Genomic DNA, 102,617 nt, shown 5'->3' with positions numbered 1-102,617 from the left:
AGATTTCTTCCTTACTTGAGAAATGAAATTATGGTGATAGTAAACAGCACTTTTTTTTTTTTTTGGCTATAAAAGGATATTAGTTTTTTTCAGTGTCAGTCCTTTGTCAGTAATTTAAGAAAATTACTGGCTCATGAATACCTGGAAATACTGGGTTGGGAGGAAGAAGAAAAGATAGGTGTTCAAAATCAAGAGGTTGGTTGATGTAAGGATTTGATGCTACTTGGATAGACAGAGAACAGTGCAGGTATTTTATCAGCAACCCAGCATCCCTTACAAGATAGAGAAACATCAATACCTCCAAACTCAAGTCTGCCCCTTGTGAGTGTTCTTGATGTGCTTTTCCTTCATCCATTTTTCTTGCCAAGGCTCTGTGTAAGGATGAAGGAAAAAGGCCTGTCAGTCCCTTGGACTGCAAGGAGATCCAACCAGTCCATCCTAAAGGAAATCAATCCTGAATATTCATTGGAAGGACTGATGCTGAAACTGAAAGTCCAATACTTTGGCCACCTGATGCAAAGAACTGACTCATTTGAAAAGACCCTGATGCTGGGAAAGATTGAAGGTGAGAGGAGAAGGGGATGACACAGGATGAGATGGTTGGATGACATCACCGACTCAATGGACATGAGTTTGAGTAAACTCCAGGAGTTGGCGATGGACAGGGAGGCCTGGCGTGCTGCAGTCCATGGAGTCGCAAAGAGTTGGACATGACTGAACCACTGAACTGAACTGAACTGTCAGGTAGAGTATGAGCATTTGGAAGCTCTTAAAAACACCTCATCTATCCTTAGATCACCCACCTGGAATTCCACTGCCAGTACTGCACTGCTTTGGGTAGAATATGAGCCTCTGGTTTACTCAAGTGGCTTAATGTGTTAATTCTTTAAATATGCATTAAAACCCTAGGCAAGAAGATTCAGTAGCACTTAGTATACTAGCGCCTGATGCATTGAAGATACTGCTCACATATGGTGATGATGATATTAACATCAGGTGATTATATCATTTAAATCCTAACAAAACCCGGAGAAATAGGTGCTAATATCATCCCCATTTTTGGCTGAGGAAACTGAAGTTCAGAGAGACTGAATAAGTTACTCAAAGCCACACTGCTTGGGAGCAGAGGGCCAGGATCCAAAGCAGATCCAAAGTCTATTGTTTAACCCCCTTGCTATGTCACTAGTCCTGTGAGAACATGAGTGGGGCACCCTGAGGGGCAGTGATGCAAGGTTGGAGGCTGATGCCAACCACACTGAGAAGTGTGGAGGTTGGTGCCAGCGAGCTCCATAATTCTTGCTGCCCCACTGGGTGTGCAGCACTTACCTAGTTCAGTTCAGTTCAGCCGCTCAGACGTGTCCGACTCTTTGCGACCCCATGAATTGCCTAAGAGGGCTTCAAACGAAAGCACAAGGTCTTGTCCTCACCTCTTGTTTCTCTTTGCCCTTCTTTTCTGTACCCTTTTTTCTCCTAGCATTCCTTGTGTGATTCTGGCAGAGCCAATAGAGGAAACAGACCAAAAATTTCCTTTTAGGACAAAATCTTTGCATCTTCAATATCTAGAAGCAGTATCTAGCATTTAGCATCTCACATACAGTAGGTGCCTAATAAATGTTTGCAGATCACTCTGAGAAGGCAGCCTCTTCCAGGTCCCCATGAAATATCCAGTGGTGTTCTTGAGCAGCCTGGCAAAGTCTCTGTCATCCAACATGCCACACAGTGGGCTCCATGCCCACTTTTATTCCCACATCTCTCCCTACATAAGGGCCAAAATGAAAGGTTGTTGCTGAACCACAAAAGACACCGGGATTCTCAGCCTCCAGGGGAGAACAATTCAACACAGGGCCAGTAACGAGGCTTGATTGCTCAGAGCTTTTGTGTAATAAAGTTTTATTAAAGTATTAAAGAGATAAAGAAAGCTTCTGACATAGACATCAGAAGAGGGCAGAAAGAGTGTCCTCCGCCCCCGCTAGTTTTTAGCCAGATGTTATGCAGCTACTAGCAGTCTGCAAATTAGAGAAAGGAAATGTCTCAAAACTCAGAGAATGGCACCAGGCCCTTCACCCACAACATGCATTTTGAGATAACATTGGCACCAGGTGAGTCATCCGGGCCATAAAACGATTGACATGAATCTTGAAGAAAGGCAGATTTCGAAGCAAATATATAGTTTCATTAACATAGATTAGAACAATGTATGAGTTAAACATACTGGTTTGTCAAGCCAGTTCTGAGTTTTAGGCAGAACTGATTTGAAGACCAAGTCTAGGGTAAATACATAGTATATTAACATAGCTTAAGACAAACTTTTCCATAAGAAAAATGCCTTGGTTAGCTCCTCAAGGCTTGAGAAAAGTTAAGTTCAGGTGGAGCCAGGTGTCGTCATGGCAACACAGAATTTTAAGAGAAACCTCTTTTTAAATTTGTATAGAGAAGGGGAAAAAATCTAACACTTGTTTGTTTCCTTCTGCTGCTTAAGAGAGAGATTAAAAAAAAAAAAATGTCTGACACTTGCAGCCTATTTCCTCTGCTTGGAGATGCCTTGCCTTCCTGCTTGTTACCCTCTCAAAAACAAACCTCATTATTAATTACAATGCTTCTGAAAGATGCAGGAGGTGTGTAGTGCATCCCCCATTCCCAAATTCAGGGCATGTCATCTGATATGGTCCATTGCCTCCCGTTACCTACCATCCACCCTCCAAATGTGTCTACTTCAGCTTCAGAAATCGAAACAAACAGTGTCATCTCCACTTAATTAATGCATGACTCTAAGGAAACACTCCCAAGTGTTTGAACAGAATCTCTTGATGCTGTTTGAGCACGATTGGCTTCCCTGGTGACTCAGATGGTAAAGAATCTGCCTACTATGCAGGAGATGTGGGTTCAATCCCTGGGTCAGGAAGATTCCCTGGAAGAAGAAATGGAACCCATTTCAGTATTCTTGCCTGGAAGATTCCATGGACAGAGGAGCCTGGTGGGCTACAGACAATGGGGTTGCAAAAAGTTGGACACGATTGAGTGACTAACACTTTCACTTTTCTGAAAGGTTACAATCTGCCAAAGCCTCCAGATAAGGAAAAATATTAGACCCTCCACTCCCAGTCCACCTCAGAGAAAATATACCTTCTCTTAAGCAAAATTAGCCACTCTTCTGATACTAACCCTTAGTATCCATTTATTAAATCACCAGTCACTTGTTAAAATGAAAGTGAAAGTTGCTCAGCCGCTTCCGACTCTTTGCAATCCCAAGGACTGTAGCCTGCCAGGCTCCTTTGTCCATGGAATTCTCCAGGCCAGAACACTGGAGTGGGTAGCCATTCCTTTCTACAGGGGATCTCCCAACCCAGGGATCAAACCTAGGTCTCCTGCATTGCAGGCGGATTATTTACCATCTGAGCCGCCAGGGCAGCCCAGTCACTTGTTAAGAAGCATTGAATTCATCATGACAGAATTGAGACTATGCAGTTATAGTACTGCATATGGGAGAAACCTTTTCCGACTGATTTAATACTAAACAAGGCTTTGCCAAAATGTTTCATTTCATGTTTTATTTGAGCCAGCACCAAATGATAGGCATTGTTTCCTTTTAATTGAACCCATACGCAAATCGGTAGACTACTCCAGATCCTCTGGAAGAAATCTTTCCAAGCTCTATTTGAATTACTTGATTTATGACTGAGTCTTGACATCTGGATCTCACACAGATGTTCTTATTCTAGCAGGCACACTCACACACAATGTGAATTATCATTTTAAAGCAGTTGTGTGTGTCTTATTCCAAAATGGACACCAAGTTTGTTTGGAGTTGCAGAGTTAACAGGAAAAAGAGGAGGGAAATCAGGCTTTTTTGTTTGGTTTGGCTGGTAGTCCTAGCTCCAGAGACTTTATGGCTGAAGCAAGGAAGAGGCCAACATAGTCACAGAGCCAAGTATGTCCAGCTCTTCCACAAAGAACAGGTATTCTCCTTCCCAGTCAAAGGAGAGCAAAGGCTCACTTACTGTATGCAAAGATGCTCCTTGGCCTTCTCTTTCTATGTACAAACTCAAGCACACACTGCCATTCTGCTTCTGCTGAGTGTCTGACTACTTAGAACAGACCTAAGAACAGTCCTATGTTGTACAGTGATCAAACCAACCTTGGATTACGACTCTCATTCCTCCTTTTTTCTAAAGGGATCAAGTACAAAAAACACTTGGGAGGTCTATATAAAATTCAGGAATCCAGAAACTGCAGGAGAGAATCACTTTTGGGAGAAGAGCAGAGAAATCTACTAGAGGATGAAATGATTAGATAGCATCTCTGACTCAGTGGACATGAACATGAGCAAACTCTGGGAGACAGGGGAGGAAAGAGGAGCCTGGTGTGCTGCAGTACATGGGGTCACAAAGAGGTGGACATGACTTAGTGTCTGAACAACAACAACAAAGAGAAGTCTAGTTCAGCAGCAGCTGTCCATGGCCAGGGATGGTGGCAAAAGCTGTCTGTGGCATACATCTAAGGATCTAAGACAGGGTAGTTGTCTCTAGACCTACATATGCTATGGTGGTGGTGGTTTAGTTGCTAAGTTGTGTCCGACTCTTGAGACCCCATGGACTGTAGCCAGCCAGGCTCCTCTGTCCATGGGATTCTCCAGGCAAGAATACTGGAGTGGGTTGCCATTTCCTTCTCCAGGGAATCTTCCCCACCCAGGAATCGAACCCAGGTCTCCTGCATTGCAGGCAGATTCTTCACCAACTGAGCTACAAGGGAAGCCCATACATATGCTATACTTCCATTTATTCTGTAGTTTGTGAAATCTGCTTCCACAAGAACAGTTAAAATTGGGTTGGGAGAGAAAAGCAACCTAGAAGAGCAGAAAAGGGAGAAGGTAAGGAAAAAGCCTTTTCTATATGGAACACTTTAGGGGCATCAGACTTTTGGGGACACTCTGACCTCATCTTTACCTTTGTAAATATCCTCCCCCCTCCCCCCTTTTCTCTCTTTTTCTCCTGATGTGTTCCACCTGTTAGTACAAGGAAACTTTTTTCCTTAGACAAAAGATTATAAAGAAATGAGTCTGGTCAAGTTTTGTTTGGTTTTTAATATTCTCTTTAAAAATGTTCATGTTTGCCATTAGCCTATCACAATTTCAAACACACTATGGAATTTTTACCCTTCCATTCCATTTTTAGAATACAGTTTTTGCCTAGACTTGGTAATGGATCTATTAATCCTTCATTGGATATAAAGGAAAACTCCACATTTATGACTTTAACCAGGGTTCTCAACTTGGCATTACTGACTTTTGAGGCCAGAAAATTCTTGTACAACATTGGATATTTAGCAGCATCCTTGGCCTATGCTCGCTAGATGCCATCAGCACCAGCTGTAAAATCCAAAAATGTTTCCTGATATTGCCAAATGTCTCTTAGGAAGAAGTTCCCTCCCCCCACCCTAGAAACACTGGCTTTAAGAAAATCATTAAAATATGAAAAGGAGATATTAGATACCAATTTGAAAACTCCAAATCTTCATTTCCCAAGTATTTCAATACTTGAAAACTTTTTTAGTAGATTTTATTCATTGCCTGTCTTATGGCCATTTCCCAGCCCTCTGTAATTACATGGTGGGCTGATTCATTGATTTTTTCTTAAAATTTTTTCGGCCCTGCTGAATGGCTTGTGGAATCTCAGTTACCCCAACCAGGGACTGAACTAGGGTCATTGCAGTGAATGTACTGAATCCTTACCACTAGACTACCAGAGGACTCCTGGATTCACTGATCTCTGAGCTGGCAGAATCCTGTCCCAGCTCCGGAAGAGATGCCAATCATGCAAATCACCTTTCCCTTTGCCAGTGGTTGGTCAAGGGATGGGAAACATGTAGCTCGGTTCTAGACAATAAGAGATAAAAGTGGGGGAAATGCTTGGGAAGGCCTCAAGATTTTTAAAAAATATCAATAAATAACAATAAATAAGATCCTCTCTAGAAAAAGTCTTTCAGCCATCTCTCCTTTTCACCCACTAGGATTTTTGCCTTTGAGTGGGGCTATATTACTTGGAGCTTCAGCAGCTATCTCACAGTCACAAGGAACTAAACAAAAGGCTGAAATGCCAATAGCTAGAGGAAGGTAAAGTAGAAAGAACAAAAGAGCTTCAGTCCTCGATGATGTCTTTGAACTGTTGAACTGGCCTTGGAATATCCACCTTGGGCTGCTTGTTAGTTGAAATAATTCAAAATTTTTATTGCTTAGCTAAACCAACAACTGGCACACTACAGTCTGTGGGTCACATCCAGGAACTAAGAATTGTTCTTACAGTTTTAAAAGGTTGTTAAAAAATAAAAATCAACACCCATACATGATCCACAAAACCAAAATATTTTTACAATATGGCCCTGCACAGAACAAGTTCACCAGTCCCCAACCTAAATCCCACTCATAGCAGATGTCTGATGATTTGCTACCCAAAGCATTTCTAACTAATAGAAGTATTGATGTATCCATTTTATAGCTGTGGAAACTGAAGCTGGGTTGGCCAATTGTAGGCGCGACTAGGCAAGTCAAATACAAATTTGCCATTATTTCAATTCATTGTAAAGTTAAGCCAAATTGAGGCATCACAAAAGCATTAAACCTATCCCTTAGGGCTTCAAATAATGTTTGTACAACAGGTTTGATATTACAAATCAGAATAGACAAGGCCTCTTGATTAAACACAATGTGTTCAATGAATACCTTCAAAAGGGGCCAGACTGTCCCACTATCTAGAGCACCAAGGCATTTCCTGCATTAGGAAATCAAAGCTGGAGACTCCAAGGAGGAAAAGTCATTACAGAAAAACACCAGAAACAAACTCACAGATACGATCAATTCCCTCTTCTATTTGCTGACACAGTTCCTTCACTTCCTCACTGACTCACTCAGAGAGTGAATCTTCAAGGAAAAACATTCAAAGCCTTCCTCCACTAACTATAGCTCCTGTGTTAATCTGCAGTCAGGTCAGCATGTTCTGTCATGTAAACAGTGACAAAATCTTAAGCACACTCAGAGCACTGGGTCTAGAAGAAGGCACACAAAACTTGTGGACGCCCCGTAAGGTGAGTGTTGCACAAAAGTTACAGTAAGCACCTGCCAGCATCTAACCATGGAGCTGAAACTGAGCACCAAGGGGTGGCAGAGCCAGGCTTTTCTCGGTTGATCCAACCAGCATTTCTCTGCCTTGGTATCCCAGGACCTGGCACACAGCAGGTGGTCAGTGAGGAACGAGTGCCCTGAGTCTACACCCAGTACTGCTTGTGCTTCAGTGCTGGGTTGGTTTGTCTGCAGAGCTTGACCATGTCAGGATCCAAATTCATCCATGTCTCCCATGGAGCACATCTTTCTGCTGGCTCGGAAGCTGGAGACTTCTCCACGCGTTCACACAGTGGGGCCCTGAAAAGACTGACTGGAGCCTTGCCGGAGCTTCTTGGGAGAGGCGTCACTGTGACGGTGGGAACCGTTGTGCTCCTCTCTGGCCTAGGACCTGCGGTTGTGGGCTCTAGGTTGATCTGGGGCTTAATAAGAGGTGTTGCCTTCTCTGCCTTCCGGCCCAGCAGCCAGACCCACGAGGCCACCACGGTTACTATTAGCAGGAAGAGCACCACTGTCAGGGGCATGATGACCATCAGAGGGTGACTGCTCTCCCTGGTCTGGGTGGGGGCCCCAGGGCTGGCTCTGGTGGCATCTGGTGACCAAATGACTCTGGTGGGAGAAGCCGTGACATCCAGAGTGGGCTCTTCACCACTGTGTCGTCCCCAGGGAGCTGCTTGCGGCCATCTGGTCTGGGTCAGCTTCCCCAGAGTTCCTGTCTGTGTTGTGGGTTCTGAGGAAACCACAGGCTTTTCCTGAGAGAGACCGATAGTCACGAGGTTATCAGTGACTAAGAAGGACACATTGGGGGTAAAAGTCTGCGAAAGAAAGGGGTCAGGTGGCACTATGGTGAAGGGGAGACACCCTGTTGCTGGTTGGACGTGGTCTGCCCTGAGCAGAAACGTGAAGGAGTCACTGAGGCTGTTGGGGCCCGTTAGATTGGCATGCGGCTCGAGAATCAGCAGTCCTTGGTCAATATCCCTCTGAGTGAACAGAGTAGCATCTTCCAAGGCAGTGTCCCATCCTGCTCTTCGTACAAGTCTGCTGTGGACAGGGGGTTCTGTCACTTCAAATTTGGGATCACTGTTAGTCCTGTTAGCGAGCTCAGTAGCATCAAGGTCCTTTCTTGTCAGCTGATGGGCCACTCTGTTGGCAACTGTCAGGTCTGACGTAACCCGCAGTAACGGCTGCACTCTGATGCACAGTGTTTGTCCTGTCAGGTTGCTTTCTGAGGTAAACAGTGAGAACTGTAGCTGGTCCTCTGAGGCAGTGAGGTTTGTCATGTGGTAAGAGAGCTTTCCTAAATTCAGATCTTCCTGTCCAAAACTGACGACCTCCTGGTCTTCAATGAGCAGATGCCCATGCTGGAGGGGCCACATAACCTCGTAAGTGATGTGGGGGCTCCTCCCATTGGTCACTGCTGACAGGTGAGCGCCAGTGATGGTGACATGTGTCTGGCCTTGTGGAAGAAGAAGGTCAGTGAGGTTCACGAGGGTGACGGAGACGGGGATGACATCCAGGTGGAAGAGCTTATAGAGTGGGCGGTGTTGGCCATCAGTGACACTGAAGTAAAACGCTCCAGAGGATGGGCTTCCATCTTGTATGAACCACACCTGAGAGTTATCAATGTCGGCTTGTGTGAAGTGGTGAACACGTATATGTGGATGGTGAGCCATTGCCAAAAAGCCATTATTAGGATCACGGATGACCACATACCTGATCTCTTCTGGAGGACTGTCTAGATCTTTCACTTTTAGGTTTTCAGGTCCTAAAACCAACCTACTGCCCTGCAGAACTTGCAATCGAAGCCCTTTTGTCTTTAATTCTGGTGCTTGGTCATTTATAGGAGTGATGGTGATGTTAAACATCTCTTCATGAAAGTCAGCCTCTGGCTTCATGGTGGACTTGCTCTTTTCATTGGGCCAAATGGCAAAGGTAAAGTTATCAGCCAGTGATTCAGAGTCATCGTGAAGGTATGTGACTCCAAATGTATTAATTATATATTGAGAGAAATTGGGTTTTCTCTTGGTAATATTTCTCTCTCCAACCATAAGAGTTCCATGGTGAGGAAGAGACGTAACTTGGAACCAAATTTCGTATGAAGAACGCTGAGATTTGGGCAATTTAAGTAAGAGATTGGACGCATCTAACTTAGATTGGTCAATGAGAACTTTGTCTCCCTCCTTGACAACAGCTCCTGTTAAAAACACATGAAAAGAACAAAGTGGCATTTCATTAGAACTTTCAAATGATCTCACATTTGCCTGTCCCAGTGGATGATCCAAAACACCTTAGTATCTGAATTAGCATTGCTACCCAAGGCATACTAAAAAAATTAATTTTAAATACACACTATGCCCACACTATGAAGTCAGTATTTCAAGTAAGAGAGTTTTAAACCTTGAGATTCATTTATAACAAGTCCATCTCCTAACTTTCCCACTACTGGACTTTCTCTTACCATAGAAACAGGTATAGCTCTCAGTATCTCTTTCTTTTCAAGAATTTACCCTTTTTGTTATGTTCATTTTTCATCAACAGTTTTCAGTCATGGGCATGGTGAAGTCCCCATTTGGAAGTACAAATAGGAATTCTTGAAAGCTAATTTTCCATTCTTTCCCCACTGAAACTATTAAGGCTCAGGAGAGGAAAAAGCAGAGGCCCAGAGAAAAAGCATACATAAAGAAATAACACGTTTCATAGCCATGTAAGTTTTATTTCAAAGATTGATATCATGGCATTGATGATTAAAAAGGGAAAGATTTATTCCCCAAATGTCCCTGTTCTAATAAGTGGAGATAAGGTACTGACTTTATCAGTAGGATAAGGTGGAATTACCTGTATTTGCAAGCAGATGACTCTGCCGACCAGGTTCGTTAATTTCATACGAAATAGTTATATGAAACTCCTCAGGGCCTAGAGCTGCTGGTGGGGAGGACACTGTGAACGTGAAAGAGTCTTCCGCGGTCCAGCCTGTGTTTTCCCAGTCCATATGCTGGTACAATATCAGCTGTTCACTCACCTGGCCAGATAGTAAGAAAAATCAGCCCCTGGCTTCAGGGATCATATGAGAATAAACATATATCCCAATTGGAAGAGATATATGTTTTTTCAGGGTTTATTCATCCTCAGAGTATTACACATTTCCATGCAAATTTAGGAACATTAAAAGTGTGGTAACATATTTGTCAAACCTAGGTGATTCTATTACCAAAAGAGAAAGAAAAGCACATTGATTTTGAGATGACTGATGCCTGCGGTATCTATATTATAGCAAGTTTATAATGAACCTTTACTTCCATGTCAGCATCATAACTACCAACTCCCAACCAATCTTGCTTCATATGTATTCCTACTTTTCTGCCCAACAGATTATTTTGAAGCAAAACACAGACATCAGATAATTTCATCTGTAAATGCTCTAGTAAGTATTAGTAAAAGATAACTTTTTTCAAATATTCAGTTACTACCTATATGGCATCATTTAATGTGGTCCTCTGGTACCTATAGTGTTTATGTATTTGCAGTTATATCTAGAGCTTTAGTAAGAATCAGGTTCAGTTTTGCAGTAAGAATGTTTTACATGTATATTTCCTCCTTCATTGCATCACAAGGCAAAATAATGTTGGGCTTCTTCTCTTTTGGATATGTTAAGATTGATAGGTGGCTTCAAGTGTTGCCAGACTGATCCAACTATCTTTAAGCTCCCCATAAGTCTATCAGCTAACAGTTTTACGTGCTCATTGATACAACTGCCTAAACTCATTATTTTCATGGGTTTCCCCAGTGGCTCAGACTGTAAAGTATCCACCTGCAATGCAGGAGACTCAGGTTCGATCCCTAGGTCAGGAAGAACCTCAGGCGAAGGGAATGGCTACCCACTCCAGTATTCTTGTATGGGGAATCCCATGGACAGAGGAGCCTGGCAGGCTACACAATCCATGGGGTCAGAAAGAGTCAGACACGACTGAGAAACTAAGCACATTATTTTCACAGTGACAAAATGATATTATTCATCATTCCTTCTTCATTCTTATTTGGAATTCATCTATAAAAAACTTTCTCTTATCAGCTAGTTGGCTGCACTGATAACCAGTACATGCAGGACAGACAGGATAAGTGTTTTATTCTTTTCTTTGTAATATCATTCTTCAGAAGAATGAGTCCCTTGGCTCCAATCTCCAAACACTGACCACTGGTTTTGTTTTATTTGCTTGAGAATCATCATTAATTCATGAATTTTAATATATGGTGTATATCATTCTCTTGCAAGTATAACTCCTACTGATTTTTAAGTTTTCCCATCTTGCTTAAGATACTTTTCAAGATTTAACCAAAGTCCTTAATGTCTGTGACCTATCACTGTCCTTTTTTTGAAAAGCTTTTTATTTTATATTGGAGTATAGCCAATTATCAATGTTGTGATAGTTTCCAGTGGACAACAAACTCAATCATACATATACCTGTATCCATTCTCTTCCAAACTCCCCTCCCATCTAGGCTGTCACATAACACTATCAAGGTCCTTTTTATATCAATTGATGGAGACGGTCCCACCCAGTATCTTGTTGATACAACTGCCTAAACTCATTATTTTCGTGGGTTTACCATGAAAATACCATGCGAGCAGCCCTTCCTCCAACAACAGCGACTGAACATTCTAAAACTATAACCAAGAAGGGAAGGCTAGAGATAAAATACTCAACCCTTAACTCCTATAGGTCACATCTTTTTCTGACCTGCTATCTATTACAATATCTGAACTTACAGGTAGGTTCTGCCAAAGTACTTGACTGCCCATGTCAAAAGTTCTGAGGATAAACTATCATATAATTTACAGAGAAATTTTCATCAGTCAGTATTTGGAAATATGGTCTTCCATATCCGTGGGTTCCACACCCAAAGATTCAACCAACCATGGATCAAAAACATTTGGGAAAAAAATCCCATAGAGTTCCAAAAGTCAAAATTGTTATGTGTTACATACTGGCCATGATTTATAAGGCATTTATATTGTATTAAGTATTGTAAGTAATCTAGAAATGATTTAAAGTATACAGAAGAATATGTGCAGGTTATATGCAAATACAATTCCATTTTATATATGGGACTTGAGCATCCTTAGATTTTAGTATCTGCAGTGGTGGGGGATCGGAGAAGGCAATGGCACCCCACTCCAGTACTCTTGCCTGGAAAATCCCATGGATGGAGGAGCCTGGTAGGCTGCAGTCCATGGGGTTGCTAAGAGTCGCATACGACTGAGCGACTTCACTTTCACTTTTCACTTTCATGCATTGGAGAAGGAAATGGCAACCCACTCCAGTGTTCTTGCCTGGAGAATCCCAGGGACAGGGGAGCCTGATGGGCTGCCGTCTATGGGGTCGCACAGAGTCGGATATGACTGAAGTGATTTAGCGGCAGTGGTGGGGGATATAGGGAGGGATGGTCCTGGAACTAAAATCCTACAGATATGTAAGGATGACTGTAATGTATTAATTAACAGAGGTGTGGTAATGCATTGCTCTGACTCTCTGCTCATGACAGTGGGTGTATCTAGAACCAGAAAGGCTTTTGGCTAGTGAATTTCATGGAATAAAAGATCTGTGTTCCCAGAGTGGCCAAAACTGCTGATGAGGAGTTTTTTGTTTCTCATCCTATTCAAGGATAAAGCAAGAAAGTGCTGTCACTTGGGGATTTTAAGTGGGGAGAAGAAAATATCATCTCTCAACATTTCCTAATTAAAAAAACAAGGTGACTCATGAGAAATTGGACTTTCTCCAAAGATAGTAATTTCTGCTACTAACTAGTAACTGAATACCCTAGAAGTTCCTGGGGAATAAGTCAGTTTTATTTAGTAGATCTACCATTTCTATTCCTAGTTTAAGATTTATGACAAAAGGTTAGTTATCAATATATTCCTCCTCCTAGAAGCAGGTGACTGTGCCATGGATTTTAGACCAGAGGATGGTTTCTGAAATGTTTCCATTCTGCTTGAGAAGTATAATACTATAAGGCAAACAAGATCCAGTTTCTTAATATGAAAATTAACAGACTATTAACCAGGAGGAAGGTTTTTGTGGATACAGGTCATTCATGGCCACTGCTTCTTTGGTATGAGTGAAAGTCAGCTTCCCTAAAAAACATATAACAAATTGTTAGAATAATCTAAGATCTTTTGATGTCTATTGTAAGGAAAATTATTTTCCCATGGAAAGAATGGTTTTCATAGATGGGAAGAATAGACATGAAGGTCAGAAATCTTCTGAAAGAAGTAACTGGCAAAGAGTCTTAAACATAGTTCTGTATTTCAGGTGCCTAATGTAGGAGAGGTCTGTTCTGAGTTCTGTTTTTGAAAGGCATTTTAAGAGTAAGAAACTGTAGATAACAAAGTGACATTTTACACTGGAGAGAGAGAGAGAGAGAGAATGGAATTAGATTCATCTTGAGTGTGTGAGCTTCCAAGACCAGAGAACAGGTAACTGAAAGGGCTGAGTTAGAAGTCAAAGGAAGTGAGGGCACCTGTGGAATGTCAACTTGCCAGTCATGCCTTGAAAGAGGATAAAAGGGTTGAGGTGATGTTTAGAAAACAACTTTGGCTTCACCAGCTTTAAAAGTCAGGTTCTAAGGGGTGTGTGTGTGTGTGTGAGTTGGTGTATTTGTGAGAGTGCCTGTGTGTGTGTGCATGCTGAGAGAGGGCCAGGAAAGGAAGAATAAGATCAAGACCTTATGAGAAAAAGTGCAGGGTCAACCTGAGGAGAGAAGGTTCTCAGAGAAGATTAGGAATTACTTGTTACCTCAAATAGAAAGCAGCCTTAGGAACAACTTCCAACAGCTCTGCATATTTCCACTGTGTTAAATATAGACAGATAAGCCACTTAGCAAAGTACCTGGGCTCTGGGATTAAGGGGAGGGGAAAGGGGTGTTTTTGTTTCCTATGGATTTAGATTAGCCCAGATATTTTCTCTTTTACAATCTTTCTGGTATGTCATTAGAAACTGAATGGTGTATAATTTCAATATAGAAAGAAAAATAGAAAATCAGAAAAGTCAGGGTTTCCCTGGTGGCTCAGTAGTAAAGAATCCGCCTGCCAATGCCGGAGACGCAGGTTCCATCCCTGATCCTGGAACATTCCACATGCGACGGAACAACTAAGACCGTGCACAACTACTGAGCCTGTGCTCTGGAGCCCTTGAGCCCAACTACTAAGCCCAAGCGTCCCAGCTACTGAAGCCTGCGCACCTTAGAGCCCAGGCACTGCAGCAAGGGAAGCCACCGCAGTGAGAAGCCCGTGCTCCACAACTAGAGAGTAGCCCCGCTTGCCGCGACTAGAGAAAGCCCTCACAGCAATGAAGCCCCAACACAGCCAAAAATAAATAACAGGCACAATTATTTTCAAAAAGAAAAGAAAACTCACCATTTGGCAACCAACTAGTAATAAACGCTTCAGGTAAGAATCCTAAAATGACTGCTAAAACTACTGAGCTAAATTATGATGAGAAACAGGATATTTAGATGGTTCCAAAGCATCTCCTCATAGATACTTACTAATTTTCAAAGGGGAAAATAGTATCTTCACAGTTGATAAACCTGAAAAACAGCACCTGACCAAGTGATAAAAGAAAATATCATCAGGGACAGGGCAAAGCGAGCACCGGGCAGGAAGCTCTGGGAAGAATCCGGCCTCTCTTGTGGCTCTCTTGCCCCAAACAAGAGGAAACATCAGATAAACCAAACTGAGGGACTTCCTACAAATAACTGGCCTGTTGGCCACAGAAAACGGCAAGGTCACAAAAGTCAACATGACTGTGGAATGGATCCAGATTAAAGGTGACTAAAGGCTCCTGACACCTATTTGCTATGTTTTGTGCTGTGGGTTTTCCCCTCTGCCATAGAGGACATTCACTGAAACAACTTGTCAAATCTGAGTAAGGTCTATAGATTATAAAACAGCATTAGTGTTAATTTCATGTTGTTGAAAATTAAACTGTGGTTATATAAGAGAATGGCCTCTTGTTTTTAGGAACTATACAGAGCTAAAAATAAATGTACTAAATATAGAGGTAAATAAATACAAATATGTTACTAAATATACTGGTAAGGGAGGCATCATGTCTGTAACTGGTTCTCAAAACTCAAAATATCATAAGTGTGTGTGTGTGTGTGTGTGTGTATAGGGAGAATGATAAAGGCAGTTAAAAGGCAGTTAAATGCTAACATTTGGTGAATGTGGATGAACAGTATAAGAGAATTCTGTATTCTATTGTAATTTTTTTCTGAGTCTGAAATTATTTCAAAATAAAAAGCTAATATAACAATTTAAAAAAGTAAATCCTGGGGTGTTTTACTATATCAACTTCAAGAAGGGATCAACAGTGCCTTTTCTCTGATGACTCCGTTTATGTACAATGGGGCAAGTGCCTTGGCACTCTGAAATCAACAAGAGGTTGTAGACTATCCCAGATGCACCCCACCTCCAAACTGGTCCATTTCTCTAGGACTTTACTGAGGTTGTATTCTTCTCCGAATGGGTGGATATGTGGCTCCAAATCCTAGACCTTCTCAGAGTAGTGCTTTTACTAGAAGGGACACTAGGATAACATCCTTTGGATCTCTGAAATCTAAACATTCTGGATCTCATAGCCTTGATTCCTACAGAACCACAAAGAAAAACATTTATCAGAGACCAAAGAGACAGATTTGGCTCTAAGAAGGCTAGGGATTCTATTGGGTTTTGTGTGATGAGTTAAAGTTTGCAGCTGAGAGGCTCCTGAGATGCTCAAAGAAGTTGGCATTTCAGTAATCCTCTCCCTCCCCGCAGTGACAGGGCTAGCTGGGAGCAAAGCAGGGGCCAGAACCCAGACGTCCAGGCTTACAGATAAGAGCTCTTTCTTTAGAGTCACATTACTGGCAACTTTTTGCCCCCAACTACTTGAACCATTAACCTTCTTCCTCCAAGAAGGAAAAGGATGTTCATTAATATAAAAATGGAACCACAGGAATGTAGTAAAATATGAGCCCTGGATTGATCAGCCACTGTGAGGTGCTTAGTTACTCAGTTGTGTCTGACTCTGCAACCCCATGGACTATAGCCCACCAGGCTCCTCTGTCCATGGGACTTCCCAGGTAAGAATATTGGAGTGGGTTGCCATTCCCTTCTCCAGGGGATCTTCCTGACCCAGGGATCTCCTGTGTCTCCTGCATTGGCAGGCAGATTCTTTACACTGAGCCACCCGGGAAGCCAGATTGATCAGACCCAAAGTCAAATATAAATATTACCAACTGCCAGCTCTGTGTCTTTTATGCAAATCATTTAATCTCACTGAGCATCCATTTATGCATTAAAATACAGAATCATATCTGACTTGCAGATATGCATTTGACCTAATTGGTCTTTTGCCATATCAATGTTCAAAATGGCGGGCTTTGGGCATTTCTAGGGCTTTCAAGAAAGGATCTAAGCCCTAACTAAACAATTACTTACAGATGGAAAGCTATATTCATTTTTTATAGTGAATCATGGCATGAGAATATTAAGCAATCAGAAAGTTCTAAAATATGCCTAAATAAATAAATATTTTCTCATAAAACAAAGGAAATTGTAGGCTGGAATTTTGGCACATATTTTGGAAGCTTACTTTCAGTTGCTTTGTAAATAAGTATTAGCTCACCATTCTATGGGCTTCCCAGGTGGTGTTAGTGGTAAAGACTGAACCTGCTGATGCAGAAAACATAGGAGACATGGGTTCAGCCCTTGACAGCCCTGGAGAATCCCATGGACAGAGGATCTTGGTGGGCTACAGTCCATAGAGTTGCTAAGAGTCGGACACAACTGAAGAGACTTAGCACGCAAGCATGCACCATTCTACACTTGGTGATTCAGTAAATATTTGTTTAACAAACAGCTACACTACTTACAAAGTGTTTTACTAATTTTAATATAAAGTGTACATTTATATCATGAAGCAGTAGAAATAAGGCAATCCAAGACATCTTACCCATTTATTTAATAAAAACACATTGACAGTACCTAACTTTAATTGTGCCCTAAATATATGCCAGGCATTCTGTTTGGCCCATATGTAACTCATTTTATTTTTGTTTTAGGAGGGATTGTTATATTCATTTGACAGATTAAAAAAAACAACAACAACAGAGGCTCAGAAAATTTAAATAATTCACTAGCCAACAGGTATAAGAACTCAGTTTTAATTCAGTTTTGTGTGACTCCAGAGTTCATTGTACCTATGTGTGGAAAGCTCAGTGTGTGCTAAGTCACTTCAGTCATGTCTGACTCTTTGAGACCCCATGGACTGAAGCCCGGCAGGCTCCTCTGTACCCAGGAGTCTCCAGGCAAGAATACTGGAGTGGGGGTTGCCCTTTCCCCCTCCAGGGGATCTTCCCGATTCAGGGATCAAACCCCATCTCTTACCTCTCCTGCATTGTCAGGTGGGTTCCTTACCACTAGTACCACTTGGGAAGCCCAGAAAGCTCAGTGGCACTATAGTAAGCCAGAAATTCACAAGTTAGGCTCTCTAACCCTAAGGAATTCAGGAATGTGGAAAGTGAATGGGTAGGTATGATTAGGGCAGACAAGTGCCATTTTGGTCTGGCCTGTCTAGGACACAGTCAGTAATCTCACCTTGGGCAGATATTTGTAAGGAAAGGAGACTATAGGAATCCAAACAGTTCAAAAAGATAAAATCTCCAAGTTTCCATGTAGGTTAATAAAAAGTCCTAAAGGCTACGACTGGGAAAGCAACAAGCTCCTGTGCTCCTGAAGGATGATCTCAGAGAAATGACTCCTTTCTGCGTGCCCTTTCTTATTTTCACCAGGACTGGGACCACCATGTCTGCAGTCACTATTGGCCAGAGCTTGTAAGGATTCAAAGAAATAGCTCCACATACTGTACCTATTACAAACAGCAAGTTAAGGGAAGGTTGTATTCCTTTTCTTTACTGCTGCCATTGTAGATAAGGTAGATTTTCTCATAGGACACTGAAGGAAAGAGAATAGAGCTGAAAGGAAAGGAGTTCCCACCTGGCTCCAGACTGAGGGCAATTTCTATCCAAAAGTACATGTGGTCAGGACTGAGAGTTGGAGAATAAAATGGTCAAACTTGGCCAAAGGGCAGGGCTAGAAAATTCTGGATTATGTCTTCATTCTGGGGGTCTTTCTAAATATAGCTCCCCATGACTCTGATAAGAAAATCAGAACACGAGTTCTTTACATTGATCTTTCCCTCTGTCTGTACTTAGTCGTTCAGTCGTTTCTGACTCTTTGCAACCCCATGGACTGTAGCCCACCAGGCCCCTCTGTCCATGGGGATTCTCCAGGCAAAAATACTGGAGCAGGTTGCCACGCCCTCCTCCAGGGGATCTTCTCAGCCCAGGGATAGAAGCCAGCTCTCACGGATTGCTGGAGGATTCCTTACAGTCTGAGACATTAGGGAAGCCTGATCTTTCCCACAGTGGGTACTAAAAGTTGATAGTAGCTTTGATATTCCCACTGGAGGAGAGAGTAACCTAATTATCTCAGGGTCAGCTGGGTGAAGAGGCAGGGAGGAGGAGGAACATGCAGGCCACTCACTTGATTCTCCATAACATGATGGCTTTGCCAAAAGGCATGTTTCTAGATAGGACAATGATTGGCCAGAAGGAGCAAGGGAAAGAGAACTGGCCAAAAATCTCTATCTTGGACAGATATTTGTAAGGAAAGGATACTTTAGGAATCCAAACAGTTCAAAAAGATAAAATCTCCAAGGTTCCACATAGGTTAATAAAAAGTCCTAAAGGCTAAGAGTGGGAAACCAACAAGATCCTGCGCTCCTGAAGGATGATCTCAGAGAAGTGACTCCTTTTTGTGAGCCCTTTCTTGTTTCCACCAGGACTGGGACCACCATGCCTGCAGTGAACAGCTAGCTGGGCATAGAGGGTTCAAAGGTTCCCAGAAGAGGTCAGAAGTCTGGGGCAGCTCAGGATGAACCAGCTTAGAGGGTGCCCAGGTATCAGGCATGTGAAGTCCCAGGCATGACTCTCCTTACTGGAAATGGATAGAAGAGGCATTTTAGGAAACTTAAGTTCCTAAATGGTGATATCTGGAAATCTCCAGCTAGAAATGGGCAACTGAAAACCAGGCCCAAACAATTATCCATGCTCCTCCATACTCTACATAAAAATATTACAACAAAAAGCTCTTCATGGGAGCCTAGCAATATATCCATCTACAGCCCTACCTGACAGAGAGGTCCAAATCCACATTTATATGGAAGCAGACTTGCTGCCAGACCAGAGTTCTTTTTTTCTGGAGAAGGGAATGGCTACCCACTCTAGTATTCTTGCCTGGAGAATTCTTTGGACAGAGGAGCCTGGTGGGCTACAGTCCATGGGGTCGCAAATAGTTGGACACAATTGAGCAACTAACACTCTCAGACACAGATTTGGGCTTCCCAGATGGCACTTGTGGTAAGGAACCCACCTATCAATGCAGGAGATGTAAGAGACTTGGGTTTGATCCCTGGGTTGGGAAGATCCTCTGGAGAAGGGCATGGCAACCCACTCCAGTATTCGTGCCTGGGAAATCCCATGGACAGAGGAGCCTGGTGGGCTACGGTCCATGGGGTTGCAGAGCCAGACACAGCTGAAGTGACTTAGCACACACGCACAGACATAGATTCTCATGGGCCTTATACCATTACAAGCATGGAGTCCTTCAATAAAACTACCAAGTGAGATCGTATGGGACACCTTGCTTTTATTCTGTATGAGCATACTAGGCTAAAAACACCCACCAAAAATATCAGGGCCAAATCTCTTGAACCTGTGAATGTTACCTTCTATGGCAAAGACTTTGCAGATGTGACTAAGTCAATCTTCCTAAGACGGGAAGGGTATCCTGGATTATTCAGGTGGGCTTGAACTGCAATCACATGAATAAGAGGGATGCAGAGGGCTAAAAGATACAGACAGAAGAGGAGAAGGCAATGTGACCACGAAGACAGAAATTAGAGAGGTGCAGCCACATGCCAGGAAAGGCTGGCAGCCACCGGAAGCAGGAAGACAGGCGTGGAAGAAGTTCTCCCCTAGTGCATCCAGAGAGAGCATAGCCCTGCCAATGCCTTGATTTCAGTCCAGTGAAATGGAGTTCCAACTTCTGGCCTCCAGAACTATGAGACAGTAAATTTCTGCTGTTTTAAGCCACCAAGTCTGAGGTCATTTATTACAGCAGCTTTAGGAAGTTAATAAAAGGAGAAAAGCTCAACCATGCTCACTGAAATGGGAATTAGTTCTCTCTGCTTTTTTGGTTACTCAAAGCCAGCTTCAGGTTTGAACAATGAATAGGTGGCTAGATGACAATGCAATACAATAATTTCCATGCATGCAAAAATATGCTAGCACATAATTCAGTGAACTGCAAGGGCCAAATCAAAATTGCTAAAACAAGAAACTGGAAAATGTTCAAAATGTCTACTGAGTCTAGTTGCCATTAAGCTTGTCACTGAAGAGACCCCAAGAAAGCAGGGGTCAGGGTGGGGCAAGAGTGATCACTAACACAAAGAAGCTTATCCCTCCCTGCTCAGAAAAGAAAAGAGCCAAAGTTTAACCATCCCATTGCACTCTCCATTAAGTTGTAATAAATTAGCTTCTCTCCTATGGGAAATGCGTTCACAATTTCTTAAAATGTACACGCTGATTTCAGAGTCTAGAAGGGGTTATTAGACAAAACTCATAACCCAGAATCGATTGTATCATTTTCTAAATGTGGACCTGGAATCCTGTATCTGTGCTGAAGCAGCAGGCAGAGATGAAGATGGATGATCTATCCATAACAGCATAATGGCTGAAACGCAATTACTGGGCTTTATGGAAAAGAAAAAAGGCCAGGCGTCATAAACCTCAAAACCAGAACACTTTGCTTTTTAATGATTCCAAATTATCTAAACAAGCACTGGAATGAAAATCACTCAATTAGCCTTGTGCTCTACTAGTAAGAGAATTCTTTAGAGAATTCAATTCTTACTTTGTTTGTACATTCTTTGAAATGAACAATAATTTCTCTACATTTGTAGAAAGGTCTTATTTCATTTTAAAATTTGATGATTCACCTTCTCTGTGTATTTGTATGTTTAATTCTTCAGGATGTAAGATTTTCAGCACAAATTTTTGTGGTTTAGCTATTCCCTCTTGGGCAGTTGTAAAATTAGGCAGGTGAAAAACAAGAATGTTACTGTTTATCTTGGTAGGTTGATATGGTATGGTTTGAAAATCATTGATTTATTCCAGGATAAGAAAGTATTTTGAGCTATTAACTAACAAATGTTTTCCCCACAATTACTCTTCTAAAGGGTGATATTAAGCAAGAAATGTCTTGATTTCTTTCATAAGCTGTAACCATCCAGAGCCATTAATTTAAATGGTCATTTTTGTTTATCCATCAAAAGCCAGACAGGGTATAGGTTTTACATGCAAATGATACAGTGTTTCTGCCTCCCCTAGCTGAGTGGTAGAGAGCTGGAAAGAATTTAGTCCTTTAAGGTAAAGGTGTGAAAAAAGACTCAGCCACCACCTGTCTGAAGCCCTCTCCCCATTGGACCCTTGGCAGGTTATGGGCTAGAACCAACTCTTGAAATTAGAAAAAACTAATCTAAAAAGTCAAAAGGAAACTGAAGACATTATATTACATGAACATGGCTGAACAGCTCTGAGCTCCTTTTATAATGAAAATTGTTTCCTCTGTAATATCTCTTCTCACCAACCATATTGAAGAGGACTAATCAAAGCACACAGAAAGTGTTCAATTAAGGTCCTTGTTCAATAATTTCAGAGAAAAGGTTTTAACCATTGTCGCTACCTCCAAAACCTATCCCACCCTCTTTTTTACTTTTTCTGGAGCTGCTGGGGAGGAAACTGAACCATCATAAAATGGCTGAGAATTTGACCAAGGTCCTATATGACAGAGCCCATAAAACTATTGATTTTATGAAAGGATTCATAATCTATGTGCATGTGAAGAAGAAGACAGGATCTGAAAAGAAGAAAGTCAGGGAGGAAAACAATAAGTTTCTTTCTCTTCCCAAGTCACAAATCAAAATGTGCATTTTTGAACACACAAGCTAAACAAAATTGGAACACCTTCACCTAAACACCAATTGCACTGAATTTTTTGATGATGCTCTACTCTTTTTCAGTATTAATTTTCTTTGTTTTGATGTCAGGACCTTTTTTATTTTTATATTTTTTAGCTTTTTATTTTATATTGGAATATAACTGATTAACAATGTTGTGATAGCTTCAGGGGGACAGCAAAGGGACTCTGCCATACCTATCTCAATATTAATGTTCTGCTCTAATGTTTCCTAATTTTATTTTTACAATAAGCATGTGTTATATAAAAACTCAAAAAACCCACACACACTGAAAGAGCCAGAATTAGCATTTGGGTTTGTATTCTTGCAGAGTTCCCTCTGCAGATTCTCCTCTCCCCCACAGTACTGATGCTCTTTGTGACTAAAGAAGCAGAAGGGGAGTCAGGGTATTTCAATGAAATTTATTCACAGAAGTTTAGAAACTTAGCCAAACACATCCTGCAAAACACACCAGGTTTGTTCAGCCGCTCCCAGCTGCTCTGGTGAGGCCTTCCACCAGGTCCTCCTTGCCCTGACCCTCTGGGGTGGGATCCTTGGTGCTGCCCCAGCCTCAGGCCTCAGTCTGCCTCCAGTCTGTGCTCTGCCCAAGGATGCAGTGCTGCTGGATCCAGACAGGAAGCCCCTGACATGGTCCCCAGCCTCCTCTTCTCGTCATCGCTCAGGGAAATGTGTTCCAGAACACCAGGGACTCTTCCACAAAGGGAATCAGTGAGTGGGTGACAGGATGAAGCAAATGCCACTTTCCTCTCATGGCCTCATTTCCATTCATGGAATCACCACAGCCCATTAGGGGAGATGTAGCAGCCAACTCCAGTGTCCCAGAAAATGGCCTGCCCCATGAAATTAGTCCTTTGGCTACCAGAGGAAAGAACTTCTCGCATTTTCAAGGACAAAAAGATAATCACAACAGCCTTAGCTACTATTTATTTAGCATCTGCTACACGTGGGGCAGTGTACTAAACATTTTGTATTTACTTTCTTGTGTTAATTCATTACAAACTCTAAGAGGAAAGTATGGCCTAGCAGAGAGGAGCATGACCTATAATCGAGACCGAGTTCCAATCCTGACTCTGACACTTGTGAACTGTAGCTGCGGGCAAGTGGCTTAACTTCCCTGTGCTTTAGGACCCAAGTCTGCAAAGCAATATAATGAGTAATATAAAAGAAATCTGTGAAAGTGCTGCACTCAATATGTCAGCAAATTTGGAAAACTCAGCAGTGGCTACAGGACTGGAAAAGTTCAGTTTTCATTCCAATCCCAAAGAAGGCCAATGCCGAAGAATGCTCAAACTACTGCACAGTTGTGCTCATTTCACATGCTAGGAAGTAATGCTCAAAATCCTTCAAGCTAGGCTTCAGCAGTGTGTGAACCAAGACTATCCAGATATATAAGCTGGGTTTAGAAAAGGCACAAGAACCACAGATCAAATTGCCAACACTTGTGGGATCATGGAGAAAGCAAGGGAATTCCAGAAAAACATATACTTCTTCATTGACTATGCTAAAGCCTTTAACTGTGAGGATCATAACAGACTGTGGAAAACTCTTAAAGAGATGAGAGTACCAGACCACCTTACCTGCCTCCTGAGAAACCTGTATGTGGGTCAAGAAGCAACAATTAGAACTGGACATGAAACAACAGATTGGTTCAAAATTGGAAAAGGAGTATGTCAAGGCTGTATGTTGTCACCCTGCTTATTTAACTTCTATGCAGAGTACATCAAACAAAATGCTGGGCTGGATAAATCACAAGCTGGAATCAAGACTGCCAGGAGAAATATCAACAACCTCAGATATGCAGGTGATACCACTCTTATGGCAGAAAGTGAAGAGGAACTAGAGCTTCTTGATGAGGTTACGGAAAGTGAAAAAGCTGGCTTGAAACTCAACATTCAAAAAACCTAAGTCAAGGCAGACAGTCCCATCACTTTATGGCAAATAGATGGGGGAAAAGGGGAAGCTGTAACAGATTTTATTTTCTTGAGCTCCAAAATCACTGCGGACAGTGACTGCAGTCTCGAAATTAAAAGACGTTTGTTCCTCCAAAGAATAGCTATGACAAACCAAGATAGCATATTAAAAAGCAGAGACTTCACTTTGCAGACAAAGGTCCATCTAGTCAAAGCTATGGTTTTTCCAGTAGTCACATATGGATGTGAGAGTTAGACCATAAAGAAAGCTGAGCGCCAAAGAACTGATGCTTTCAAATTGTGGTGCTGAAGAAGACTCTTGAGAGTCCCTTGTACAGCAAGGAGACCAAACCAGTCAGTCCTAAAGGAAATCAACCCTGAATATTCATTGGAAGGATTGTTACTGAAGTTGAAGCTCCAATACTTTGTTTGGGCACTTGATGTAAAGAGCTGACTCACTGGAAAAGACTCTGATGCTGGGAAAGATTGAAGGCAAAAGGAGAAGAGAGTGACACAGAATGAGATGGTTAGATAGCATCACTGACTCAATGGACATGAATTTAAGCACACTCTGGGAGATAGTAAAGGTTAGGGAGGCCTGGTGTGCTGCAGCCACAAAGAGTGGTTGCAAAGAGTCAGACAAGACCGAGCAACTGAACAACAACACAACTCAGCAGAAAGCTGAGAAAGTTGCCATTCTGATGGCATTCTGGGATGCTGGTGATGATAAAGTACCAGTGAAGTTGGAAACAGATGGCTCTGGGTGCAGATTAAATACACACACAAACTTCATACACATACATATTTACATGCATACATACAACTGTAATATGTGAAATTATGTATATCACTTCACATATTAAGCATAAATGTACGCAGACATATCCTGCAGGATTTACTCTTGCAACTCTGCTTTGGGTTCCCTTTAAATTCATCTTTAGTGATAAAAGGATCCCCTTTTATTTATTAGACATGAGGTTTGAATTTGCTTGGTGTTTTCCGCCAGTTGTGTTTTATCCTGTGTTCACCACAAAGTGTCCAGTTTTAAGAGCAGCACAGCTGGAATGAGTAACTGCCTGGGTAAAGGGGCACCTCTGCTTGACTTTAACAGGATGAGGACGAGCAGCGAGGGGCCCGCTTTGCACAGACACCAAGCCCAGTCCAGCTGCCCAGAAGTACATCAGGACTCACCAGATTCTGCGTAAACACGGAAACATCCTCCGTGCTGTTGTCAGAATTGACACATAGCAGCCTCCCGAGTCTAGGGGAACGTATGACAGTGAAGGTTATAGTTCTGTTGCCTGCACTGTCCACATCATTGGTCACAGCTAGCAGGTCACGAGATGAAAGGGGCTTCACAGAACCTAAGTGAAGATTAAAACATGCATGTAAAGCATATGAAGGCTATGGTTAATGACTTTTAAAGACCCCTGGGAACTGGAAAACGCATAGTTATGTACAGGAGACTGGCTAACTTTAACTTGAAATTGGGCTATGAGGAGCTAGTGATCCATGAGACATCTGTTTGTGGATGTGCTTTGCTACTAGGGCTGGAGATGAAAGGAAAATCCCATGAAAAGACCCCCTCAGCCCCCACAGTCCTGTGTGTCTAACTGATCCCAAGAGAAAGAAGGCATTGCCAGGTGAGTGGCACCCAGCTCAGCTCCGGGCACAGGAAGGGGGAGTCGATGTTGTGCATGGAGAGAACAGGAGACAGCCCCCTCCCCGGGAGGACAGGCCCATCCTGGCCTGATGGCGGCTGTAGGTGCTCCATGGAGTGTCCATCTGTGGACACCTGAAGGAGAGGCTGGCTCTGGAACAAACGTGAGAGGTCCCAGAGGACCCCAGACATGCACGCTGCATGGATAACATGGGGAGGGAAGAGCCTGTGTGGATATCATGGGAAGAAGAACCAGTGTGAGTGGTGAGTGTGCCAATGTGACCTCATTGATAATCAATGGCCAGAGAGACTGGGGGACATGCAGGTTAGAGCAGTGCTTCTCACATGCTCTGTACTGAAGGATCAGTGTTTCCCCCTAAATCCACTGTGGGCCAATAATTTTATAAAACACAATAAAACATTGCAACAATGTCAAATTGCTATAAAATTTTCTAAACACCTCCTTTCACTTTCCATTCTTATCACTTTACAGACCAGAAGGACCACAGCTTGAGGAATACAGGGCTGAAGTACATATCCCTTCACTTTGCACAGGATTAGGGAGTAATCCCAACCTGATAGGATGGCAGATCTGAGAGAGATTTATGCAGTCCACCTGGCCCAGAATTTCACCTTCTCTCTTCTGTTTTAGCCCTTGCTAAAGGGCCTTAGCATCAGGTCTTGCACAGGGGCCTTGCACTAGCTCTTGGAGTAGGCACTCGATACACTGTTTAACTAAGCCTCCTAAGTGACATCCACTGTGCTTTCATTACTCAACCATTATAGCCCTGGAGAGTGAGGGCCACCAACTGCAGTATTTAAACCATGTTAGGTGCTTAAAGGCAGGACCTTGACTATAGCTAATACATGGGGAAAACCAGCTTTCAGTAAGATTTTCAAACATGCAAGGAATGTTCTGAGCCTTTAATTAACTAAAGTTCCCTTTAAAATAGCAGACAACGAAAACCAAAAATAAACAAAATTTCCTCCACTCAGCAAAGGAAACCATCAACAAGATGAAAAGGCAATCTGTGGAATGGGAGAAAATACTTGCAAACCACATATCTGATAAAGGGTTAATGTCCAAAATATACAAGGATCTAAAACAACTTAGTAGAAAAATCCCCAAATAACCCAATTTTAAAATGGGCAAATGACTTAAATAGACATTTTTCCCAAGAAGACTTACAAATAGGTAACAGGTACATGGAAAGGTGTTCATCAATGCTAACTATCAGGCAAATGCAAGTCAAAACCACAATAAGATATCACCTCACACCTGTCAGGATGCCCATTAACAAAAAGACATGAAGTAACAAATGCTAGTGAGGGATGTGGAGAAAAGAGAACAGAACCCTTGTGCACGGCTGATGGGAATGTAAATTGATGCAGTCACCATGGAAAACAGTACAGAGTTTCCTTAAGAAATTAAAAGTAGAACTACCATATGATCCAGAAATCCCACCTCTGGGTATACATTCAAAGGAAACAAATTCATTATCTCAAAGGAAAATATGTACTTCCATGTTTGTTGCAGCATCATTCAAAATAGTCAAGGTATAGCAACAACTTAAATGTCAATCAGTGGATGAATAGATCAAAAAAATGTTGTAAAATGTGATATATATACACATACATACATACACACACACACACACACACACACACACACACACACACACATATATACACACTCACATACACTGTGCTGTGCTTGGTTGCTCAGTCATGTCCGACTCTGCAACCTTATGGACTGTAGCCCACCAGGCTCCTCTGTCCATGGGGATTCTCCAGGCAAGAATACTGGAGTAGGTTGCCACGCTTTCCTCCAGGGGATCTTCCCAATCCAAGGATTCAACCCAGGTCTCCCACACTGCAAGTGGATTCTTTATCATCTGAGTCACCAGGGAAGCCCAGTTATAATTTGTATGCCCTGCCTAATTTGAAAAGTCAATCTTTAACTCAATTATTTTAAAATAGGAGGACCTATCTGAGTCACCAAGGAAGCCCAAGAACACTGGAGTGGGTAGCCTATCCCTTCTCCAGGGCATCTTCCCGACCCAGGAATCAAACCTGGGTCTCTTGCATTACAGGAGGATTCTTTACCAACTGAGCTACACAGTGAACACACACACACACACACACACACACAGGAATAGTATTTAGCCTTAAAAAAAGAAGGAAATCCTGTCATTTGCAACAACATGGATGAAGCTAGAGGGCATTAGGCTAATGTGAAACAAGTGAAACAAGCCAGACAAAGACAAATACTGAATGGTATCACTTATATGTGGAATTTTTTTTTAAGTCAAACTCAGAAACAGAGATTGGAAAGTGGTTGCCAGGGGCTGGGGGTGAAGGAAATGGGGAGAGTTTGGTAAAAGGGTACAAACTTTCACTTATAAGATAAATAAGGTCTGAAGATCTACTGTACAGCATGGTGATTATAGTAAATAACACTTCATTGTACAATTGATATTTGCTAAGGGAGTAAAAATGAAAAAAAAAAAGTAAACATAGGAAGAGATGAATGTATTCATTAGCTTGATTTGGGGAGGATCTTTTCACAGTGTACACATATACCAAATCATCATTATATATTTCAGATATCTTACAATTTATGTCAATTATACCTTTATAAAGCTACCAAACAAAAGACTAAAATAAGATAAAACAAGACAAGATAAACATAATAAAGTAAAATAAAATATCTGAGTTTTCTGGGGATAGGCATTAGGCCCTGGGGCTCCTGAGAGGAGGCAGAAGTACCTGGAAATGTCAGCCTCAGGAACACAGTTCTGCCCCAGAGTCAGGACTGCCTTGGTACACACACACAAGTATGCTTTAATTGCCTCCTGTATTTCTATAGTTCTTGCTGCTGAAAGTCACTGCTACCTTGTAGCTTCTGGAACTGGGGACCCAGGCAATGAGGTCATCCTGGGGAGGCCAAGAAGAATTATTCTGTATATTCAGTCAATGTTACATGAAGTCATAACTGAGGCCCATTCTCTATTACCTGTCAAGCGAGAGTCCCCCCTCTTGTCAGGTGGATTATATCTCTTTTGTGTGCAGTCTCTGGCACCCCAACATCCAACTTCTTCTCATCTTCAATTTTTCTTTGGAACTTTTAACACTGTGCTTTCTTAATTATTTCCTTAATGAAATCAGACTCTTATATTTTCATTTATTCCTTCACCTCAAGGATTATCTTTGGCAGGTGAAGGGGGGGGGGGTTGGTGGGAGGGCTCTTTAAAAAAAAAAAAAATGTTTTATTTATCTTTAGTTGAAGCATGTGGGATCTAGTTTCCTGACCAGGGACTGAACCTGAGCCTTCTGCACTGGAAGGGCAGAGTCTTAGCCTCTGGATCACCAGAGAGGTCAACTTCAAAAAGTCTTTTTGGGTAGAGGGCCCACCAGAGATATCCCAGGTCAAGAGTACTTCTCACTCAGCCAGAGTATATTAATCCCTCATTCCCTCGTCCAGCTTCCTAACCCAGGAGGGTGTCCAGTTCCTAGTCAGCAGTCACCCAGCGCATGCTCAGTCACCCAGAGCATGCTCAGTCAGCAAGACTAGCTGGCTCCCTGCTGCAAATGCCTGATGAGCATCTCTGACCACGCAGCCCAATTCACCAACAGCCAAACATCACTTCCCCCCAACCCCACCTTCTTTCATCCAAGCATTGATATTTTCATCAGTTAGCTTCAAGCACTTAATTTGGGAAAGATTTCACTAAAGTCCAACCTAAAGTTATATTCTATAGAAGAACTGCCCTACCAGGAGTGTGGTAATAAAAGGGCACTGTAACCATATCTCTTTGGCAAGCTCCCACTCTATATGTACCTCACGGCAATTTCAAAAGCAAGTTGGCATGTTGAAGACTCTAAGTCTTGGAGTAAAGATATCTTTTTGCCCTTCTTTTAAGTATAGCAATTCTCAAACGTACTCATATCCTATGATGTTTGCTTCATGAAAAACAACCACCACCATAACAGCAAGAGTTTCATGGCCCCTGGGCTAGGAGGTCTTGTGCATTCCTTCAATGGACATTATCAGATGCTGTGTATGCGACAAGCCCTCTAATAAGGAATGGAGATATACCAGGAAACAGCACAGACCCAGTCCTGCCTTTTCATGTAGATGTCATGATAACTCCTAAGATGTATGTATTTTTTTCCTCATCGCTAAGAAGGGATGATAAGGTTAAGCACCTTGCCTAATGGTTAAATGTAGATCTCACTGACTCTGAAGTCAGTATTATTAGAAAGTTGGCACTCACTATATTGCCTATATCATACTATTGAGTTGGCCAAAATGTTCATTTTGGTTTTTCTGTAAGATGCTACAATCGAAATGAACTTTTTGGCCAATCCAATACTTTGAGCTCAGTTAAAATGACACCTGAGTGAGGAAATGTGATGAATGATTCAGGAAATCTGATAGATGCAGCTCTCCACCTTCCAGACACAGCCTGCCTCCTCCCTGGGCTTTGCCTCTGCATCATGCTGTCCTCACTGGTAACCTCTTCCCTCTCTGTTCCCACCATCACAATGCTGCTCACTCTGCAGAGGCAGCTTAAGACCCATCTGGCCAACGAGACCTCCCTCCCCATTGTTGCCTATGGGAAATTTTCCTCCCCCAAACTCAAGGAGTTCACCAGGCTGCACCCTCACTGAACACTTAGGATAATATATTTTGCATGATTACTATACTCCTGAGTATAAGTCTCTTATTTCCCCAACGAGTTAAGTCTTTAATTTTTGCCTTGAGGACTAACAGTCTTTTCTTAAAGCTCTTGGTTATCTCCCGCTAAGTCTTAGAATATTCAATTCAGTGTTTCAAGACCATCTGACTAAAAGATTTTATAAATCTCAGCTCCAAACCCTTTAGCAACATGCTGTGACTTCCTTCTGCTTTCTTCTCTCCCCAATTCCCATCATGCAGGACAGATGGCCCATTGGTGAGACATGATTCCCTCCATAGCATAACCAAACCCCAAGGGGACTGAGGTCACACAGTTTGCTATGAATATCCTTCACTGCTCAGTTACTTAACTCTAGGTCTGTGCAAGCTTATATTCCAGACCAGTTTGACAAAACTCTCAAGGTCAACGCCCCCCTCTACACTCTTTGTAAAAGAGCCAGGTTTAACTTAGATACACAGAAAGACTAGAACCTAAGGCCACAGTATGTTCCAACATGCTATAACTAAATATAAACACATTCAATGGTGGCATTCAAGGTGAAAAACTGGTTACAAAATTCCTTTCTGGGGAACAAATTTTTCTGAAAGAAATAGAATATATGTATAAGCATACACACACATATATATGTATGTGTATTTGGCGTGCTGAGATTCATGGAGTCACAGAGAGTCAGACATGACTGAGCAACTGAACTGAACTGATACTTATATACAAAATAATAATGAAAATATACATTGTTTACTTTCTTATTTGACAACCAAAAAGTCTGTTTAGAACTACAGCTCTTCCTATTTTAAAATAACTGAGTTAAAGATTGACTTTTCAAATTTGGCAGGGCATACAAATTATAACTGGGCTTCCCAGGTGACTCAGTGGTAAAAAATCTGCCTGCAATGCAGGAGATGCCAGTTTGATCCCTGGATCAGGAAGATCCTTGGAGAAGGAAATGGCAACCCACTCCAGTATTCTTGCCTGGAGAATCTCATGGACAGAGGAGCCTGGCAGGCTACAGTCCATGGGGTCACAAAATAGTTGGATATGACTTAGCAACTAAACAGTAACAACAACACAAATTATAACTAACCTTCAAACATTCATTTAGTAAGTATTTTTATAATTATTTTGGCTTACCCTACAAATTCTCACAACTCTCAAGCCAGGGCTGCTTTTTAAGGCAGTATACAAAGGAGGCAGAACAGCATGGCCCAAGTCTGCTGGGGTGATGATGAAAAGCCAATTGGTATGAGCTCAGTGGGAGTGATTGAAAAAAAAAATTGACTAATGCTGGGCTTAATATTTTAATAATCCAAGAGAGTAAAACACACAACATTTCCACATAAGCACTGCTGCTTATTAAATTGCTCTGCAACTTTTCCTGGTTGTGTGTATCAATCCGTCAATAACATTAAGAAGGAGACAAACTAAGCAGCCATCATGATGGTCTTATTCTCAGAGAGCTGATATTCTAATATAGAGGCAGTCCTGGAACACAGGCACACACAGAAAGAACAGATACTGTGATCCGAGCACAAGGTTTGGGGGTCGTGTCAGCACTTGGTCTCGAGGCTTATGATTCCTATCAGTTACCTGACTTTGAACCTGTCCACATCTCAGTTACTTATGTGCCAAATAAAGATGATCAAAACTTGCTTTTAAACACATTATTTTGTTTAAATCTTTATAACAATCCAGTTCAGTAGATTAAAAAGATACAGAACACTATAAAAACACAGGTATCAATAGTATCTATTGATACTATCCTATAATAGAAATAGATTTTCTCCTATTACAGTTCTATGAAGTCCATAGCTCTATAAAAAGGAATAAACCATCTCCAATATTTCAGAACATATAGGTCAACCCGAGTCTGACAAGAGCTACAGTAGCTGACAGCTGACACCTGGAGACACAGAGAGTCCCCCATCGCCTTCCCCCGCCAAAGGGCTGGTTAATAGATGAAGGAGGCAGAGGTCACTCAAGGCCTGCTCCCAGGATCTTATATGGTGGAGGGGGGTCCCAAGGGAAGATGAGTGAGGCATCTGTCATCATCACCCCTGCAGCTTTACACAGCATCAGGGACCAATATCCTCAGGAGGCTGCAGCAGAGCCAGGCTGAGCAAGACTCAACTATGCCTCTGGAGAGAGGATGAGGCCATGTGGTCTTCAGAACCACAGCCCACATCCAGGAATTCTGATGCAGAACAGAGGGGCCACTGCTACTTGGGGACATTAGGGTAGGAAGAATGCCAAGAACAACTGGACCAAGGGACCCATAATGTCCATCCCATCTCCAAAATCTATGACTCCCTCATTCTCATTCCACACCCACTCAAGCTCAGATCAAATGTTAAGAATCAACTGATGGAAACATACACGAAAATTCATCTTCCTTCCTACTGACCAGGGGCTGGAGTTGGATATAAGTCATGGTCTGGGGATAGAGAACGACAGAGAACCAAGAATAACAGACCTAACAGGCTAGGGGGAGCTGGAAAAGGAAACAACTCACTTTGGCATCTGAGGATAATGTAAAGTTCTGGCGGAGGGTTCTTAGATACAGGATGCAGGGAGGCCAGAGTAGGGCAGACGCAGTGCATGTCGGAGAGGGAAAGGGGATGGTTACTCAGGGCTGTGTCCACAGTTACTCTATGTTTTGCAGAGTTCCACAAGGGTGACAAGAGATATTTTAACATGGTTTTTTTTGCTAAATTAATATTCAGTAAAACAGGTGCCAGAAACTTGAAACTTTCTAAGCTACAGCGTCTATAACTCCCCTTGAATCTAACAAAACTGTCTTCAGTCACAAACCAGGGTTTAGCGAGAATAGATGAAAGGTATTTAATCTTTTGCAGCAACCAGATTTACTCTAAGTTTAGACCCTCTTTTTAATAGATGGCTGTATTTTTTTCCAAAATATTAGGGTGTAGTAGTTTGCTTATTTTTTAAAATATCCAATGGCACTCTAATTGCCTTGAAAAATGATAGAAGCATTGCATTTTTTTTCAGAGAAAAATTATGGAATATAAAAAGGTTTTAGAAGAGAGGAATCCAGGTTAACATATCTTCAGTTAGATTTTGATAAAGATTCTTTTTGTGAGCTCAAATGCTTAAGGCACCTAAAAATTTCAAAATTTTTCCTTAAAATTCTTTTTTTTTTTTTTTTGAAAGTTATGAACAGTGATTTTTCTCTAGGTTTATTTAGAGGTATGTAAGCTTTATCTTGGAGAAGGCAATGGCAACCCACTCCAGTACTCTTGCCTGGAAAATCCCATGGACGGAGGAGCCTGGTAGGCTGAGTCCATGGGGTTGCGAAGAGCTGGACACGACTGAGCGACTTCACTTTCACTTTTCACTTTCATGCATTGGAGAAGGAAATGGCAACCCACTCCAGTGTTCTTGCCTGGAGAATCCCGGGGACGGGGAGCCTGGTGGGCTGCTGTCTATGGGGTCGCACAGAGTTGGACAGGACTGAAGCGACTTACCAGCAGCAGCAAGCTTTATCTGTTTTCTGGTTGCACAATCAAGTTATATCATCTCTTTAAGCCACAAATTCTGCCAACTTGCTGTGAATATATCACCTATCTCACACAGATACAATGATTAAAAGACTAGTACACCACTCGCCCCAAGATCGCAGTCCTGGTTGTACTTCAGGACCACCTGAAACTTAAAACAAAATGGTGGCCAGGACCTAGTCCAAAGATTCCCATTCAATTGGTGAGGCTGAGACACTGGTATTTTTTAAAGCTTCACAATGGTTGAGAACAACTGGCTAGAGTAACCATGGAGTGACCATATTATTAAAATGATCAATGTTTATATTTTACTGATAACATTGCTGCTGTTGTTCAGTCGCCAATTCACGTCTGACTCTTTGCAATCCAATGGACTGCAGCATTACTGATAATGTATATCAGTTAAACAAGTTATAATACACAGGGTTTTTTTAAATTGTAATGTAAAATGTTATTATTTCCTGTGCCATCTACCTCAGTGCTTTTGGAGGGAAATAACAAGTTTTAAATTCTTTTCCTCCTCTTTTATTACCCTCGCCATTGGGTAAAACCTTGTTCTATCCTTGCAGTGAGGGTTTTGAGTCAGAGATGCTCACTTACATCTCTCCATCTCAGCCAAGCTGAAATTTTTGGCAAAAACCAGTTCAAAGGCTGCAGGGCCTCAAAGTAAGAACTGCCGGTCCCCTGATACACTAGGTTTTTATATTAAAAAAAAAAGAAAACCCCAAGATCTAGATACTCATGACAGAAGCTCTCCTGCTTCTTTAAGGATCCTGTACGTGAACCATGAACTTCCAGATGTTCAAGCTGGTTTTAGGAAAGGCAGAGGAACAGAGACCAAATTGCCAACATCCGCTGGATCATGGAAAAAGCAAGAGAATTCCAGAAAAACATCTATTTCAGCTTTATTGACTATGCCAAAGCCTTTGACTGTGTGGATCACAATAAACTGTGGAAAATTCTTCAAGAGATGGGAATACCAGACCACCTGACCTGCCTCTTGAGAAATTTGTATGCAGATCAGGAAGCAATAGTTAGAACTGGACATGGAACAACAGACTGGTTCCAAATAGGAAAAGGAGTACGTTAAGGCTGTATATTGTCACCCTGCTTATTTAACTTCTATGCAGAGCACATCATGAGAAAAGCTGGGCTGGAAGAAACACAAGCTGGAATCAAGATTGCCGGGAGAAATATCAATAACCTCAGATATGCAGATGACACCACCCTTATGGCAGAAAGTGAAAAGGAACTAAAAAGCCTCTTGATGAAAGTGAAAGAGGAGAGTGAAAAAGTTGGCTTAAAACTCAATATTCAGAAAACGAAGATAATGGCATCCCGTCCCATCACTTCATGGGAAATAGATGGGGAAACAGTGGAAACAGTGTCAGACTGTATTTTTTTAGGCTCCAAAATCACTGCAGATGGTGACTGCAGCCATAAAATTAAAAGACGCTTACTCCTTGGAAGGAAAGTTATGACCAACCTAGATAGAATATTGAAAAGCAGAGACATTACTTTGCCAACAAAGGTCCGTCTAGTCAAGGCTATGGTTTTTCCAGTGGTCGTGTATGGATGTGAGAGTTGGACTGTGAAGAAGGCTGAGCACTGAAGAATTGATGCTTTTGAAGTGTGGTGTTGGAGAAGACTCTTGAGAGTCCCTTGGACTGCAAGGAGATCCAACTAGTCCATTCTGAAGGAGATCAGCCCTGGGATTTCTTTGGAAGGAATGATGCTAAAGCTGAAACTCCAGTACTTTGGCCACCTCATGCGAAGAGTTGACTCATTGGAAAAGACCCTGATGCTGGGAGGGATTGGGGGCAGGAGGAGAAGGGAACGACAGAGAATGAGATGGCTGGACGGCATCACTGACTCGATGGACGTGAGTCTGAGTGAACTCCGGGAGTTGGTGATGGACAGGGAGGCCTGGCATGCTGCAATTCATGGGGTCGCAAAGAGTTGGACATGACTGAGCGACTGAACTAAACTGAACTTAAGGCTAGTACAGGGAAAAAGTGCACATGGACCATAAAAATTGCTTCCCCCATTGCCCTTCACCAGTATGTCCTCTTCTGAGGAACAGGAAAGAGGAGGGACAGGGGTGGGGGATACCCAGCCTTACTTCTGTTAAATTCCTGCAAAGAGACAATCCTTTTTGGGACTTTGTAACTCTTGATAAAGTCACTCTATAATAAAAGATAATACTTTATACCATGCAGGTAGAACTTTCTATATTTAGAAAGATATTATATTAATGATATTTCAATTTATTAATTGAAAAACACTTAAACCCAAACACTCAATGAAGTTAAAATCTTACCTGGGAAGATGCTCAGTCCTCTGTTTACTTCCAAGCTAATGATCAGAGCTAGAGCTGTGATGCTAAAAATTTGTCGTGGTGCAAAGTTCAAACCATCAGTAACCTGGAAATTAAAGCCTCCTGACATTGCTCCTTCAAAAGAAGAAATTACACTCTGGTCAGTCTGGTCATTTTGCAAAAGTCACCCACTTTCACCTTCTCTCCCACCTGATCTCCCTCCAAAGCTACTCCTATCAATTTGAGAGTTAGTTTATACGGTCACCAAGATCACCAAATCAAACACTGCCAAAATACAAAATGAAAAGAATACCAATAAAGGTCTAAAATGCATATTCCCACCTCATCCTCTCCTGAAAGTAATAAAAGAAAGCAAAGATGTCACCTCCAAGAAATTAAAAAAAAAATGTACGACATGTTGATTACCTGTATTTCATTATCTTGGAGTCAATTTATACCAGTAAAAGTAATACAAGGATGCCACACACACATGCATCCCTTAGCAGTTTCTGAACTATTGATAATACTTGATGATAATGAAAATCAAAACTAGAGGGAATTAAATAACACAGCCCCTCCCCCCAAATACTTTCCTATTATTCATCTATCTCTGTTTCCTGCTAAGAGGGAAAAGAGAAAAATGGAGAAAGACTCAGCCCCAGTTTTGTTAAATTCGTGCAAGAAGACAATTCTACTCTCATACTTCTGTTAAGGGATCAGTGACATCAACAAAGTTATAAATTAACTTATGTGTGAAACAGAAGTTGGGCCGGGCCCCCTATTGATCCTGTTCCCCCGAGTGCTTTACCAGTCTGACTCCCAAAACACCAGGCAAGATCATCACGCAGAGAGCATGACGATCACAGTCCCCTCGCCTTTTGAAATGGTTCATCCAGCAGTAAATGTGCAGCCCACAGGTCTCTGCATCATGTAATGGGTAGAAATGCCCTCCTCGTTGCCCTCAGGGACATGTGGCAAGGAACAAAGGAGGCATGATCAGGATCTGCAATTACCTACAAGTACTCCCTTAATAACATGATTTAATAAAAGGCCAGTTGATGACTTAACCTTCTCTTAAGTCTCTGTTGTTTAAGCAAACCCAGAGAGTTCTGACTCCTCAAAATAAAAGGTTACAGCCTTTAAACATTTTTTCCAATACACTGGAGTCACCATATTTTAAAAAAACAGAGGGAAAGAATTCTGGGTCTGCTTAATTTAGAACAGAGGCGCACAGCCAAATATTATTTTTGCTTGTTTGCTCCTTTTTACTAGAAATAGCACTTTGAAAGTTGTATTTAATTAAATGTGAAACTATGGAGAAAATGTTTTCTGCTATTAGGCACTTTGAACATTTCATGAATTTGGAAACAAAATGGAAATGGAATCCAAAGGAATTATAGCAAAACAAATACAAGAATAGTGTACTAGGTACACTGACTAGCATACAAATTATGACCAAAGAGACAGAGGGAGGGAAACATGAAAGTGACCTGTGGATTTTATTGTATAACCTTAGATTCTCCCGACCTAACAGTACTTTCAGAAGGGCAACCTCAAATCATTTATCCCCCCACTTCTTGGCTGTATCGACCTACTTAGGTTGTTATGTGGAATAATGAATTAGATTAATGGCGGAGCACTTTGCAGATATAAATGCTAAGAGAGACTAATTAAACCTAAGCCTTTGTTTGGGGCTGCTGAGGGACAGATGTAGCAGGGAGAACCAGCTGGTTTCAGCAAGTGGCTCATCTGCAGCTGGGCTCCTGCCACTTTGAAGGCTATTACTGCCTCCAGGTCCATTTAGAAAATGTGATGGACCGGCTCTCCAAAGAGCTTGACTTTAACTCTCCTTTCTGCTTTTTTAGGAGAAATTATTTTCTCTATTTGCCAAAAGCAAATATTGACCTGGTAGTTGACAAACAAATCAATCCAAAGAGCTAATTTATATTTCAATCCTTCACTGCAAAGAGTAACTTCAGCTCTTCAAACTACTCTGCCCTTCTATGGGTGGCAGCTACTAGAGAAAGCCCAGCTTTAGAGTCAGACCAGTTATATCTTTCTGGGCCTCAGTTTTTCATCTCTATAATGAGATCGTTTACTCCCAATCACTCAGAAAACTTTTGCAGATTAAATGAAATGGGTCCTATCATTGTATCTCCTGCAGTGCCTAGCACATGCCAGACAATCAGTAACTCCTTCCCACTGCACACTGCTTAGTCTTAGAAATTCTAAACTTTCTGTGTGCAAGTCTCTAAAGCAGTTCTTACTATTTTGAACATATGATAATCCTTTCATAGAGATAAAAAACTTCTAGGGCCTTGCCTAATAATACCTGGATTTTTAGTATCTAGTAACCAAAACCACACATAATTGGCAGAAACATCCTATAAATTCAATGCCCCTTTAAATGAATTTTATTTTATTAATGAGAACAACTGCATACAATCAAAAAATAAAACACATGTGGAAAAGATCATTCAGTCTAGAAACAACGCTTTGGTACACATGTGGGTAGATTTACGATTTTATTGCAATAAAAGTAACCCCCAACAGGTCCCCGGGCTACAGATTTGGAACCACTAGATAAGAGCGGTCACATAGTAAATGCTTTTCAGGCTATCTGGGAATTCTTTGTACTTAACTGCAGAGATAATCAGGAAATTACTACGTTTGAGTTTAGCAGATTTTTATCTTTGTTTTCTTTATTTTCAAAGAAGGTAATTAAAAGTGGCTGGAAAGATACAGCTTTTAGCTTTACCATCATGCACCCCAGGCTCACACTCCTCCTCCCCTCACTTCCTCCTGTGGCTGAGAATGGGCAGCTTGCCCTCTCTGACCACTGTCAAGGGCAGCCAGGAAACAGAGGCCAGCTAGATCACCCCTCCTGCAGATGTACAGTGGTGATGTGGCTTATTGATTTACTGATGACCAGAGGGAAGAAAACAAAGCCTTTTAATATCAGGGTCTCTTAGATTTACAGTTATATCCATTCATTCATCCTTATATTCATTAATTTAATAAATGCATTTGTTGTGTTCACTAATGTATTCCAGCATTTGGAACATTACCCGGCACATAATAGGTATCAATAGGATTTCATTCTTACAACAAATTTTTATTAAGCACCTACTACGTTCCAGTCACTGTTCTTAGGTGCTGAGAATGTAAGAGCAAACAAAAGAAAGATCCTATTCTTCTAGCCCTTATACTCTAGTGGGGAAGACAGACAGCACACAAATGAACAAATCAGTCTATACTAGAACGTAAGGCAGCCAGAATAAGGGATAGAGATAAATGGAAGAGATGTGATTTCAGCGGGTGGTCAGAAAAAAGATCTCTGAGAAGCTTACATTTATCTATTTTATATATAATGGATAAGCAATAAGGACTTACTTTGCCTGGAGAATCCCAGGGACGGGCAAGCCTGGTGGGCTGCCGTCTATGGGGTCGCACAGAGTCGGACACGACTGAAGCAACTTAGCATAGCATAGCATACGGCATAGGGAACTATATTCAATATCTTGTAATAACCCATAAGGGAAAAGAATCTGAAATGTACATATTTCACCTCACATGACAATGTGAGTAAGCCAAGTATGAGTTACAGGTAGCCTCTGATGTTTGCTATTATTGGCCTTACTCAAATGTAAGCTTAAATGTACTGGCCTTACTAAAATGTGTCACTTTTTTAAAAAACTATAGTCTGCAAGGTTTTTAGATGGCTTGTGGTTTTCTGTCAGCAGCTATTAGGTTTGACTACATGTTAACCTTTGACTGAAACACACTTTAGTTTCACATTGCTTTTCTCAGTTACCTACCAGCGTGTACAAACACGAGCTGGCCCTCGTTGATCTGAGCCTGGGTGAAGTTCTGAATGCTACGGCCAGGAATGGACTTGAGAGCCAAATGTCCATTGCTGGGTGGAGAGACCAAGTAGGCCAGGTCCTGTGGGGAGGAGTCCCCATCCACTGCACAGAGTTCATCACGGGTAATCTCAGTGACAGAATTCACCCACACCTTAAAAAAGAAAGAATCACAGATCCTGTGAGGACAAATTCCAATCACATAACACCAGTAAACTGAATAGCTATGAGACACCGGCCCCTTGCACAAAAGACTTAAAAGAAAAAAAAACTAGAGCAACTCACTCGTTTTTAAACCATGATGAGTCTTAATTCAAAACAGACATATAATTAAATGCCAGATGAAATGCAGAGCATGTTGTAGTGTTTATTTAATTTATGAGATTTCAATAAAAAAAAACAGGATTCATTGTTATTTATTCAAAACTAATTATTGAAACTGCATATGCATTTATGTAAAGTACAAAAGCAATAAAAGTTGATGGTTACTAAGTACTGTCTGTGTGGCTGGTATATGCTAAGAATTCCATATGGAATCTCAAATAATCACAGAAACTACCCCATAGGATTGACTTAAGGATTTCTATTCATTACGTTAAGAAGCAAATGATTTCATCAGCTTTTAAATATTTGAGGGCAGAACACAAACATTTTTTTTTTAATTCTCCTTTATCCTATCCATCTTGCCGGGAAACAAATACCTAGTCCCCATGGCCTTGCAATGTTTACTCTGCTTGTGTGTGTGTGTGCCGTTGCTTGGTTGTGTCCAACTCAACAGGACCCTGTGGACTGTAGCCTGCCAGGCTCCCCTGTTCATAGGATTTTCCAGGCAAGAATACTGGAGTGGGTTACCATTTCCTTCTCCAGAGGATCTTCCCAACCCAGGGATCAAGCCCAAGTCTCCTGCCTGCATCTCCTGCATTGGCAGGCAGGTTCTTTCCCACTTGAGCCATCTGGGAAGCCCAGGTGAGCGCTATTGCAGTTGTTTCTGAGTAACAGTCTCTATTTTTCCAATTGTATTTAAAATCTGTTTACATTATTCAACACGTCATCATTTTTTGAGCATCTAATATATCCCAGGCAATGTTCTGGTGCTTGCAATACATCAGTGTACAAAACAGAGTCTGGTCCTCATGGAGGATACATTCCAGCAGCAGAGGATAAAGGGATACAGGGAAGAAATGCTAGGAATAATGAAGAAATAAATGACACAGACTGTTAGAGAGTCACAGGCACTGTGAACAAATTTTAAATGAAACAAAATGAGATGCTCAGATGTTAAATAGGAGGCTTATCTGAGAACTGGAAGGAGGTGAGGGAGGGTCCATGGGGACACGTGGGGAAGTACAACCAGGAAGAGAGCTCAGCCCTGCAGTGCGGGTGAGCCTCGGCCGGCTGCGGAGCAGCAGAGGCCAGCGCGGCGGGGCCAGAACTAGCAAGCTGAAGAGTAGGAGGAGGCACATAGACACAGCCACCAAGGTCAATCCTGCAGGCTCCTGAAGGCCACCTGGGCTTCACTGGAGTGCAACCAGGAATTACCATGGGGCTTTTGGTGAGTCGTAACCTGGGCCAGCTTAGTGGTAACAGACCCTGTGGCCTTGTGTCAAGGACAGAGTGTGGGGAGCCAAGGATAGAAGCAGGACAACAGTTAGGAGACGCCTGCTATAATCCTGCAGAGAGAAGAGAGTGGGGGAGGCATTGGAAAGGAGGGAAGAAGTGGGGAAATTCTGGGTGCTGTCGACAGTTTCTAACGAGCTAGGTGTGGTGAGGTGCAGAAGAAGGAAGACGGTGAAAAGGACCTGGTTTGGGTCTCAGCAACTAGAAGGACCAAATCACCATCGACCGAAATGAGGATAGCTGCGGCAGGCGCGGATCTGGGCAGCAAGGGAAGGCGTTCAGTTTTGAAACCCCCAAAGCCCCAAAAGTCACTTCAGTCGTGTCCGACTCTTTGCGACCCCATGGACTGTAGCCTGCCAGGCTCCTCTGTCCATGGGACTCTACAGGCAAGAACACTGGAATGGGTTGCTATTTCCTCCTCCAGGGGATCTTCCCGACCCAGGGATTGAACCCTTGTCTCTTATGTCTCCTGCACTGGCGGGTGGCTCCTTGACCACACTGGGGCCATTGAGTTTAAAGTGCTTGCTGAGACATCACATCACATCTCATGGAATCGTGCTGCTTGGAGTTTCTCTAATCCTATGGTCATGTGATATTTCACCAACACTAAAGGCGGCGGCTTTATCACTAAATAGATTTTCACATTTCTCTCTGTATTTATAAAGTCCTCCCACAAAAATACTGTGCATACTTCCAAGCTTATGTGTCATTCTCTGCTCTCTGACAAGAACCTTATCCTCTTCCACACTTGTTACCAACTCTTTAAAAATTCAATCCTAAACTATTTAAGAGGTAATTGCTCTGGTCTAATGGGCTGTTCTCCTCAGTAGAAAATGCAGTTTGTGAAATTAACTATGACTAAACAGAATTTGAGAAAGGGAGATCAGAAACTACATAGGATTTCTACATTTTTCTACCAGAAATGATATGCCACTTTAGCTATGAAACTTTGGGCACATTTCTCAATTTCTCTGTGCCTCAATTTCCTCATTAGTGAAGTAGGAATAATAGAATTATTATGTATAATGAGCTATATAAAGCACTGTAAAGTACTCAGAACAAGTTTTACCTGGCACAGAGTAACCATCCAATAAATAATAGCTTTATGTTACTCATCTTTCTTCATCAGATTTGGCTCTGAGAATGGATGTGATTTTTAAATATTACTTAAAAGTCACCTGGAGTATAATATCATTCTTGACGCTATTCTTTTTTATTTTTTTAACTTAAAAAAAAAAAATTGGAGTATAGGGACTTAACTGGTGTTCCAGTGGTTAATCACCTTCCAACACAGGGTTTGATCCCTGGTTGGAGAACTGATCCTGCATGTCACGGGTCAACTAAGTCTGCATGCAACAACTACTAAGCCCGTGGGCCACAAGGAAAATCCCCCACCCACACACACACACACAAATTTAAAAAGAATATTGGAGTGTAGGAGATTTACAATAATGTGTTACTTCCTGGTATACAGCAATGTGATTCAGTTATATATATGTAGGTATTTTTTCAGATTATTTTCCACTATAGCTTATTATAAGATATTGAACATAGTTCCGTGTGCGATGCAGTAAATCCTTGTTATCTATTACATGTATAGTAGTTTGTATCTGTTAATCCCATACTCTAATTTACCCCTCCCCCACTCTTTCCCCTTTGATAACCTGAATTGGCTATTCTACAATACGCACCGCACATTCTGTTTCATCCCACAGCATTCCTCCAGAATTTGGGATGCGTAGTTTGTCTGTTTAATGTTTGTGTTGCCAATGGATGCTCCCATGTCTTGGCATTTGGAATATGCCCACAGAGGATTTTTCAGCCCTAAACTCTAAGAACATCAATTTTAATAGCTACCAGAAATGCTAATCAACCTAATGTCAAATTGTAAGTTTTGGCTTTCAGTTAATCCATGAAAAGGCTACAGTTTCTATAAAATATACAAGCTGGACTGCCTAACAAAATTCTAAGCCCAATCAGTCTAGTCTTGCATTTTTTACGTTTTTAAATCCATATATGAATCTTATCTTCATTTCTTCAGGAACTTGATTTGGAAATATACTGCCATTTCTCTTCCTGTGACTCGTAGATACTCATTTTTTCCAGTGGTGCACACAAAAGCTGGATGAAGCATGTTTTCCACTGTAGTTACTATTCTGTGAAACACTGTTTTGCCCCTCTTGCCTCTAGAATATATCATCTTCCAAAACCAATGTAAAATCTGACACTCAAAACAAGAGCTAGTAACCTCAGTTCTCCATTTCCACTCAAACAAAATTTGCTTCAGTGAAAAGTCCCATTGCTTTTGATGAGACCTGATTTAATGCCTAGTCTTCGGTAACACAAACTTCAAATGGGCGGGGACAAGAAAACAAAGTCTCCAAACTTGAATTCAGATTTCAGTGTGATCCAAAGCCCAATAAACAATGGCTTAAGGAATAAATATCTGAAAAAATTAACATTTGAACCTGGAATGATGTATTTTTTTAATTCACTTTTAATTTAAGCAGGATGTTAGATTTAGAAAAATGATCTAATATATCCAAATTATGATCCAAATATTTAACAACCCAGGCGTTTGTTTTGAGTTTCAAGAGGGATGTGAAATATTTGTGAATGGACTATCCCATTCCTTGATCCTTCCAGGCCTTCAGGCCTCCAAGTCACCGTTTTGGACTTTGCTGCCTTCATTTCTCCACTGTCCATAGCTCTCAGAGATCTTTACAGTGATGGCAAGTGCTTATCAGAAACAAGCAAATAGTTCTATCTTTGGTATAAACAACAAAAACAAAACAAAATGTACAGTATCATTGAAAGCAAAAGGTGAAAAATAGAAAAACGAAGCCCCCTTGTGGACACCAATACATTTTATCAAGCATGCATGAAAATCACTGGTCATGCCAAGTACTCAGGAGAACATACTTCAGAGGAAAATGCAAAGGATTCACCCCACACAGTCTAATCAAATTCCAGCTCCAGTTTGTCATGCTGAAATGACCTCCTGTATCACCACTGATTGGTCATGCGCTTCAAAGCAATGTTGTTTAAAGTACTTCAGGAGAAAGGAGTGTGCTTGGAATGCTGGAACTGAGTGGTGAATGCTCAGATTCCTGCCTCTTTACTCCCATCCAGAGTCTGAGATGCCCTCAGCAGTTCTACCCCATCCGCCCGCTATCTTCTCCCACACAGACTGTAGATGACTCTCCGTGCCACCTCCTCTAAGCTCCGATGATAAGTAAGGAGAATGAGCGGTCATGCGGGATGGTCTGAAGGTCTTGAGAAAATGCTGTTTGAAAGTCAAAGACAGCAAGAGAAGCTGAAGACTCCGGTGGTTAATTTTATATGTCAACTGGACTGGGCCACAGGGTACTCAGATATTTGGTCAAATACTACTCCGGGTGTTTTTACGATGATGTTTTTAGAGGAGGTTAACATTTAAATGAGCTGAATAACACAGATTCCCCTCTCTCAGGGGTGTGTGTGTGTGTGTGTGTGTTAATCACTCAGTCGCCTCCGACTCTGTGTTACCCCATGGACTGTAGCCTGCCAGGCTCCTCTGTCCATGGAATTCTTCAGGCAAGAATACTGGAATGGGTAGCCATTCCCTTCTTCAGGAGATCTTCCCAACCTAGGGATTGAACCAAGCAAGGTCTCCTGCATTGAAGTAGATTCTTTACTGTCTGAGCCACCAGGGAAGCCCCATCTCAGGTGAGAGGGCCTCAGCAATCAGCTAAAGGCCTGAGTGGGACAAATTGGCTGATACTTCCCTGAGTAAAGAGTATTCTTTCCTGCCTGACTGCCTTTGAACCAGGAAAGTCTTTACATGGGGCTTCCCTTATAGCTCAGTTGGTAAAAAATCCACCTGCAATGCAGGAGACCCCAGTTCAATTTCTGGGTCACCAAGACCTGCTGGAGGAGGGATAGGCTACCCATTCCAGTATTCTTGGGCTTCTTTTGTGGCTCAGCTGGTAAAGAATATACCTGCAATGCAGGAGACCTGGGTTCGATCCCTGGGTTGGGAAGATCCCTTGGAGAAGGGAAAGGCTACCCACTCCCGTATTCTGGCCTGGCGACTTTCACTTCACTTCACACTATTGGCTCTCCTGCATCTGCAGCCTGCCCCCTTGCCCATAGATCTTGGGACTTGGAAGCCTCCATGATCACGTAAGTCAATTCTTTATAATAAACCAACAAATAAATACACATGCACACTCACTCTATTGGTTCTCTTTCTCTGAAGAATGCTTCATAATACAGAGGCCTTATTAATTCACATTTAGGACTGTTTTTGTCCCAGACTCTGCCACTGTCTAACTTGATTATTTTGGGCAACTCACTTCATTTCTGAAGCTTTCTCTCTTTTTGAAAATGGAAATAACAGTAAAACTCACTTTGTCTACTTCCTCAGGTCCTTGGGTTTCTTAACTATAACCATGAAGGAAGACAGTAGAGCGTCATGGTTACAAGTGAAAACTTACATCCTCACCTCTGTCACTACTGTCTACCAGGGGCTCTTCCATTTCTGATCATGTGCAAATGTCTGAGTCTCTCTGTGCCCCAGATTCCTCATCCTTAAAATAAAAACCATATCCCACAGAGTTGTTGAAGATTCGATGAGTAAATAAATACAAAATGCATGCTTAGAACAATGTCAGAAGCAGAGTAAATGCAATGTAAGCATCAGCAACTGTTGTTGTTGTTGCTCAGTCACTCAGTCATGTCCGACTCTTTGCGACCTCATGGACTGCAGCACACCAGGCCTCTCTGTTCCTCACCATCTCCCAAAGTTTGCCCAAGTTCATGTCCATTGCATTGGTGATGCCATCCAGCCATCTCAGCCTCTGACAGCCTCTTCTCCTTCTGCCGTCAATCTTTCCCAGCATCAGGGAATTTTCCAATGAGTCAGCTGTTCGCACCAGATGACCAAAATACCGGAGCTTCAGCTTCAGCATCAGTCCTTCCAACAAATATTCACGGTTGATTTCCCTTAAGATTGACTGGTTTGATCTCCTTGCTGTCCACAGGACTTTCAGGAGTCTTCTCCAGCACCATGGTTTGAAGGCATCAATTCTTTGGCGCTCTGCCTTCTTTACCGTCCAGCTCTCACAACCATACATGACTACTGGGAAGACCACAGCCTTGACTGTATGGATCTTTATCGGCAATGTCTCTGCTTTTCAACCCACTGTCTAGGTGTGTCATAGCTTTCCTGCCAAGAAGCAATCGTCTTCTGATTTCACAGCTGCAGTCAACATCCGCAGTCATTTTAGAGCCCAAGAAAAGGAAATCTGTCACTACTTCCACCTTTTCCCCTTCTATTTGCCATGAATGGGGCCAGATGCCAAGATCTTAGTTTTTTTTAGTATTTAGTTTTCAGCCAACTCTTTCACTCTCCTTCACCCTCATCAAGAGGCTCTTTAGTTCTTCGCTTTCTGCCATTAGAGTGGTATCATCTGTGTATCTGGGGTTGTTGATGTTTCTCCCGCCTATCTTGATTCCAGCTTGTAACTCATCCAGCCCAGCATTTCTCATGATGTGCTCAGCGTATAGGCTAAACAAACAGGGTGACAGCAGACAACCCTTGTTGTACTCCTTTCTCAATCTTGAACCAATCGGTTGTTCCATTCAGAGTCCTAACTGTTGCTTCTCGACATGCATTCAAGTTTCTCAGAAGACAAGTAAGATGGTCTGGTATTTTCATCTCTCTAAGGGCTTTCCACAGTTTATGATCCACACAGTCATAGGCTTTAGTGTAGTTGATTAAACAGAGGTAGATGTTTTTCTGGAATATTCTTGCTTTCTCTATGATCCAGCAAATGTTGGCAATTTGATCTCTGGTTCCCCTATCTTTTCTAAACCCAGTTTGGACATCTGGAAGTTCTTGGTTTGCATAATGCTGAAGCCTAGCATGCAAGATTTTAAGCATGACCTTACTAGCAAAGGAGATGAGTGCAATTGTTCAATGGTTAGAACATTCTTTAGTACTACCTTTCTTATGATTATGTAAATTATAGTTATTATTACTGTTTCCGATGCTCTGAAATCTAGGAAAAGAAAAATCACTGCCTGAAATAATTCCCTACATTTGAAATTTTCCCTAGAAAGAAGTAACTAGTAATCATAGCTCTGGGGAAATTATTATTTTGTTGGAAAAAGTACTCCCAGAGCTTTACTATTTTGATGAAACGCATACACTTTATATATTAATTTTCAGAAAGTGAACAAGCCTAACATGTGGCACTTCTTTAATTTTATTAAAAGTTGTCAGTTTTGGAGAACACTTTGCAATATGTTCAACACACACAGTTTTTCCAGGAAGTTTTCTATGTTCATTTGTCATTGCTATTACACATTGTCATGGATATGCTAGAGAGATCATACTTCAATAAAAAAAATATTAGGGGCAAAAAGTAAAGGATATCTTAGATGTCATAAACTGCCAACACAGGCTCTCAAAATTAGCTGCCTCTTGGCTCTTTTTCATCAGGTCTAAATTATACTGAGATTGATAATAGACATTATGATTATATCATAAAATTTTAGGGCTCAAGATTTCCTACTTCTAAAATCTTTAAACTAATTTCATTCACATTATACTATATATAACAGAAAAGGAAGGTTGTCATTATATACCCTGGTCTACATCCCTTTTTTCCCTAATATTTAAAATTTTATAATTTATGATGTTCTTCCTTTTCTGTATATGCCCTCCTCACCATGACTCTGGGCTATAGAGCAGTACCTAAAGTGAATCAGCCATGTTTGCAGACAATGTACCTAGCCTGACCATTCCTGTCTCCTTTCTTGCTGGACGGTACAGGCAGATGGACAGCAGTCAGCTCTTACCATGGAACCTAATGGCTGACCACTCTCCTCCCTCCATCTGCTCTGGTCACTCTGAGCTTCTCATGTCCTCAAACACTCCAGACCTGTTACAGACTCACAACTTTTGCTCTAGCTGAATCCTTTGCTTGTGCTCCTAACATTCATATGGTTTCTCTCTCCCCCATCTTAGCTCACTCACCCTGGCTTTTATTCAGAAAAAGTAGGCTTAAAACTGCCTTTCCTTAGGAAGTCCTGTGTGCAAATCGGTACTTGGCTGGCATCTGGTAACTCCGTTATTAAACAGTTTCCTGTACTGCTACAAACCTTTTCCTAAAATAATAAGAGTGTGTATCTAAACAGCACAAACAATGTAATTTGCACTGGGCCCCTGCTTTCCTCCTGGGAATCTGGGACTTGGTACATACTAGGTAGAGGGCGCCTATGTTTATTGTGCTCCAGCCCCCAGTAAACATCTTGGGACTCAGGATCTAATGATCTTCCCTGGTAGACAGCACTTCCTGCACATCATCACAATTTGCTGCTAGAAGAATTGAGTGCATCCTGTGTGACTTCACTGGGAGAGGACTCTTACAGCCTGACCTCCTTTCCTCTGGACTTCACCCCACGTGCCTTTTCCCTGAGCAGATTTTGCTTCATATCTCTCACTGAAATAAATCTTAGCCATGATTTGACTCTATGCTGAGTTCTATGAGTCTTTGCTAACTGCTAACCAACAAACCTGTAGAGGGCTTGGGAACCCCTGACACACAGGGCTCCGCTCAAATGTCCCTTCCTTGATAAGACCTTCCCTCACCATGCTCTCTGCAAGCTCATCATTTTCTGACCCCACGGCTCTCTGTCCCCTTAAGTGCTCTGTGGAAAAATACCGCAGTTCATCACTCTGTTTATCACATACTGTCAAGGTCTTCTCCAATCAACAGAAGCTCCATGGAGCACTTAGATAGTCAAAATATATTGCCCTTATTACTTGTCAGGGACTGTGCCAGACACTGAGTCCACCACAGGAAAGGGACAGCAAATTCCCTTCCCAATGGAGCTTACGTTTATGGGAGGAGACAAACAATATTTGTTTACTACAAAGGAGAATAAAGCAGGGTCAAGGGACAGAGGATGGCACACTGCTCCTTTGGCTGGGTCGTCAGGAAAGCATCTATGAGAAGAACAGGTCTAGAAGGCTGGGTGACCAGGGTCCAGCTAGGCTTCCAGAGCAGGCAATACACCCATGCTTAAGGAGTCCTGGCACTATTAATATGTTTTGCACCAGATGACTGGTAATCAGTGAAATCTAGAAAGCCTCTATTCACAATCATCACAATTTAAACAACAACAACAAAAAAATCATTTTTTGGCAAATAAGCCTAAACACCTTGATATGGAAAGATTTTCATTGATAGAGCACCATGACCACCATCTACAACTGCAGAAACAAATTCTTGAAATTTCTTCCATTTTAAAATAATCAAGCAAATCCTACCAAAACTATTTCTACATGTGTACATGACTAGTTAATATGTCTTACAGTCGTACCTAGTCACCTCCAGATTTTAGACACATTGACTTTAAAACCAAAACTATTCATATGTTTCCCAGTCAGAGAAAAGGGTCCCCCAGTCTAGCCTGGAATGATTCCATCCAACAGAAAATGGAAGCTCAGTAGCCCCTTCATCCATCCAAGTGTAGCTTCACCCGGAGAGTGTCAAACAATGTTTACAGTCATAAAAACCACAAGATGTTAGAGCTGGGGGGGATTGCGAGATGATCAAGGAAAACATACACATGCATAAGCACTCACACACCCCACCCTGAAACATGCTTATGGTTTTGCTATTGAGGAAGGTGAAGCCCAGAGATTGTTCAGTTGCTAAATTGTGTCCAACTCTCTGCAACACCATGGACTACAGCACACCAGGCTCCTCTGTCCTTCTCTATTTCCCAGAGTTTGCTTAAATTCATGTCCATTGAGTTGGTGATGCTATCTAACCATCTCATTCTCTGCTGACCCCTTCTCCTTTTGCCTTCTATCTTTCCCAACATCAGGGTCTTTTCCAATGAGTCGGCTCTTCACATCAGGTGGCCAAAGTATTGGAATTTCAGCATCAGTCCTTCCAATGAATATTCAGGGTTGATTTCCTTTAGGATTGACTGGTTTGATCTCCTTGCTGTCCAAGGGACTTTCAGAGTCTTCTCCAGCACCACAGTTTGAAAGCATCAATTCTTTGAAAGCTCAGCTGAGGCCCAGGGAAATTTTGCTTAAATTGGGCAGTTTAAAAGCTTTTAACTCTGGTCTCCTAACTTTAATCCAGAACTTTCATGGCAGAAATGAGTTTCTTACTAGATAAATAAAAAATAAGTTCAGAAAGAGCCAGTGTCAAATGACTACACAACTCAAAACTGGGAAGTTGCATCTTTCCTGGCCTGGATCCAGGCTATCGAGGGGGACAGGCAGGAATAAAGGCAATGGCCCCTGCTCCCAGCTATTATTATTATTATTATTTTGAGAAAAACACTGGAATCAGGGATGGGGCAAGAGGTCTGGGCACACTACCTGAGCAAGCAAGGTTCCCGGCAGACTATATTTTCCTAATTTTAAGAGAAGACAAAGTCTAGGGTACACTTTTTTCTCCTCACAATTTAATATTCTGAACATCTTAAATTGACAAGTACATTTAAATACAGTAAAGCTATTATTAAGTTGATAGTGCCTCTTACAATTGATGGTACCTCAGAACTGAATGCCAAGCCCACAGCGGGGCTTCAGTTCCTTTCCATAAGGAAGCCTGAGAGTTCACTACCTAATTCCTTGGTCCTCCTCTCTCTCAGGCAACTCTAGCTCTTCTCTTTCTAGAGCCTCGGTCCCTCCTCTGGATCTTTCTCACCCCGCAGTTCAGCATCACTCAGCAAAGTGCTCATATCCTCTGTCGAGGCTCCTGAGCACACAGAGGTGTCAATACGCCTGCTTCAGACTTATTCCTGTAAGTCCACTTTAGTAGGAACAAGAGGAAGAAAAGCTCTGGAGATTTTTCTTCACTAATAAGACAGCCCTTGATCACACACACACTCTGGGAGAGCTTGAGTCAGTCATGGGTAAGAGGGGAAGTGGCAGAGCACAGTGGTGAGAGAGTCAGGCTTGGGCATGCTTGGCTTCAAGTCCACACCTTCCCTGGAGACTGCTCAGAGCCTCAGCACTCCCATCTATAACAAGGGTATTAATCACAGCAGTTCCTTTGTAGGGCTGTGAAAATGATACCAGCATGGAAGACGTACAGTACTCTACTCAGTAATAAATGTAAACTTTTATAACCGTGTTTAATAACGATTGACTCCTACAGTTCATCACACTAGCCCACAGCCTACTTCTCAAATCATTTTGCTGAGAGTGGGTCAACAGGTACTAAAATAAGTCTGGAGAGAGGGAGAAAGGAAGCTGAAAACAGGGGGAGGCCCACACGGTTGACCGGTTGGAATACACTATCCCCAGGTACCTGGGCAATGACTGGAAAGTCAACTAAAAGATAAAGGAACGGGTTCCAAAGGTCTAAAAACACCATCATCAATTTTTCACTTAAAATGTAGAGGCTGCGTAATGAACAAGCTGTAATAGAATTAAAAGCACTAAAAAGCCTATTCCCAGATCCAATTATTGTGAGCAAATAAAAACATAAAAACTCCAGTGATTTTTAACAATGCAAAATTTTCTATTTAGATTAGCCCCTGGTGGGTTCCTGGGTATGCCAGCATAATCATCCAGCTGGTACTGGAGTGTCTTATAAATCAAGGTCAACGGCTTCTTGTTCCTTATTTCTTTGTTGTTCTCCTTGCTTTCTTCCTGCCCCTCTCTGTCACCTGCCAGGACACCACTCTCCAAAGATCCTTTTTCTCTTTGTGTCAACTACCAGCTGGATATCATGCGTATGTTGCACCAAGTTGTAGCTTGGTGGACTAGATCCTTTGTCACTTAGAAAATAACATTTTAGATGACTGGTTTAGAACAGCACAAGCCAAAATCAACATAATGTCTTGGTATGACTGACGTTTATTTAAAATCAGCTGGAATATGTCAACTATACATACATAGTCATATATCTTATTAACATCAGAAATAATACAAAAGGAAATCAAGCAGGTAGCCCTGTATTATTATGATAAATCCAAAAGCATGGAGCACTTACCTGGAGGATTTTATTCGCTGTTATTACTGGAGCCTCATCGTTTACTGATTCAACGGTCACAAAAAGAGTTTGGGGCAAACTCTGTTTTCCAAGCTCTGAGCTATTTGCAAAGATGATGAAACTGTCAAGAAGTGCTTCGCTACCATCATGCACATAGGAAATCAATTCATTTTCTACCTGTAACCAACAAAAGAAATCACCACACTACTGGATATGTAATTTAAAACTATGACAAAAATGCTCTAAGAGAAATCCTGATATTTTATATCTCTTTAAAACACAGAAGCATGTGTTCATCCCATAAAATTTGATTCTGACAATCAGAGCGCAAATTCTGATGGATGGCATAATTTTGATGAAGCACTGCAGCATCCCAAAAGTAAGTTTAAGGATGAACAGAGTGATTGAGCAACATGGGGTAATAAAGAAAATGCTGGACTGGTTCTCACAAGGCCTGAGTTCAAAGGCTATTTCAAACCCTAAAATGTGTTGTAGGTGACATAGTCTTCCCTTTCTTCTAACAGATCACCCATTAAAATTCAGACTCTGCTTGTGTATTTAGACAGACTAAGTTTTGAAGTTGTAGACAATTCAGAATGTTGGACAATTCAGAATATTGGGCTTGGGCTCTTAGTTTCCACCCACTGGTTGGATTTCTGCTCTTTGGGGACACAGGGACCAGTGCAACTATTGCGTGCATGCATGCCTGCTCAGACTCTCTAAGTTTCCCCAAACTGCTCTTTTCTGAGCTAAGTATGCATTATTCCCTTAACTGCTCTTTGTATGTGAGGTTACACCTGCTACCTCCTCCTCCTGCAGAATACAATCATTTTTTGGTGTATCTCTTAACAGCTACTAAAAAGCTCCTGAGGACAGAGTATAATGAAATATATTGTAAATAAATTATTTTATCAATCCAGATTTCTCTCACTGTAATAACCAAAATGCAAATGTTTACTTTTATCCCTGGTTGATTTCATCTTTCTAATTTTCCTTCTGAAACGGTTGTCTAGTGAATCAGTTATTCCTCTCGGATTTGTGATAGCCACAGATTTACTCAGAATGCCTTTCATGTCTTTAAGGCTCTGATGGAAGTATGGATCAAAACCAGACACCAGGAGAATTTTAAAGCTAGACGGGAACTTGGCTTCAGTGAACCTGTGACCCCAAAATACAACAGCAGAGAACTTCCAAAACCCAACAGGAGTAGTTGAACTTCCAAAAAGTCTCTGGGGTTGTGTTTGTTTTGATAAAATACAGCCAACATTCTTAACAGTTCAACTTTGTCCAGTTCTATGGCGCACTTCCTTTGAGCAAAGACTTTTGATCTCTCAGAGGTGTCTCTGACAAGAGTTGAAAAGTTCACGAACTGTCTCAAGGGAAAGTTGTAGTCACTTGAACACAGGTGCATGCAAGTTTCTTTGGAGTTCCGTGGGAAGAGAATTCCAGACCATAGGCCTGACCACATATTCCTGGAACATACTGTTTTAAGCTATTAAAAAAAAAAAAAAAAAAAAAACATGGAAGATGGCACTGATCAGAAGGCAGGAGAAATTCTAACCTAACATGCTTTAGGAAGATAGCATTTAAATAGACATCATCTTCTCTGTATCCTTCCTGCAGAAATACATCATTTCCTCAACGGAGTGGTACTCTCTCAAATTACCATGTAAAATGCTAGTGTGCATGGGCACGTGCTAAGTCACCTCAGTCGTGTCCAACTCTTTGCGACCCCTTGGACTGTATCCTGAAGGTTCCTCTGTCCATGGGGATTCTCCAGGCAAGAATACTGCAGTGGGTTGTCATGCTCTCCTCCAGGGGATCTTCCCAACCCAGAGATCAAACTCGCAGCTCTTACATTTCCTGCATTGGCACGTGGGTTCTTTACCAGCTGAGCCAGCTGGGAAGCCCAAAATGCCGGTTAGTAGGTATTAATCTAAAGGCAAGGAAGGTTTGGTGGGAAAGTATCTATTCCTAGTCCTAATGCTAGAAAAACATCTGCTGACTTTCAGATACTTAATAAACTCATAGAAAATGTTAAAAGATCAAAAAGCATTTGGTCCCCTGTCACCAGTCATGTTCAGATAATATTAAGTTCCGCCCTTCACAGCAGGCTTTCCAGGTGGCTCAGTGATAAATAATCCACCTGCCATTGCAGGAGATGTAAGAGACGTGATCCCTGTTTTGACCCCTGGGTTGGGAAGATCCTCTGGAGTAGGAAATGGTAACCCACTCTAGTATTCTTGCCTGGAAAGTTCTGTGGACAGAGGAGCCTGGCAAGCTACAGTCCATGGGGTCACAAAGAATCAGACATGACTGAGCACACAGAAAAATAACGGTTCACATTCTTCCTCCCCCATTGTTCCGAACCTCACTAGGGGTCAAAGGTAAAGTCAAAAGCCCTCCCATACTGGACCTCCCAAAATCTCACCTACGGCCCCCTACCCTTGTGTGAAGCTCCACACACTGAGCTCCTCCTGCTCCCCTCACAGAGCTGTTCACTTGCTCTTCCCTCTGCCTGAATGCTCTTCCTCCATATCCACCAAGCTCACTATCCATCACGTCCTCCAGGTGTCTGCTTAAGGCTGCCTCAGGCCCCCAACCACTGTATTTGAAGCTGAGCATCAGCACACACAGACACACAAACACCACTGATGTTCCCAGCACTTCCTATCTCTCTTTCCTGTTCTATTTTTCTCCATAGCACTAATCTTCATTCAATTATTTTATTTATATAAAGTCACTTATTTATTTTATGTATTCTCTCTCTCTGCCTCTTTCTTTCCCCACCAGGAAAAAAGATCCACAAGGGCAGGGTTTGTTGCTGGGTTAATTCACTGCTTTACACTCAATGCTTAGAACTAGCATACCTGACACGTAATGGACACTCAAAAACTATTCACTGAATGAATGAAGGGCAGAAATGGCCAAGACCGCTCCTTCTCTGAGTCACTGAAGGTGATAGCCACGAATTGTTAGGTGTCACCATAAGTGAAAATGACCATGTCTCAAACCCTGGAGACCTCAGAAGGCATAAAGGAAGGGAAAATGTAAAGGTCTTGAGAAATGGAGGATTTCCTGTCACATCAGTAAACAAAGGATGTCACAGTGATGTTCTGGCTCTCCAAATGTGAATTCCTGTGCCTTACAGGCACTCAGGAAGGAGAAGAATACCCACAACCTGGCAGCCATTAGGCTGTAGCCACTCCCCGCAGCGAGCTCTGAGCAGCTCAGGATATGAAAGCAGGATACTGGCTCCAGATAGCTGAGGTGTATGTGAAAGGAATGATTCGAGTGAGCCCAGGCTCTTTCATCGTCCCATAAATAGAAAAGTGCTAAATTCGTTAGCTTGGTTAATCTGGTTTTACTTCATTAACAATAACCTTTTGATGTTCAGACTACCTGCTCTTTGTTGCAAACGTCTATATAACCTGATTCCTCCCCTCACCTCCTTGGAGCAGTTCTCTCAGGGTCACTTGAGATGCTGTCTCCTGGGCTTGAAGTCCCAAAAACTTCCACCAAATAAAACACAACTCTCAACTTTTAGATTGTGACTATTTTTTAAGTCAACAGGGTCACCTGAAGATCAGGAACATATAATCTCGACTGTGAACAAGGCTACACAGCAACATGGATACTGTAGGGAACACACACATTTGATGCATATGTCAACCAACCATGCTTAAATATACACTTCTCATAATACAAGGCACGGACGATAATGAACTGGTTAAGACAGAACCAAAATTTAGTGCTCAGTCTCTCACCCGGAATACATGGGGTGAATAGAATTAAAATTCCATTCACATAAGAGCAGGTGGTTATCTTAAGTGGTTTGTCCAGCCTTTGGGAGGGAAGCTATGATTAAGAGATGGCTGCATGGAGTCAGTGAAGAATCATCTCCCCTGGGTCCCCAGTTGAGAGGCACCAAGCTCCAAGGTCTTTTCCACCCTCAGCACTCTCCACTTCTCCCCATGGCTCTGAATACCACCTGATTGAGTCTAACCCTCTTAACATGTGCCTCAGGGCTCTCCAAAGTTGGCCCCTAAGCACCCTCCAGCACACTCTGTCCATCTGGGAGCCTCGTGAACTATTCCTTGGCCCCTAGAACACCATTCACTTCAATGCCTTCACGTCATTGCCATATAGTCCCCTTTTGCTTGCATTTCTTTGCTTTTTCTCTTCACCTCTATTATCTCCCAGCTCTTCCTATCCTAAAAGTCTAGCTTATACTTTATTCCCTCTGAGAAGCCTTCAATTAGAGTCAAATGTGACCATTCTGCACACCCACAGTATCATTGTTAAAGTGCTACATGAAAGACAAGAAGAGTGCAGCTTATATTGAAATTCATCTGCCTAACTCCCCCACAGCAATTCTTGAAGGCAAAAAAATATGTCTACTTATGGAAACCTTACACAGTAACTTGAACAGAGTAAGTTTTTAGTAAATGGATTCAAGTCACTTGGTGAGGTGAAATCCTTAGAAGCAAAATGAAGCAGCAATATGCATTCTTAGCTAACTGGACAAAGATATCCAAAGATGCTAGATAGCTGCTCATGGTTTCCATCCTGAAGACAGTGTGTTCCTAGGAGCTTATAAAGGAAATAATGGGGATCTGAAAGATACTTTGGAATTTTTTTTTTAAGTATGGAAATCATTCTTTTATTCATGGTGAGAAAGTAAACTATCAGAGTAACAACACTCTAATAACTCACTGAGGATATTTAAGCAATGACTAGATGACCTCTCTATGGAGTTATCATGGCAAGGCTTCTCCATCTGCTGGGAGGTTGGACCAGATATCTTCTAAGGCCCCATCACTTCCCAAAGTCCGTGAATCCAAGTGATAAATAGCCAATTTTTTTCTTATCCAACATATCCAAATCCAAATATATTAATTGAGAGTTATTACCTGTTTTCTGGTAAATTTCATCAGCTTTACTCTTGGAAAATGAGAATTTTCAACATAACCATGTTTTGGTGGTTTGAGTAGAACAAATTCACAGTCAAGTCCCTCAAAATGCTTGCCTGGAATTCTGAAATAGTCTTCTGGAAGTGCCTTGGAGCCACCTTCCTGGACTGTGAAATTTTGTACTGCCAGAGGAATATGTTTAGGGACAATATCCACCAGGATTTCAAGTCTGCTCACAGCTTGGAAGCCACTCATAACATCCAGTATAAAACGGTCCTGTTGCTGGTCAGGCATTGTCTGTACATAATGGATGTAACCATCATCAACATCCTGCTGCGTAAACATCAAAGGGAACTTCTCCTCTGTACCCACGCTACCCTCCTCCGGTAAAGACCTTCGAAGGTATCCATGCACTGGCGGAGTTCTAACAATGAACACTGCCTCTGAAGGAACAGGGTGTTCATGCACAGCCTTGAGTGCACATTAACAACACAGAGACACAAAAAGAAAAACATTAATCTATGGAAGACCCTTGATGAACCAATTTTTTTTCTATTAATGTTCACAAATGGCTTAAGTTACAATCCAGGTTAAGACACAGTTTAAGCCTGGGTCTGTTCTGGTAACCATGCTAATATTTCGAATTTCAGTCCTGATCACAAAGACAAAGTAACATTTGAACAGCTACTAATGTATTATCAAGACATCGTTCACAGTGGCAAAAAACCTAGGACTCAGAAAATAGAGCTGAAAGAAACAAAATGGTATCTAGACAAGGAACAAAAGATAGTATAAGAAGTAGCAGTTAAAGCACTAAAATTGCAAGACTTTAAAGGAAAGTCTATTTTTAAACTAGCTCAGCATTTTAAATATACATTTAATTTACTGATTCAGCAAAATTCATCTCAAAACTTTCTGTGACAGATTTATAGTCCATGAACTATGTACACCCCCTTGTGGTGAAACTTAAATTCTCTAAGATCCTGAAAAATAATTGAGAAAAAAGCTGGTGGGCTCCATATTCTCTTGGTCAAAACTCATTATTCAGTAAATTGCTTTGACTTGAATTCATTTCTGCTGCTGCTACTGTTCAGCCGCTCAGTCGTGTCCGACTCTTTGCAACCCCATGGACTGTAGCCACCAGGATCCTCTGTCCACGGGATTCTCCAGGCAAGAATATTGGAGTGGGTTGCTATGCCCTCCTCCAGGGGATCTTCCTGACCCAGGGATTGAACCCAGGTCTTCTATACTGCAGGCAGATTCTTTACCACTGACCCACCGGAGAAGTCCAAATTCATTTCTACTTGATGTTATTGGCTGTATTTAGCAAGCAGGCAAACTCATTTGCAGTCCTGAAGGTAGATTCAGAATAGCTTGCGTTTGTGGCCAATTGTCATAAATCAGTTTACGTACCCTGCACAGATTACTCATTCTCCCCTAACTCTGATCAGCAGGGCTGTGCTGCTCGAGGCTCTCAAGTTGGAGCCTCAGGAAACCAGGCAGCTTCTGGTGTGAAGTCTCACCCTTGGCATTCCCCGGGTCTGGGCCAATTTATCCATCAATTTCAAGAAACTACATAAGGCCACATTCAGAGCTAAAGAAATAAACTGTGTAATATAGTATCCTTGTCTGTTTTAGGAATCCTTTTTATGTCAGTTAAATTACACTTTTATGCCCTGCTTCACCACATTACAAATGTAACTCAGATCAAATCAAATATTGGCAGTGTTGCCATGAAAAATGAAAAAAGTAATGACTTCTTCATTGACTATAATATATACATTCCCTCTTCCTCAGGTTATTCTACATTATAAACATATATGCATACTCATGTGATCATGTGCACACAGCTTTAAAATGAAGGGATTTTAGGATTCGTTATATTCCATTTCCAACAGAACAATTAGCAGTATCAAAATCATGGAACCATCTGGCTTTTCTTCTCAATGGCATCTGCATTTTTAAAAAGTCATTCCAAATACCAGGAGAGAAATCATCACAAAAATAGCTCTCAGAAGCAAACAAAGAGATCATTTGTCCCTGTGGTTCCAGAGGGGGGGAGAATGATAGGAGCTGGGACCGCCACCTACCTGAAACCTTCCTCTGCTCAGTTTTACTGGTTTTCCTTCTTCAACCACAAGAGTCTTGCTGTGCAGAATTCGCGTGTGATGTTGGTGGCTTTCTGAGTCCACCTGCACATAGACTCCCACATATAAATGTATATCTTTAACTCGCACTGTTAGGTTGAACATATCGAAGCTGCCACTGCCGTCATGCCTGTAAATCACACGCCCTTGCTTCAAGTCATGCATGGAAAATGAGCCAGGCGCTGAGCTGCTGACCAGCACTCTGCCATGCTTTGGGGGCTGCACAATATGGAATTCGACCTCGTGGTCTGTTCTGACATCTTGGTTTGTGGTGACACTGAGGTTGGCTGTCGTGAGGCTGCTGTCTTTTCCTCTCTGTACGAGCAGCCCTGTGTTGTTGACTACACGGACATAGGGGTCTGACATGCTGACCTCAAGGAGGGATGATGTGTAGTGGACACCATCCGTCACAAACAACACAAAGCGGGCCGAGTCTGCGCCCCGGTGCCTGAAGAGCACGCGTCCTTCCCGCAGGTCCTCTTGCCTGAACTGGTAGAGTTTCTGAGTTGGGTCACTGGCTTGCACCAAGTCCCCGTTCGGGATGCCCCGCCGGATGTAGAGCAACTGCCCATCGTCAAAATCTGAGTCAGGGTCATGGTAGCAGAGATCTGAGAGGGTCAACAAGCGCTGGCCGTTCCGCACAACCTGAAAGACCTTATCCACCATGCGCACTGGTTTCTCGTCATTCTTTAACTCCACAGAAATGGTGACTTTGATTTCTGTAGACAGATGCTCCATGTCAAGATCCCTGAATGCTCCCTCTTGGTCTGGTCCTGCGGTGGAGGCCACGAGGAGGAATTCATCACTCTGAGTCTCAGAGTCATCGTGCTCATATATCAGCCGCTCACCCAGGATGTCTTGATCCGTGAAGGCAGTAATGTTGTCCTGATTTCCTGGAGAATCTGAAGAGCGATTCAGTTTCAGCTTCCCATGTTGCGGACTCTTGGTGACTGTATATTGGAAAGTCCGATTGTCCAAGGTTTGAGCAAATAATTCCGACTTTGTGATTAATTTCCCTTCTCCTTCTTTTACAAGCAATCCTCTGTTCGTTACAATAATGTGCCTCCTATCTGCTTTAAAATTGATTCTGAAAGTATAATCTTTTGATTCTATGTGTTTTGCAACCATCAAGAACCTGAAACTATCTTGTGAATGTTCCCTGGGCCTCTCCTGTGGTTCATAACTTATCTTACCATCTGTAATGTTTTGTTGGCTGAAGACTGAGTTTGTCTGTAGAACTTCTGTGCCAAGTAGCAATTTTCCTTTCTTAGGTGGGGTCAGTAACTTAAAATGCAGTTTGCTCTCAGCTACTTCCAACCCCTCTGTCATGGCCTGTAAGTGATCAGAATTCAATACGTGCCTGTTTATTTTACTGATCTCAAGGGCAACATTTTTCAGAAGGGTAAACTTTAGCCACTGTATCATAATAGGAAACACCAGCTCTTCACTGCTTTTTCCTTCTATGTCAACTTTAAATTTAAAGTGATCCGTAACATTTTCTAGTTGCAAATCTTTGAATGTAGTACAGTACCGGATCTGACTCCGATCAACAGAACGCTGAGAAAAGGTACTGATTTGTTTCCACTCGCCACCTGGCCCTTGCTGCTGAATTTGGCCAAAGCGAGGTGGATAAGTGATAACATAACGGGTGTCCACCTCAGGGCGTTCACCATTAACCTCCACTGACAAGTTGCTCTGCGTAATCAGAACCGAACCACCCTGCTGTACAGCCACACCTGTCCGATTGGCCACTGCCAAGTCCCAAGGAATAGCCATGACCCGCAACACCACCGTACTGCTAACCAGCTCTCCATCATTTGCTCTCAGAAGGATCCGGGAGTTTGCATGGCCCCTGTGCACATAGAAAATGTTGCCATCTCTTAAATCCCCATATGAGAAACCATTAATGGCTCTCCCGGGATCACTGATGTTTTCTAAAAACCCAGCATCTGAATTGAAGTTGCCAAGCGCTGAGACACTAAGACTCAAGGAATCTGTGTCTGGGTCTGAAACATGTATGATATTTGGAGTCAGTCGTTTCTTAGAATTCTCAAACACGAGAAGCAAGTTTCCTTCAGGGAGCTTAAGGTTTGGGGGATCATTTACTGGAATGACAACAATGTTAAACACATAAGAAACATGTCCTTGCAGATACAGTGGCACTTCCCTCTTGCTGTTGGAAGAGACTGAAAATGTGAAATAATCCCTAGGTTCTTCTGAACCGTCATGGACATACCAAACGTTCCCTTGCTCCAAATCCAACAGAGTGAAAACTTTCTCCGGTCCTTGCTCGGGGGAAACATCTAATCGAAGGAACCCATAAACAGGCATCTCCTTTATTTTAAAGAGTATCTGAGACTGATGGATACCCAAATCCTTCAGCTCCATATCCATCTTCATATGCCTTTGTTCCAATAAGGCTTGCCCACCTTCTTGGACCTCCAAGTTATTCAGGACCAAGAAATAGCTACTCACATCTTGAAGACTAGGCTTGCCTGCCTCAGAGTCGGCAGTGGAAAGGGGAACTTCTGCCAGCAGCAGCTTCTCCATGGTTGTTGCAGAAGGGTTTTCGTCATCACTGCCCTTCATTTTACACCCAGCAGATATATCTTTGGAAACAAAGGCATCCTTTAATGCTCTCTTTTCTGAGTTGGCTTCCAAGCCTCTTAAGCACCCTTTAAAAGAGATTCCTCCAACAGATTTCCCAGGCACAGAGGCAAGTCCTAACCTCTTAACTTCTTCTCCCTTGTGTCTATCAAGACCTCCCACGAAGAGGGGGCCTGCAGATACAAACAGTTTGCTCTGCAAAGGCAGGTTTGTCCTTACTCTTTGTTCATCCACCATCAGGCCCAGGTATCTTTCAGTGAATCTGAGTTGAATATCATGCCACTGGTTGTCACTAACTAAGCTAAAAGAAGAGAGCTGAGTATCACTCCTATTCCTTCCTACATGAGCCTTCAAAAAACCTTTAACTATTTCCAAAGCAACAAAATCTCCTTCCCTACCTGACTGAAATAAAAGCAAGGCTTGTTGAGTTCCAGTCTGCAAAGCAAATTCCAACAGCCCGTCCCGTTGGACCTTCCACTCTGGGAAGGTGACATAGGATCTGGAGCTAAAGAAATTGATGGCTTCATCCTCCCCTGCAAAAAATTCATCACTGCATCCTAGTGACACCTCATAAACTTTCTTAAAACCAGGGTAAGATCTAAGAGAGGAAAGGATCTCCCTCTGGTTAAACACCACATCCTCCATACAGCCACGGAAATTGGGAAGCTGTCCATCGAGATATGAGACTTCAAGTCCACCGTGGCCCCCTATGTAGATTCCATGCTGAAAGTGCAAATTGTGCATCCCACCAGTGATCCGGCCAGTCATCTCATAATGTTTGTCAATAACCAGAGAGACATGATCCTTAACACAGTACAGTTCCACTAAATGCCAAGCCAAGCCATCCACACGAAGTCTTTGCTCAGAAAGAAGCACTAGTTCACCTGTCCCCAAATTCACTCTCACCTGAAAGACAAAGAATCATAATTAAGCAATCTCATCTCATAGTGTTTTATTCAGAAAATATGGCCATTCACAAAGATAAAGAAAGAGAAACCTGGACATGGAAAGCCCTTCCCACACTTATGGACTACATACTGAAATTAAAATGTTTTGAGTTGGAATATTTACGACATGCTTGTAAAATTGGGGAAGATCTCAACCCTTACATGTGGCATCTAATTTTATTCTAGTGAAATAACAATAATCAAGTGTTTTGTTCTCTTTCTCTCACTGTTCTTCCCTCCAGTAATTGAATCATTGTACATTTCTAAAGATTAAAAAAAAATCTTACCCGTAAGTTTCCTGATAGAATTTCTATTATACAGTAGTCATTTTCCCCAGCTGCAAGAAAAAGTAATCCCTGTGGTTTGCTGGTTTGAAATTTTAATTGAAGAGATAACTCAGAGGAAACTTCTATGATATTGAGCCCCATGTAGCTTTCACCATAAAAAGATGCTGTAGGAAAAAAAGAAGTCAGTAAACTTATTACACAATGACTGTTACACTTATATTGCCATCTCCCTGCAGGAGAGACCCTGCTGAAGACAGCTGCCATACCCAAGGCCACACCTGCTTCCTGGGGTAGCCCACAGATATGTCGTGGGGGTATAAACGCTGTGTTCTCTTATTCCAACTCAGGACACTTCTGATGGATCAGTCCCTCTTCAGAACTCTCAAGAGGGCAGAGTCTTCTACTGAAACTGAATTGTAAATCTGCTTCTCTATCTACCCAATTCTGCTTCTTTCCCTTCTAAAGGGGTTAATCCCAAGTCACTGATGGTAAACTGGTGTTATCGTGAATGGGAACACACTAGCCAGCTCTGAAATATCAACCTATGAGAAATATAGGGCAAGTAGTAGCAATGAGATGGAGAAGGCAATGGCACCCCACTCCAGTACTCTTGCTTGGAAAATCCCATGGATGGAGGAGCCTGGTAGGCTGCAGTCCATGGGGTCACTACAAGTCGGACACGACTGAGCAACTTCACTTTCACTTTGCTCTTTCATGCATTGGAGAAGGAAATGGCAACCCACTCCAGTGTTCTTGCCTGGAGAATCCTAGGGACGGGGGAGCCTGGTGGGCTGCTGTCTATGGGGTTACACAGAGTCGGACACGACTATAGAGACTTAGCAGACTTAGCAGTAGCAATGAGAACAATGGAATTGGATGTCTACTGATGAGTTTGAATGAAGCTTTGGAAAAAATAAGGAAAAACTAGGAGAGATTAGCTGACAATTACAAGGCAGGTGTGAAAGCCAAAGGGCTTCCCTTGTAGCATATAAAGTCTTTCTCATCTCCTACAGCAGGTGGACAGGGGAAGTTGAGACTCTCACCCAGAAAATGGCATTGTCGGCTTCTAACAAAGTTCAAGTTCCAATCATGTCAGGCTGCCTCTGACAAGTCCAAGGCTTTGTTTGGGAAAGAATGGAAACTTGACTTATGGGATGGGGACACCTGGATTGATGCTCAAATACTCTGTGTCCCTAGATCCCTCTGAACACTCTGATCCTGAAGAAAAGACCCATTCCCTGATTAAAGTGATCCTCCCTTTGCTGAAAGAGGATGCAGAAACCTCTCCCCACAAATAACATGTAACCCCTGAAGACACGCCCCCATCTCTCCTCCTGACCACTATACCCAAAACAAAGCCTAAGTCACAACACAACGTGCATGGAGACATGACTAGACCCTACAGGAGCTGCAGGACCTGTCCAGAAGGTAGTGCCAGCAGCCAGGAAATGCACATGGGACCAAGGATACCTAATCAAGGGGGTAGGAACATAAAGTTAAATAGGGAGAGTTTATAATACTTTTGGGGGCACATCCCCAGGGATGCAGGATGTAACCTGCTGGCACAGACTGCTGTAAATGATGTGGACTCACAGCTAAGGTAGATCCTAGAAGCACAGAAAGTGCAATGACCCAGCCTGAGACGCACATGACAGAACTGCCATGACGGATGGATGGTGGAAGCAGAGATTCAAGGGACAGAAGTGGTACATCCAGAATTGAGCATGGGCAGGACCAGAAGCCCTGAGCAAGCTACACGACATGGTGGCCTGGAACTTCATGTCATCACCTTTCTTGCGTCAGCACCTTTTCCTCAGCTTGTGAGTCTGGCTGCCCAATAAGGGAGAAACCCCTTACTGCCAGCTGATGGAAGGACCAAACACCGAAGCCTGGTTCACGGCTGAGTCAGCATCATCATGTGCATGCAGACTGGAAATGGATCCCCACTGCACTACAGCTGCTCTTAGGCGTGGCCATGAAACCACCAGTGTGGGAAAATTCTCCCCAAGGTAAAACTATGGGCAGTACATCTAATCATTCGGTTTATATGGAGCCAGAAGCGGCTTGAGGTTGGAATAACGACTGACAGGTAGCAGCAAACAGCCTGGCCAGACGGGCTTCCTGGGTAACCCAGCCTGCTTCTCCTCTTTGCTCCTACAACATTGTGCATTTGTTTATCCTAGCGTGTGCCTGGATAGATATTCATCTATCTCCTGCACCAGTCCATGAGTTTCCTATGATGAGGGACTACAAGTCTTTTGCCTTCCTCTCTCCAGTACCCAGCACAGTACCTGGCACCCAGGTGGTATAACAGAATTTTGGTACCCCATTTAGATCTCTTTTAACAGGTTGGTACATCCATCCCCCAGCTGATGAACTCTGTTATCCAGAAATTTCAGTAAAATCATACCCTCTGTCCTTGAGGGCAACCTCTAGCCAGTGACTGATTGAAAGAGGTGTTTTGCTCTTCATATTCCAGAGCTGAGATGAGACCACATCTTTGCTTGGTTTCTTTTCCTGCCCTCTCTGCTTCCATCACTTCCTTAAAGTTCTCTCCTGGTAGCACTCACTCAATTATTCACTCCCACTAGAATCCTTTCCTAAGCCTCTCTCTCTAGGGAATCCAATCCAAGCTAGGTAGGTATCAGGCAATCATTTATTGAACCAAACTGAACTAAACAATAAACCTTCATTTTATAGTTGAGTCAAGTCAGGCCTAAAGAAGCTTATGGACTTAGGTAAAGTCAAAGTTAATTTGAAGCAGAGCTAAGACAAAACCTAAGCATAACCAACCACCAAGCCAGTGTTTTTTGTTTGTTTTTTTTTCACCAAGGTACAAAGTTGATACAGAGATGAACACAATCTCCTTCAGACTTTCTCAGATATGCATAAGCATCTTTTTTCCTCATTAAAAACAGCCATTAATAATTAAATTCAATAAAACTAGAATATAGGGACACAGTCATAAAGTTGAATGAAGCAATTACAAATCCACTAGCTTATCCTTCTGGTTCTCCCGTTACTGAAACCCCCCACTCCAATTTTCGACAGACTTAGAGGGTGTATTGTTAAGTTTTCAAAACCAGGAAATGTTTTCTAAATCATAAAATCTACTGCTGAGAATGACTAAGTAACCTTAATAAACAACACCCCTATATTTTCCCATGTTTCACCTCTGGCACTGAATCAATCCCAGTCTCAGCTGGTGGCTAGAAATTTCCATTGCCTCAGGGGAAAAACAAGGAAGCAGGTTTCAAACTTCTGGCCTGACAGCCTGAAGCCACATACTTCCAAGTCAACCCTAACTTTTGTGGTCCCTAGTAAGTGCCTCAAAATCAGAATAAAAAGCGAGTAAAGCACAAGTAAAACTGGTTTCTAGAAAAAGAAAGGCAATCTCTACCTGCAGTGAAGAGAAAGGTGTGTGTGGGTATTTTACAGGAGGGTAGCGAATCAAGTTGAACCAACAAGTCAGAGCAACTTCCTGATTTTGTGTCCTTAAATAAGTGGTGAAATGTTTTGAATAGAAACCAAAGTTTCGCCGTGAGGTAAAATACTTTGCGTGGAAGGTTTCTGTAATTTCTCCCAGGTCGGTGACTATATGATTCATTTTACCTACTTTAGAATTGGTTTCCATTCCTTCTTTCAAACTATATCTTCCTGGATTTTTGTTTGATTTTGGTTTTACGTTGAAGTTTTTTGGCATTTCCTGTGTGCCAGGTACTATGAGGGGTTGGTTGGAGAATTAATAAGACAAAGGAACTCCCAATCTATCACAGGAGAAAATTGTTTAGAAAAAAGAGGGTATCCAAGTGATAGTAGAAAGGACTAGAACAGAAGCTTGGCTTGAGCCCAGTGAGGTATGAGGGAAGGAACAATCCATTAAGGTCTCTCCCTGGCAGATGTAAATATCCCATCCCACATGCATATTCTGTCCACACAGACTGTTTGGTCCTGAGAATTCAGTGGTGACTGAGAAAGACTGCATATCAAGCAATTACAGTTGCCTGATTATTAACCAGGAAATCAGACCACAACAGAAGCACTGGGGCTTGTCAAGGAGGGTAGACGGAGGAAAGGTGTTTCAGGCAAGGCACTGGCTTCTAGGAAGAGCTGGTGAGGGGTGGAGGAAAGGAAGAGGAAAGAAAAAAAGTGGGAAGAGAGAGAAGAGAGGAACCAGAAGCTCAGTGTGGCTGAGCACAGTATAAGGAAGGAGTGGGCAGCCAGGATAGAAGCTACAGAGGCACGAGAGGTTAGGGGGCAAATACCACCGCATCCATTTGAGGCCTTCCCTGAACTTTCAGTTCAAAGTGCATGTGCACAGCCACACACACACATACACACACACACACACACACACACGCTTACAAAAGGAGACACCCAGTCCCAGAACCTCACTACTCCTTTCAAGACTTGTACTTGAATCTCTGATTATCTTCTCTATTTGTCTTCTGGGTTATTATTCGGTCCCAAAACCACACCACTCCAAACAGAAGGTAAGACTCTGAGGCCAGGAGCCTTTGTTGATCTTGATCACAGCTCCACCGTGCACACAGCAGTGCGGGGCACATTAGGCACTCTGTAAATGATGGCTTAGAAGCCAAGCTGAAGAGTTTAGACTATCCAAAGAGGGCCATAAAGGGGTCACTTAGGGACACGACATAACCAGATTGCAATTTAGAAGAGGACTCTTGCTGAAATGCAGAGAATGGACTCAAGGGGACGGTAGAGTGGGGGGAAGCAAACAGAGGGGAGAGGTAGGCAAGTTAAAGAGATATTTAAAAAGCAGGACTGTCAGGTGAGGGAAAGGGAGAGGCCAAGGGGGCAATCCAGATTTCTGGTTGAGTAGCCAGTTATTAAGTGAGGGAACCTGAGAGAGGAGCTTTAGTTTTCCTTTGTTTTGTTGTGTATATATGACAGGAAATTCTCAATAAATGTTTAGGGAGCAAATAACTGACTGATCACCTGGATCCCGACTTACAGGGGTGGGTGACTTACAAGCCATAATAAGAAGGTTGAACCTTATTCTGCAGATAGTAAGGAAGCATTAAGGTTTTCAGTTGGAAAAAGACATATCAGTTCTGTGTTTTAGAAAGATCAGTCTGGTGATTATGCAAGGGCAAAACAAGAATAGGATGGAAATTAAACAGGAAAGTATTTTAAAGAAAGATTTCAGAACTGTTTGCTTTCACTGAAATTAGAATTGTCTTTTCATAATACAGTATTTTTGGTAACTTTATATCATGACTTTTTATGTACTGTGTTTCTTCTAAAATGTTCTATAGATGATATGGCATAAGCATAAAAACTTATTTTTTTAATTAAAATAAAAAACCACCAAAGCAAACTTCTCTGCTAGAGTATTTGCATTATACAGATTCCTAAGATGAAGTCCTAAGAGAAGGGCTGAAGTTATAAAACAGCTCTTATTCATGCTGTATCATTTGAGTGGAATAACTTCACTTGGAAAGGAAAGCCACATTTTACTCCACAAATGCATCCGTAAGAGCCTTGACAGTGTTTCACCATGGTATTGATGGCCCATACTTTATCAAACTGATATTGAGTATTTATTCAAGAGATCACTAACTTTATGCACTAGCTTCCCAGGTGGCACTAGTGATAAAGAACCTGCCTGCCAATGCAGGAGATGCAAGAAACGCTGACTCGATCAGTCAGGAAGATCCCCTAGAGGAGGGCATGGCAACCCACTTCAGTATTCTTGCCTGAAGAATCCCATGGACAGAGGAGTCTGGCAGACTACAGTCCATAGAGTCACACAGAGTCTAATAACGACTGAAGCAATTTAGCTCACATGCACACAACTTAATCCACAGCACTCTAAGAAAGAAGAAAGCTTACAAATGTGAAAAAAATTAGCACAAATATCTAACATGCCCTAGGAGGCCAAACCTCCTTTATTCACTGAAAGCAAATCCCAATAGGGAAAGTTCTAACAGTCTCTCCCACAAGGGTCAGGTCCACTAACATTTAAGTTAAGAAAGAAAATCAGTGAGTGAATAGATACTTGCTCCACGGCTGCAGGCTGGGCAGCTGACCGGGTGTTCACTAGCCTGGGAGGGTGGGATGGGTCCCTGGCTCCACATCTCTATACTAAATGTGTTGCTGACACAGTTGGGAGGGTGGCAGAGAAGCAAGTAGTAGGCCCAAGGCCACTGTGAGGATGGAAATCTTAAGTTTCCAAGAAGAGCTGGAGCAATCCACAGCCCTGGAATCCTGGCTATTGCAGAACATGTTGCACCAGCCTCTCAACTTTCATTCATTCCCCAAACATCAGTCTCCATGCCCACTGTTCGGGTTGCAAGAGAAAACCAGCACTTGCCCTGCCCATACCCCCTCTCAATGGGGCGTTCTCTAGGCCTGCTAAAAATGGTCAGAAAGATTGTGTCCCGCACAACTGCAAGGGGAGCTAATCCTGTAGACGTTGTAGATTCCTACAGAAACCCCTAGAATTGAGGCAGTGGTCATCCTGGTCCCCAGCCACCTCGGGCTGAGCTGACAGCTCCCTCCTTAGTGACCGCAGAGCTTATGTCCTATCCTGAGTGACACTCAAGACATTTCTGTGTCTGCTCCCCCGCTGTCTAGGAGCTCTCTAGGCCCATCCACAGGCTCTAGAGTGAGTGCTGGAGCCAGGCTCACTCTGCTCATGGACAGAACCTTCTCTAAAGCTCCCAGCTCCCCTGCTCTCTGATGGCACGTGCCTTCTCCTTGACAATCAGAATCAAATGGCCCTCGGAACTCTGCTCAATGATATGTGGCAGCCTGAATGGGAGGGGAGTTTGGGGGAGAATGGATACCCACGTATATATGGCTGAGTTCTTTTACTGTCCATCTGAAACTATCACAACACTGTTAATCAGCTATACTCTAACATAAAGGGCTTCCCAGGTGAGGCTAGTGGTAAAGAACCTGCCTGCCAATGCAGGAGACATAAGAGACATGGGTTTGATCCCTGGGTGGGAAGATCTCCTGGAGGAGGGCATGGCAACTCACTCCAGTATTCTTGCCTGGAGAATCCCATGAACAGAGGAGCCTGGAGGGCTAGTCCATGGGGTCACAGAGCTGGACATGACTGAAATGACTTAGCACTCATGCATACTCTACTATAAAATAAGAAGTTTAAAAACAAACAGAATTAAATAGCCCTTCATATGATCTCTTACTAGTTCAGACACTCCCTCTATAAACTTCCTATTGCTGCTGTTAGGGCTTCCCTGGTGGTTCAGCTGGTAAAGAATCCGCCTGCAATTCGGGAGACCTGGGTTTGATCCCTGGGTTGGGAAGATCCCCTGGAGAAGGAAAAGGCTACCCACTCCAGTATTCTGGCCTGGAGAATTCCATGGACTGTTTAGTCCATGGGGTCACAAAGAGTCAGACACAACTGAGCTGCTAACAAACTGCCACTAATTTAATGGCTTAAAATGACACACATTGATTGTCTTAAAGAGTTCTGGAGTTCACTGAGCTAAATCAAAGTGTTTGAATGCCTGCATTCTTTCTGGAAGCTCTGGGGGAGATTCTGTCTCGTTGCCTTTTCCAACTTCTAGAGACCATCACATGCCTTGGCTTGTGGCCCCAGCCAGCAATCATACCACTCTGACCTCTGCTTCCATCACACCATCTCCTTCTTTGATTTTGACCCTCCTGCCCTCCTCTTCGGAGAAGGCAATGGCACCCCACTCCAGTACACTTGCCTGGAAAATCCCATGGATGGAGGAGCCTGGTAGGCTGCAGTCCATGGGGTCGCTAAGAGTCGGACACGACTGAGTGACTTCACTTTCACTTTTCACTTTCATGCATTGGAGAAGGAAATGGCAACCCACTCCAGTGTTCTTGCCTGGAGAATCCCAGGGATGGGGGAGCCTGGTGGGCTGCCGTCTATGGGGTCACACAGAGTCAGGCACGACTGAAGCGACTTAGCAGCCCTCCACTTATGGCACCCCTATGATCACCTTTATGGCCCGCTGAGATACTTCAGGATAATCTCTCCACCCTCAAAATCCCTAATTTGATAACATCTGCAAAATCCCTTTCACTAGTAAAATAATATAATCCATGTTGAATGAATTAAGATGTGACTACCTCAGCAAGAGTATCTGTAGTATCCCCAATCTGCTTACCAGACAAAGGTGACTTCCTACTGTGATGAGACTCCATGAGGACATAACACCCTGTGTCATATAAACACTGAGAGCAGCATTTATCTAAGCCTTTGTCAGCCATAAATTGACACTTGCCATCTACCTCTACAAGGACTAAATCAGTTGCTACTGCAGCTGCTGATTTTCAACAAAACACCCTCTGCAAGGAGTTCAGGGTGGAGAGTAGGATTGAGGCATTCTGTGCTCTGAGAAAAACTTGCAGAACAGGTCCTCAGATAGTTAGATATTTTCAGGAGACGATTTTATAAGCCCATTTCTTGAGTCTCCTCACATCTAGAAAAGCACTAAAATCCTTCATGGTGATGACTGCTCCTTGTGACTAGCAAAACATCTTCTGTAGAAAATAGGTGCTCGAGTGCATGCACTCCACCTTCACCAAAATCACGTATATACTGACCTTCCCCACTACCTCTCTGGAGCAGTTTCTCAGAGCTATCTGAAATGCCGTCTCCCTGCTGTCTCCTCATTTTGCACCAAATATAAAACTTAACTTGCAACTCTCATGTTGTGCATTTTTCAGTTGGCATCTTCAATTAGATTCTTCAAAACAACAGCCTGAATCACCCAAGGAAGAAAGATAAACTCACATTACACATCTGGCTAAGCAAGAATATATTTTTCAAAGTGCCTGAAAGCAGCTTTTGGTGAGACCTCAGTATCCGATATTCGTCACACAATTACAGTAGAGGGTGAAGAACAGTATATATGTTAAATTATATGCTATGGAATTCTTCACTCAATGTATGCTCAGTCACTCAGTCGTGTCCAGCTCTTTGTGACTCCGTGGACTGTAGCCTGCCAGGCTCCTCTGTCCATGGAATTTTCCAGGCAAGAAAACTGGAGTGGGTTGCCATTTCCCTCTCCAGGGCTTCATTCAATAAATCTCCTCTATCCATATTCTGTACCCCTCAATGGATATCTAACCTATTGGGTCTTTCTCATGCCCAAGCTAATCGCATAGATGAAGAGACAGGAGAGTCATTAGTAGGAGAGAAGGGAAATGAGCATTTATCCAGTAGTTTCCAGGCTGCCATGTCTTGCCTGTGTGGAGGTCTTGCCTGCGTGCGTGATCAGTCACTTCAGTCACCAAGCTCCTAAGTCTGTTAGGAGAAGCATACTGACTGAAACCGCCCACCCTGCCCAGGCACCATAGTAACTGTTCACATGAGTTGTTTTAGGACAGGAGGTCCTGGTAAGGAACACAGAACTAATAAGCTACCACCAACTGGAAGAGTTCAGGAAAGGTCAAAAGGAGACACCACATGTGAGATCACCTCCCAGAATCCTCTCTGGCATCCATCTTGGCTGAACAAGGCATGCACCACCAGGAAGGACTCTGAGTCAGATGATTGGCTAAAGACAACCTGGAAACTAATTCCATCACCATAAACCCCAAGACTGCGAGCCACAGAACAGTCTTGCTGACTGGCAGAGCAGTTTTCCTGGGTTCCCTTGCCTTACTGTTCTCCACCCGGGTGTCCTTTCCCAATAAAATCTCTTGCTTTGTCAGCAGATGTGTCTCCTCAGACAATTCATTTCCAAGTGTTAGATAAGAGCCCACTTTCGGGCCCAGAAGGAGTCCCCCTTCCTGCAACAGGTCCATGGGATTCTCCAGGCAAGAATACTGGAGTGAGTTGCCCTGCCTTCCTCCAGGTGATCTTTCCAACCCAGGGATTAAACCCCCCCACCCCCACCCGTGTCTCCTGCATTACAAGTGGATTCTTCGTAAAGAATTCTGAAGAAGCATTTATCATCCCAGTTTTACAAAAGCAACATCAAGACCAAGATAAGTAATTTTCCCAAAGTCACTCTGAGAATAGGTGATGACACCCAGATTAAAGCTCAAATCCACCTAATTCCAAAGCCATAGGCTTCTCATCACCCCACAGGGACCACTCAGATCCCTGGCCATGACCATCACCACCTCACCTATCCCCCAACACCATTCACTGCCCACTCAGATCCCCCTGGCCTGCAGCCAGCACCTTCCCTCTCAACGATACACCAAAGCCATAGCCACAGTGGCCTCACACCTGGACTCCTGTACCCTCCGGTTGCTCCCTGCCCGCCAGGCAGGAAGAGGCTGGGAAGTGGGGAGAAAAAAGAATCTGGAAGGAGGAAGATGAAGAGAGAGGAGCTCGCAAGTGCCCCAAACAGCAGAATTGACTGCTCAGTGTCAGAGGAACTTTGAAGCAGGTCCCGCACAGGGGTGAGAGCCAGGCGTGCCCCAGTACAGGGCCGGGCGCTGTACATCACTCCAGAGCTCGTTGCGAAATCGCCTAAAGTGAAGTAAAGAACCATTCCGAACTTAATCCGAAGACCACAAAGACTGGCAAGGCCTTTGATTGAGAATGCGTTCTCAAGTCTCGAAGAATGTCTTTTGTTATAAACGGAATTAAATTTCAAGGAGCTAGAGAAGGTGGGAAGGCCCCAGTGGAAGGCCCCAGTGGAAGGCCCCAGTGTCCAGCTCAATGATGTCAAAAGTCACTGTGCTTTTACTAGTCATCTTTGACTTCTGAAAGCCGCCAAGGAAATGTAAAGCACCTCCAGCGAACAGGGTCCAGACAATGTCTGCGGACGTGTGCGGGAACTTACGGAACGAGAGGGCAGCCACCCACAAAAGAAACTCGGCAAGCAGTTTAAGGCCTCTTGAGGGTCACGAGCAGTCGAGGAAGGGCCTGGGTAGGGGAGGGTTGGAAAGCCTGAGAAGACAGGACAGCAGGAAGCCTTCCGTCTACTCCTCCGAGTGCCGCCGAGAGTCCGGCCCCAAAGCCCAAACCCGAGGCGCAGGGCCCGCCCCCGGGGCTCGCGAACTGGCCGGGACCGGAGGGGCCGGGCCGCGCGGGGCGGGGAGTCGGAAGTTTTCCGCGGAGGCGACGGAGCCACTGCGCAGGGCCGAGCGGTCTCCTCCCGGGGCTGCCCGGCTCCCAAGGCCCCGCCTGAGAGTCCAAGTCGCGCTCGCTGCGGGACTGGCCGGGCCGCGGGGTCTCCCGGGGCCCTCGGATCACAGGGGGCTCCCGCCCGCGCCCTCCGCCCCTCTCCCCACCGCCTCTAGCGGGCTCCGCGCGCTGCCGGCCGGGGAAGGGACGGGGAGGGGAAGTGGGGAAGTTGGGGGCGCCTACCTCCAACCGCCCTGCGCGCCCCGCAGAGCCCCAGGAAGGCGGCGAGCAGGACGAGGCGGCGGGCCCCGAGGCGCCCCATCCCGCTGCAACACCCCGGTGGCGTCTGAGCTACCTGCTTCGGCCCCTCCCCGCCCCCGGCCGGGACCCGGAGCAGGACCAGGGGGCGCCGCCCCCAACCAGCGCGGGGGCTGGGCCGGGGCGGGGAGAGCCGCAGGCAGCCCGCAGCTGTTGCGCCCCATCACGCTCCGCCTGGCGCCGGGGTGCACGGCGCAGACACGCGGCGGGGCCAGAGCACCCCAGCAGACTCGGTACGGAGAGAGCACGAGTCGCCCGCCCTGAGCGGCGAGTTCTGCGCTGGAGTTGACTGTGCGTGCGGGCGCTGATGAGAAATGGAGAATGGAGGGGGAAGCATTCCTGGTGGAGGTAGGACCTTACCGAACACGACTTTAAGGTGCCAGAGTGAGCGCCAGCTTATTGCTGAATCCCCAGTGCTGACCTGGTGCATAGACACCGGCAGATGAATAAGAATTAAACACAAACTGAGCGTGTTACTTCCTTCTGGAAATGGAGATTGCACCAAATCGCTAAGGCCCTTCCAGCTTTACCATTCTCACTTTCGAATTCTAAACAAACGGAAAGGCTATCCTCGAGGAATATGAGTGTTAGCACAGAGAAGGGTCCCGCCCCGGGCTGGCTGTGTCCTAGGAAGAGCTGGAGGTGTAGCCGTGCCTGGGGTTGGAAGGCCAGGCTGAGCCAGGCATGCAGACTTTCTCCTGGCAGGCTCAGGTAACCACAGAAATGTAAATGCACAAGCAGTGCAGAGCGAGATTGCCCAGGGACCCCGAGACTGTCACCAGTGTCCCCAGGGAGCCTCTACTCAAATGCCATCCCTGGTTAAGGACAGAAGCTTGGTTCCTTAAGAGACCTGAGGGCAAATCATGGTTCAGATATTATTAGGTGAACTTGGTCCGTGACCTTGAACAAATCTCTTAATTGTCTCAACTTCTGTCTCCACTCCTGTTCAGTTCACTTCAGTCGCTCAGTCGTGTCCGACTCTTTGCGACCCCATGAATCGCAACAGGCCAGGCCTCCCTGTCCATCACCATCTCCCGGAGTTCGCTCAGACCTACGTCCATTGAGTCGGTGATGCCATCCAGCCACCTCATCCTCTGTCGTCCCCTTTTCCTCCTGCCCCCAATCCCTCCCAGCATCAGAGTCCTTGGTAATGATGCCGATCCCATAGGTGGGTTGTGTGGTTATTCCAGCCCATGAGGACTGAGTGTTGAGCATGGTGTCTGGCTTGTGGTAAGAACTCACTGGGCAGTTTTGGTATACCCAGGACCCCAGCCAGGCCCAGGGGCTTCTCTGACCAGTTTGGAACAACTCTGGCTAGACACACACTCCTAAGAGTGAGCCATCTTTTCTCTTTCCTTCAGGATGGAGGGCCGTCTCATTTTCCTTCCATGGGCTTAGCCATATGTACTATTGAAGACAAAAACAAGACCGGGAGCTGACTTGTGGGCTCAGATCATGAACTCCTTATTGCAAAATGCAGACTTAAATTGAAGAAAATGGGGAAAAAATTCAGGTAAATCAAATCCCTTATGATTATACAGTGGAAGTGACAAATAGATTCAAGGGATTAGATATGATAGAGTGCCTGAAGAACTATGGATGGAGGTTTGTACAGGAGGCAGTGATCAAGACCATCCTCAAGAAAAGAAATGCAAAAAGGCAAAATGGTTGCCTGAGGAAGCTTTACAAATAGCTGAGAAAAGAAGTGAAAGGCAAAGGAGATAAGGAAAAATATACCCATTTCAATGCAGAGTTCCAAAGAAGAGCAAGAAGAGATAAAGAAAGCCTTCCTCAGTGATCAATGCAAAGAAATAGAGGAAAACAACAGAATGGGCAAGACTAGAGATCTCTTCAAGAAAATAAGAGATACCAAGGGAACATTTCATGCAAAGATGGGAACAATAAAGGACAGAAAAGGTATGGACCTAACAGAAGCAGAAGATATTAAGAAAAGTGGCAAGACTACACAGAAGAACTATACAAAAAAAGATCTTAATGACCCAGATAAGCATGATGGCGTGATCACTCACCTAGAGCCAGACATCCTGGAATGCAAAGTCAAATGGGCTTTAGGAAGCATCACTATGAATGAAGCTAGTGGAGGTGATGGAATTCCAGTTGAGCTATTTCAAATTGAAAAAGATGATGCTGTGAAAGTGCTGCACTCAACATGCCAGCAAATTTGGAAAACTCAGCAGTGGCCACAGAACTGGAAAATGTCAGTTTTCATTTCAATCCCAAAGAAAGGCAATGTCAAAGAATGTTCAGCTACCACACAATTGGACTCATCTCACACACTAGTAAAGTAATGCTCAAAATTTTCCAAATGAGCCTTCAGTAGCACATGAACTGAGAACTTCCAGATGTTCAAGTTGGATTTAGAAAAGGCAGAGGAACCAGAGATCAAATTGCCAACATCTGTTGGATCATAGACAAAGGAAGAGAGTTCTGGAAAAATATCTACTTCTGCTTTGTTGATTATGCCAAAGCCTTTGACTGTGTGGATCACAACAAACTGTGGAAAATTATTCAAGAGATGGGAATACCAGACTACTGCACCTGCCTCCTGAGAAATCTGTATGCAGATCAAGAAGCAGCAGTTATAACCAGATATGAAACAATGGACTGGTTCCAAATAGAGAAAGGAGTATGTCAGGCTATATATTGTCACTCTGCTTACTTAACTTCTATGCAGAGTATGAGAAATGCTGGGCTGGATGAAGCACAAGCTGGAATCAAGATTGCCGGGAGAAATATCAATAACCTCAGACATGCAGATGACACCACCCTTATGGCAGAAAGTGAAGAGGAACTAAAGAGCCTCTTGATGATAGTGAAAGAGAGTGAAAAAGTTGGCTTAAAACTCAACATTCAAAAAACTAAATTCATGGTATCCAATCCCATCACTTCATGGAAAATAGATGGGGAAACAATGGAAACAGTGACAGACTTTATTTTCTTGGGCTCCAGAACCACTGCAGATGGTGACTGCAGCCATGAAATTAAAAGACGCTTGCTCCTTGGAAGGAAAGCTATGACCAACCTATGCAACATATTAAAAAGCAGAGACATTACTTTGCCGACAAAGGTCCATCTAGTCAAAGCTATGGTTTTCCCAGTAGTCATGTATGGATGTGAGACTTGGACCACAAAGAAAGCTGAAAGAAAGTGAAAGTGTCAGTCGCTCAGTCATGTTCGACTCTGCGACCACATGGACTGTAGCCTGGCAGGCTCCTCTGTCCGTAGGATTCTCCAGGCAAGAATACTGGAGTGGGTAGCCATTCCCTTCTCTAGAAGATCTTCCCAACCCAGGGATCGAACCCAGGTCTCCTGCATTGTAGGCAAATTCTTTACCATCTGAGCCACCAGGGAAGCTTTGATGCTTTTGAACTGTGGTGTTGGAGAAGGCTCTTGAGAGTCTCTTGGACTTCAAGGAGTTCAAACCAGTCAATCCTGAGGGAAATCAGTCCTAAATGTTCATTGGAAGGAGTGATGCTGAAGCTGAAGCTCCAATACTTTGGCCACTTGATGCAAAGAACTGACTCATTGGAAAAGACCCGGATGCTCAGAAAGATTGAAGGCAGGAGGAGAAGGGGATGACGAGGATGAGATGGTTTGTTGGCACCACTGACTCGATGGACATGAGTTTGAGAAAATTCCGGGAAATGGTGAAGGACACGGGGAAGCTGATGTTCTGCAATCCACTGGGTCACGAAGAGTCAGACACGACTGAGCAACTAAACTAAACTGATCTGAACTACTGAAGACGCCATGTCATCCATGTTCATAATCTCCAGCATCCCCCACTTCTCCATAGTCAAGCTGATTTTCCGGGGCTGCAGAACCGTGGACCAGGTTGGTGGGAGTGGTAGTTCTACCTCTAGATGTCTCACAGCTTCCATTTTCTCTCCTATAAAATGCAAAGATTGGGTAAATGATCTGTAAATTCCCTCCAGGTTCAAAATTTTGATTCTGATTTGTCATCTTTTGCATCAGGATAGCTCTGCCATTTAAATAGAGTCCTTTTAATTAGTGCACAGAGAATCACAAAATGTTTGAATTTCTTTACTTCAAGCAGTGATTGCCAATAAACTTCGAGCATTTAATTTAGAAAAATCATGCAAAGTGTCAAAAAGAGACTAGGAATTATCTCCCTATAGATCACTACTTGCGCCTCTTCTTTAAATTAGTTCTAATCTATCACATAAGTTCTTCAAAGATTGAATGAAGTCTCCAGCCAATTTCTGTAGCAGTGATGTTGACTCTAGAATGATGAGAAATTATCATGCTCAGTTGTTATGGAAAGCCCCATGATAAATATCGTGACTCTAAGGATGTGTATAGTGTCTGATCAGGAAACCCACCTATGTAACCCACCTATAGTCACTCAGATCTAATTATCTAGTCATTTTGACTGGCATTCACCTGCTATGCCCCAGCAACATCTGAATTATTCTGTTCAGATGTTAACCTGAACACTGTTCTCTGAGGAATGAAGATGTGGAGAACAGAAAATGAATTTAGAGATGGACATTCACTCAACAAATATTCATTGAACTCTTCCAAATGGAAAAGGTGCAGAAAAGATGTCATTCACAGAAATGAATTAGAGCCCCTGTGTCCAAGGAAGTTACAATAGAGAGGAGTTGGGACTTCCCTGGTGGTTCAGTGGTTGACTCTGCACTTCCATTGCAGGGGGCATGGGTTCAATCCCTGTTCAGGGAACTAAGATCCCATTTGGCAAAGCCAAAAACTTAAATAAAATATTAAAATATTGAGAGGAGTATAAGACAAGTATAACAGTAATTTTAATAAGGGTGGATTAGAAACTGGGCTTCTCTGGAACTGTCCAAGCCATAAATCTTTGATGATGTGACTGGCTTGAGCAGCCATGTCTCATTTACATGACCACCCTCCCTTTGACCCCCACCCCACCATGACTGGGGCAGGGTGGGTTTCTCATCTAAGGAGCATGGACCCCAGAGAAAAGAGTGTCAAAGCTGATTCCTTCTCAAAACTTTCATCCTAGAAGCATTAAGAATGAAATGATTGGTGGTGATCTCAGACCAGTAAGTCATATGGAGATGGCACCTTAGTGAGCTCCAGCCATGTCTGCAAAGGTTTGGAGGGACCATGAGTCAGGAGAGGAAGCTGTTTGCCTCTTTCTAGGTCTTTGCAGAGAGAGGATTGGCAGCGGGTCCCAGAGAAAAGCTGATTATGAGGGACAGAGAGACAGGCCATAAGTTGCTGCCCATTGGCTTTCTTAGTCCCATGAAACCCAGATGTACTTCCTGAGTTTTATTTCCATGAGATTCTTCTGAGTTCTTTTGATAAATCCACATTTTACTGAGTTAGTATACAACTCTAGCTTCACAAATTCACATATACATAAATGATAATTTTCTACATTTTTTTAAAACTCAACTTGATTTCTGTTTTGACCTCTCAATTTGCTGTGGACGAAAAACTATTTCTCAGTGAATTGAAGTTTTCTATCCTGCATTGCCCTGTATTGTGTTATGCAGTGTTGTGTTGTGTCGAAGTGCCATAAACCTTATGTAGTGGCCAAAACAGGAATGACTGAGAGAAGGGGTGTGGCAGCTATCTGTTTTTGGATGCCTTCACAAGGACACCCATGATGTTTTGCCATTTGCAGCAACATGGAGGGACCTGGAGGGCATTTGCTTAATAAAATAAGTCAGACAAAGACAAATGCCATACACTATCATATATGTGGACTCCAAACAATAAAGCAAATGAACGAGTATAACAAAACAGAGACAAACTCACAGATACAGGGAACAAACTAATGGTTACCAGTGGGGAGACAGAAGGCAGAAAGGACAAGAGAGGGCCAGGGGGTTAAGAGGTGTAAACTGCAATGTATAAAATAAATAAGCTACAAGGATATATGGCACAGTGCAGGGAATATGGCTGATATTTTATAATAACTATAAATGAAGTATGGGGCTTCCCTGGTGGCTCGGTGGTAAAGAATCCGCCCATAATGCAGGAGCTGCAGGAGACCTGGGTTGGATCCCTGGGTCGGGAAGATCCCCTGGAGAAGGATTTGGCAACCTGTGCCAGTATTCTTGCCTGGAGAATCCCATGGACAGAGGAGCCTGACGGGCTACAATCCATAGGGATACATAGAGTCAGACATGACTTAGCAACTAAACAACAACAATAAATGAAGTATAACCTTTAAAAATTATGAATCACTATCTTTGTACACCTGTAACTTACATGATATTCTACCTCAGTTAAGAAAAAGAAAGACCTCCTCAAAATAAATAATAAAGAAGTTTCCTCTGCCACACTAGTTTGTCAGCAAGGAACAGCATCCCATTAGAAGGGCCTTGGGTAGAACAAAAGGCCATATATGATGAACATGAGGGGACCAAGAACCATTTTGGGCACTGGAGCTTGACTCTGAAGCGTGGGTCACTGGAGATGGCCTAAGAGCCCAGGAAGAAAGAGGACATGAAGGCCTCGAGATCTGTCTCTGAAGAGGGTGAGGACTGAAGACAGTGGCAACAAGTTAGTAAAAAGGGTGGGGGATGCTGGTGGTATAACGAATTTATCTTTACAAGACCTTCATGTTTTGCTTGGTTCTCATTTCATGTTTTGCTGTCAGCAATGAAGAGCTTAACATTGAAGGAATGTAAAACATTTTGAAATAACAGGACTTGATGCAATGATGGAGGTCAGGCTCTTTCAAAACTTAAAAAAAGACTGAGCATCCTGGGCTCAGATCTCTGAGGCCCCTGTCAGCTCTTGCAATCCATGATGCCTTGAACAAATGAACTTTTCCAGAGGCCTTTCAGTAACACAGACCACACAAAGATGACTCTGGTCTATAGCCATAATGGGAATTCTTGCAACCTTCCCACATCTGGTGAATCCTCTGCTTCCAATGGCCAGATTTTCTTACAAGTTATATAAGCAGAGTGGCAACATACAACCTTGATGAACTCCTTTCTCAATTTTGAACCAGTCCATTGTTCCATGTCAGGTGAGGACAGAAGACAGCAGCAACAAGTTCATAAAAAGAGTGGGAGATGCTGGTGCTATAAAGAATTTAGCTTCACTCAGAACCAAGGCTCCATCAGGCCACCGACCAAGAGACAGGGGGTTCACACAGCCAGCTCTGAGTGGTAAGCTGCTCCCCACAAGGCTCCGTGTAGAGTCAAGCCCCACATGGAAGCTCTACACTGAGTCCCAGGGTTGGGGGGTATGGCCATTTAATATGTCCGCAAGATGCCTATGGGCTTCGCAACAACTGGAAAATCACCCACTGAACAGCCCCAGGGACTCAGACATAATACCGACAGGCACCAGGCCTCATTAGGGGAAGATGTTTCTGCTAAACTTGCATTTCTAACACAAAGCTGAGTTCTGGTAACCCTAGTGAAAGAAATAAAAGAAGCCACAGGAAACTATTTTTGGCTATCTGAGAACAAAAGTTGATTTTAAATTGTTGAACTCTGCTTCCCCAAGAACAATCTAGTGCTGCGTTTGGCCTCCCTCTTACGCAAGTTACACATGTGGCCGACTCCTACCTTCACCCCACAATTGGGTGAGACTTGAAAAAAACTAAGTGCTAAAAACATCCCTCAGCCACACGACTCCTCCAGATCCAGAGCACTGAGGGTTTTCAAGTCCGGAATAAAGAGCATCACCAGCTTTTCTGAGCCCCTTCTCTGTCCACCTGCTCTTGACCCCGTGTGTCTGGTGCCGTCGCAGGAAGTAGAAACAGCCAGATGTTCTGTATCTTCATATGGTGCTAGTCCAGGTAATGGGCTAGTGACCGCTGACTGTGGAGGAGACTGCAAGTGAGCGTCTCACAGAGTCACCAAGGGAGCCAGGACATCTTGCTTCATGGAGAATGAGGGAGTCGTCAGTGTTCATCAGGAAGGCTCAACAGTGCTAAAGGCATCTAGAGCAGTGAAGAAGGACAAAGGTCATCCAGTGGTTTTGACCACTGGGATAAAGCTAACGTTTTTTTCTTTTGGCCATGCTGCACATGTTGCAGGATCTTAATTCCCCAACCAGGGATTGAACCTGGGGCTCCAGCAGTGAAAGCGTCAAGTGCTAACCACTGGACCACTAGGGAATTCGCCATAAAACTGACCTTGATGAGACTAGCTTTAATAACTCAGAGGGAGACAGAAATTGTTCAAGCCTGTATGGATGGGACACAAAGAAGAGGAGACATTACATGCAGATAGCACTTCAAAGGGTTTGATTAGAAGAGTAGGAATGAAATTAGATTATAGGATGAGGCGGTCATAATATCAAGAAAGAGATTTTTAGGATTTGAGTTTGCTTTTAGGTGATGAAAAACAGAGAAGAAGAGATTGAAGATTACAGGAAAGAGAGGGGAAGCTGGCAGTAGGTCCTGGAAGGAATGGGGTTCACATGTGAGTGGAGGTTTGTCCTGAATGAGAGGAGAGGAGGGGACGGTGAACTTAGGTATATGGCAAGTTTATGGGTCAGAGCACAGGGAAGTGAGCTTGGTAGCCTTGATTTTCTCTATGAAATGGGATAAAAGATGCTTACTAAGTATAGATGGGTTCAACACAGGTCTGGAAGGTTTGGAATTATCCTTTTTTTAAAAAAAAAATTATCCTCCACCTGGTATCCCCTTTGGGAACCATAAGTTTGTTTTCTTTGCCCATGAGTCTACTTCTGTTTTGTAAATAAATTCATCTGTGGCATTTTTAGATTCCGCATGAAGTGACATCACACAATATTTGGAATCATTCTTGATCTGCTCCTCCTTCCCTTTTCTTTGGTTGTGCAAACTTGTTTATAAGTAGGTTGACCATTGCCTGCTCTGTGTTCAAGAGAGTCCTGGTTTACACCCGTTGTCTGGGTGTGATTTCTCACAGTATCCATTCACTCTCGACAGTGTCCTAGTTGGAATAATAGTTTAGACAGACAGATAGACAGAGATTCGTGTTTTTTTCAATCTGCACAACTGTGTCATTTTCTCCTGTGGTGCAGAGCCCTGCATCCAGACACAAAGCAAAATGTAGAATTGAGTATACTATGTTTTAGTATAGGGTTGGGATGTTTCTCTGTTGGTGAAGTGGAAGGCTGGGCATTCAAGAGATTAGAAAGTTCTGGGAATTGGACAGCATGGAGATAACGACAGCCAGCCATGCTGTTTCTGTGAGACACAAGTAAGGAGATGGAAAAGTTTGCAGTTTTAAGCATCTCCCAGAGGAGAAACTCTGCCTTACAGGGTGGTTTTGACCTGTGCCCACTTCCAACCTTCTACTACTTCCCTCTCATATACTCATTGTGGGAAACAAGACAACTACCTTGGAGTTTACAGTGAAGACTGCACTGTAGGAAGGAGGGAAGGAAGTGCCTAGAACTTGCATGAACACCACAGCCCACGTCCTTAATACATTAGCATCAGAGACTTTCTTTTATTGTTGTTGTTGTTGTTGTTGAGTCACTAAGTTATATCCAACTCTTCGGTGATATCGTGGACTGTAGCCCGCCAGCCTCCTCTGTTCATGCGATTCCCCAGGCAAGAATACTGGAGTGGGTTGCTATTTCCTTCTCCAGGGGATATTCCCAACCCAGGGATCGAACCTGCATCTCCTGCATTGGCCGGCGGATTTTTTTTACCACTGAGCTGCCAGGGAAGCTCAGACTTTCTTTTATGTACTGATATAACCAAAGGCCCACCCACCACCACCTGAGAATTGCCTTATGCATCAGGAGGGGTGTGGGAATTTCATGATGCACAAATGGGACTGGAGGGATTTGTGATAGGCTGGGAAGAGGAAATCTGGCGGTTACCAGAGGAAATATTGTCGTCCTGAATGGCGAACTCCAAAGGGCCAAATATGGAAGGAATGGCAATTGTGTACTCAACCATTAGCAACCTTCACTTTACCAGACTTCGCTTTCTTTTTCTAAAGAGCAGTTTATGAAATTTGAAACTCGGAGGGACAGTAAAACATCAAGGATGTCTGGAGTGGATTCCTAAGGAAAAGTCAACCCCATAGCAGACAACACCCCGGGTACATTCCCTGCTCTGGACCTTGACACTCCCTGTGTCCTCTGCCAGCGGTGCTCCTGTGTCCTCCTGGTCCATCCCTCTCTGTCTGCAGGTCTCTGCTTAAATGCCCTCTAACTAGGGGGGCCTTCTATAGCCACCAGTGGAAAATAGCTCCTCAATCTCACTTTCCCTGCTTTTTCCCCATAGCATTTATCACTGTCTAGTATGTATGTGGACTTATTTCTTGTCTGCCCTCACACACTATAATGTGAACTCTGTGTGGCAGAGTCTTGATTTCATCCCCTGCAGTAAGCCCACTGTTTGGGCCATCATAGGTTTTTAATTACTGTGTGTTGACTAAATAAAAAAAAAAATAAGTGAATGAGTGGTTACTTCGAGTTTTAATACAAGGTCTGTTTTAATGGATTTTGATAAGTCTTCATGATCAAATGGGAGAGAGAGTCTATGAGAGTGAACAATCTTGATTCTTACAATATGAGTAGATGAGTGGCCTCTATCTCCCTTCAGGTAAATCTGTTGGATAGGTGAGCTATGCTCAGTTTCTTTGGATCAAGGGCAAAAGACAAATATTAATATTTAGTATTTAAAGACCAAGAGCAAAACAAAACTCCATGGAGCAGGCAGTATTGTCAAACCCACGTTGCCAATGAAGAAACTGACACTGAGACGTGGAACGGTATTTGTTCAAGATCATCCAGCTGATGAGTCTCAGCCCTAGGATTCAAGTCTTCTGACTTCAAATTCCATCCTGTTCCTGTAGCCCAACATGCCTCTCCTCCTGTAACACAGAAAAGACTTTGGGGGGAGGAGTCATCTCCTTTCACTGCCTCCACTTTCTCACCTCCCAGACTACTTTTAGCCATCTCCAATCTGGCTTCCTCATCTCTGCTCCCCTGCACCTGGTCCTATCCTGATAACTGGTCACTTCATCCAGGGGCATGTCTCCATTCTCATCTTACCTGATTTCCAGAAGCGTTCAAGGTAAGTACTCCCTCCTTGAAACCCTCCCCTTTCTTGGCCTCCATAAAGCACAGGCTCCTGGTCAGCCTTCTACTTCGGTAACCATACCTCCACAGTCTCCTTTACCAGCTCCAAGCCATCTCTATAGGCTGCAAAACCTTAGAGTTCAACCCTGCCTCTTCTTTCTTCTCTAGCTACAATCCCATGGTATTAAGAATCAAACTGGGATCTCCTGCATTGCAAGCAGATTCTTTACCAGCTGAGCTACCAGGGAAGCCCACTACATGGAAATGACTCACAAATTCACATCCCTGGTTATGAACTTCACCCTGGATTTCAGCCTTACTTTCATTCCAAAAACCTTAATATGGGTTAAATGTGTCTGCCCCTGCCTTCCAAATCCATATGTTGAAATTTTAACCCCAATGTGATAGTATGTGGAGGTGGGACCTCTAGGAGGTGATTAGGCCAAGAGGCTAGAGCTCTCATGAATGTAATTAGTGCTCTTACAAGGTGAGACATAAGGGCTTGTCCTCTTCTCTGCCATGTGAAGGTACAATGAGAAGACAGCTAAGTGCAAACCAGAAAGTAAGCTCTTACCAGACATTGGACCTGCCAGCACTTTCTTCTTAGACTCCTCAGCTTTTAGAACCATGAGAAATAAATGTTTGGTACTTCAGTCATCCAGTTTATGCTATTATAGCAGCCCGAGCTAAGACAAGCCTGCTTGCCATCTTCTCTTGAATGTCTAACAGACATCTCAAAATTAACATGGCAAAACTAGAACTCTTTTTTTTACCACCACCCCAATCCTATCCCTCATCTCTGTAAATAACACTACCATCTATTCAGTGGTTCAAATCCAAACCTTAAGCATCTTCATTCATCTCTTTCCCTCATATCCAGGGTTCTTCATTTCTACCTCTGAACATGACCTAAATTAACCTGCTTCTCTCTATCTCTACTGCTGCCCTAATCCACCTCACCATTGTCTCTGTCTTATACCCCTAGAGTCTGGAGCAGTGGTTTGTTGATTGGTCCAGACACAGCTGATAGTAAATATAGGGTGAAAAAATGAATATGAACTTTTTTTTCAATTTAGAGTTTATTGAAGAATACTTGCCATCCAGGAGTCATTTCACAGGAGAACTCAGAGACACCCAGGAAAAATTTAGAAGTCAGTACACTCTAATACCCCTAATGCCAATCCTGCCCTTACTCCCATGGGACCCTTCTACTCCTTAGCTGTCTTCATGATGTCTCATAGACAAAACCTACTCAGAAGAAAGTAGATGAAATTTACCCATTCAAAAGTGCAGATCGGTGATAATCACTTAAGGACTCATCTCCCAGAGTATTTGAAAGTTCAGTTCAGTTCAGTTGCTCAGTCATGTCCAACTCTTTGCGACCCCATGGACTGCAGCACGCCAGACCTCCCTGTCCATCACCAACTCCCGGAGTCCACCCAAACCCATGTCCATTGAGTCGGTGATGCCATCCAACCATCTCGTCCTCTGTCATCCCCTTTTCCTCCCACCTTCAACCTTTCCCAGCATCAAGGTCTTTTCAAATGAGTCAGTTCTTTGCATCAGGTGGCCAAAGTATTGGAGTTTCAGCTTCAACATCAGTCCTTCCAATGAACACTCAGGACTGATCTCCTTTAGGATGGACTGGTTTGATCTCCTTGCAGTCAAAGGGACTCTCAAGAGTCTTCTCCAACACCACAGTTCAAAAGCATCAATTCTTCAGTGCTCAGCTTTCACTATAGTCCAACTCTCACATCCATACATGACTACTGGAAAAAACATAGTCTTGACTAGACAGACCTTTGTTGGCAATGTCTCTGCTTTTTAATATGTTGTCTAAGTTGGTCATAACTTTCCTTCCAAGAAGTAAGCATCTTTTAATTTCATGGCTGCAGTCACTATCTACAGTGTTTTTTGGAGCCCCCCAAAATAAAATCTGCCACTGGAAGCAAGGCCTTAAATTGAAGGAAGAAAATATTAAAGCAGACATGAGCCAGTGGGGATTTTCCTCTATTTCCTCTCAGAGACAGCTCTGGAGACTCAGGACCGTGTGACTCACTTCCTTTAGCCAAGATTAGATTCAGGATTAATCCATCAGCACAAGTCACGCACAAGTCCCCTACAGGCCACAGAGTTACAGAAAGAGTTCCTAAAACCATGGAAGATGGCATTCTGCATGACACCATGAAAAACACCTGCTTTTCTCTTATTCCTCTAGTCCTGTAACCCCATTGTCTCTCTTCTGAGTCAGCAATTGGGTGACAGCTTCTATTTTTATGTCATGGGAGAGAAGGACAAGAATCTAGAGGGAAATCAGACATGAGAACGTATAGGCTGAGGAGTGATTTTTTTTTTTTTTCTATTCCCTTTCTAGTAATACTTGTAAGAGTGTCTGGATTAAAAGCCACAGTCCTCAGGCCCTTTGCCCTACTGCCCCCATTTCCACAGCTCTGTGTCAGGCATTTTGCTAATGCATCATGAGGCATCTGCATCTTAAGCTGCTTGGAAAGTATCATCTGATGAAGCAGAAGCCCAAGACACAGCTTCGACATACCCACAGCATCTGTTCAGGGAGACCACCGCCCTGTGGCTCCTCATTGAGGCTCTCCTAGGCTTCAAGAGATCCTGCTGATGGAGGCTTACTGCATCACTCACTGCACAGATATGGGGGAGCCCAGGGTCCCCCTCCTCAGGAAGCCTGTATTCCCATATGAGACTTCTGAACAAAATGTCTTAGCCAATTGCATGTCCCCAGAGCTGCCATTGGAGAGCTACTTGCCTTCCTGTAAATTGGCCCTAAGTCCATGTGGTCATTCAGCAAACTTCTGGTTCTTTTTGGGTGGATACCAGAAGCTGAGGGCTGCCTTGGTAGCTCAGATGGTAAAGCATCTACCTCAATGCAGGAGATACAGGTTCAATACCTGGGTCAGGAAGATCCCATGGAGAAAGGAATGGCTACCCACTCCAGTGTTTTTGCCTGGAGAATTCCATGGACAGAGGAGCCTGGTGGGCTACAGTCCACAGGACCACAGGATCAGAGTCAGACACTAGCGACTAACACAGCATAACAGAACAACCAGAAGCTGACTCTCCAGTGGTTCTGAGTGGGTGCAGTTAGACTTTCCCTCCACCAGAACCTCACTACCAGTAGTAGAACAATGAAAGGGACAAATTCCACTGAGAGCTACAATTCAATCCCCCGTTTCTATGTGGCAGAAATCCCGCGCTCTGCTCTGGCCACATGATCATGCTCACATAAAAGGCCCAAACCCAGGTGCATGAACGCCCGTCTTTGTGGTCAAATCCAGTGACCAAGTCCTCCTTGTAGCCAGGAGAGGCAGGGACAAAGGGGTTTAGGTCTGGAAAACAGGTATCAAAGTCCTGGGCTTGTCAGATTCTTAAACATCATTCATTCAAGGACAGCGAGTCCTATACAATCCTCCCAGTCAAACCTTCTCTCACACCATGAATGCCACTACTTAAAATTATCTCACATTCCTTATGCTAATTCACATGCCCTCTTAGGTCTTACTTCAGTATGAATACTTTAAGAGCCAAGAGATCAACTTGAGATTTAGATTGCTATTTAGGATTCGCTATAACTAATTAATAATCCTGTGAGTTTCAAAGATGGTTAATCACTTCTGGGATGAAGACTGGAGTTAACTTGTACATAAAAGTCATACCCTTTATACAAACTATTCTAAAGTAAATTAATCCAAAGACAATATTAAATTGACTCTAAAATAGAAGTAAACCCTAATGCTCTTGCTCAAGGACACCCCTCATCCTCCTTCCAATATAAATCAACTAGCAATCAATACTTCTCTCTCTCTCTCTCTCTCTCTCTCTCTCTCTCTCTCTCTCTCTCGCACACACACACATACACACACACACACTTCAATGTCCTTCTCTGTTTGCATTGAAAGAAACTGAGAAAACTGGGCAATAGCTGTGCCCTTTCTTGAAGGCACCTATTTTTCAGGCTCAGCAAAAGTTGGGATTTAGACCATTTACTCTCCATGAAGCATTTCTCAGAAACCATCAAGAACCTGAACACAGGGAGCATGACTGGACAGTTCATAAAAACTATTTGGTCTTTGTGTGAGTTTAGGGTTTCAGAGTCTGCTGATGTTGCTGTGGAAATGGCCCATGTGAAACTTACCCTGGGTGATCCTAGGACTCTGTGATGGAGGATCCCCAGCTTCCAGGAAGCGCTGTAACACCTGGGCCTAAAATAAAGGCTCTCGGTCCTCCTCCCTGACTCAGTCAACAAGTGCACTCCCCACCAGACCACTGTGTGGGGCTCACACTCCCTCCTCATCACTCTCGCACACGTTATACTCTCCTCTCATCAGTCCTGCTTGGTCCTGATGATCTGAGTGCCCTCATATTTATTAATTAGGCAGTTAGCCTAGTAGTCCAGATAGCCTCATGGCATCCTGCATAGTGTAGGGGCTTCACAAATACCTGCTTCCGTTTTCTCTATAGCTCATACATTCATTTATTCAATGATGTTTAAACTCAGGGGGGAGTATTCAAAGTGACATCAAAGGGAAATTTCAAGGTGGATTAATTTTCACCTTGAAAATTAATTCTGCTTCATGGGCAGGTCTGTTCCAGGTTTCTAGACACCACAGAGTCAGCTGTTAGACACAAGGAGAGTTTGTGTTTTTTTCTTTATTAAAGTATAGTTAATTTACAATGTTGTGTTTCTGGAGTACAGCAAAGCGATTATGTTATACATATACATATGTGTATGTTTGTACATGTACACAATTTTCCATTTTCTTTTCCAGTATAGGTTATTACAAGATAATGAATTTAGTTCTCTATGGTATATAGTAGGACCTTGTTTATCTATTTCCTTTCTTCAGGGGATCTTCCCAACCCAGAGATTGAACCTGGGTCTCCTGCATTGCAGGCGTATTCTTTACCATCTGAGCCACCGGGAAGTCCCTTGGCATGCACAGGACCTTGTTTATCTATTTTATATATTGTAGCACATGCTAAGTCACTTCAGTTGTGTCCGATTCTGTGTGACCCCATGGACTGTGGCCTGCCAGGCTCCTCTGTCCATGGGCTTCTCCAGGCAAGAATGCTGGAGTCGTTTGCCATGCCCTATTCCAGGGGATCGCATAGAGTCGGATACGACTGAAGTGACTTAGCAGCAGCAGCAGCAGCATTCCAGGGGATCTTCCTGACCTAGAGATCAAACCTGCATTTCCTATATCTTCTGCATTGGCCGGCAGGTTCTTTACCATTAGCACCACCTGGGAATCCATTATATATAGTAGTGTGTATCTGTTAATCCTGAACTCCTAACTTATCCCTTTCCCCGTTTCTCATAAGTTTGTTTTCTATGGCTGTGAAACTGTTTTTTTGTGCTGTAAATAAGTTCATCTGTATCATGTTTTAATATTCCACATTTAAATGATATAATATGATATTTGTCTGATGTACTTAATTTAACATGGTAATCTGTAAGTCCATCCATGTTGCTACAGATGACATCATTTCATTCTTTTTTATGGATAAGTAACATTAAGGCGATGTATAGATACATCACATCTTCTTTATCCATTTATCTGTCAGTGGACATTTAGATTGCTTTCACGTCTTGGCTGTTGTAAATAATAGAATGAGAAAACAACAGAATGGGAAAGACTAAAGATCTCTTTAAGAAAATTAGAGATACCAGGGAACATTTCATGCAAAGATGGGCACAATAAAGGACAGAAATGGTATGGACCTAACAGAAGCAGAAGATGCTAAGAAGAGGTGGAAAGAATATGCAGAAGAACTATACAAAAAAGATCTTCACGACCCAGATAATCACAATGGTGTGATCACTCACCCAGAGCCAGACATCCTGGAATGTGAAGTCAAGTGGGCCTTGGAAAGCATCACTACGAACAAAGCTAGTGGAGGTGATGGAATTCCAGTTGAGCTATTCCAAATCCTGAAAGATGATGCTGTGAAAGTGATGCACTCAATATCCCAGCAAGTTTGGAAAACTCAGCAGTGGCCACAGGACTGGAAAAAGTCAGTTTTCATTCCAGTCCCAAAGAAAGGCAATGCCAAAGAATGCTCAAACTGCCACACAATTGCACTCATCTCACACGCTAGTAAAGTAATGCTCAAAATTCTCCAAGCCAGGCTTCAGCAATATGTGAACCGTGAACTTCTTGATGTTCAAGCTGGTTTTAGAAAAGGCAGAGGAACCAGAGATCAAATTGCCAACATCCGTTGGATCATGGAAAAAGCAAGAGAGTTCCAGAAAAACATCTATTTCTGCTTTATTGACTATGCCAAAGCCTTTGACTGTGTGGATCACAAGAAACTGTGGAAAATTCTGAAAGAGATGGGAATACCAGATACCCTGATCTTCCTCTTGAGAAATTTGTATGCAGGTCAGGAAGCAACAGTTAGAACTGGACATGGAACAACAGACTGATTCCAAATAGGAAAAGGAGTTCGTCAAGGCTGTATATTGTCACCCTGCTTATTTAACTTATATGTAGAGTACATCATGAGAAACGCTGGACTGGAAGAAACACAAACTGGAATCAAGATTTCCGGGAGAAATATCAATAACCTCAGATATGCAGATGACACCACCCTTATGGCAGAAAGTGAAGAGGAACTCAAAAGCCTCCTGATGAAAGTGAAAGTGGAGAGTGAAAAAGTTGGCTTAAAGCTCAACATTCAGAAAACGAAGATCATGGCATCCGGTCCCACCACTTCATGGGAAATAGATGGGGAAACAGTGTCAGACTGTATTTTTCTGGGCTCCAAAATCACTGCAGATGGTGACTGCAGCCATGAAATTAAAAGACGCTTACTCCTTGGAAGGAAAGTTATGACCAACCTAGATAGCATATTCAAAAGCAGAGACATTACTTTGCCAACAAAGATTCATCTAGTCAAGGCTATGGTTTTTCCTGTGGTCATGTATGGATGAGAGTTGGACTGTGAAGAAGGCTGAGCGCTGAAGAATTGATGCTTTTGAAGTGTGGTGTTGGAGAAGACTCTTGAGAGTCCCTTGGACTGCAAGGAGATCCAACCAGTCCATTCTGAAGGAGATCAGCCCTGGGATTTCTTTGGAAGGAATGATGCTAAAGCTGAAACTCCAGTACTTTGGGCACCTCATGCGAAGAGTTGACTCATTGGAAAAGACTGTGATGCTGGGAGGGATTGGGGGCAGGAGGAGAAGGGGACGACAGAGGATGAGATGGCTGGATGGCATCACTGACTCGATGGACGTGAGTCTGAGTGAACTCCGGGAGTTGGTGATGGACAGGGAGGCCTGGCGTGCTGCGATTCATGGGGTCGCAAAGAGTCGGACACGACTGAGTGACGGATCTGATCTGAATAATTAACAATGTTGAGCATTTTTTAAGCTTGTTGGCCATCTGTATGTCTTCTTTGGAGAAATGTTTATTTATCAGATAAAGACAGTTTTAAAGAAATTTGGTTCAGCCTGGAAGCTAGTCTACCCCTTTCCAAACATGTCTTTTGGACAGATAATAAAATAGTAATAATAGCAAAGAACAACTAGTAATTTTTTAGATTGTTTACTTTTTGTCAGGTACTGTTGTAAATGCTTTACCTATTTAGTCCACATCATAACTTTATGAGATAAATACTATTGATGCCCCCATGCTACAGATCCAGCGGTTCCTAGAATTCTGTTGTTAGAGAGTCATTAACTAAACTTAAACCACCACCTCTTTCAGGCAGTTCTCTCATTTTAAATGTGCATATCCCTCAGCATGATGATGCCCAGAAGTATACCAGATGAAAAAGGGAAGCTTCATGTAAATTAATGGACAAAATGCCTCACCCCCTAGTAGTCTGCTCTCTCTGGTGGAACTGGAGGAGGAGTTTTGAAGAGAGACAGCTGCAGATAAACAAGGCAGGATGCACATCTGTATCATATCAGACTGGGAGCCCTGTGTCTGGGCTTTAACTGAGAAATTGCTGCAGATGTTGGCCAGAGAAACTTTGGTGTCTGTGCAGTTGTTTATTGAGCCCAGGCTAAAGAAAGAGTTTAGGGAAAGAGAATCTGAGCCTTGGAACAATGGTCTGACTGATGTCTAGACCCAACATTTAAGACACAAATGGTTGTCCATAGGATGTCTGGGGATACCTTTTGTCGTGACTGGGTCAGGGGAGGGGGGCAGTGAGGGCTACCGTCATTTAGTGGTCAGAGGTCAGATATGCTGAGACGTGCTACGATGCAGAGGGCGGCTGCCTTGCCTCAAAGGTTGGTCAAAGGAGCACCAGTGCTAGTACTAAGAGACGAGATTCTTTCTGATTTCAATACCTTTCAGTTCAGTTCAGTCGCTCAGTCTCGTCTGACTCTTTGCGACCCCATGAATCGTGGCACGCCAGGCCTCCCTGTCCATCACCAACTCCCGGAGTTCACTCAGGCTCACGTCCATCGAGTCGGTGACTCCATCCAGCCATCTCACCCTCTGTCGTCTCCTTCTCCTCCTGCCCCCAATCCCTCCCAGCATCAGAGTCTTTTCCAATGAGTCATGAAAATTTTGCACCTTGTTTTATGTCCTTGGATATGTTCCAGTGTCTCTCAGTTTACAGTCTATGGGACCTTGAGTAGAATTTGTATTCTTACTGTTGTATGAAAATTGTATAAATCTTTATTATGTTGAATTTGTTCATAGTGCTTTTCATGTCTATTATATCCTTCTACTTATACTACTATATCCACTCTATTAATTTTTTTTTGAGAGCTTGCTATTGAAACTCCAACTAAAAATCTTAATTTATCTACTTAAAAAATAATTGCAATTGTGATATGTAGTATAACTATATGTAAGCTTGCCCTGTATTTTCCAAGAAGTGAAGTGAGAGTCTCTCAGTCGTTTCCAACTCTTTGCTACCCCATGGACAGTCCATGGAATTCTCCAGTCCAGAATACTGTTCCCTTCTACATGGGATCTTCAAAACCCAGGAGGTGAACCCAGGGTTCCCGCACTGCAGGCTAATTCTTTACCAACTGAGCCACAAGGGAAGCCCAAGAATACTAGAGCGGGTAGCTGATCCCTTCTCTAGCAGATCTTTCCAAACCAGGAATCAAACTGGGGTCTCCTGCATTGCAGGCGGATTCTTTACCAGCTGAGCTACCAGGACTATAACTATATGTAACCTTGCCCTATATTTTCCAAGTGAAATGAAGTCGCTCAGTCGTGTCCGACTCTTTGCGACCCCATGGACTGTAGCCTATCAGGCTCCTCAGTCCATGGGATTTTCCAGGCAAGAGTGCTGGAGTGGATTGCCATTTCCTTCTCCTGGGGGTCTTCCCGACCCAGGGATCGAACCCAGGTCTCCCACAGTGCAGGCAGACACTTTACCGTCTGAGCCACAAGTCTCCTATAAATGTTTTATCATACTTTCATAATTTAAAAAATAAAAAAGAGACAAAAAATTAAAAAAAAAAAATGTATCACCAGGGCTAAGGCTGAGAAACCCTGCAATACATTTGGATCTGCATCTAAAAATTCTTGTCTGGGCTTCTGGGCAGTGACGACTCACCGGCGCCCTCCAATGGCCAGTATGAATAATGATTCTAAATCCCAGTGAGTGTCTCCGGGTCTCAATCCTTTTCCCTCTGTGCTCAGCTTTCTTTGAAAGAGCTAGAAGGCCTGTCTTGTCCTTTACGTGGCTGTCCCCACCTCCCAGGCACATGCATTATGAGGAAGCATGGAGCGTGAGACCTCTTCCTACATGATGAAACTCTGCTGATCTTCCAGTCTTGTAACTTTATGGAAACAGCTTGGTGTTGCAAAAGTTAGTTAGTTCCTTTCCCAGAAGAGCAAGCAGCAAAACCAAAGAACTCTTTCTCTTTTGTGCCAACTAATTACACCTCTATTTGTATTTTCTCTTTCTTGGCTCTTTCAACTTCTTTTCATCTCCTAAATCATTGTGGACTTGTAATCCCATAATTAGCAGAGTGGTGTTTGTTCATTGCTTTTCTGGGAATATTCATGAGTTTAGCAACAACGACAGAATCCTGATGTCTCGGAAGCTGATGAACCTCCTGACTTGTGCATGCATCTCAAAGACATTTTGCTGAAATTGATCTTTCATTCTCCAAGCAATGAAGAGACATTACGAAACCTTTTTCTTTCTTACTCCTATAGTTTTTAAGCTGTTAGATAATTACTTTGACCTTTACCTTGGGTCAAATGCCAAAATTATTGGGAAAGTGTAAGCCTGAGAATCATTCTAGGTTATTCCCCTGACTGACACTGTGTGAAGCAATTTACCATCCCACACCCCAGATCAGGTCTGCATGTGCCAAGCTAGGTCTGCACTGACTGTCGATCAAACCACTCATCCCAATTGAGTGAGGGGAGGGGCAGTGCTTCCTGGCTCTTAGGAAGCTAATTCTTTGGACCAAGGGACTAGTAACACACCCACGCAACAGACACTGGCCCACTCAGCCACAGCCCTTGGCTGGCCTGCCTCTCCTGTTAGCCACGTCACTCCTGTTGCACTGGGGGATGTGGTAGGTCTGGTGAATGATTTGTCAGCCCCTGGGAAGCTCTGAATCCATCTCTTTAGAATGCCTCAAAGATTCTTTGTTCTAAGTCAGCCTTGACAAGCAGTGACCAGTATAGTTCTTCATCCCGCCAGTAACCTGATCATTGACACTTGAGAGGAAACCTAAGAATTCAGGAGCATTATTTACTACCTTGTGAAGTATAAATCATTGTGCTTGCTTGAAACTGCATGTGTGTGATGAAGAAGGTCAAAGTAGGCTTAGGTTCAAATCCTTTACCTATTTTCTCAAGTCTCCTCCCTTGCTCAAGCCTTAACTCAGCACAACCACTGATTCTGGGAGCGAACGCATCCTTCCCGTGAGAATGTTCTGAGAAACCATCCGTCGGGCATGCTCTGTCGCATCAATGCACGCATCTCCATTCTTTCCTTGTGGCAGCAGGTAGCAAAAAGCATCTCAAGTTCTCCAGGAATCCAAGGCTAATAAGGACGAACTTAGAAGTCATCTTAAAAGAGGATAGACCTAACTGCAGCTTTGTCACTGAAAAAATAATTTCTTGACTTTCTAAGAAGCAAAGCTTGTGCCACTTGAGGGCGCCATTGGGTTTTAAGAAAAGAGCTTTCTGTTACCTTGAAAGAGCCCAGACACATGTCCAACAAGTTCTGCGAAATAAAACTGAATTTAGGTCTCACTTCTAGGAAAAGAAAGGGAAACAGTAATCTACCTTTTATTTTCAAGAGAGATTAACCCAAATTCAGTTAAGTTCTAAATTCCCTTTTACAAAGCTTCCTTTCCCCAGCCAAATGAAATAAAAAGAGATATTGTGTTAAAAGATGCCCTGTGTATTTTTGTAGAAGAGACAGTTGCTTAAGATCAACATTCCAGTGTGAAGTGAGAGAAATAGTGGGAACAAATTGCATAATAGGAACCTCCTGGCTTTAAACTGGAGACCTAAGCAATTTGGGTTCCATGGGGAAAAACTTTGCTTTACTTGGGTGTTTGAAAACTCCCAGAGAAAAGAAAAGCTTACATGTAATCCCAGTTTCCTTATCAGGGTTTGTCTGCCTAATGCAGGTCCCACTTTCAGCTGAGAATACTAGAAATAACAGGGAAAGCTGAAATTTCCAAGCTGGGGCTACAAAGGGCTCCTGTAGGAAGGGACAAGTAAAGGCTCTAAAATGAATTTTTAAATTCAATCGAATATAACAGTGTTAAATGTGGATTTTTAAGAATGAGACATTTACTAGGCAAATAATCTGTAACAGAGCATTAGACAGAACATCATCAATATAAACTGGACTTTCCTCTCCCTGCCTTTCACCAAGCCCAATCTATTCAATCTTTGGTATTCAGTGCGAGCTTCATGGTTTTAATAGAGCCTTCTTTTATTTTTTCAGATAATCATCTCATTGCTTAGATTTTCTCTTGCAATTGTATTGCTCTGAATGTTTTATATATGAATCCAGTCTCTCCCATTGGACTATGCTGCTGCTGCTGCTGCTGCTGCTGCTAAGTCGCTTCAGTTGTGTCCCACTCTGTGCAACCCCACAGACAGCAGCCCACCAGGCTCCCCCGACCCTGGGATTCTCCAGGCAAGAACACTGGAGTGGGTTGCCATTTCCTATAAGACCCTTGAAAACAGAGGACAGATATTATATACTTGTAACTCCTATTGCCCAACCCAGGAACATTTCAGGCACATGATACAATACTTTCTAATTTACTGAGTTATCTCAAAAGAAATAAGAACATGGGGAAAAAGTTTCTTTCTATTTTCTGGTCTTTAAAGGAAGAGAAGGTGGCTTCTATTGCTGAAAAGGCCTGAGAATGTCAAATATCTAGAAATAAATATGGATTAAAGTTTAAAAACACACGTATACATTACATTCCTTGAGGCTTTTAAGATAAATTACCGCACAGGCAACGTAGCAAACCTAGATGTGTTTTAGGAAAACTAATTGAGTATATCATAAAGTTTTACCAAAAGAGAAGATACAACATCCAATATGCAGAGTATGTGCTAAGTCGTTCAGTCGTGTCCAACTCTTTGTGACCCCATGGACTGTAGACGGCTAGGCTCCTCTGTCCATGGGACTCTCCAGGCAAGAATACTGGAGTGGGTTGCCATGCCCTTCTCCAGGTGATCTTCCCTACCCAGGGATCAAACCTGAGTCTTATTTCTCCTGCATTTGCAGGCGGGCTCTTTACCACTAGCACCACCTGGGAAGCCCCCTCGTATGCATTACTGTTTATGAAATTCTGACTCTGCAAGCCACTTTATATTTACTACCTTTAAACTCCAGGAATCTTGCTCAGAGAGAATTAATCAGCTCATCAGAGGCCTGGAATGAATGGGTAGTAGAACTGAGGCTCAAGCTCTGAGCATGTGAATCAGAATTCGTGGTTCTGCACTACAGCAAGTCTAGACTCTCTGGGATGATGACTGTTGGTTTTTTCATCAGCAGGCCAAGGACATAGCACGAGCTGGAATGTAAGAGGGATGTGATATGGCTCAAGCCCACCTCTGCCAACTCAGCATTCATGGGAGCTGTGAGCACCACCGCCAGCCCTGGTGTGATTGAAGTCTGGAGACCCAAGTCTTGGGATGCTGCTGTGTGACCAGCACGAAGCTTCCTGTCTTGCTACCATCTCATCTCATTATTAGCAAGCCGCCTGGATGGCTGGGTTGCATTCAACCCTTCCTTGCATTTCCAGCAGGGCTTTGTCCATAACAGACATTCAGTATCAGTGGAGTTGAATCTTCAAGAGGGAGACTAGGGAAGTCTAACTTCAGTGCCCCAGTAGGACTAGCAGTGGATTCAGAGGCAAGGCAGAAAGAGTCTTGAGAATTTATCAACCACTCTGCGTGAATGTGAGGAACACTTACATGATTCTAAGTTCCTATGTTTGGGGGGGAAAATATTAAGAAGAGAGGTGGTTAGAATGGGATTGGTGTTAGGGGCATGATTAATTTGGAGTGCTAAAAAGTCATCAGGCGGCATTGTCCAGACACAGTTTAAAATTGTGGGAACTGAACTGGTACTTGAGAAAGAAGCCAATCAGAGATGTCCATTTGGGATTGTTCTTGCCCATCCTGTTGGCCGTGGCTTATAAATCATCCCCAAATTGATCACTCTTTCCTCTAACACTGTTACCCTGGTCCAAGCCACCACGATTTTTTACAGATGTGTCTTACCAAGTGTTGTTCTTGTTCAGGCCTTTGACCTGCTTCTGACCTGCCTGGACATTGCCCAGACTCCATGCCTGCCTGCAAGCACAAGTCAAAGTGAGTGGCCCTTAGAAGTCTTGAGCCCTTGGAGGTCTGGTCAACCCCTCAGGGTCTAACGAAATCCTATGACTCACAAGGTGAAACAAACAGCACTGTAAAAAGGTTAAAGCAAAACCAAAGCTGCATTTTTGCCTGCAAACTGATGATGGGATTATAAGCAGGAGCCCCCGAAACTGCAATCTGAAGTCTCACCCATGGAGTAGACACACTGCCCAGGACCTCTTCCCAGTGGGGACTGCAGATTGCTATTAATGAGGGACTTCCCAGCGCTATTCGTCTTGATGTTGGTCGACCTAATTTTGTGATATCTGTGCTGTTACTGTTTTCTATCATTTCTATTTTTCTTTTCTTTTAATGATTGTATACTTAAGTTAAAAAATCCTCTATTAAATACTGAAATTGTTTATTCTGTGTATGTTGAGTAGTTTCTTTTGTTAACGAATCCTTCAAACCTAAAACAAAAATAAAACTTGCAGCAAAACAACTGGTTTGGCTGTTTGTTTTTGCGACAACCCATCCCTCCCATCTATTCTTACAACAGGCAAGGTGGTCCTTCTGAAACATAATTCGGATCACCTTCAGCTAGAACCCTGCAACGAGTAAAAGCCAAACTCTTCACAAAGGCTTGCATGACCCCACCTGACGGGTACTCTTAATTCTTCCTCTGCTGTCTTCCCTCGTCCTTCAGCTCCAGCAACATCAGCCTTATGGCTGGACCACAAGCCTCACCGGGCTTACTCCTACCCCAGGAACTTTCCCCTGGCCATTTCCTCTGCTTGGAGCACTTTCCCTCCAATGATCCTCATGGTTCACGCTCTTCCCTCCTTTAGGACTTTGCTCCAATGCCATCTTCACATTAAGACTTCCTCCAGCCTCTCTTGCAAATGACAGTTAACTCCACCCCTCATTGGTTCTCCTTTCCCAGCTTTAGTTTCTCCCCAGTGCTTATCATCTTCATTTTACATATTTTCTTTAATTGTTTATTAAATTGCTCATTGTTTATCTCTTACCACTAGAAAGTGTCTGTGTGTGTGTTTCAGCAAGCATTAAGAACAGTACCTGGTACATAGTGAGCAGGTAGTAAATATTGGTTGAACAAACATTGAGTTATTGAACCTGTGCATACTATTAGTTGGAGCCATGAGATTGCCAAGGGCAAGAAGTTAAGAAAGGAGAAGAGGTTTGAGGACCAACCTTGGGCACAGAGTTTCACCCAGAGCTATGCAGCTGAACTGGGACATATGCCCATCCACTGACTCCTGGACCAGTCTTTGGCCAAGACACCAAACAGCCTTGCCTCCCAGAGATTTGGAGCCCCAGTAAGATTGATAGAAGTAGAAGAAGAGAGCCCTGGTGATCACATTTCAGGTCCCAGATGCCTGTGAAAAAAAAAAAAAAATAGAGGATTATTTTTCAGTTTGTGGCAATGGGCACCACTAAGGATCCACTGATTTTGCTTGTGGAGGCTGAACCAAGGATTATTTTATTACCATTATAGCCTTGTTGTACCCCAGGAGAAACAACATTTACTTTAAAATAAGGCAGGAATAAAACTAGTCCCCAGATGGTAACCGTCACCCAAACTTTAGTTAATTTATTGAAACATGTTAGTAACTTACTAAATTGTACCCTGGCATCATGAGAAGCCCAATGTACTTTCTCCAGGAGCTTTAATTGCCACCAGAGATGTCTAAAAGACTGTGGATTAGCATTGCTTGATGATGTGGTGTCTATCCTGTTTCCCTTGGCTTTCTTCGAAAACTCATCTGGTTATTTCCCTGGAAATTTGACTGTATTGTCAAGGTAGTCATGTGTCTTGAGTCATGAAAGGTAGCCCATTGTTCCCTGGCCAAACCCACACGATTATTTCATAAGATGTCAGTCCATCACTGAATCCCTGAAAAACTGGTTCATTGAAAGAGAGCTGTGTGGTTAATTGCCTGTGACCCTCCAGACACAGCTGTCAGGCTCGGTGTTCAGCCAACCAGCTCAATTCCACTGCAAGTATCCTCTGATTAGCTCTGCAGTGAGGCAGGAAATTGGAAAGCCAAAGAGTAGAACCAGATCAGTGGAAAATAATTGCCCATTCATCAGTGAATCTAGACATGAGAAGAACTCCAGAGAGCATCATTAGAAAAATGGCTACATGTTTGCAAACATCGATACCACTTTTATGCACCAACCTTCATAAATGCAATGACCTTTGATGTGATCATCATGACCACCACCATCATCAATATCCACAGAGGCAGAATGTATTCATTACATTCCCACCATCTGTACAGTGCTGTTCTGACCACCCACCAAACACTGTCCAATGGCCCCAGCCTTTAGATGTTCACTAAATAACCTATGATTGTTGCCTGAAGCCAAAGCTGCCTTTCACAGGGACCAACTTCCACCTGGCTGATATGTTTTGTTGCAATTGTTTTTTAACCTTTTCAATAACACGATTCATGCTTTTATCAGACACAGGCTTCTTTGGATTCCCTGACCAAAAAGAGTAATAACATAATTATTTGAATACTATTTTCATGAATATAAGTCAATTTATTCCTCACAATAACTCTTTGAGGGGGCAGGTGTTATTTTCCTCACTTTATAAATAGTGAAACAATTTCAAATAAGGTATGTGACTCATGG

General features: G+C 43.1%; 1 protein-coding gene across 2 annotated transcripts; it reads right to left on the bottom strand.

Annotated features, from left to right (window-relative positions):
* Positions 1-5,555: 5,555 nt before the first annotated feature.
* On the bottom strand, positions 5,556-75,173 carry LOC129633109 (chondroitin sulfate proteoglycan 4-like). 2 transcript variants are annotated; one of them, XM_055554893.1, is made up of 10 exons: positions 75,055-75,173; positions 63,753-63,916; positions 59,855-63,424; positions 57,765-58,235; positions 52,852-53,028; positions 40,175-40,373; positions 36,360-36,491; positions 25,353-25,525; positions 9,947-10,130; positions 5,556-9,305 (listed from the first exon to the last, which is right to left on the bottom strand). In XM_055554893.1, exons 1-10 carry the CDS (start codon positions 75,131-75,133, stop codon positions 7,258-7,260), a joined length of 7,197 nt encoding a protein of 2,398 aa, XP_055410868.1. In that variant the 5' UTR covers positions 75,134-75,173; the 3' UTR covers positions 5,556-7,257. The 2 variants fall into 2 exon arrangements, with proteins under 2 accessions (XP_055410868.1, XP_055410869.1); XM_055554894.1 differs by lacking the exon at positions 57,765-58,235.
* Between the last annotated feature and the right edge of the window lie 27,444 nt (positions 75,174-102,617).

This window comes from Bubalus kerabau, chromosome 18 (assembly GCF_029407905.1).
Source record: "Bubalus kerabau isolate K-KA32 ecotype Philippines breed swamp buffalo chromosome 18, PCC_UOA_SB_1v2, whole genome shotgun sequence".
Lineage (NCBI taxonomy): Eukaryota > Metazoa > Chordata > Mammalia > Artiodactyla > Bovidae > Bubalus > Bubalus kerabau.
The sequence above is the reverse complement of the archived record's forward strand: the minus strand, read 5'-3'. Positions and strand labels throughout refer to the sequence as shown.

Coding starts and splice junctions, on each gene's coding strand:
- LOC129633109 (XM_055554893.1), bottom strand. CDS start 75,133: ATGGGGCGCCTCGGGGCCCGCCGCCTCGTCCTGCTCGCCGCCTTCCTG. Junction 63,917..75,054: donor GGCGCGCAGGGCGGTTGGAG/GTAGGCGCCCCC, acceptor TTTTTCCTACAG/CATCTTTTTATGGTGAAAGC. Junction 25,526..36,359: donor AGGACTGAGCATCTTCCCAG/GTAAGATTTTAA, acceptor ATCTTCACTTAG/GTTCTGTGAAGCCCCTTTCA.